At 49.9% G+C, this 137297-nt stretch overlaps 10 protein-coding genes and 1 pseudogene across 25 annotated transcripts in view; 2 read left to right on the top strand and 9 right to left on the bottom strand.

Moving 5' to 3' along the window:
* Ip6k1 (inositol hexakisphosphate kinase 1) overlaps window positions 1–3796 on the bottom strand; it is a 42791-nt gene extending 38995 nt beyond the window's left edge. For both annotated transcript variants that reach the window (XM_055629662.1, XM_055629663.1), the window contains exon 1: window positions 3616–3796. The gene's annotated coding sequence lies outside the window, so the exon portion shown is untranslated. The remainder of the gene's footprint in view (window positions 1–3615) is intronic.
* A 2878-nt stretch (window positions 3797–6674) lies between these two features.
* On the bottom strand, window positions 6675–14141 carry Cdhr4 (cadherin related family member 4). Of its 2 annotated transcripts, none has more exons than XM_055629738.1 (19): window positions 14087–14141; window positions 13638–13822; window positions 13397–13559; window positions 13229–13320; window positions 12359–12469; window positions 11686–11789; window positions 11366–11502; window positions 10954–11137; window positions 10700–10853; window positions 10442–10535; window positions 9887–10090; window positions 9669–9808; window positions 9282–9432; window positions 8976–9196; window positions 8609–8751; window positions 8106–8162; window positions 7952–8015; window positions 7687–7717; window positions 6675–7208 (listed from the first exon to the last, which is right to left on the bottom strand). In XM_055629738.1, the coding sequence occupies exons 1-19, from the start codon at window positions 14133–14135 to the stop codon at window positions 7153–7155; spliced, it is 2340 nt and encodes a 779-aa protein (XP_055485713.1). In that variant the 5' UTR covers window positions 14136–14141; the 3' UTR covers window positions 6675–7152. The 2 variants fall into 2 exon arrangements, with proteins under 2 accessions (XP_055485713.1, XP_055485714.1); XM_055629739.1 differs by having other exon boundaries at window positions 9887–10039.
* A 4497-nt stretch (window positions 14142–18638) lies between these two features.
* Window positions 18639–20303, top strand: Inka1 (inka box actin regulator 1). The gene is made up of 2 exons (XM_055629835.1): window positions 18639–18866; window positions 19478–20303. The coding sequence occupies exons 1-2, from the start codon at window positions 18816–18818 to the stop codon at window positions 20276–20278; spliced, it is 852 nt and encodes a 283-aa protein (XP_055485810.1). The 5' UTR covers window positions 18639–18815; the 3' UTR covers window positions 20279–20303.
* A 178-nt stretch (window positions 20304–20481) lies between these two features.
* Window positions 20482–29058, bottom strand: Uba7 (ubiquitin like modifier activating enzyme 7). Of its 6 annotated transcripts, XM_055629764.1 has the most exons (24): window positions 28844–29058; window positions 28590–28758; window positions 28368–28502; window positions 28154–28260; window positions 27816–27906; window positions 27582–27717; window positions 27394–27491; window positions 27170–27316; window positions 26554–26724; window positions 26259–26366; window positions 26044–26124; window positions 25806–25964; window positions 25566–25731; window positions 25284–25483; window positions 25132–25196; window positions 24881–25052; window positions 24729–24803; window positions 24346–24517; window positions 23567–23649; window positions 23232–23324; window positions 22947–23138; window positions 21350–21442; window positions 21178–21278; window positions 20482–20723 (listed from the first exon to the last, which is right to left on the bottom strand). In XM_055629764.1, exons 1-24 carry the CDS (start codon window positions 28870–28872, stop codon window positions 20594–20596), a joined length of 2973 nt encoding a protein of 990 aa, XP_055485739.1. In that variant the 5' UTR covers window positions 28873–29058; the 3' UTR covers window positions 20482–20593. The 6 variants fall into 6 exon arrangements, with proteins under 6 accessions (XP_055485739.1, XP_055485737.1, XP_055485738.1 ...); XM_055629762.1 differs by having other exon boundaries at window positions 25132–25483; XM_055629763.1 differs by having other exon boundaries at window positions 25132–25483; window positions 27394–27488.
* Window positions 29059–32796: 3738 nt separating this feature from the next.
* On the bottom strand, window positions 32797–55732 carry Traip (TRAF interacting protein). Of its 2 annotated transcripts, none has more exons than XM_055629781.1 (15): window positions 55559–55732; window positions 49500–49557; window positions 48950–49033; window positions 46272–46311; window positions 45643–45770; window positions 44138–44232; window positions 43541–43654; window positions 42809–42896; window positions 42202–42291; window positions 41700–41788; window positions 36332–36481; window positions 34375–34423; window positions 33653–33802; window positions 33522–33572; window positions 32797–33342 (listed from the first exon to the last, which is right to left on the bottom strand). In XM_055629781.1, exons 1-15 carry the CDS (start codon window positions 55654–55656, stop codon window positions 33220–33222), a joined length of 1407 nt encoding a protein of 468 aa, XP_055485756.1. In that variant the 5' UTR covers window positions 55657–55732; the 3' UTR covers window positions 32797–33219. The 2 variants fall into 2 exon arrangements, with proteins under 2 accessions (XP_055485756.1, XP_055485759.1); XM_055629784.1 differs by lacking the exon at window positions 55559–55732 and adding an exon at window positions 55241–55251.
* A 679-nt stretch (window positions 55733–56411) lies between these two features.
* Window positions 56412–70103, bottom strand: Camkv (CaM kinase like vesicle associated). The gene is made up of 11 exons (XM_055629936.1): window positions 69775–70103; window positions 61370–61473; window positions 61117–61248; window positions 60883–60957; window positions 60504–60642; window positions 60245–60365; window positions 60006–60081; window positions 59780–59916; window positions 59540–59618; window positions 59311–59398; window positions 56412–59033 (listed from the first exon to the last, which is right to left on the bottom strand). Exons 2-11 carry the CDS (start codon window positions 61462–61464, stop codon window positions 58452–58454), a joined length of 1524 nt encoding a protein of 507 aa, XP_055485911.1. The 5' UTR covers window positions 61465–61473; window positions 69775–70103; the 3' UTR covers window positions 56412–58451.
* Window positions 70104–73659: 3556 nt separating this feature from the next.
* Window positions 73660–77334, bottom strand: LOC129692979 (uncharacterized). Its single transcript, XM_055629497.1, has one exon. It carries the CDS (start codon window positions 77332–77334, stop codon window positions 73660–73662), a length of 3675 nt encoding a protein of 1224 aa, XP_055485472.1.
* Window positions 77335–84989: 7655 nt separating this feature from the next.
* On the bottom strand, window positions 84990–98726 carry Mst1r (macrophage stimulating 1 receptor). Of its 3 annotated transcripts, XM_055629857.1 has the most exons (21): window positions 98672–98726; window positions 97225–98490; window positions 93893–94081; window positions 93681–93809; window positions 93351–93521; window positions 92854–93014; window positions 91939–92104; window positions 91696–91832; window positions 90985–91146; window positions 90807–90900; window positions 90453–90668; window positions 90229–90375; window positions 89983–90148; window positions 89743–89844; window positions 89467–89646; window positions 89043–89123; window positions 88684–88865; window positions 88495–88604; window positions 88068–88233; window positions 87567–87703; window positions 84990–85547 (listed from the first exon to the last, which is right to left on the bottom strand). In XM_055629857.1, the coding sequence occupies exons 2-21, from the start codon at window positions 98467–98469 to the stop codon at window positions 85289–85291; spliced, it is 4200 nt and encodes a 1399-aa protein (XP_055485832.1). In that variant the 5' UTR covers window positions 98470–98490; window positions 98672–98726; the 3' UTR covers window positions 84990–85288. The 3 variants fall into 3 exon arrangements, with proteins under 3 accessions (XP_055485832.1, XP_055485831.1, XP_055485833.1); XM_055629856.1 differs by having other exon boundaries at window positions 97225–98709; XM_055629858.1 differs by having other exon boundaries at window positions 90453–90665; window positions 97225–98709.
* A 1310-nt stretch (window positions 98727–100036) lies between these two features.
* On the bottom strand, window positions 100037–100135 carry LOC129693212 (U6 spliceosomal RNA; annotated as a pseudogene).
* Window positions 100136–102883: 2748 nt separating this feature from the next.
* Window positions 102884–115459, bottom strand: Mon1a (MON1 homolog A, secretory trafficking associated). 4 transcript variants are annotated; one of them, XM_055629860.1, is made up of 6 exons: window positions 115197–115459; window positions 107593–107732; window positions 105573–106055; window positions 104060–104825; window positions 103277–103424; window positions 102884–103170 (listed from the first exon to the last, which is right to left on the bottom strand). In XM_055629860.1, exons 2-6 carry the CDS (start codon window positions 107717–107719, stop codon window positions 103030–103032), a joined length of 1665 nt encoding a protein of 554 aa, XP_055485835.1. In that variant the 5' UTR covers window positions 107720–107732; window positions 115197–115459; the 3' UTR covers window positions 102884–103029. The 4 variants fall into 4 exon arrangements, with proteins under 4 accessions (XP_055485835.1, XP_055485837.1, XP_055485836.1 ...); XM_055629862.1 differs by lacking the exon at window positions 115197–115459 and adding an exon at window positions 114535–114713; XM_055629861.1 differs by lacking the exon at window positions 115197–115459 and adding an exon at window positions 114549–114713.
* A 16552-nt stretch (window positions 115460–132011) lies between these two features.
* The window catches only part of Rbm6 (RNA binding motif protein 6), a 91418-nt gene continuing 86132 nt past the window's right edge, over window positions 132012–137297 (top strand). For 2 of the 3 annotated variants that reach the window (XM_055629610.1, XM_055629609.1), the window contains exon 1: window positions 132012–132103. The gene's annotated coding sequence lies outside the window, so the exon portion shown is untranslated. Of the gene's footprint in view, window positions 132104–135319; window positions 135382–137297 lie in introns of those variants that run through there. The other variant, XM_055629611.1, reaches the window with a different exon arrangement.

Below are 137297 nucleotides of genomic sequence, written 5' to 3'. Positions count from 1 at the left end.
TCAAGTCCAGAACAGCCAGGGCTATGTGGAGAAACAGTGTCTCTAAAAACATCTCTAAAACCAAACAAATAAAGAAGCAAATATTGGTCTGGAGAGAGCTCAGTGGTTATTGCGATTCCAGAGGACCCAGGTTCAATTCTCAGCACTTACTGGCTTTTAACTGGAACAACAGTTCCAGAGAAGCTAACACCCTCTTCCATCCTCTGTGTTTGCCAGACTTGCCGGTGGTGGACAGACATACATTCAAGCAAAATATCCATACACATTAAAGTGAATGAATGAATGAATGAATGAATGAATGAATGAATGAGGCAACTACCAAACTGACCATGGTTGTGAACATTTGTAATTGAAGCACTTAAGTGACTGAAGAAAAAAGATCAAGAGTTAGCTGTCAACCTGGATTACAAAACAAGCTGGTGACTTTCCTAGGCTACATAGTAATAGTGTCAAAAACAAAACAGAGCAGGCAAAATGGCTAAGGGGATAAGGGTGCTTGCCACGGTAACATGACAACATAGGTGGATCCCCAAAACCTATGGGTAGAAGGGCTGCAAAGATGGCTTCAGAGGTTAAGAGCTGGCTGCTCTTCCAAAAGTCCTAAACTCAATTCCCAACAACGAATGGTGGCTCACGACCATCTATAATGAGCTCTTCTGGTGTGCAGGTATACACACAGACAGAACACTGTATACACAATAAATAAATAAATCTTTAAAAAGAAAAAACATCATGGTAGGAGAGAAAGTTGTCCTCTGACTCCAGCACACTCTGTGACATATGTATATACGTGCATGTACACAAGTACATGTACACACACAAAGAGAAAAAAAAAAAAAAACAGAGCAAATCCTATTCTGTTGCTTAAAGGCTATAATACTTTTGCAGTTCAAGAAGACTGGAATATTCTCCAGGAATCTAAATGTTTGAAAGGTGTCTTATAAAGCTGGGAAGAACTTGGATTGGACTCTGGAGATAAGCAATGAAGGTAAAGTAACAAATTTTAAACAGGGACAAAGGTCATGGGATTCAGCTAGCAAGAGGAACTGGGGAGCAAAATGCATATGGAATTCTGAGCAAGCTATTCAGTTAGTGAGTTCTAAGGATAAAACCTGAAGAGGTGGGCTAAGGCTAGCAGCAACATTTTGGATACCACATTAGGACATCAATCAGATCTCATTCTATAATCCTGAGGGCTATTTTCTTTTTCCTTGAGACAGGGTTTCTTTGTGAATGTACTGTAGCCCTCGCTGTCCTGGAATTTGCTTTACAGACCTCAAACTTAAGAGATCTACCTGCCTCTGCCTGTGTAAATTTCTGACCAGTGTAGAATAACCACCATCTGCGATCTCCAGTTGTTCCTAATAGTTTTAAAGTGCTAAGGCAGCCTACGACTTTAATGCCAGCACTTGGGAGGCAAAGACAGGCAGATCTCTGATTTTGAAGCCAGCCTGAATGAGTTCCAGGACAGCCAGCGGGGCTATGAAGACTCAGAGAGAGAGACAGAGAGAGAAAGGGTGAGCTAAGCAAGGTGAACCTGTAAAGTCCGAGCACTCTGAGGAGACAGGCAACTCTTGAGCCTGGGATACACAAGGAATGACATCTCAAAAAACCTAGAGTGCTCAATAAGTGCTTAAGTTTACAAATGAATTATGCAAAGACAAAGACAGAAGACCTACTATTATAATAATGGTCTTTATGATGTAGCACTTCAAATATCCAGCACAGAAATGATGGGATTGTCTCTGGGTAACTGTTGAATCAAGCATCATACCCTACTCATAAATATTCATGAGCTAGTAAAAGCAGTAAACATAGATAATGAAATTCTCCTGTATTCCGATTTTCCTGGGACAGCAGTCCTAACACAGGGTTAGATCAAGGAGCGACTCCCTAAGGTTGTATGCATTAGTCAATGCTGACAACTTGATAATGGTCTCCTTCTATAGCACTACGAGATTTAATACCCAAAATGAGGTAAGAGGCTAACTTACTTCAGCAGAAACAGCAAAAATTTAACCCTGTGGATGATTTAATTTCCAAAAAAGAAAAAAGAAAAGCAATGGGAACTTGATATGGAAAAATTCCGAGACACTAATATTTTAGTATCTCCCTCCATTAAAAGTTACTAAAAACGACCCAAAAAACTTTATTTCATCAAAGCTAAAATTTTGTTCATCATTTCAAAAAATGTCCCCGTGGAAGGGCAATGAAATAAATAACATTACTACTCAATTTCCCTCTCCTCACAAGTGTGGCACTGGCAAAAAACAACAACCTGCTGCCTGCTCTGACTGCATTCAGCCCCAGCTTCTCAAAGGTATCTATCTCCAGACCAGGGCGCAGGTTTCCCTCAAAATTAAAGATTCAGACGTGACATGATCCTAACAGAAATGAAGGGTACTGCCTTGCTTGACTTCCTTAATCATCTCTTGTAGGTTTCATATGACAACAAAATACAAGACACCTGTGCGGAGAAGCTAAGGGTCCATGGGGGAAAATATGGTGGTTTAGAGCAGCCAGGACCCTTTCTGTAGTTGCATACTCTTTTGGGGCTTGCCAGCCCCACCTCCGACGTGAAAAAACAGAGCTGACAGGATGTTTTCACCAAGCATCAACAGCTTTTAGCACTGCTTTTGTTTTGAGACAGGGTCTTGCTACACAGCTCTGGCTAGCCTGGCAACCAGTGGCAATTCTCCTGCCTCAGTAGAGTACATGAGCTCCCATACCCGGTTTCAGTTCTGTTTAAAGTTAATGGGATAGTTCAATACTATTCACAGTAAAAAAAAATAAAACAAACAAACAAAAAAAAAAACCACACACACAAAAAAAAACGTTTTTTAATAGTCCTAACATACTCCCACATCTATCTCTTAACGGACTGCCTCTTTAGGGGACAAAATTAATCATCACCACCCTTATCCTCCTAAAGCACACGGTCCAGAAGAAGTGGTGGTCGAACATCACAGAACTTACACCTCCAAAAACAAAACAATAACAATAACAACAACAAAAAAAACCCTCAGCCACTCTGGACATTTAACCAGGCTTTTCAAGAAGCACGGAAGAGCACGGAAGGCTCCGAGGGGTCTCCGTGGAAAGAGACAGGCGGAGGATCATCGCCTTACCAAAAACCCAGGGCCCTGATACCACCCTGCTTGGCTCCTAAGGCATTTTAGGCCTGTTTCGTCTAATCTTAGTCTCAAGCGGCCTGAAAAAATTACTCGCAAGAGTGTGGTATCTAGGAGCGACGTTACGTTTATCACTGATTTGGAGGAACGTTATGGCTGGGAGAAGCAGCGGGCAGTGACCACAGCTCAGCACTCCGGGTCTGAGGCACCCAGGGGACCCGGTCTCAAAGGCAGGTTCACCGCTACCCCGCCGGCCGGTCCGAGGACACAGGCTCTCCGACCTCCACCCGGGCCGCCCTCCCAGCCTCCGTGCCAGCATCTGGAAGACTCGGCGCAAGGCCAACCGGGACGCTGGAATGATGTTCCGGCGATGCTCGGCCTAAGTCCCGACCCTGCCCTACGCGCGCCTGCTACAACCCCGCGCCCGACGCCACCCTCGCCGTGGGTGTCGGGCGGGTCTTTCAGCCCGACTCCTGTCACTCACCGGCCCGACCCGGGCAGCGGGCGCCCAAGGCTCCCCACGGGAGCTGGGGCCCCCGGGCCTCCAGGTTTCGGCCCGCCCCCTGGCAGGCAGCGCAGGTGGCTGAGCCCCGCAGCAGCGGCCCCGCACCGGCCGCTCGGTCCAGCTCCTGGCGCTGCCCACTGGGTACGGATCAACAACAAGATGGCGGCCAGCCGAGGGGGCGGGGGCCGGGCGTCATAGTAACCAAGGACAGCAAAGAACCCGCCCCCGACTGAGGTTATCTCCAATCAACAGCCTCTCCTCCCGACGCCTGAAGGAACTCTTCCCGCGGATTTGTCAACTGTCCCGTCAGTCACAGCGTGTCTCTCGTGCAGAATGCCTGGGGCACGTGACTGTGACGGCACGAATTGACGCATGCGCCTCATTCTCAGGTTGGCTAGCGCCGGGGCTTTTGCTTGCGATCCCGGGCGCCTAGAGCTCCCGCCCTTGATTTTCTCACCTGCGCAACCCCTTTGTTTTGCGCTGGCAGCGCTTAAGCTCTCGCACACACTTAGGGAAGGTCAACGGTATGCTGTTTGTTTTCTCGCCTGCCTCTGTGCTTGGGGTCGGCTATAGTTCACTGGTGAGGAAACTGAGGCGCAGAAGAGAGGCTGAACCAAGGTCACCCAGATGAAGTGGTGCTGGTATGTCCCTCACCTCTTCTAGCTCCAGATTTAAAGAGTGTTTTCTAAGCGTCTCCCAGCATTGCCTCTCACCACTCCAGAGGCACAGCCTTCTGGGCTACCTCTTAATTTTTGGCTTTCCCTTTCCCCGGTTTATTTTGCAAGGAGTTAAATCTGCATCTGGCCCAAGTCTCAGCATATAGTGGCCCCAGAGCCCCAGAGCATCCGTTAAATTCCTAAGACAGTTATCTTTTGCCCTAGGCTATCATGACTGGTCTCCAAGACAAAAAAAAGTCCCATGAAGATGGCCATCCCTTGTTCTCCATAGAAGGCCCCTAACCCTGGGCTGGCTTCAAGATTAGGATACCAAGGGCATCCCAGCATCTGGTCCAACACCAAAATATCCTGACTCACTCTGAGAATTTTGAGCTTTGGCTTCTCAGAGGCTTGACTGCTTTGTCTATAAGATGGGGATGAACAGGAGGCAGATTTAAGAAGCTGTTGCAGTATGCCAAGTACTCAGGAAAAAAACATCAATAAGCCACTCTCAGGCTTATTCAATTCCCAGCACCCATATGGCAGCTCATAACTGTCTGTAACCCCAATTCCAAGGGATCTGACACCTTCACACTAATGCACATAAAATGAAATAAAAATAAAGTATTTTAAAAAAGAGAGATGGTTCAGTGATTAAGAGCTCTTGCTGTTCTTCTAGAGAACTTGAGGTCTGTTCCCAGCACCCACATCAGGTAGCTCACAGCAGCCTGAGACTCCAGTTTCATGGGATCCAGTACCCTCTTCTGGCGACCATGGGCACCGACACACATGTGGCGTATATGCACACAGACACATATAAACATTCATACATATAAACATAATTTTTTCAAGTGTTCTTCCTGGGCATGGTAGTATACACCTCCAATCTCTTGAGGGGCACAGGAAAGCCAGCCTCTAAGTCTGAGGTCTACACAGTGAATTCCAAGCCAGCTAGGACTACATAATGAGACCATGTCTCTAAAATAATAAAGACCAGAGGTCTCTCTCTCTCTCTCTTTTTTTTTCCATAGAGGGCATTCATACTCTTTCTAGGCCTAGGGTCCTATTACCGGCTCCAAATGGAGATTGTCCAATTCTCTGCTAGGGTTCAGGCCCACCAATTTGACAAAAGGGGGAAGATTAAAATAACGTGAAGATGCCAGGTGTGGTGTCACATGTCTGTAATCCCAGCACTCTGGGAGGCAGAGGCAGGTGGGATCTCTGTGAGTTGAGGCCAGCCTGGTCTACAAAGCCAGTCCAAGACAGGCAGGGCTACACAGAGAAACCCTGTCTCAAAAACAAAACAAAAATAACTTGAGGATAGCTGGGCTATGGTAGCACACCCCTTTAATTCCAGCACTCAAGAGGGAGGCAGAGGCAAAAGGATCTCTGTGAGTTTGAGACCAGCCTGGTATACACAGCAAGTTCTAGAACAGCAAGGGCTACACAGAGAAACCCTGTCTTGAACACCCAAAAGAGAGAGAGAGAACTTGAAGACAATACAGTTAAGCATAGCCTCTACTCAGACGGCAGGTGCTCTTGGAGACAAGCCTGACGTCAGATTGGACATGGGTCAGCACTGCACACAGTAAAATCTGTTCTGCAGGCTGTTACAAAGCCCCTGGCTATGTGTAATGATCTAGATTAACACAGGAAGAGCTAGGCAATAAGGAAACAGTGGAAACAGATACAAAGTCATGGAGCCACCATCAGAAAGAGGCTTTCACCAATCCCTCCATGACCAGCTACGCACAGATTCTCGGCTCTCACACACCCTGCAAGTTTATGCCGAAATTCCAGATCCCTCCCAATAAAACCTCTACACAAGGTTGGCAAGCTGCCCATGAGAGCTGATGGGACCCTCAAAGACCAACAATGATGAGAGAGCCCCTGAATCTACAGTATATTTTTAAAAATAAAAGCTCGGCATGACAATTCTCACTTGTAATCCAGTGCTAGGAAGGAGATGGGCAGATCCTGGGCCTCACTGGCCAGCCTAACCTACTTAGTGAGTTTCAGGTCAGTGAGAGGCCCTGTCTCAAACAGGGTGAGGGTGACATCTGAGTTTGTCCCTGGCTTGTACACATATGTACTCGTGTCAAGCCAGCCATGACAGCATGTGCCCATAAATAATTCCAGGCCAGCTTACACTACAAAAGGAAATGATGTTTTTAAAATGAAGTTTTTGCCCGGAATGGTGGTGCATGCCTTTAATCCCAGAACTTGGAAGGCAGAGGCAGGCAGATCTCTGTGAGTTCAAGGCCAACCTGATCTACATAGTGATTCCACAGCAGCCCAAGGTTATGTAGAAAAACCCTGTCTCTCAATAAACAAAGAAATGAACAAATATTTAACAAATTTTAAAGTAAGTCTTGCTGGCATGGTGGCACATGCCTTTAATTCCAGCACTGAGGAGCAGAGGCAGTGGATCTTATACATTTGAAGCCAGCCAACCAGGACAACACAGTGAAACCCTGCCTCAAAAAAAAATTTTTTTTTCTCTGAATAGACAAGACAGCTGGGGGTCTATCCATCACTAATAAAGATAATAAGATAAGAGCTTCTTCTATAAAGTGTCAGTCTCTATCAGGGCATCAGACAATGCTTCTTCAGAGGAAAATCTTACTGTTCCATAGTGTGCCCACAAGGAGTGACACTTTCTCCAAAGAAGAACAAAGAAACGCAAATCTCGGAGCTTCTCCTGCACAAAGACTTCAAGGTGGGCAGCATTCTCTTTGTAGTCTTTATTACTAAATCTGCTTGGAAAGTCAGGCTATGATCATGTAAAAAGGGAATTCCACACACAGAGAAGCAGCTGCTCAGCCTCACAGCCAGCACCGGGCTCCCGTGCTGCTCAGCCTCACAGCCAATGCCGGGCTCCCGTGCGCGTGCTGAACAGGTAATCTCTCCCTGTACCTGAGCCCAGATGAGCAGGAGAGAGGAGGGGAGAAGGGACTGCTGGCTTGAGCAGTGTAATCACCCTTTGCACAGGGACCCAAACTTATCTCCTCCTTCCCTGCTCAGCAAAGAACCCCGCGGTTTGACTCAAGTGAACACAAAGCCAGTGGGTACCAGTTCCCCTACAGCAGCCGATGTCACATTAGTCTGCTCTCATTTCCTGGTAAAACCGGAATATGTTCTCCCCTTGCCACCATCACCCTCTCTCTGTGAGCTGGGACAAAATGAGGTTTGGACCCATTTCATGCTTAACAAAAGTAGGCTAAAGGATGGAGGGGTAACAGAGGGTGAGTGGAGGTGAGATCGGTCAATGAAATTGTAAATGATAGATGCTTGGTGGTGGTGGTGGCGGTAAGAAAGGGGATGGGTAAAGGAGAGAGAAAACTCTGGGAAAGCGAAAGGCCCCAAGAATCGTTTATGAAAAGTGGACACTCACGGACATCTTGGGCTCTGCCATCAAAATGCCCCTGAAAAGAGTAAAAGGGCACAATGAGTTGACCCTTGCCCACAGGGAGCAGATGGACAGGCCAGGTGCTCACCTGCCTCCTCTGTCTTGGTGATGGTGTGGTCATTCCCACAGGGGTAGCCACTCACAGTCAGGAAGGCAGGCTTTGCAGGGACAGGGAGTGCCCTAGAGCAGCCTCAGCACCCTTAGCTTGGGATATGAGTTGGCATAGCAGACTCATGGCAGTTATGGGTACCTGGGACATCTCCATTCTTGGTGCCTCCATGTGCCTCTCAATGGAGCCTTCATTTCCCTGGATTCTATAGGAGAAGCACAAGATAAGAGTCTGGACCCCAGCCTGAGTTTAGGAAATGGGTTCCCAGGCATAGGGGTAAACAGAAGAGACTGACCTGTTTAGCAACAGAGCGCTGGCTGGTTTGCTCGGTGCCTGTAGCGACTGGGCCAATCTAAAAGGCCAGGAAGAAGAAACAAGCAGTGAAAGTAACAGGCCTGCTAACACCAAAGAGTAATATCATCATCTGTCCCTTTAGCTTAGAAATAGCCAGAGCCTGTATGAGATGCCAACAACTGCTATCTGTCCTACCCCTGGGCTCAGAGAGTTCAGTCTACAGAAGCCATGCAGAAATCAGGTAGAAGACAGGTGTTGAGAACAGGGGTACATTTCAAACTTTGAGCCATCTATGTCCATCTGATTCCAAGACTGCACTCCACCAATGATGGAGACCACTTCCAGTGTCTCCCAGTCTGAATACTTCCGGAGAGACAGAGCAGCCCTCCTTCATCTGTTAGCCCGCCACTGTTGGCAGAGTCATCAACTATTCAGTAAAATGACCTATTCCAGCCTGTGTCTAGACGTAGGCTGGGGAAGCAGGAAGCAGAGATAAGAACCTACCCCTGAAGGATCCTGCTGACGAGCCAACCCAGAGCCAGGAGGAGAACTGCACCAGTCGCTGTCAACACTATCACAAACCAGGGATCTGGCTTCCAGAAAGCCTCTACGTCTGTCACAATCAGGGGTGTCATTGTTGAGGACACCTGAAAGGAGGGCCACAGACTCACCACCACCACTGGCAGTCCAGCTTTCAAATTCTCTATGAAGTGGGGTTCCTCACACCCCGGATTTATTTATTTATTTTTTTGCATCCAGCAGTTTTCTCCAAAATGTCTTCTCTCATAATTCCATCTTTTAAAAAAACAACAAGCGCCTTCACCCTTCAGGATCCTCTCTCCCAACCCCAAGGGCCTGAGAACCCCCTCACTGTGCTTCTGTGGGTGCTGGTAGCCACTGTGCTGGCCTTCCAAGGAACTACATGCACAATGATGGTGGCTGTGGTGCTAAGGTGGGGCACGGAAGGGCCCGCATCAGCAGCATGGATCAATAGCTCATAGGTGCAGGGCTGCTCTGGCCACGGGGGCCCCAGCACAGTGTCATTGTGCACCAGGATGCTTCCTTGCAGTCTAAACCGGCTCTGGCTATTCCCTGAAAGCAGAGTAGCGGGAGAAGAAGATATTATTAACGTAGCCTGACCCTCGCCAACAGCCTGGTGGCCCCCACACATTCACACCTCCCATGATGCTGTAGGAGAAAGCCAAGCGCTGTGGCTCCTGAGGGATCCAGCACGACACCTCGGTCACCTCCGTGCTACGACCCAGGGGAGGGGAGACGGTGAGTTCCTGAAACGGAGGCTCACACTCGGGGGCGTGGTCGTTCACGTCCTGGAGAAAGGCCACCACATTGGGAATGACTACAGCCCGCTCTTTAAATGCCTAGGCTAGCCCTTCAGCTTCCTCTCAAAACTCTGAACCTGGGTGGCAAGCAACAGGCTGGAATGTTTTCCACAGTGAGTTCCCTGCCCCCCACAACCAACCCTTACTAGAAACTGTGGCATCTGCATGGAAAAGCAAAGAGCCAGAGGGAAATTTGTCTTTCCCAGGCCTTGGGGGTCAATTACCTCAACTTCAATGGTTATGGTACATGAACCTGAGCGGCGGTGGTTGAGGTCCCAGTCTTGGCTGTGATCAATCAGCAGAATAACGATTCTGTACAACCTCTGCTGCTCATAGTCCAAAGGCCCCAGGAGGTGAAGCTCTCCTAGAAGGGGTGATCATACCTTAGCCTGCAGAGCCAACTCTGCTCCACCCCTCCCTCCCAGCCCTAGGGTTTAAGTACCACTGAGACGATCCACAGCAAAGGTGGAGGGTCTGCCAGAGATGTAGTACTCAAGGCTGTGAGGAGGGTAATCCGCATCTGTGCCCGCTATGGAGCCCAGCAGACTGGGGGGCCCAGCATCCTCCCGAACCCGGAACGTGCGTGCGACACAGGCTGGAGAGAACTCATTGACAAGTGTCACCGTCACCAGGACTGGAACCTCAGCTGGGGACCATTCAGCAGGTAAGGAGCTGGCCTGAGGTAGCCACACCTGCCCTAAGGGTCCTAGTAAGTAAACATGGCCCCTGTACTGGAGGGAGGGTTTCTGTAGAATGGTGGCGGTCTTAAGAGAGACATTCTAGGGTTCTTAAATTGAGACAGTCCTGGCCTACTACTAGGCTTTTACTTTTTTTTTTTTCTTCACAATATATTCATTATATATCCCGATTGAAGGCCCCTCCCTCATGACCTACTAGGTTTTGAGGGAAGAAAGCTGTCTATGTCTTGGGGACGGAATAGAGTAGACAAGATAGCCTTGTCCTGAATGTTCAGGCCTAAGTAACCAGGGCCACTCACTGGTTATCTGGGGCTGACCACCATCAAACACCAAGATGGAAGCTGAATGCTGGAAGCAAGCCCCAGGAGCGTCACAGTCCAAAGTCGCGTTTACCTGGCCAAGGGGACCACGGAGTAAGATGAAGCCAGGTGTCCATGGATAGCCTACCTTGACCCAGTTTTCCAAACCGCAGATCGTCTTCACAACCCTATCCCCGCCCCACCTCCACGGTCTCACCCAGCTTGTCTGCATGGAAATCTAGGAGGGGTGTTAGGCACCTCAAGGACTCCGTTATTGAGACGGAGGCTGGCAGAGTCGGGAGGGCTGTGAAAACGCAGCTGGTAGTCGAGGGGGGCGCCAGCAGAGTCTGGGTCAACGCAAGTGAGAGCGTTCAGCACCGTGCCCACAGGCGCAGTCTCTGGGATCTGAGTCCTGGGAGGGGAGGGCAGGACGCCAAGACAGGAAGGAGTCTGGACCACTGGGCCAGGGCGTCTCACCCCCACCAGCCCGCGCACGGCTTCCGGGTACTCACACCAGTAGCGCTGGATGGCAGCGTGGGGGCCACTGGTTGACCGCGTGCACTTTAACCGTGAGCTCAGACTCTGCGCTGGCCCAAGGCCGGAGCCTCTCAAAGGCCCTCACCTGCAGTTTCGTGACCACCGCGCCCTGAGCACGAGCCAAATCCAGGGGTGCGGTCGTCCGCACTACCCCGTCAGCTGGGAGCGTTGTCAGGGTGTAAGAAACAGAGCTCCGCCCCACCCCAGCTCAGCTCAGTCCCGCTCTTCTCCAACGGCCCCAAGTGGGGCCGATGGCTGATCCTGGCCACTCCTGCCTCTTTCTCTAAGGTCAGGGCTCTCAAACCAACCTTTCTGGTAGGCATCACCTCTGTGTCCCAACCCTATCTCAGCTACAGACATCCCAATGCCTGCCCCTCCTCCTCTCACCTTGTCCAATGGAGTAGAGTGAACTAGGCAGCGGGGAGATGATTTCATAGAGTAAGTTGAATCCTCTAGCTTGAACCTGAGTCACCTCGCTCCCGGGGACCAGATCCTCTGGAATGGTGATACTCTGGGCCTTCTGTCTGAACCAAAAGTGCAAACCTAGCTCCTGCCTGCTCCTGCTTTAACCCAGCAGGGTCCCCAGATCCCTTCCTAGGTCTCTCCTCCTATGGAAGCTAGCATGCTCCAGCAGCCCCGCAGCCTACCACAACTACTTCCCTAGGTACAGGCAGAACCCCCACTCTTCCTAGAGCAGGGAGACTTACAAGAAAGAGACTCGGCTGGAGGGCTGGGGCAAAACCTTCACTGTCAGCATCCCTTTGCAGCTTCCGCTTTTTCCTGCAGATGCTAAAATCTGCAGCTGGAAGGCCTGTCAGGACATGAAGGAAACCATGGTCTGTGTCCACTAGTATATCCACTCCTAGTCCTCCCTTCAAACAGGCAGTCCTCCTCAGGACCTCCACAAGGAACTCGAGACTTACCACTCTGTCGTCAAGCATCAGTTCTGGGTCACCAATTCTGAGTCATTCAAAGTGTGAATTATTAGGACAGAGCTGCTAAGAGCCAGTTACTAAGAGGTGGAAGGGGTGTGTTTGTGGCGCTGTGGATGGAACCCAGGGAAGTGCAGAAACGGCCATTTTAAAGAGGGAACTTCCTCCTCACTGGGCACCTGACCGAAGCTTTCTCTCCAAGTTTGATTGCCATGAACATTGCACTCTATGGTAGAGGACCTGTGAGGTCCTAGGGCCACAGGCCTGTTCTCTTCTGGACCTACAAATCTCAGCATAGAATAGAGCCAAGCCAAGAGGACAGGCAGCACAGAGTGAAAAGAGGTCTGAGGCAAGCATATCAATCGAGGGAGCCAATAACAGATAATTTCCCAGAAGATGGCAATTCTACCTAATCCATAGCTATCCCCAGATCAAAAGCCATGCTTACCTTTTGGGCCTGGCCTCTGAGGCCCTGGGCTGGTGCCCGCAGCAGTCCCTGGTCATCAATGGAGAAAGGCCCAGGGAAGAATGGAGGGTCTTGAGCACTGGTAATGTTCATCTGACAGGACAGAGATGTTAGTGGTCCCTCCGGTTCCCAGCACCCCAAGTACACCTATCAACATCCTCCAATAACCCAGCGGACTGCTGCTTATATTTGAGCGCCCTGTATCCTGCCCACTGGCTGTTACCCAAGCCTAGGCCTTCTGCCTTCCACTGTGATCCCTGGCTCTGGTCCTCAGCACTTTCTGCTAAAACAAACAAACAAACAAAGGTTTGGTGGGTTTTTTTTGTTGTTGTTTTGTGGTTTTGTTTTTCACTCTGTCGTTTGTTTGTTTTTGTCTTGTTTTACTTTTTTTTAAGACAGATTTCTCTCTATGTAACCTTGGCTGTCTCAAAAATAAACGAGGAAACAACAATAACAAAAACCCGTGAGTTGGCTCGAGCCTTTGCTGCCAAGCCTGAACAGCCTGAGTTTGACCCTGGGAACCTGCACGGCGGAAGGAGAGAATGAACACCCAAAAGTTTTCCTTGGAACTCCATACGAATGTCACAGCATGCGCGATGCTCATGCATATCCACGTACACACAATGGATAAAAGGGGGAAGGAACACATAGAACTCAGAGGATCTTAGTCCCAGCAAAAACTGCCCTTATTGCTGGGAGGACAGGAACCCCACAGTGGCTCTCTCCAAGAACATGCATCATGGAGAAGGTCAGCCATCTACTCCAGGGACTTTCAAAGGCTGGGCCTGGCCTGGCAGGAGCCGAGCTATCTCTTCCTGTGCCCTCCTCCCACACCCTGTGTTCAAAGCTTACCTGGGCTTTCTGATGTCCTAGGCCTGGCAGCAACAGAGTGTACAGCAGGGCCCCAGGTGAGACTGTCTCTGGTATGTAAACGAATTCCCCAGCTGTCCAGAGGAGAGGTCATGGAAACTCTGCTCAGGCCGTGCCTTCCCTCTCCCGACCAGCTGCCCTTAACCTCACCTGGGCTGGCAAATGGACCAGCACACTGGATTTGACTGGGCTTCGGCTGCACATGAACGAAGAGGTGAACCTCTCGCACGAAGTTGCCGCATTTGTACTGCACCTGCAGCTCGTAGCGGTTGACTACCAGTGCGTCCAGCCGAGCGGAGCTACTCAAGGTCACCTGTGGTGGGTTGGCGACCACATGGAGTGCCTAGGCTTTCTGTCTCTCCACAATCTCTCGTTGTACCCGTGACCTTACCTTTCCCACATACATTCCGTTATGCAGGTGCAGGCTGGGTTCGTTGAAAAACCCGGTGGGTGGTTTCACACTGAATAACGCCAGGGTGGGTGTGTAGGAGGAGCAGTTGAAGGTGAAAGACTGAAGGATGCTGCCAGGCCCTTGGCTCTCGAGGATATCTATGGACCAGGGTAGGCTGTGGAGGCCTAGGAGAAAGCCACATTTAGAAACGTAGCAATTAACAATTAAGCCTTTTTCTTCACAGCCTGACCACATCTGGAGACCAAGAAACCAAAGTCCTTGTCTCACACATCTGACAGGTGGAGAGAGAGAACGTGATTTAAAGAAACAGCTAAAGAACAAGGGTCAAGGGCTCCTCTGCCCTCCACTTATTAGCTTATCTAAAGGTCAGAACTCCACTGGCAAACTGGGTCCCCACCTGGGTCCCCACCCACCCATCTGCTCCTCACCAGAGAAAAGTACTGCAAGAAGAATCAACAGGAGCCTGAGCAGCAGCATGGTAGCCTGAAGAAATGGCAGAGGAAGCTGTTTCTCAGGCTAACCCCGTTGCCAGGTTAGTTGCTCAAACAGAGCCACCAGGAGGTTCCCCAGACGCCGGCTCCGCCTACCCCTGGATCAGAGCCCCAGACCCCTGGCAGGCTCCAGGAGGGGCTGGAAAGTCCCGGTCTTCCGCTGTTTCCTGTGAATTCTTCCATTCATTACCCCAACCCTAAGGGGATCCGAGGGGAGGAGGCTCAAGCTACAGATGTTGAAACTGGTCACATTGTCCTCAAAGACAGAGCAAGCACAGTGCCCAGGAAAATTAGCCCCAAGACCAGCTACCCCCCGGAGTCTGCACTCTGGCTACCTCCTCCTACCATCAGAGCATTGTCTGCCTCTAAAATCCAAGCTCAGCCACCAAGAAAAGCTCTTAAAAGTTGTCTACACTCAACAAACAAAAGAAACCTTGGTAGATGAAATAAAACTAATGATTCCTTGTGGGTATCCCAGCTGGAGCAGACAGAGGGCAGCTTCTGAGAGGGACTGAAGAATGTGTTGTGTGCAGATCTGGGAGGCAGCTGCTCCAGCCTCTGCAGGCTAAGGTTTACTGAGCCAGTAGCTTTGAGATCTGTCAATTTATTACATGTACATTTAAAAAAATCTTTTTGAGACAAGGTCTCTCTATGTAGCTCTGAGTGGCCTCTCCTACTGGAATTACAGGCCTGGGCCATCATACATTTGACATTTTTTTTCAGCTTTTCTTTACTTGCTCTCTCTAGCATTTACCTATCGCTAATTTTTCTATCCACATGAGACATCACCTGTCTCTCCACAAAACTGCCCTGGAGGGACTGCAATGATTAGTGGTTGCCTTTAATCAATTTAATTTTTTTAATATGTTTCATTTTACATGTATAAATGTTTTGTCTGCATGTATGTTTGTGTACACCATGCCACAGAAGTCAAAAGAACTGGAGTTACAGATGGTTGTGAGCCACCATGTGGGTGCTGGGACTTGAACTCAGGTCCTCTGCAAGAGCAGTCAGTGCTCTTCACCACTGAGCCATCTCCCCAACTCCCAATTTAATTTTTAAAAGACTCAATTACTCTTTTTTTTTTTCTTCTTTAGTTTTTCGAGACAGAGTTTCCTGGTGTATCCCTGGCTATCCTGGAACTCGATTTGTAGAGCAGGCTGGCCTGGAACTCACAGAGATCTACAGGCCTCTGCCTCCTGAATGCTGGATGGTGCATTGCCAACACCGACCAGCTGCTTTTATTTGCTATGTGTTTTGCCTGTATGTATTATGTGTACCATACGCATGCCTTGTGCCCACAGGGGCCAGAAGAGGGTATCGGAGACCCTCAGATTGGGGTTACACCTGGTTTGGATGTTCCATATGGGTGCTGAGAAGCAAACCCAGGTCCTCTGAAAGAGCAGCAAATGTTCTTATCTTTCCAGCCCCACTGATTCTTTAAAAGAAATTTAATTTGCGTGTGTGGGGGTGGTGCATGCGTGTGGCGTGTATGTGAACGTGGGCATATGCCATAGCGCTTGTGTGGAGGTAAGAGGAGTCTTACCTCCACAGACTTCCAGGAGTCCGTGTGTAAGTGGAGGTGCGTGTTTGGATCGGTACACGCATGGAGGCCAGAGGTCAACCTCAGGTGGATTCCCAGCAGCTGTTCACCTTGGTTTGTTTGTTGTTGTTCAAGACCGAGTCTCTCGTTGGCCTGGAGATCACCTAGCTAGGCTAGGTTGTCTGCCAAAACCCTCGGAGTTCAGGCTGTCTCTACTGCTCAGCACCGCTGGGGATTACAAATACCCCCCGAGACAGGGCTTCTCTGCATAGCCTTGGCTGTCCTGGACTCACTTTGTAGACCAGACTGGCCTCAATCACATGGATGCCCCTGCCTCTGCCTGGGAGTGCTGGGGTCACAGGCATGCGCCACCGCCCTCAGCTACACGCTCAGTTTCTTTACATGGGTTCTGCCTGTCCTCAGGTCTTCCTTCTTGTAGGGTAAGCATTTCACGGACTGAGCTGTTTTCTCAGCCCCAGACATGCAGCCTTTGCTCTCACTCCTCTGAAGTGCTCAACGCTTGCTCGCTCTCGCTCTAACCCACCCACGCTGCTTCAGAGTTCTCTGTTTCATCTTTCCCACCTCCATCCAAAGAAATGTTGTAGGGCATGGAAACTGCTCACGTCTTCCCTCCTCTATCTACACTCATCACCTCCATGTTCTCCAAAGTCATGGCCTAAAGTGCCACCCACTGGCTTTACCTTCCATTCCAGTCCTTCTGTGCTTATCTCTCCTGAACTCCACACTCATACCCTGACTGGCTGACCCTGAATCTCAAGGCTCACGCGTCCACAGTGATCATCTCCTTTCCCCTTAATCTTGCAGACTTTTTTTTTTTTTTTTTTTTTTAAAGACAAGTTCTTTTCTATACAGCACTGGCTGTCCTGAAACTCACCATGTAGACCAGGCTGGCCTTGACCTCATAGGGATCTGCCTACCTCTGCCTCCCAACTGCTGGGATCACAGGCCTGTGCCGCCATGCCTGGCTCAGATTTATTTTTATTTTTGTGTTTTAAGTATCTGAGTGTCTTGCCATGTGCACCACGTGTGTGTAGCGCCTACAGGGTCCAGAAGAGGTTGGAGGACCCCCTGGAACCAAACTCACAGAAAGTTATGAGCTGCCATATGGGCACCGGGACTCAGACCAGGGTCCTCAACAAGAATAGCCAGTGCTCTTAACTGCCTAGCCGCGCCTCCAGCCTTTCTTTCCAGTTTCCATTAGACTGAAATAGTCTTTATCGATTTAGTTACAGGTGTGTGGATCATACAGCATTTAGCCACACGCTCTGCTTTCAGAGTTGTTCTTTTTACCTGCTTCTTCCTTCCAGTGATGTTTAAGACCACATTGTAGATGAGGGGCCCCTCACTGGTTATATAGCCCTCAAACAAACAACAAACAAACAAACAAAACCAAACAGCACAACTCAAAGGCTACAGAGACTGTAGACAGCAGTTTCTACAACTGCCTAGAGCTTCACATTCATCTCTTTCATTCTCAGATTACCCAGTTTTTACAAAGAGAGTGAGGGCCTGTCTGAAGATGGCCCGTATGCTCTGTCCCAGGCTGCAGCTGGCGGTGAGGCCAGCCAGCTTCGGTGTAACTCTTTCGTCTTTGTGACCACCAGACCAGCAGCAAGATCTGATGGGAAAGAGAGCCAGAGGGAACTGGATGTTTTAAACGGAAGCTCCAGCCAGCCAGCCAGCTGCTCAGACTGGAAATCTGGAAGCTTTGCTTTCCTGACCTGCATCTGTGCATCAGTCAGGCTAGAGTTTAGCTCTAAAACATACTCTAGATTCTGGAGTCAAGGATGGTGCTTCCGCTTACCCTCTAGGCTCAGAACCAGGCTTTCATACACACACCCTCGCCTGGGATAAAGGCTAGAGCCTCCTCTATGATTACAGAGTTATTCTCCCAAAACAACTGTATCTCACAGAAACCAGCCTTGGTCGGTCCCTGAAAAAAAAAAAAGTTCCACGCTCCTTATAGCGTTAAAAATAAAGTCCAGAGTCCCTCATAAGCCTGCTGAAAGCCTTAATGAAAGTTTTGATGACTTTTTCCCTCAATCCCTAGACTCCTGCCCCACCCATCACGCATATCTGTGTCTTCCTTGTGTTTGGTCTGCCTAGCCCCTGTCCCTCGATGTTCTTTACATTGGCAGACGCTATCACCTAAACATGCCCCTTCTCACTGGACTCAAACGGACTGAATCCGGTTACATACTGATATCACCCGCATCTTTTAGGAGTCCTGTCCCTCAGCTGAACTCACTGCCCTCATCCTTATATATTTCCTGTCTGCTGATAGGTCCAGTCCTGTTAGACTGTTCCTCTGATTATAGAGTGGCCTCAGGGGAAAGGCTCTGAACACTCTGGCCAAAGAGCAGTTTTTCTTTTCCATTCCTTCAGGCAATCAATCGGCTGGCCGTGAGATGCCCACTAGAGGGCGGTCCAGCCCACTTCGGCTCAGACCAGGCCTGAGGGACGCCGGAGGGAATTCAGCCGCGGCTCTTCCCTTACTCTGCCTTAAGGCTCTTCGCTGAGTATTGGGCAGAATCTCAGTTCTAGCTCTTGCAGGGAAAACAGCCTTGACAGACAACAGCGCACCATCGTCAAACCAGACGACTGGGCCTAGTGCCCACAAATGGGCATCACATCGGGCCCCGGTACCAGAAACCGCTATTTCACCAAGGGACGAACTGAGGAGCTGAGGCCACAGGACGAACGTGCGAGGAGCTGGAGGGGGTCGTGTCTGTCCGGCGTCACGCAGGGTCACCTAAACTTTTTTGAGGCAGGACGGGGGTCCCTGAGCTGCCCTCCGATCTCAAGTGTTGCTTCAGCCGGCCTCCTCCAGCAGTGCGGGGCTGGAGGGCGGGGCTGAAGGGGGCAGAACATCTTCAGCCCGCCCCGCCTCCATTGGCTAGGGCGCCGGGGGGCGGGGCGGGGCGCGGCTGCCAGATGTTGGGGCGGCAGCGGCTGGAGCTACCGAGAGAGCAAGGAGCCCGGGAGTAAGGCAAGGGTGAGGACGCCGCTGGCGGGCCGACCCGGCCCACTCTGCGCCGCTCCCGCGGGAGGTCGAGAAGGAGCCGGCCGACCCGGAGAGGGCTACAGGCACCGGCAGCCAACATGCACAGCGCTCGGCTTGACAGCTTCCTGAGCCAGCTCCGCTGGGAACTGGTGAGGCTTTAGTGGGTGTGGTTGTGAGGACGTGTGTGGGGTGTGTGGCTGCCGCCTGGCAGGAGCAACAAACGGGTACGGGGTAGGCTCCGGGTGCCCATCCGAGTCAGGATGGGGGCAGGGCAAACGCGGTGCAGATGGCCCAGATGGCCCGCTTCGGGTTTCTGACGGTTGAGAGCTGTTCTGGGCATCAGGTAACAGGCGCCCAGCTGGCCATGCCGGCGGCGGGGGAGGATAGAAGGGAGACAAGTTTCTTTGGGGGACCGACAGAGAACACCAAGGGCCTAAAGACGCGCTGCGGTGCTGTGGACAACCCCTACCCCGGCCTGGCCTGTAGCTCCTTCCTCTACTCTGCCTGCCCGCCCTGGTGGCGCGTGCTGACTTGCCCGGCGCTGCGTGCTGCAGCCTGCCGGATTGCCACCAGCCCTGCGGATGGGAGCCCATGAGTGCCAGTGTGCCCCCATGTGGGCCCTATGCTTACAGTTCCGCCTTGCTGCACAGAGGCTTTTCAAGTCCTTCTGAACCCTTCGTTCTCAGGGCTGGCCTGGTCAGACACTAAGGGCCGATTAAAAAAAAGTGCTCTCCAACCTCTGCCCTCTCTTTCCCTTCAGCTGTGTGGTCGGGACACAGGCTCACCTCCAGTGCCTGGCCCACTGCAACCAAAACCCAAAACCGACCCAAGTGTACAACCCAAGCGCCCGTTCAGGGCCTCGGATGCGTTGGAAGAGGACTCTGTGTGCTGTGTGGACGAGGAGGAGGAAGAGGAGGCCTTGGTGGCAGAAGACAGGGGTGTACCCGCGGGATGTCCCAGGGAACATGCCCTAGACTGGGACTCCGGCTTCTCCGAGGTGTCTGGCAGTACTTGGCGAGAGGAAGAGCTGTCTGTACCCCAGCGCCAAGCACCCCCAGAACGGCGACCCTGTAGCCAGCGTTTCTCAGTCAGTGACCTCCCCCTGCGCAGCAGGGCAGCTGTAACCAACATCCCAGCCGCCCACCGCCCACGGCCCAAGTCTACCCCAGACGCTTGCCTGGAACACTGGCAGGGACTGGAAGCGGAAGACTGGACCGCAGCCCTGCTAAACCGGGGCCGCAGTCGGCAGCCCCTGGTGCTGGGGGATAACTGTTTTGCCGACTTAGTTCACAACTGGATGGAGCTGCCTGAGGCAGCCAGCGAGGGGAGTGATGGAGGCGTACCCCGGCCACGTGCTCGACCCCCTCAGTTCCTGCTTGGCCTCTCTGAGCAGCTACGGCGTAGGCTGGCCAGGGCCCGGCGGGCAGCTATGGCAGGAAAGCGGCTGTCATGCCCACCTCGCCCAGAACCTGACCTGCCTGCGGACATCTCACGATTTGCAGCCCTCATGAACTGTCGAAGCCGTCAACCCATCATCTACAACGATATCAGCTACCTCTGACCTTGCCCTCCAGCTAGGGACAATAAAGGCCTTTTTTCTAAACTGCTGGTTCCATACTCCTGAGGCCTCAGGAAGCGTCCCCAGCCCTGTGGAGCACAACTAAGACAGGCCAATCTAGAATCTTCCCTCTCTTTTCCGGGGTCCCTGTCTTGCCTGCATCACACTTGCGCCAGCCACCATGGTCTACCGTCCATCCTCTCTACTTGTGTGTCCCTTTCACAAGTTTTTATTGATGAAGTGTCTGCTGTGGGCTCAAGACGCAGGGGTTTTATGCAGAATTCGTTATGGCCGGGTGGTGGTGTGGGGGCTGCCTCTTCACAGCTCATAATGCAGAGGTGGGAAGGCAGTTTCGTCGTCCTCACCCTCACAGCTCAGCTCCAGCACCAGGACCCGTTGCCTAGGCCCAGGCTTCCTGCCGGTCACCTGCTCCACCAGTTCCGTCACCCTGGTATGGGAGAGGGTTCAGGGGAGATTTGGTAGGTGAGCCAAGACAGACAGAGGGCAACCTAGAGTGGATTAGGGGGTGCCGGTGAGCCCTCAAGAGTCCGAACCAGGAGCAGGAGTGGCTCAAAGCAGGAAACATCTGAAACTATTTTAGGAGCAGCTGGTGAGGCAGGCAAGAGGCAGGAAGCTGTGGCTCCCTTGAGAGTAGGCTGTGATGTGGGGGCAGGGCAGGGTATGGGAAGCCAAGGGGGCTGGCCAGCAGGCAGCTACTGAAGTCCACTTCCTTGGTTTTTTGCCCCACCCCATCCCCAGGCCCATTTGTTGGCTCCATTTGGTGGAAGAACACTTCAAGAAGGTGTGAGGGGCCTAGAATGGGGTTGAGAGAAAGAGGCTGTCACCTATCCTCAACATCCAGGGACATGGTAGGGCCCGGCTATGGTCAGGTACTGGCTCACCTGAGGCTCAGGCGCTCAGTCCGCTTTTCCAATGACCATCCTGACGAATAGAGCAGAGCCGGGCCATGTAGCAGCATCGTCACCTTCAGTCCATGCTCTTCCTAGAGACATATAGACGTGAGATACCCGTTGGGCTGGGCTGCACCTGGGGCAGTGTGGAAACAGGGCACACCTGGATGTGGGCCAGCAGCGAGTCCAGTGTCCTCTCAGGCTGCACAGCAGGTACCTTCAGGCAGTCCCAACAGGTCCATTTCAGGTGATGGAACTGTGGGTGGAGGTGAGGGGGGACTTAGAGATTTCTCACACAAACCTGAAGCCCCTGGCCCAGTTACTAGCAGCTTTTCCTAGAGGAGGAGCCACTCCAGAGGCAGGAAGCTGGTGATGGGGGGGTGGGGGTGGAAGGTGGGATCTGAGCCCAGAGTCTCAGCCCCCTCCCCGCCCAGGCTGGGGCCAGCACAGGAAATGGAGCTATGGGGCCCTGTACAGGGAAACAGACATCCATCACACAGGCCAGTTGGAGGCGGGGGTAGGGGGTGGGGGGCTCCTTCCTGAGGAAGCTGGAGCTGGGTTGCTGGAGTCTCCGATAAAGCTGCTTGTTCCTCAGAGGGAGGCTGGGAGCTTAGGGATGCAGATCATGCTACTTCCCAGTTCTTAGATACAGGGCCTTGGATGGCTCATGGGCATGCATGAACCGAGGACATGGTAACAGTGGAACCCTACTGACCCAGAGGGTCCCTCCCAACAGATACAGTCTACAGCAGCGTCTGTTCTTTTCCCATCTTCTTCCCAGTTGAAGAAGTTGGGTACCTAGAGCTGAGGACAGATGCAGCAGACATCCAGAGTCCAGGACAAAGGGGTCCTGCCAACCCGCAAGAAGCACACTGGGGTGGAGACTAGGCTGGAGGCAAGATGTAGACCCTTACCCACCCCCACCCCGTGGACAAAGGCAGCCTCTGTGCTGGTTAACAGAGGGGCACCTCACAGAAGCACTCTGTGTGCCTGTCCAGAGGGAGCCTAGGCTAGCTGGTGACCTCTGTCCTCTCCTCTGTGAGGGCATTCCTTATGTGCTTTTTCCTGTGCCTCAGGGAAATGCCAACTGGGGCAGAGCCTGGGCACACAGTTGGAGGCATTGCCATTCTGCCTTCTTAGGAGTGCCAACACACATAACACCAACAACCCCCACATTTGTGCCCACATGCGCATATTCACATTGAGGAAGATCCTTGCTCTCCCATCTGGCACACAGATGTGCAAGCTCCATACCTCCATGTTCACACACCAGGGATGCCCAGACCTTGGTGCACTCATATCTGTGGCACAAATATACTCTCCTATAGGTCTGAGACCCACAGTCCTGGTAGCAAGCCTGGTGCCCTTTAACTTGGCTTGAGTTGTACAGAACAGGGCGCTACAGAGGGAAGCTTGATTCTTCCTGGGGCTGAGTCTCTGGTTGCCTCTCCCTAATCCCTCCCACCAGGATATTATTGAGAAGGAGGGGGACGTGGGGAATGTCTGGCTCCACTAATGAGTTAAAGCTGCAGCTCCCCCAGACCCTGGACTGCAGGGGGGTTGCGGGGTATGGCTGATGGCTGTTTCCTGTGTCTGACAGGTCCCAGCCTGGCTTCATAGCAGGAAGGGGGCCGGATAGAGTCTGGACTCCCCCATAGTCTGGGGCCTAGGGAGAGCCCACAGCTAGAGAGAGGACAGTTTGCTTGGGAGGATAAAGGGGAAACTCAGGCCTAATAGGAGCAGGGGTATCAGAGGCTCACCCACTGGATGGCTGGGGCAGAAGGCACTGAACGTACGAAGTGGTTTTCAGCCAGGTGCAGATAAGTGTGACGGAAGGTGCCACGGGACCGTGGCCCACTAGCCACCTTATACAGCTCCAGGCCGAGTAAGCCCGCCACAACTGCTGTGCTGGTGACAATGGCTGGGATAATCCGGCCCACAATTTGCCTGATCTGTCAAGACAGAGCATCTGGTCTGGGCTCAGGGTTTAGGGCCAAAATTTGACTTCTCACTTCTAGGCCTGAGCCCCAAAGGGGTGGAGTTACCCGAGCATGGTTGACTGGTAAGATCCCATAGTTCTGACATCGAAGGTCAGTCGCTGCTACCACAAAGTCCACGTGGAAATTGCTGTCATCATCCTGCCAGGCCCAGATTACAGTAGCATTAACACTGCTGAGGTATCCCTCACCATGGCCAACTGTATGTCACGGACAGGCCTGTGTACAGTTTTATGGTCCACCATCTCCCTCCTTTGTCACACGGGACAACTGAGAGTCAACTACTTCCATGGCCTTGATGGAAGGAACCCCGGGTTCTCAAGCTACCCTACCTCCTTACCCCCCCCCCACACCCAGTTCTTCATTCCCGCCGGGGATCCCACCTTCCCGAACAGCACAGGCTTCAGCGGAGGACCCTTGCTCCAGTCTTCCAGGATTCCCTGCAGTTCCTTCAGCTGCTCCTGGCCTGTCAAGGAGCAGGGTATGCAGTCCTTAGCTCATTTCCTGTACTCAGAGCCTCCTGGCCATTCTTGGTCTCTGCCAAACCTGCCATTCTTGGCCACTTGATCTAATCAAGGACTCTCTCAATTGATTCTACAATCTACTTCCTTGCAGCCTCACTCTTTACTGCAATTACCCATGTGGCTATGTCCTCACCTGGGACCATCGCTAGGCACCCTTCAGAACTTTTTTCTTAATTTTGAAAGTCTCTCAAGAGAACTAGGATACGTTTTAGGCAGCAGAAGGACCTCCTGAAGGGCCAGGGCATGGAATTAAACTAAGCAGCAGAGTAAGAAGCCCAGAGGGAGCTGGAGAGATGCTCTGCAGTGAAGAGCCCTTGTTGGTCCAGTAAAGGACTTTAGTTCATTTCCCAGTGCTTGCATGCCAGTTCACAACTGTCTGTAATTCCAGTTCTAGGGGATCAATGCCCTCTTCTGGCTTCTTTGGGCACCAGGAACACACATGGTATATACATATACGTGTAAGTAAAATATTCATACATAAAAAAATTAATAAAAATTAATTGAACAAAAACCCCAGAGGACCAGAGAGAAGAAGCAAGTTGGCTCTAAGGGCTTTTAGGCTCCATTTTCCTTCTGAGCACAGGCTGAAGGGGGTCGGGGAACGAGCCTCAAATGGCTGTACAAGACTGGTACCTTACCAAACTCAGAAGGAGTGAAAGCACCAGCAGAGAAGAGGTTCTGGCCCACGGAACCGGGCTCTGGAAGCAGCTTCAGCAGTTCCCTGAGTGCATCCTGATTTCGTGAGCCACGAAGCCCATGCATCCATGCATACAGATTAGCAGCTGCCAGCACGTAGAGGAAATGCATGTCCTGCAGCCAAGCAGAGAGCAGAGCAGATTCATGGGTACATGGGATGGGATCCACTGCCCTTTTATGGACCTGTGTGAACGCCTTCCTGCCTCAAGGACAGACACTCACAGTTGCACAAGCATGGCTCTCTTTTAGCATCCGTACATCTTAGCGGAATGCAGAGACGGCTACCTCTGCCCCAAGGGGACTCAGATCTGAGGACTCCACTCACTTGGTTAGGGTCAAATCGCAAGGGACGTGGACACTTTTTGGATCCTGACCAGAACAGAGTTCCATCATCAAGCACCTAAGGAAACAGAGGCTGCTGGGCTCCGTCTGGTCCCCTTGTCAGAGCCGTCAGCTGCCCAGCCACCGACTGCGTACTTTATCGGATGGGAAGCGCCTCAGCTGCTCTAGGATGCTATCGTGGAAGCACAGCTGCCAGTGGCCAAGAGCCCACACTACGCAGTCTCGCCAGGCCCGCGGGCGCGTTCTTCGGACGCCCAGCACTTGCTGCAGTAAGGTCCTATCTCTGTCTGACAGGGAAGAGCGTGTCCTGCAGAGAGCAGAGGGAATTTGAAGTTGAACTCTGCCTGGAGTCCTGGACTCCTGCCTACCTCTGTTGCTGGCCTTACTGTTGGTAGCAGTTGACGGTCTCTGCGGATAGTCTGAAGAGTCCCTCAAATTCATTCCGGGCCCACTGTGGGGAAGGGGAGGGTGATAACGCACTGGAGGAGGGACAGATCTGCAGTTGAGGCTTGAGACGGGGCGGGTAGGCTAGCCTTACCTGCAGGCCGTGCTCCACCGTGCTGGGGACGTGCCGCAGGGTACACACAGGGGCGGAAGCATCCTCAGAAGCTGAAGCGGGGCCGCGGTAGGCGTCGGTGACATGGGGCACAAACACTGAAGCACTCCCGCGGGTCCCCTGTGTGCCCGCCTCCAGCAGCGGTTTCAGATAGTGGCAGCATCGAGCAGCAACATAGTGCCCTGGCAAAAGGGCATAGGGTACAGAGCGGTGCCGCCGGCCGGAGGCTTGGGCGAGGGGCTCAGCTCTAAGTGAGGCACTCACGGGCCTGGAAGCTGTCCAAAGCAGCAACCACACCGTCCACCCTGGAGAAGAAGCCGTCGCCGTAGGTGTCCTCCGTGGTGGGATCCAGCGGGGAGTTACACGAGGTCACTTGTAGATCTGGGTTTAAACGCCGGGCTGCTGCGGCGGCCACCTCCGCCTTGGGCCTCTGGGAAGAGAGGGGCACATTAGGTGAGAGCAAGCAGCCTGTGACACACGGCTGGAGGAGGGGCCAACACTCACCCCAATGTCCTGGGGCCTGAAGAGGAACTGCCGGCTGAGGTTGGAGCGTTCTATGTGGTCCATGTCGGCCACAGTCAAGCTGCCACCATTAGCCCTGACTCCCAGGCCCACCAGGGCAAAGACTTTGAGCATCTCACAGCCGATGGCACCAGCCCCCACCTATTGGCAGGAACAGTGTGATTCAGAGCCCTTGGCCTGGATTTCCCAAAGACACCCTCACCATCATCCCTCGGCTCACCAAGAGATAGTTTTGGTAGCTCAGTTTCTCCTGAAAACCAGTCCCAAACACAGCAATTTGCCCATCGTATCGGCAGTTTCTCTAGGGAATACAAATGATGGCCAGTGACGGCTGATGGCCTGTGCTGTGGGTCATTGCATTGTTTAATCAGCGGCGTTTCTTGGGTTTCTCCTCTAACCCTGATTTTAACCAAGGCTTTCACCCCCAGTTCTCACCGGATGACAGTCCTCAGGATTGGGAAGGAGCTTCTCATCTTCCGGAAGACATTCAAGGGCATCAAAGTACAGCCACTGGTCCAGGGGCATGAACTTCCTGGAGATTGCCTAGGGGTGGGCACTTCACTCTGAGGGCTCCCCCCAACTCCCAGTGTCTATTCCCATTTGGATCCCATCTGAAGACTGCATCCGGGTTGGTAAAATGATCCAGGCTGCTGCTGGGTATGGGTGCCCCCTGGCACATACACCAACCTGCCCAGTTTCCCAATCCCTTCCTTTCCTCCCTTGTGTCTACCTTCAGGACCTCCTGGGCAGCCACTCCTCCCACAATGGCTGCCATGGGGCTTAAGCTACCAGCACTACTCAGGGCAATTGTCCGTAGAAGAGCCTTATCCAGCGACTCTTCTTTCGGCCCTTTCAGTGGCTCCAGGTCCTGGGCCAGGACCACCACAATCTCTGCATCAACCTGTGGAAGGGCAGTCAGGCATAGCACATGTGGGCCTAGTAGCGCCAGCCTGAATTCTGACCTCCTACTCTAAGCCTTCAGGTACCCATCTACCCTGTTTCACGGGAGCAGCAGAATCCTAAGTGGGAAAGCCTGGCATTGTTGCTAGGCTGGGAAGTGCTTCCAAAGGATGTCCAGCACCAGCCAGAGGCACTGAAGGCATCAATGAGCACAGCTTCCAACCTGCCTTGATGGCTTAAGCTCAGAGAAAGCAGACATCTCCAGGCTGTAGGCCTTGCATGTCTACGGACACAACCTCCAGTGTGAAGTAGTATCTCCTGTTTTTGAGTACAGAATCGGCATCTAGGGTTCAAACTTGGATCTGTAAATGGTCATTGAAGTGAGGCCTGAAAGGTGAGATCCAGCGAGACAGAGGCTGTGTATAGTGCAATGTGGGGCTACTCACAGGATCCCAGGGCTTAGGTAGCCGGCCATGAAGTTGCTGGAACTTGTGCAGGGCACGGAAGGCCTGATGCAAGCAGTGGGCACGTTGTACTTCCTGAGTATTCTGGGCCACCACACGGGGCTGAAGCAGAGCTGTGTGCAGGGGCTCCTGTAGTGGGGGCCAGGTCTGGAATGTGCACCCCTTCATGTGCTAGGAGCTCCCACCTCAGATGCACTTATACTCACATGCCTCACAGACTTGGGTCTTTTGACCTCAGTGACAACCCCACCTCTCAGGTAACGGGAGAAAGTTGTTGTGTCTCCAATCACCAAGGACCCATCTTCTAGGAGAGAGCCATCCTAGTAAGTTATGATCCCTAAATAGAAGTAGTTTCCTGGGGCCAGGGGTTGGAGTAGGGTTGGCTTTGGCTTACTCTGCACCCTGACAGGCTGTGGAGAATGACAGTTGAGTTCAACCATGCCTTCAACGCCTGAGAAAACCACCAAGTCCCCATCATAGAAAGGCTGACTTTTGGCATCTCCTCTCAGAGTGACAATGCCGGGGGATCCCTGGGTAAGAGATGATTTGACCTCAGAATGCCCGTGCCTGCATTCCACAGGCCCTGGCACCTTCCTCTGAATGTCAGGTAAATCTCTACACCACCCACCTGGGAGATGTCCTGGATGGCAGCTGTCACGGGTTCTGCCTCTGTGGGATCCTCAACAGTGAAGCCCTCACCAAAGTCACAGAACAAGCGCCTGGTATGGTGGGTGGAAGTTACTGAGGGACCTCATTATTTGTGAGTAATGATAGGGGGCCCTGGGACAGGCCCAGAGGGTTAGGAGTTCTAGGGAAGATGTGGGGATTACGATTGGATGCATAGGGTGTACAAGAGCAAGCCTGGACGCTGAGGTGGAGGAGGATAGGGGCAAGCTTAGAGCTGGGCAAAGCGCTGGGACCCAGTGTTGGCAGTGATGTGGTGGGGTATACAGATAGTCTCCTCACCCCAAAAGGCCCCGGGTTTCAGCCATCAGGAAGTAGACACCACACTTGTGGCACAAGGTTCCCACCTTCAGCTGCTCCTCTAGCTTGGAGTCAGTGAGCACCACTACCTAGATGGACATGGTGATCAACAGGGCCAGAGTCACTCACCACCTTCTCTCCTAAGGGCAGGAGGGAGGTACTGGGCTGGCATGCAAGTTGGTGCTAAGGCAAACACCTGGAAACCCCGCAGTAGGTCCTCGGTGATGTCACCCGTGTGGATGGAGATCTGGACAGCTTCATTGAGCCGAGCCAATAGTGCTTGAGAAGCCTCAGCCCTGCTCCTTCCCAAGCTCTCTTCTGAGAGGAAAAACTAAGGACAGAACGGCAGAGCTTGATCAAAGAGATTCCCCTTTGGCCCTGCTCTGGGAGGGAGCACAGAGACCCCAAGAACTCTTACCTGAGCAGCCAGGTCAGCCCAGCAGGTGGGATGGGGGTCATGCAGGGTGAGGCTGCCCACACCCATAAGGACCAGGTTCTTGGCCACCTCAGCTCCCAGGCCCCGCAGGCCACATAGCAAGACTTTGGCTGCCTTGATCCTCTGCATAGCAGGCAGGCCCAGGACATACCTGTGGTTAAGAAGTAAGGAAGGCAGGCAGCTAGAGACCCAAGGTCTGGAAGCCACCCGCCTTTGTATCCCACCTCAAGACTCACAGCTGCCTTGAGTATAGCTCCTCATCCATCCTCGGTGCTGGGGCCGGACAGGAGGCTGCAACGCCCACAGCTACTGTAGGAGGTGTGGAGAGGTGCGACCGGCTTGTAGCTGATGCAGACAGGCACCAAAGCTCTGGTTGCCGCTGGCTACAGTTCTCTTTCTGGCTCCTCTGTAATTTCAGGAAACCAAAAGTGAAACTAGATTCCGAGTTGGTTCCTCGTCCTCCTGACAAATGAGGACAGATGCCAGCCCTCTACAGGCCAGTTGAGGTTTATTGCCTGGATAAGTCCCAGTATTAAAAGAGGGCGGTGAATCTCTGAGTCAGACTGGAGCCTGAGAGGCACAAGGCAGCTACAAAATGAAGACATCTATATTTTTACATTTTTAAAACCTTTGGTTTAGAAACAATGGTAGACGTACAATAAATTGTGAAAATAACACAGGGAGTTGCTGTGTTCTGTTCATGAGTATTTGTGTGTGTGTTTCCATCAGCATACGCTAATTACATGTGTGCCTCATTATGTCATTTTCATACGTGTGTATTTTGACCATACTCATCCCATCAGCCCCTCTCATCCGCCTTCCTCTCTTGCTGTTACTTTTCCTCTTCCCAACTAGTTCTCCTCTGACTTTCAAGGCTCTTGTTTGTTTTTGTGACTCTGGTGAGTTTCACAGAATTGATTACAGGAGGGTGGATGAGAGGTCACTTTCAGAAGCCATGGGGACCTTACCAGTGGCTACAGAACTAAAGAAAACGCCCCAGGCTCCTGGAGGGGTGGGGCCTCGTGAGTCCCTGCCCCCTCCGTGATAGAATGCTCACAGGCCCAAATCTTGTACAGACCTTGTGAAGGTCAGAACTACTATGAGTTCAAGAGAGCAACAGCCATGTCATGGCCGGAAGACAGTGTTCCACAAAGACTAGCTGTAACGTTATCACATCCTGTTTCCCATGCTGTTCCCTGAGCCTTGGATAGGGCTGACATACATGTTTCTTTTAGGACTGAGCATTCTCTACACTTTGACCAGTTATGAGTGTCTGCAGTCACCACCACCCACAAAGAGCTTTGTCTGACAAAAGCTGACCACAGCCCTGTTCCATGGTCATTAATAGAATGATTGGAAGGCAATGATATGGGTACATCATGTTTATTTTTGCAAAACAATCACTGCTTTTGGGCCAGGTTTGTAATACTAGACATGAATTTCCTCCTGCGGAATGAGCCTCAATTCCAATAAGGAAGTGGCTACTACCACAACAGACTTGCCACCATTGAACCAGCACCTCTGGGTCAATCTTGCTATTGTTTATTTTATTGTGTTTTGAGGAGTTGACTTTTTTTCAAGACAGGGTTATTTTGTGAAACCCTGTAGACCAGCCTAGCCCCAGCTTTTTTTTTTTTTTTTTTTATGATTACAGTAAGTATGTGGAGGTCAGATGATAATTTGTGATGTTAGTTTTTTTCCTTTTACCACTTGGGTACTTGGGACTGAACTCACCAAGTTTAGCAATGAGTAATTCTCTGAGCCACCTCACTGGCCCTATAATTGTTTAATTTTTTTAAAAATTGTATGTGTATGATTGCTTTGCCTGCATGTATGTGTACCATATGTACCCGATACCTGTGGAAGGCAGAAAAGGGTGTAGAATCCCCTGAGGCTGGACTTCCGGGAAGCTGTGAGCTGCCATATGGGTTCTGGAAGTGCAGCCCAGGTCCTCTGGAAGAGCAGACAGTGCTCTTAACCACTGAGCCATCTCTCCAGCCCCTATTTTTGTTTTTTGGGATCCCATATAATCCAGTTTGGCTTGTTACAGTCAAGGATGACCTTGAATTTCTGATCCTTCTGCCTTTACTTCCCAAGGGCTGGTATTACAGGCATGACCCACCACACTCAGATTACATAATGCTGGGCAAGGTAAGCATTCTATAGACTGAGCTATATACCCAGCCATATTTTTTTGTTTTGTTTTTCGAGACAGGGTTTCTCTGTGTGACCTTGGCTGTCCTGGACTCACTTTGTAGACCAGGCTAGCCTCAAAGATCTGCCTTCCTCTGCCTCCCAGAGTGCTGGGATTATAGGGGTGTACCAGCTCGCAGCCTTACTTCTAAAATTTTGTTGTTGTTTTAGGGACAGAGTCTCATGTAATCCAGGCTGACCTGGAACTCATGTAATTGACAATAACTTTCTCGAAACTAATGTGAATATACACATAATTCAAAACCAAACACAAATACTAAGCTTTCTGATCTACAAACACGTTATCTTTCCATGTACTTTTGTAGGTCATAGTTGGCTTTTTTTTCCCCAGGGGGGATGGGACAACCATATTTCTATTTCTAAATCTCCCCACTGCTTTGTCTTTAATCACCCCAGACAGAAGCTGTCAGCAGTAAGCAGTAACTCTCCAGGTCCCACTCCTAACCACTATTATATTTGTCTCTACAAGTTTACTTATTCTAGACAAGGTGTAAGCAGAACTGGAGTAGCTGTCTACCTCACTTCTCTTTTATGTACCTTGAGTTCTTAACTTATAGCCTGACTTCCTAGATTCCCACCACTGGTGGGTGGTGCTATTGCCCCCGCTGCACAGATAGCACTGAGAGGACGATTCACCTAAGACCACTCAGCAACCAGCCTCTATGTTTCCAACCAGACGGTGCAATTCCCCTCACTAAGCTCTGGCTCACGCCATCCCTAAGTGGTTCAGTATCCATAACTAAGTAACTTTCCTGTTGCTGTGACAAAATACCCTGACAACGCAACTCAGGGGAGAACATTTTTTTGTTTTTGTTTTAAAGTTTCAGGGTACAGTCAGTCATTGCAGGAAGTCAAGGCAGAAGGTGGAGCAGCTGGTCAACTCAGTTAAGAGCAGAGAGTGCTTGTATCCTTGCGCACAGTACTTTCTGTAGGGAACAGTGCCGACTTAGAGTAGGCTGATCTTTAACACAGTCAAGGCAAACCCCCACAGCTGCCCACAGACCAGCCTAACCTAGACCTCACTGAGAGGCCCTTCCCGAGCGATTCTAGATTGCGTCAAAATCAGAGCTAAGCATCCCATAACCAAGGCTATCTCCAACCCCAGCTTTGGGCTCTAGATTTCCTAGCAAGTGGTTGGATGTTGTCAGCATGAAGCAGGTGACGTGATAGGGAAACAGGTGAACTGTCCGATAACCACAGAAAGCAGCTTAGGAAGCCTTGTCCAGGTGAGTGGCCAATAAGGGAAATTCTCTGAGAAAGTGCCTTGAAGCCAAGCTAACAGCTTGGATCCTGGTTATCTGTTGTACTTGCTAGAACTCACTGGGTTCAATCACTAACTTTGCTCATAGCTTATAGACTTCAGGGATGCCATTCTTGCTAGTCTTCCTGTGCCCTGTGAGAGAGCCATGCCTTGTTGGGGTAATCTTGTACACTGTTGAAGGATGTCTCTGTATATACAATTGTTGATTGCTAAACCAGCAGAGGGCCAAGTACTGTCCAGACTTTGGTATTGTTATTTTTATGGCTCATCACCTGCCTCATATTTTGTAAATTCTCTTCCTCCCTCAACTTTTGATTGGCCTAATAAAGAGCCTACGGGCAATATCTAGGCAGAAAAAGGGAAGGCAGGACTTCTGGGCTGAGTCTCTGTGAGAAGAGTCAGATGCAGGACATTTGCCAGCGTGACACAGGAAGAAACAGGAGCTAGGACTGAGTAAGAGAGAGGTAACAGGCCATGTAGTGGGACACAGGCCATAATTTTCTGGTTAGAATAGCTAAGAACATGCCCAACTATAGTGCCTTGGCTTTTATAAATAAGTCTCCATGTCTTCTTCATCTGCAGGGAGGTCTAAAATGTCCCGCTATAACTCCTGGAGATAGAGATACTAGGTATAAACATTGGTAATGCTCCTGCTTTAGAAAGTCATACCAATTTTCTAAAGTCCTGGTACAAATTTATACATCCAGAGCCTGGAAAAAAAAGATGCCTTTTATTTTACATGGAAATCTTCCCCATCCTTCCCTTATTGTTCCCCATTTCAAGCAATGAGCTGGAGGCAGGCAGAAGTTCAGGCTAGCCCGCTTAGGAGTCCTCCAGCACTTCCATCCATATATAGTCAAAAGTGAGTGTTCTATAAAAACAGGCACCCAGCCACATCTGGTTGGAGCTGTAAGCAAAACCTGGCAAAAAGAAGCCGGCCCTGCTGAGTAGAACTGTAAACTGGTCATGTCAGCTCCCAGAGGTCAATCCAGTGTGCTTCAGGGCAAAGAGGACACAGGAGTGCATTTTCTGGGTGTCTCTTCCTGCACTGGTCCAAGAAGATGAGCCATCTTCTAAAACACTCTCTGGGTAGCCAAGTCTTGGCCTACTAATTGGAGACATGACTCTGTTCACTGTTCATTGACGCATGAAGGTATCCAGCTTGGGCTGGGAAGGAGAATTCATAGTCTTTATTCTCACTTTCTGTTTATTCCTGGCTTTGGGCTTAACAGGCATTGGTCGGATAATGGCTGTGTCAGTCTGGAAGCGATGTCAAGGAAGAAGCATGGAGTGGGGACTGGAATGACACCTGAGCAACAAGGTGCAGCTCTGCCAATCTAAGGTTGCAGACACTGGCAGCAAGGAGCCTGGAGACTCGGGTCAGGGCATGGTGTATGCTCCTAAGCTCAGCTCAGGCCATGCCCATAGAAAAAGGATACAGGCTGGATAAATTTTGTTCGTCCTCCAAGTCCATCAAAGCCTATTCTTACCTAGGGCAGAAGGAAGAGATGAGTGGGTCAGTAATGGAAAGGGAGCTGCTGACCCGAGGCTGGATGCTCGCCACACTCACCACATCTGTGCTGCAGCGGGACTCCGCTGTGCTCCTGTTGTGTTGTTTCTGGGCCCGGACAGCATTCCGGATGAAGACAGGGAAGCCACCAGTCAGTTCCTCATCTGGCTCTCCTACACAGCGCTGACCACCCAGTGAGAGCTGGAACTCCTGTTGGGGTAGTGCCAGAGTCAGACAGCAGCCCAGGACACAGGGTAGTGAGGGTGGAAGTTCAGGAAAATCTGATGTCTCAGACAGGGGGCAGAGGGCAATGAGTGAAGATCCCAAGTATGGCTCTGAAGAGTCTTAGTCCTGGGCCAGGGGAGGGAACCTGAACCTAGTTTGCACTCTCAGAAATAGTTTTTCTTTTTCTTTGTTTTGTTTTGAGATGGCCTCACTATAGCTCAGGCTGCCCTGACTCACCGTGCGGGTCCTCCTGCCTTTGCCTCCTGAACGCTGGGTTACAGGCATGAAGTACCATGCCCAGTTTTCTCTTTGCTTGTTTGTTTTTTCAAGACAGGGTTTAAATCTGTGTAGCCTTGGCTGTCCTGCACTCTCTTTGTAGACCAGGCTGGCCCCCAACTCAGAGATCTGCCTGCCTCTGCCTCCCCGGGTGCTGGGATTACAGGTGTGCAGCACTGTGCCCGGCTCCATGCCCAGTTTAGAAGTATAGGTTTTTCATGACAGTTCTGGCAAGGACTATGTGACTGCTTGTGTGTATTCGAGGAACCCCTGGCCCTTACCTGCTTGGAGACTTTGGGTATCTTCTTGAGGACGTCCTCCACAGGAGAGCTGTAAGAGTGTGAGACATGAAGGCAAGAGGCAAGTAATCAAGAAGAGGGCCAGACTTGGCACATGTCCTTTAAAGGACCCACTGTGTGGCATGGCTGCCATCATGGCTATGCTTTGGGCAAAGTACCTCTACCCCAAGTACAAGTCTGTGAATAACTGAGAAGAATTGTGTCAGAGTCAGGGTGGATGGGACCATGGCCCAGTTTGTGGTTTCATTTTAATGTTCCCCACGTTCTTGGGGTCTTCACATGTTCTAGTCTCTACCTAGCCTAGGGAGCCCAGCCAACTTACTATGCGCAGGAGGACATGCATTCACAGCCTCTTAAAGGCAGAAGCTATCAAATGAGCTCAGGCCCCATCCTGTCTGTTTGGGGGTTAGAGACACCACCTCCACAAAAGCCTCAGTAAGACCTGGCAATGCGGCCTGCAGAGCACTCCCAGACTTCCACAGGACCCTTGCAAGAAGGGCCTGCAGCAGAAGTGAACAAGAGCTGGGTTGTGGATTCTATTCTGGACACTATTTCCACCCAACTCGTGGGACCCTCACAGCTAGAAACTCTCTCCTGGCATTTTTCTAGTTAAGAGAGGAGGCTGGAGCATCTCAAGCCATGAGGATGGGGTAGGAGCAGGGCCTGCTGACTCTGAACACCTCTGATCTAGTTTCCCTAATCCGTAGTGAACCCACATGATGACCATAAGGAGACTCTCTACCTATTACAAGTCTGGCTCTGATCAGGCAAAGCCAGGTTAGGGGTGTTCTGTGCTCCCTCACAATCGCTGAAGATGGTGGAAGTGTCTATTAGCTTGACGACCCCATGTGCCTATAATCATCATTTTTCTCTTTGTCCTCTCCCTTCTTCCTTGTTTGTAGAACTGGGGGTTGAATTCAGGGCCCTTTCCATGGGAGGCACTCTATCACTGAACTATATTCCGAACCTGAACCTCAATTGACAGTTGAAGAGGAAGCAACTGAAGGAAGCCAGAGGGCAGAGCTAACATCATAAGCGCTCTGCTGCAGCCAGCATGACTCAAGACTTCTCACTGCTACTAGGCCCAGCCTCCAGCAGCACAGGTGTTATGCCCAGCTGGTCCGCCCTTCCATTCTCTTTCACGCCATTGCCTAACATAACAATTTCTTTGTCTTATATTCGAAGTCTCTCATTATGCTTTCCTTAGGACCAGAGAGATGGTTCAGCCTGTGGACATGACTTTGATCTTTAGTCCTTACATGGAACAAAACAAGAACCAACCCTACAAATTGTCCTCTGATCACGGTATGTGTCCCCCTCACATACACAAAAATAAATGTAATTTTTTAAAATGTGAAAAGAATTCCCTTACTGGAGTGCCACAGATGTAAGCAGATGAAGGGGCAGTCATTTCCACCGTGACTACACTGGTGTGCCTGGTCAAGGAGATGGGCTCCCCTCCTAGTTCCACTGCACATCTAGAGCAGGCCCCATGTGTCCCCTTACAGCTCCACACAGGTCTTCGTGTCTGCTTAAATGGGATATTTCCCTGGGCGGGAGGGTCATGGTTTGAGATGGTCCTGCATTAAGCATGACCTTGGAGGTACTTGGGAAAATTCGGAGTCCCACACTCAGGACTCTGGCAGGCTTTCAAAGTATTGGAACACCTGCCTCACCACCCATCCAGATTTCCCCTGCCGGGACTCACGAGTTCTCTCTCGAATCCCAACACATCATCTTGAGGGTGATGAGGGTTAAGGAGACAAGCAGGAGGACTGTACGCAGAATGAGCGCTCAGGCCAAGGAAGAGGCAGCTGGGCCAAAGCTGTGTCCTACCCTAAGCAGCTGCATCCGGCACTTAGCGCTATCAGGGCAGGACCCACTGGTGACTTAGCCACTCCCGGCCAGGTTCTGGGCACCGCCAGGGACCAATACTCACTGTGTCCTCTCCAGCTTCTTGGGGTGGCTGTGCTGGGAGCTGGGCGTTTGGGCTGGAGGGGTTTTTACATCAAAAGTAGCATTGAGGTCAATCTCATCACTGAAGGACGGCCGGTGGAGCTTCGGATTCAGCATCTCCACAGGGGCTGGGCTGAGGGTAGAGACAATCTCACTACTTGGGACTGCAGTGACAACCCAGAAAGATCACAGCTCAAGGATCAGAGGCAACTCAGCTTGGCCCAGCGATTTGTCTCAGCTGGGAAAGACAACTGTTTCCAAGCCTGAAGCCCCAAGTTCAGTTCTTGGCATCAACAAGGTGGATGGAGAAAAATGAATCCCTCCAGTTGTCCTCTGATACCACATGCATGTTGTAGCACACATTCATCAAAACACATCTATGCACAAACGCGCACGCGTACATACTCTCACACACACACATAAAAGTGTTAAAAAAAAAAAAAAAGAAACAAAAGAGGAGGAAAAGGAAGAAAGAGACAGTCAACTCCAGGGGATCCTAATGCCAACCCGACTCAGGGTCATCCTAGAGAGAGGCCTAACCAAAAAACTTCAGCCTTTGCATAGCTATGTAACCACTGAAAATCTGGAAAAAGAAGGAAGTAAGGAAAACTAGAACAAAACTCAAAAAAGAGGCTGGTGAGGTGGCTCAGTGGGTAAAGGCCAACAACCTGAGCTGATCCCCAAGACCCATATGCTAGAAGAAAACTGACCCCAGGTTATCTTCTGACCTGTACATGTGGTACATGCACTAAGGCTTATAATAAATGCAGGGGGAAATGCTAAACCAAATGAATGGGCTATTTCCCTTTGACCACACATACGCCTTTCTCAGAATTCAGTACAAGAAGCCATTCTCACATGCTACCACAGAGTGATACAGATGGGAAGATGTGGCTGTTTATCACAGCAAATGCTGTGATAGTGGTTTGGCACTTCAGGAGATGACAAGGATGAAGACACTATGTGGTACTCAAGAGTAACTTTAGTAACATAGAAAAATACTCATATAGTCAATTAAAAGCAATACAGAGGCTGGGTGGAATGTCACACACCTAGGATCTCAGGAAAGAAGATCATGAGTTCAAAGCCAGAATGGGCTACATGAGTTTGAGGCCAACCTAAGCTATATATCACTATATATCAAAACTGCCTGAAAGAGAAAAAGAGAATATAAAAAATACATGCATGTATAAGCCAGGCACTATGGCACACACCTCTAATCCCAGCAGCGGCAAGGTGGACTGTGAACTTGAGGACAGCCTGATCTACAGTAAGTTCCAGGACAGCCAGAGAGATTTCTCTCAAACAAACAAACAAACAAACAAACAAGACCTATATATGCATGTACAATCACGTGAGTTGGGATACCCTCTCCTCCAGAAACGTAGGATTCTGTGGTTTTTCCTTCACTGCAGTACAGGCTTGGCTTGAGGCACTCTGAGTGATTCTGTCACCTCTGAGATACTCACCTATGGCCAACTTACACAGCTTCATGTCAGGGGCCTCAGGAAATGAGGCAAGACACTCAAATCCCTCCTCTCTTTGGCTCTAAGCTAGGGCCAAAGCCCTAGGCAGATGTGTTACCTGTGTGGCACAGAGTTGTCAACACCTCCTACACGAACTCAGCTCCTATCAGTCCTACCTCAAATGAAGGTCTCCCTGGATCTCACCAGCCCTTAGGAACCCTTAGGTCTCACTAGAGATGTCTTCCTAGCACCTCACCTATAGCACCCTTTCCTCTGATTTGCATCCCAGTGGGCAAAGGGCTGTGGTGCAGCTTTGCAAAACTCCTGAAAGAAGAGCAAGAGTCCCTTGCAGCCGGCCCCACCCCTTCTAGGTTTTCCTCGGACCTCACAAGCTGAAAAGCAAGGCCAGGTCTGGCAAGGTTAGAGGCAGGGCCACTTCCCAAGGCTACCCTAAAATAACAGAGGCATGGCTGGGGATGTGGCTCAGATGGTACAGTGCTAGCCTAGCATACATGAGGCCCTGGATTCAATCCCAGCTCTGCATATATCAGATGTGGTAGTACATGATTGTAATCCTAGCACTCAGGATATAGATAAGGAGTTCAAGGTCATATTCAGCTACATAGTGAGTTTGAAACAGCCCGCGTTATATGAGACCCTGCCTCACAAAAGAAGATAATATAATAAAATAAAATGACGGCTGGAGAGATGGCTCAGAGGTTCAGAGCACTGGGCTGCTCTTCCAGAGGTTCTGAGTTTAATTCCCAGCAACTACATGGCAGCTGATCTGATTGAGGCCCTGTTTTGGTATGCAGACATACATGCAAAACACCTGTATAAAAAAGTAAATCTTAAAAAGATTTAAAAAGAAGCAAAGGGTAATCCCATGACAACAAATGGGACAGGATCAACAGTGACACTCGGAGCCTTCCACATAATACCAACAGCATGGCCAGCATGGAGCCTGAGGCCTTAAGCAAGTCTGACAACAGTTCAAGGCATCATTAGTAGATAGATGACAATGAGAGACATGAGCTGGCCCTCAGAGCTACCTTCCAGAAACATTTCCAACAGTTTCTACTGTTCTTAGGATAAAATCTCCACCTACAAGGCTGACAGAGATCTGGCCCACCTTAGCAGTGCCCCTGGGACTTTGAAATTGCCATCCTCTCTGCCTGGATTTCTCTTTCTTCAGATTTAAATGGTGGTTTCATGAATGTGTCCATACATTTCAAATACATTAGGAAAGTTTAAGATTCTTTCCAAACCACACAGCAACAAGTTAGTTCTAAAGGGAGAAAGGTGGAGGCACTTGCAGTTCAGAGAAAACTGGAAAGGCTGCCCCCGAGGAGCAAGAGTGGTTTTGAGATCTTGGGGCCCTAAGAGAGAATGTGGAATTCAGGATACACTATGCCAAGTAAAAAGGGCTAATGCTAAATGCAATGGTCCTATACCCAAGTTTTCATGCCTAAAAAAACGCTGCTGGAGGAAGGGAATTCAGTCATCCTGCATCTAACTTGATGGGCAGCCCAGGTTTGACTAATGTAGTGTCCTCCTGACTTGAGAGATCAGAATTGTCCACTCAGCGCCAAGGTAGGATGCAGGCCTGGCACAAAGCTTTCTGAGGACAAAGGAGAGTTCCAGAGTCTATAATCCAGTGCATATGTGGTGGGCTCTGGCCTTAATCATCCTCCCCCTCCCCTGCTAACCTAGCCTACTAAAACAAGGCTCAAGAGGATGGGGAAGGGTCTGGCTGCAGCTGGCACTCAATACCTATTATAGGAGCATGAGGCCCAGAGAAGCTTGGATAGTAAAGAAAATTAGCAAAAGCAGGTATGAAAAGTCCCTGGGAACTGAGCGGTGGCCCATGTGCTTGTGTTTTCCTCACTACAAACGCCAGGCACGGAGGACAGCTGTGTGGAAAGACACTGAGCTTCACGAGATAGAAGCTAGAGGGGCCATCAGGGGCTGTGGGTGCTCTAGAGAATGATTTTGTACTCCCAGCCTTGAGGAGGCAGCCTGGGCTCTAAGGTTTGTTTTTTTTTTTGTTTTTTGTTTTTTTTTTTTTTTATACAGGGTATGGCTTCTGAGACTGTCATTTCCCCTATTATACCTTTTTAAGCTCTTGACAAGGCCCTCATGTTACACAGGACTTCAGAGAAGGCATGGCCGATGGCTGGGTGTGGTGGGAGAAAGGATAAGGAACAGAGCCTACTTCGTTGTCAAAATCAACCCACTGTTGGACCTCATGGCAGATCATGTGTCCACTATAGTCCCACAGGCCTCAGCTCAACCTAAACTAGAACAGGCAGGTAATTTTGGCTCTACAGAGAGATGCTGAGGAAAAAGAATAAGAGCTGGTGAGATGGCTCAGTGAGGAAGGATGCCTGCTCCACACGTCTGGCAACTTTAGGGAGATCCCCTTGACACAGGTAAAAGGAGAAAAATGACTCCACAATATTGTGCTCTGACTTCCATATGCACACACACTCATACATATATATGTATGCATGTACACACACACACATAAACAGAGATTCTTCAAGTGCTATGAGTTATGTCGGATCTGAGTGGACCCTTCTCCCTAAGATTAAACGGAGTCTGAAAATGAAATGGCAATACTTAGAATAAGGTTTTTTGTTTTGTTCTTTTGCTTGTTCTCAACACTATCTGGCTGAGAAGACTGGCCAGAACAACAGAATCTTTAGTGAAGAAAACAACAGAAGCAAAGGTGAAAGTAGGAAGAAAAGAAATGTTCTTTTATGGTTGGCTGTGACACTGCAGGACCCTAAGAACTTAAATCTAAGCTAGGCTAGCTCTGCGAATATCCCAACATACAGTATTAAAAATCTGAGAGGTGAGCCAGGTGTGGCACAAGTCTGTAATCCCAGCACTCAGGGAGGCAGAGGCAGGTAGTTCTTTGTGAGTTCGAGACCAGCCTGGTCTACAAAACAAGTCCAGGACAGCCAAGGCTACAAAGAGAAACACTGTCTCAGACAAAAAAAAAAAAAAAAAAAAAAAAAAAGAGAGAGAATCTGAGCTGTGGAAAGTCAGAGGGCACAGTGCCCAGGAACAAGGTACAGTCCTAGAAAATACTGAGTGAGTGAATTTCACAGGCAGAAAGAAGGGACATATGGATTTTGCCAAAATATGTTGAAAAGTGGCTTAAGTAGCTGGGTGTGGTGATGCACACATGTAGTCCCAGCATTCTGGGAGGCAGAGGCAGGCAGATTGAAATGAGTCCAGGATAGCCAAGGCTACATAGAGAAAGCCTGCTTGGTGTGTGTGTGTGGGGGGGAACAAATGGCTTAAGTAAAACTCTGAGTGAAGGACAGGAGGTTTTAATTTGGCTCCTGCTGAGGTCCTCTAGCAGGCAGAAGACAGCCTTGAGGGTATTCTTAGCCAGCCTGTTTCCCTGGAAATCACTCAGGAAGAGTAACACTTGCTCATGGCAGGGACACCAATCACTGAGTCTTTTGGCTCCCTCTGCTGGCAACCTTAAAGCACATACTCCTGAACCAGAGGGGGCAATTTTATTCATTTATTTTGGACTCTTGCAGTCCAGGAACTCTGTAGACCAGGCTGGCTTCAAACTCACAGAAATCTGCCTGCCTCTGCCACCTAAATGCTGAGATTAAAGGCATGAACCACCAGCACCAGGCTGAGAGGGAGTAATTTTAGAGTGAGAGCACTTGCCAAGTTTGTTTCAGAAATGGGGGCGGGCAGATGCATGCGGTGAGAAGCTCCAGGAAACCCCAAGACAGCTACCACTCCTGCCCCATCCTCACACTACTCAAAGGCTTTTTCTGCCTTTCCTTGTCAGATCTCAAATTCTCTCAAAGCTGCTTTCCAGTTAGACAGAGCCTGGCCGGAAGGGGAACAAACCTCTCAAAAACCAGGCGGCTGACAGTCTCACTGGACACTGGAGGCAGGTTCAAGGTTCCCTGCAACATCGTTAGCTTCTTTCTTAGGCTCTGGAGAGAGAACGTTTGAGAACACTACTGAGGCACTGAGGACAAATGCCTGTGTGAAGGGTACTGGGAACAGAGTGAGGACTGAACGCCCAACACCCGGCCTCAGAACCCCTCCTTTGTACAGTCCTCGCTCTGGTGATTAGAAACCTTGGAAGTAAGAACTGTGCAGATCATAAAGGAAGATCCATGGTGCTCTTGGCCTTCTGCTGAGGAGGCACAGGCTGGAGGCCAGACCAGGCTCAGGGTGCACAGCCCTGACCCACCTCCCAGACCCAGGAGGCTAGGGAGAGCCTAGGACCACCACCACTGACTGGGACCCAGGTTCCCAGGCAGAAACAGCTCAGCCCTACTCTTGAAGGCACATAAGCAACCCCTCATGTCCCCTTACTTCTCATCAGGCCAGGATGTCTCACCGTGATTTCCTTGTCAGCACTCTGTAAGTCCTTCTGGGCTGACTTCAGTTCTAACTTGGCCTGATCCAGCTCAGTGCAGACAGTCTTCAACTACAAGAAAGGATAAGCCAGTGGTGCCGCATGTCCTGCCCCTACTGCAGCTACCCAGCGTATGGCTGAGTTAGAGGCTAGAAGAAAGTGGAGGCACGGGAGAGACCACAGACCTCTGGGGCTAGCTGGCCTCAACTAGGCATATATACGGAGGGCAAGCACTTCTTGCTATACATTGCAGCCCACAGAAGGCAAAAGCAGCCGGCCCAAGAACCCTTGATTTTGGGATGGGGTACAAAACAGGCTTCTGGAGTTGCCACACAAATAAACCAGCTAACATGTATCTAGGAACCAAGAAGAGCAAAAGGTAGCGTAAGTGTGGTGGGGGCAGATCTCCATGAATTAACCTCCCAAGTGGACAAGCCAGTCAGAGACAATGCACAGTAAAGATCAGGAATTTGTGTCTGTAGGCCACCTTTTCTAGCCCAGTGGGGTCAGGTTGGATGGCCTAACTTAGGTGAGCGCAACCAAAGAGAAACCAAGTCTCCTTCTTTGCCCTTTGGTCCCATTCAGTTACCTTGCTCCTAGAGGAAATCAAGTCCTTCTTCAGCTTGTCAGCCAGCTCCCCTGCGGCCTTCCGAGCTTCTTTCAGATTCTCATATTCTCTGCCAAGCGGCCATGAGAAGAGGTGACAGAACAGAATAGCCTGAATCCCTAGCACCAACCTAACGAAGCCCTTATCCAACCCTTAGATCCTCCTTACTCTCTCATGACAGGCCCTGCATATCTAATGAGGTAGAGAAATAAAAACAGGTCTCTCTGTCACCTGCAGGAACTGTGACTTGAGAGAGTATGCAAGAAGATCCAGCCTCACTAGGGGGCTCCCTACACCCCCAAATGAAGGCATTTTAGATTTTCTTGCCTTTCAGTCAAGTGGCGCCTTTCTCCCAACTTCATATCACCCTAATGAAGAATATGGGCAGTTTCCGATAGAAGTCAGACAGGGTCAGATATGGTGGTGATGGGAAATAGACTCCAGACATCATGAGGGAGCTCACCGCTCAGGGCCGCATGAGCTCCTCAGAAATGACACTTAGAATTCATACTCTGTTCTCTCTACAATTCTAAGCCAAGTCTGTCTCCATGCAGGGAAGTGGGGGTCAGAGAGGCTTTCGAGGTGACCTAAGAGTTGGAGTTCACCCCATGACAGTATGGGTCTAGAATATGCTCCTTTACATCGTCTGCTTTACAAAAGACAACAGCATAGATGTGACTGGGGGCTCGCTGTCCAGTTCCTCAGCTCACGTACTTCTTGAGGGAGATGCAGTACACTGCCAACTGCTCCAGCGCTGACTGTCCCACGCCCATGTCTCGGATCATCTCCTCCACCTCAGACCGCTGGCTCTGGAGCAGGAGCTCAATTCTGAAAAACATTTCCCGGCCCACGGCATTTGAAATCTGGAGGCTGATGGTTAGTCTGCCTCCCTTTGCTGCTGTTACTATGGCAACAGCCTGGGCTGCTAGGATGCTTTAGCAGGTGGGTGTGCCCAAGGAAAGGTTCCACAGCAGAGCTGAGCTGAGCTGAGCTCAGCTCCAGGGATGCTTCTGAGGAAAAAGAGGTGCTAACAGAGGACTTCAAGGTCAGGGACTTCATGGGGAGAGGCTCCTGGGGAGAAAGGCATGACAGGCCATCTATCCATAGGTAAGCAGACAGGGAGTATAGCAAGAGTACCCATAAGGGAAGGGCCACAGAGGATGAGAAAGAAAATCTGTGCCCATATGCACCTGGAAATCTGAGTCAAAAGGTTAACAAAACCCATTTTCAGCTGCAGTCCCAAGGATTACAGCCCCTCCTCCAGGGACCCAGGGTGTGAACGCACAGTACAGAAATCTGCTACAAACTCACCGCTCCATGGTTTTCATCTTGCTCTTGAGTCGGCGGGCCTCCTCCTGGGCTTGTTTGGTCTCATCCTGCTGCTGCTCCAGGAATTTCATCTGCTTCTGAACAGCAAGCACACCCATACATCTTCTTGGTGCTTCTCAGCCATGGCCACTGAGAGCTATCTGTACCTGTAGCTTTTATCTGGTTGGTTTTGGTTTTGGACAGGGTTTCACCAGATACCCTAGGTTGGGCTTAAACTCACTATGTAGTCAAGGATGATCACGAACCCCTGATATTTCTGCCTCTACTTCCCAAATGCTGGCATGATAGAAGTGTACCTCTCCATACTTGTCTATCTTTTAAAGATGTTGATAAACACATATTTTTAAACAGCAGGAGGAGGGCCCCTCATGCTGACCTATTCTCTGTGCTGTGTGTGTGAAGTGCTGGGAATTCAACGCAGGCTTTGAACTACAGCTCTCGCTTGGCCTATGCTTCTTTTGCTAAGAGACTTTACAGCAGCTGCTTCCTCGCCTCTGGAGATATGCCTTACTATAGGCACAGCTCAGCGGCTCAGGCCCACTGTGGGCGGCGAAGGTTCTGTGGTCTTGGTCTCATGGTACATGCTTACAGTGCCGGGATAGAAGAACCAAGCCAGGAGCTGTCCTCAGCATGAGACCATGCCATCTCTGACCTGAGGATGCCATCAGCGATTGTTCTGCAATCTGGCACTAGTTTGCTCCCTCCCACTGGCTAGGCCATGTGATTCAGCTCAGCCTCAAAGCAGGAAGAGAAAACGAATATCCTAGGGCCTTGTCTGTTCATGAGACTGGCGCCCAGCAAAGGCTGCTCCTGCCTACCAGGCTAGAATATCAATCGTGAGTTCAGATCAATCATCTCATGGCCCTCGGAGAGCAAGAGGCTCACGAACTCAGGCTGATACAAAATTCATCTGGGTCTAGGGCTGCTTGCTCTACAGGCTTTGATCTGCTCGGTCAGCTCAGCACAGCGGACTTCAAAGGCCTTTGCTCCTCCCTAGGATGCTGTTTGATCTGGCTCCAGAGAGCAGCCCCGCCAAGGACTGGAGTCCTAATGGAAGATTCTTCAGACGGGCCTCCTCAGCGGACGATGAGCCACTTTTGGAAACATGGCCCAGCCTACTCAGGTCTCCGTTGAGCAGGCCCTCTGTGAAGTGTTGTGAAGGCCTTGTTACCTGGTACAAAATCCACAAGCACAGCCATTATAGCCCCTTTTCTTACGGGCTAGGTGGGTACGGTACACAAGGACCTCGGGAAGAAGAGATTTGCCTTCATTTTACCACTGTATAAATATAAAGTGGTTGAGGTAGAAATGTGAGCCTAGGCTGGGCATGGTGGTGCATGCCTTTTAATCCCTGCCCTTGGGGATGCAGGGGCAGGTGGATCACTGTGTTCTAAGTCAGCCAGGGTTATAGTGAGACATTCTATTAAAAAAAAAAAAAAAGTGAGCCAGGACTGTGGCTGTACCTCCCGCTGACCCTCAGGACTTACTTTAAGACTGGAACACAGCATCTCTGCCTTGCCTAAAGCATTCTGCAGGGACTCCACTGTGGCATTGCGTTCTTCCAATGTGTCCCGTAGTGTGTCAATAATAGCCTGGCTGTCCCTCTTCTCCCTCTCTGGAGCAGGGGCAGAGGGGAGCAAGACAAAGGTCCAACCACACATGAGCACCTAGGCCCCCAAATTCAAGCAGCTCACCCCAAGAGCTTCCCCTGAGGAGACAAGCTCTCCATTCTTCTGCTTCAACTATTTGGGTAGCTGTCACTGTTGGCCCCTCTCCTGTGGGTCTAGTTAATTCATCATTCCAGAACCCAAGCAAATCCCTGCCTAACTCAGCAGCTGAGGCCTGAAGATACAAACTCATTGGGTAGGACCCTCCCCAAACTGCTCCTGGGCAAGAAGTTCCAAACAGCGGGAAAGAGGCAATGCCGGCCTACACAGACAGCTTCAGTCACCTCTACTCTCCTTTTTGGCTAGCTATAAGAGCTAGCAAGACTCTTGGACATACAAAGCAGGAAGAGCCCCTGGCTTTGCCAGAGGTCAGAGGCCCTCCCCTTAGGCTCCCTCCCTCTAACACCCAAGTCAGGGGCACCAGGGCCTCTTGTCTCTTGATAACTTACCTTTCTGGGAAAGCTGGGCTCTGATATTATCCAGTTCATTCTGCAAAATACACAAAATAAGTCACAGGAGCACGTTACAGCCAGCCTCCATTAGGCCTCCCATAAGGCTATGTAGACCCAATATACTTCAAGGCCAAGCCAACAGAGACATGCACATTATTTTATGTCTGTGGGTCTTTTTGTTTGTTTGTTTTGAAACAGACTGTCACTAGGTAGCTCAGGCTGGCTTTAAACTCACAGAAATCCACCTGTCTCTACCTCCATAGCACAAGGATTAAAAGCATGTGTCACCATGCCTGGTATGGGACATTTTCTTTCTTCTTTTAAAAGGTTTATTTATTTATTATTTATACAGTTTTCTGCCTCCATGTGTGCCTGAGTCCTGGAGGAAGGCACCAGATCTCATTATAGATGGTTGGGAGCCACCATGTGGTTACTGGGAATTGAACTCAGGACCTTTGGAAGAACAGCCAGTGCTCTTAACTTCTGAGCCATCTCTCCAGCCCTCTTTTTTATTTTTTTAAGATTTCTTTATTTTGGGCCCAAAGAGATAGTTCAGCAATTAAAAGTGCTGGCTTCTCTTCCAGAGGTCGCAAGGTCAATTCCCTGAAAGCACATGGTGGCTCATAACCATCTATAATGAGATCCAGTGCCCTCTTCTGGCCTGCAGGCATACATACATAAAGAGCCTCATACGCATAGAATGCATAAATCTTATATATATATATATATATATTATGTGTGTCAGTATTTTGTCTGCATTTATGTCAGTGCACAGTGTATTCACATTGTCTGCTGAGGCCATAAGGTGTGAGACTCCCTGAAAGTCACTGTGTAGGTACTAGGAATCAAATCCTGTTATTTGAAGAACAGCCAGCACTCATAAATGCTGAGCCATCTCTCTAGTCCCTTTCTGAGCCATTTAACAGGCTAGGTAAGATGCAGGAAATGAATCCCACAGGAAGTGATGCTTGATGGTTGGTCAACAGCACAGGCTTCCAGGGCTCCTGGGACTGCAGGAGCCTTATGCTCTCAGAGCTTCAGCTGTGCTCACCCGGGACACAGAACTGGGATGGCCAAGCACTCTGAACCACCACCAGTTCTCTCCGTCTTGGGCCTTGCCTATCTCAGTCTACCTCCCTCCAAGCTCCAGACTGGCTCTAAGAGGCTGGGGTAGAAGTGAATCCAGCTCCCACTTAGGAGTCTAGAGAACTCAGTGTTCTTGTGAGCAAAGGGGATGTGTATAGCCACAGTCAGAAAAACAAAGTTTTTACACACACTTCCAGGCTTAGGCAAGGGTCCTTTGTGTAAGAATCCGGTAGACTTTCTTCCATATCACCCCTTGAAGGTTAACAGAAGATTCAAAGGTCCATGTGTTACCATTAGTAAGCAACCCCCGCCCCCAACCTCCAACCCCTCTGCCCAGAACTCTGGGAGCAAGAGCTCCTGGTGGCTGGGCTGGACAGTGTCAATCAAATAACTGGGAATGGAAATGGTAGATAGGTAAGGCAGGGTCCACCTGAGACCAGACACCCCATAGTCTCCTGGCCCCTTCCAGGCCTCAGCAGGATGCCTTCAAAGTCCTTGCTCCAAACTATTCAAGATGCTGCCTCCCTCCCTGTCTCATAGGCTTGGCTTTAAAAGCTGAAGAAAAGACTGGAAGCTGCCTTTGTTGTCTTCATCACAGGGAGGACACCTCTTAAAACTGGGAGCAGTTACCATGACGATGAACAGGCTGGCTCCAAACACAAGAGCTCAACCATCTTGAAACAAGGAGGCTCCAAGGACATCACAACACCCAGGGGGCTGAGGTCAAATGAGCTGTAATCTATCAGATTCTCAGCAGATTAACTCTTAGAGTCCAGCAATCACGGGCAAACCCCAAACCAACCTCACTAAGACATGCTGCCAGTCTAGCTCCCACACACAAAAAGGAAGGGAATTTTAGATATGGAGGAGAAACGGGAGAAGCACAGACATGAACCTGGTTACCCTCCCCTGTAGCCTTGCTTTCCACATGGGCTAGAAATCCTGATTCCAGGGGCTATGCCACCTATGGCTGGGCTTGGAAAAGCCCAAGCATGTACCTTTTATACTATGTTCTCCAGGCAATTTTGAGGCCCAGCCAGGTTAGGGAATGGTGGGTTCACACATCCTCCCTGACTGATGAGAAGAATTTTCTAACCTGTCACTAACTGTCCAACAAGAAAGTGTGCTGGGCAGGAAGGGCATAAATCCTTCATAAGGTGACAGTCTCAAAAGAAGAGTTCTGTCCTTCGGTCCAAATAGCCCTGAAAGCCCAAGGGGACGTCCCCTAGTCACTTGGTCCCTCTCTTACAGTATATGCCCCTGATGATTTTCTCAAAGTCACCTGCCCCCTCACCTTGATAGCTCTACCAAGTCTTTGCTGCACAGCCCTAACTCCATCCACACTCTAGGTACCCTTTCTTTGTGTTTCTTTTCTTTGGGTTTCTCTGTGTAACAGCCCTGGATGCCCTACACTTGCTTTGTAGACCAGGCTGGCCTTGAACCCACAGAGATCTGCCTGCCTCTGCCTCCCGAGTGCTAGGACTAAAGGCATGCGCCACCACACCCAGTGGCACTTTTTCTGAGCAAAAATGAAAAGTGAACTCTCAAGAGGGTTCAAAATTTAGTAGAATGAGATAAATTCTGGGTACCTTCAAGAATTCTGCATCCAAGACACTCTCCTCTTCCTGGGCAAGGTCAAAGAAAAGCTTATTGATAATGGTCTTTTTGCCAACCTAGATGGGAGAACAAGACAGAGAACTTTGATGGGGCGTGGTCCAAGTCAAGGAGGAAGGACTGAAGTGGGTTTGACTGCCTGCCACATGTCCTAGGTCTGCTCTCAGGCCTAACTGTTCAGCACACGTCCTTCTGAATCAGAGGACTTCCTCGTTCCTACACATAAACACAATCAGGCCTGCTGGTCTGCTGGGGGCTGAAGTCATGTCTATGCATGGGGACAGTTGCTAAACATTAAAGGAGGCTAAATGTATACAAATGAAGACTGGATGGGAAAGTCAATCTCCCAGCCACCCACAGGGTGTAAGCAGGCCTCCTGAGTGACAGACATTTGTGAGATCAACTGACCTCAAGACAAGAGGGCTAAAAGGTCATAGTACTTCTATTTCACAGTTGTCTTCCCCATCCCTGCTTTCTGGAAGGTGGAAGTCTTCAGCTGCAGTACTTCCACTCCATCATCCTTACCTGGATCCTACACTGTGGGCAGGTCCGACTTGGTGCTGTCTCAAACCACTGGATTAGGCTACAATGAAAAGAGAATAAAAGACAAGTAATCCGGCATAGCGGGGTGTGTGTGTGTGTGTGTGTGTGTGTGTGTGTGTGTGTGTGTGTGCAGGTCACATGACCCCTGCTTTGCCTGCCTGCCTGCCTGCCTACCTGCCTGCCTGCCTGCCTGCAATGAGAGGTGACCACTTCACGCAGGACCTTCCTGAAGGCCTTGAGCAGTGCTGTTGTTTGGGTTTGGAAGGCCTGGCCCAAGGCTGTTCTTTGCAACATGGGCTGTAGCATGTAGGTGGCAGGCAAAGCTCAGAAACTCAGAGAGTGGTAGCAGTGGTGGCGCACACCTGTAATCCCAGCGCTCGGGGAAGGCAGAGGCAGGCAGATCTTTGTAGTCTGGTCTACAAAGCAAGTCCAGGACAGCCAACACGGAAGGAAGGAAGGAAGGAAGGAAGGAAGGAAGGAAGGAAGGAAGGAAGGAAGGAAGGAAGGAAGGAAGGAAGGAAGGAAGGAAGGAAGGAAGGAAAGAGTCTCCTGTAGGTACCTACCTATAGTCTTAGGCAGGAGTACTGCAAGTTCCAAACCAGCCTGGACTTCAGAGACACTGAGGGTGGGGCAGACTTCTTCACCCCAGGAATGAGAGACAAACTCCTCTTTGAAAAATGATGCCACCTCTCACACCTAACTCTTTCCAATAAATACATTGAAAAACTATAGATACATTCAAAGACCACATACAACAAAATTAAGACCAAGCAGGCACAACGGATGAGTTAACCAAGAAGCATCTTATCAATGAGTCATTTAAACACAATTTAAGAGAAACTGGGCACATGCACAAAGCATGTTCTGTACGATCTCATTTGTATAAAAGAAAAACACAGGCAGAATGGTGCCTTTATGTGGTGTGTGGGTGCTCGTGGGGAAATCAGAGGAGCACTGAGGTTCCTAACGCAGATATTATCCTCTGTCTTCTGCAGAGCTGGAGAGCAAACCCAGGTCCTTATCCATGCAGGACAAATGCTGTTATCAGTGAGCTCCCCTCCCAGTTCTATAGCATGCTTCCAGTTGTGAATGCTGGCTACCTGGATGTGCTGGGTTTGGGGCAACCCTACAAGCTATGTACTTTTAACATATGTACTTTTCTGTAGATACTTCTGCAGCACTTCAACAGAATAAAGAAAGCTTGACAGTGGCTCAGATTTATAATCTCAGCATTTGGGAGACTTAGACAAGAGGACTGTCATGATTTTAAGACCAGTCTGGTTACATGGTGAGTTTCAGGCCATCTCAAAAACTAAGTAGCCAATCTCAAAAAAAATAAGTAGCCAGGTGTGGGGGTGAATGCCTTCAGTCCTAGTACCTAGGAAGCAGAGGCAGGCATATTTCTGTGAATTTGAAGCCATTCTGGTCTATATATTGAACTCTGGACCAACTAAAGCTACGTGGTGAGACCCTGTCTCAAAACAAAAACAAGCTGAGCATGGTGGCACATGCCTCTAATCCCAGCACTCTGGGAGGCAGAGGCAGGTGGATTGCTGAGTTTGAGGCCAGCCTGGTCTACAAAGCAAGTTCAGGTTAGCCAAGGCTAATCCTGAAAGAAAGAAACCCTATCTCTAAAAAAAACCAAAAAGAAAAAAAAGAGTTGGGCATGGTGGCACACACTGTGTCTCAGATGTCTGCGAGGGTAAGGAAGTACAATGGGGAGTTTGAGGCCAGCCTAGACTATATAGCGAGATCTTGTCTCAAAGCAAAATCACACAAACAAGCCAGCCTTGATGGCACACAAACGTAATCCCACGTGGAAAGTAAAGACAAGAAGATCAAAAGTTCAAAGTCATTCTCAACTATACAGTGAGCGCAAGGCCACCCTGGGGTTCAAGAGACCTACCAACAAAACCAACCAACCAAAGTTTAAAGATGGAGAGTTAAGGGCAGGGATATAGTCCAGTGATAGCGCATTTGCCTACCATGTGTGTGACCTGGGTTCTAGAGGACAAACAAGACAACAGAATTTAAAAGATGAAAAATATATAGATGATAAGACACAGAAGGAACTCTGCGAAAGTCTGGCACACATATGTCTACAAGCTCCAAAAAGACAATGGTAGGCAGACCAATGCCGGCCACTCCAAAAAGTCTATCCTGATCCCTAACCTGGGGGCATGTAATCTCAGATAGCAACAAAAATTTTGCAGATGTGGCTAAGCTACAAGTCTTGAAATGAGGAGGGTTCCCAGTTGTTAAAGGTTGAACCCAGGGGCTCCCACATTCCGGCTTGAGTTCTATGACTGCGCTACACTTCCCAGCACTAAGATAAACAGCCTCAAAGGGTTGCACAGTGAAAGCCTGGTATAAAGTAAGAAAGAATCTTGAAACATGCTACGATCAGTATAAATGAATCTTTACAACACTATGCTAACTGAGATAGACAGTCATAAAGGACAAACTGTACTCAGGGAAATCGAGTTCACTGAGACAGTTACCTGGGCCTTGGGGCAAGAGACAGCTGGGAGTTATAATTGAAGAATAGCATTTCGATTTGGGAAAATAAAAACATTTTTAAAACAGTGGTGGCAGCTGCACAAATTGCGAATTCTTAATGTCACTGAATTGTATAATCTTCTTTTGCTGTAACCCAAGCTGGTTTTCCTCTCTCCGCCTCCGGAGTGCAGGGATGAGGGGTATTCACTACTCCACCTTGAGGTTTTGTTCTTGGTGTTACTCGAAATGGAAACTCCAGCCCTATACAAGCTAGGCAAGCAGTTTACCACTGAACCACACCACCAGCCCTGAAATCATTAAGATGGTTTTTATGATGGACATACTTTGTCAAAACAAAAACAGAAACAAAAATCAAACAAATAATCCAAAAATCAGTATGATGCATTCAACACTCATCAGGACAGCTATCATCAAAAAGGAAGGATTAGGAGTATGGCTGTCTGGGATAGTATTTGACCTAGGATGTGCAAGACCTTGGGTTTGAATCTTAGTAACACACAGAAACATACACATGACAGTGTTACCACAGATGTGAGAAAACTGGAATCCTTATCTTTTTTTGTTGCAGGCAAGTTGGGAGCATTGTGGTATATACTGGGGCATTATGGTGCATTCCTGAAATTCCAGCAAGTGGGAGGCTAAGGCAAGAGGATTATCAGTTCAAGGACAATCTGGGCTACATAATGAGAACTTGTCTAAAACTGTATGTGTGTGCGTGTGTATATGATTTAGCTCAGAGGTAGAGCATGGGATTAGTACCAGTCTGGGTTCAATGTCTAGCACTGAAAATAATAAAATGGTGTTTAAAATCAGCTTGTGCAACACAGAGAAATGTGAGAGAGAAATAGAGACACACACACAGAGAGAGACAGAGATGCAGAGACAGAGACAGAGAGAAGAGAAGCAGGCAGCTGTTGTGGAAAATAGTATGCCAATTCCTAAAAAAGACTAAATATAGACTCTCCATATGTGCCAGCCTTTCAGCTCCCAGGTATACATTCTAAAGAACTGAAAGCAGAGCCTCAGACAGGAATTTGTACGGCAGTTCAAAGCAGCATTATTCATAATCTGAAAATACCTGTCTATCAACGAACGGATGGATAAACAAAATATGGTATTTTCATAAATACAAGTAAATACTGGCCACAACAAAAATGAAATTCTGATACATGTTATGAGATGGATAAATGTTAAAATTATTATGCTGAGTGAAATACATGAGACTCGAAAGGGCAAAGAATACAAGACTCCATCTACACGAGAGCCCTAGAATAGAAAACTCAGGCATAGAGGGTGCAGAAGAGTGTCTCAGGGACTGGGAGGAGAGGACACAGAGAGCCAGTGTTTGATGGGAAATGTGCTTCTGTCCGCACTGTCCAGGTAACAGTGCTGAAGGGTATTCAACACTGTAAGTGTTCTTAATGCCACTGAATCAGCACCTAAAAAGGGTTAAAAGGGTGCAGGTGTAGCGAGCGGCACACAACTTTAATTTCCAAGCTCAAGTGTATCTCCATGTTCAAGGTCAGCCCAGTCTACACAGTGAGACCTTGCCTCAAAAAAAAAAAAAAAAAAAAAAAAAGTTAAAATAGTTACTTTTATGTAATGTATAATACAATAATAATAATAAGTGAGCCAGGCCTGTGACCTATCCCCTGAGAATCTAAGAAAGAAGGAGTCTAAGCTTGAAGACAGACTGGCCACATAATGCAATAGTAATCTTAAAAAAAAAAAAAAAAAAAAAAGCAAGGGCTTGTAGCCAGAAAGATGAAGCACTGGCTGCTCTCCCAGAGGACCCGGGTTCAATTCCCAGCACCCACATGGCAGCCCACAACTGTCTGTAACTCTGCTTTCAGGATATCTGACACCCTCTCTGACCTACACAGGCACCAGACACGCTCATGGTGCACAGACATACCTGCACACAAAACACCCTCTTGCTTAAAATAAAACAGAATAAAAAACTGAAAAAACAAAAACAAACAAGGGCTAAAGATGAAGCTCAGTGGCAGAATACCTATCAGTGCACAAGTGATCCCTGGCATCACACCACACACACACACACACACACACACACACACACACACACACACACACAGAAAGTAAGTGGAGGCTGGTGATGTAGCTCAGTGGTAGGGTACCTACTTAGCATGAGCAAAGCCCTGAGTTCAAATTATAGCTACAGAAGGAGATTAAGTTAGAAGGTGGAGGCAGGGAGCTGGAAAATTGGTTCAGAGGTTAAGAGCACTGGCTGTGCTTCCAGAAGACCCGGGTTCAAATCCCAGCACCCACACGGCAGCTCCCAATTTTGTCTGTAACGGGAGTTACAGACAAATCTGACATCCTCATGTAAACATACATGCATTCAAACATCAATGTACATAAAAATGTTTTTAAAAATAAATTATTTAAAAAAAAAAAAGAAGGTGGAGGCAGGAGACAGAAGCTATTCTGAGCAGTAAGATAAATAATGGTATAAACTTCATAACTGAAAAGCTAAGCTAAATAAATACCCACGGATCCACACTATAAGCAACCGACTAAATAGAAAACACAAAGAAACACATTTCATTCCTGGTTGGTTGATCACAGCTGTCTGCAGCGCCAGCTCCACTGGGGTCAAATGCAGCTGGCCAGTGAGAGCACCTGCACCCACAGGTACAGTCACACAAATACACTCACACATGAGTTAAAGAGTGGACATAAAAAAACCAACAAAAATCAGCTGGGCATGGTGGTGCACACCTTTAATCCCAGCATTTGGGAGGCAAGAAACAGGCAGATCTCTGAGTTTGAGGCCAGCTAGGTCTATGGAGAGAGGCCCTGTCTTGAAAAACCGAAAACAACAAAACACAACAGGTGGAACAAAATAGAAAATACCGAATATGAGAGATTTAATCTAAATATCATCAGTAATTGTGGCTTTTTAGGTAGACTAAAAGGTACAATTAAATACAAACAAAAATTAATGCAAATTTTTAAAGCCAAACATGCTTTCAAGAGACAGAGCTAAAATATAAATACACAAGAAAGTTCAAAGTTAAAGGACAGGGGAGGACCTTTAGGGGTAGGGTTGCCTTCTAACCTAACTAACTACACAATGGCTCCCGAGCATGGGGCTTGTGCCGTGCAACACTGGATTATGTGGTTTCGTTTTTGTATTTTGACACAAGATCTCAGAAAGTGCAGGCTGGCCTTTAACTCACTGTGTAGCTGAGACTGACCATGAACTCCTGATCTTTCTGCCTCCACATCCTCCCTCCTCTCCGGCCTGTAATATGATATGCAGTTTTAAAGTCATATTTCTTAGCACAAGTTAAAGAGGCGCCTACCTAACTCTTCTCAACGCACCCCTGGGAAGCTATCACTTCCACCTGGCCCACTTCGGCCCAGGTTGGAAAGCTTCCGTGTGGTTCCTCCAACCATCACCTGAGTTCCGACGATGACCGCCTTTAGGCCTGACACCCCACAGCCTCAAAGTGGTTCCAGGACACGCGCGGGAGCCCTGCACCGCTGTCACTCACCATTGCAAGTGAAAAGTGTGGCCACAGTGGATGGCAGCCACGTCGCGAGAGTGATCGAAGAAGTCAGAGCAGATAGTGCACAGGGCGCGGATAGGCATGATGGCTCTACTCCAGCAGCCCAGATAGCCTGGGAAACTGCAACAGGTCCAGCTTGTTGGCAGCACACCCGGAGCTCCACTTCCTTCAAAATTCGCTCCACGACACGACTTCCGGAAAAGTCCGGAAGTTAACCCGAACTCACAAACAAACTACGTGTGAGTGCTTCGCTCTGATTGGACAAACCTCGGGACGGGGCGCGGATTAGCGGATATCGGCCCGCCCTCCCGCCTGCCGCGCGGAATCCTGGGACATAGCTCAGTAGCTCTTAGGAGTCTTGTAAGAGTGAGTCCCGTTTTTTACCAGCGAACGACTGGGGCGGAAACCGTGACGCTGCAGACCAACCCCTATCCCTGCTAAACCGGGCTTTGTCTCAAGCCAGAGCTGGTGCGAAATGAACCAGACCTCTTTTTGTTGCACTTGGGGACAGTCAGGCTGACAACCCAAGGAAAAGGGATGATAGTCCCGTGGCTATGGAAAGTGATAGACCTTGCCCTGGCAGCCCACAGTCCCCAGACCCAAAAAAGGCCCCCACTTCCTCAGCCTTCTCCTATGGATGATCTTGGGAAGATGAACACATTACGTCCCAACCCTTCAAACCACTACACTAGCTTTGGCTTTATTCAAATATGCCCTAATAATCCTTGAGATTAGGTAGACACTAGGGCCAGTAATTTAGCTCTTACCTCCCAGGATTACTCATGCCTGGGACTGTAGGATGGTGATTTTGAAGGTACAGATGCTTCAAAGACCAGGAAATAGCAAACCCTCTTTATTATTCCCACATCAGATAATTTAAGGTACTCCCTGAGAAAGCAACCCAGGTGAGTTCACCAAAGCCCATCTGAGCTGAAGCGAGTCTCCTTAGGGATTGCTATGATGTCGTTAGCAGTATTATTCCCCCAGAAGAAACATACATGACTCATTATTATCAAGCGGGTCTGCTCCAGCTGGGGAAGACAAGAGTTAAATCTTTTTGGTCTAACGGGGAAGCACAGGTATTAACAGGAAGCAGGCATCAACATACAGCACAGAACTGTTGTGCAACCCCACCCTCTCCCCAGTCCAAGGAAGCCCACTTTGCCCATGAGCAAGGTCTCTGCCTACAGTGGTTGACCCTGAGTGGATTTCACCTCTCTGTCCAAGTTAAGACAAAGGCTCCCTGGCAACAAGAGTTGGAAAAGCATCAGCCCTTCTGTGCTCAGCCCAGGGCCTAGTTCCTGGCTGAACCAAACCACTCACATGGTTTTCTAAAGCTCAGAGGGTTCCCATCAACATCATCCAGGTACACAATGGAGGTGTCCCTCACTCTCACCCCAAGCAATGCACTGAGCATCAGTCACTACCCAAACACCTGCTCCCTGCCTCTCCCCTCCCCCACTGCCTTCCATGGGCTCCTCCCGAATAGGACAGAGGAAGCAAAGGCAAGAGGGTGGCCAGAGGCTTTGCAGGGTGACGTTTATTTGCCAGGTTCAGCAGGCACACAGTTAGCCCACCAACCTTCACATACCAGAGCAGACCCACAGGCATGCAGGGAGAGGGGCAGGACCAGCATGGAGTGCCGAGCAAGGGCAGGGACCAGCGTGGCTGCCTGTTCAGGCTGTGATAGGGTCTGACCAAGGGCACCTGCCAAGAGCATCCCTCGGGGAACTGGGGAATCTTATTCTACTTCCTCATCCCAGCAAGAGCAACTTAACGTGGCTGAGTGACACCTCAGCCTCTGAGAGTAGAAACAGAGGAAAATCCCCTCCATGTTGCTGAACTGAGAGCAGAAAATCTGCCACTGGAAAAAGCAAGCTCCCAAAGCAGCCTATGAGGTACTGCCATGCCTCCCTGGGAGGAAGAGGATTTATGGCCTGAGCCTGCGTGAGGTGGCCATGGGTAAGGTCTCTTCCTGTGGCAGTGACATCCAGGAAGACCATGGGGGACACCAGGCCTCCCTATCGAGCTCACAGTAAGGACTCAGACGGCTGAGACACTGGTGCTGGCCTGTGCTCTGCTCTCCTCGGTCTCACTGCTTGCATCCTACTTGTTTGTCCTGTCCTGTAGGGTTTCATAAGAATCGGGGTACAGAGCAACCCGATACAGGACTCAGAAGGGGGAAAAGTAACACAAAGATCTTCAGAGGGAAGATCCCCATTCAGGGAAAAAGATGGAAGCTTCTCCCCTTCTCCCCATTCTCTCTCCCACTTCTGAGGATCCCCACAGCTAACATGCAGTGCCCGCAACCATGTGACCAGACTTGACTTCAAGCACACTGCCCTAGATTTCTGCGTCCTCTCTAGCAGCCAGCGTCTGCTCCGAGAGCAGCCCACATGCTACAGGTACGCACCTTCATGTGCAAGAACCTAACACTGCTGACAGGGCCTCGCTGGAGGACCAGCTCTCAGGGCAAGGCCACCCAATTTAGGGCCTGGGAAAGTATGAAACTTGTAGGGGCCTGCCTGGGGAAATGATGAGGCAGGAAGGGGAGGAGGAGAGCAAGGACCCCCTGAGTATCCCTAGAGCAGCATCCCACAAGGAACAGAAACTGGTGAAGCTAGCAAAAAGACAGGAAAGCCACAAGGAATCCATGCAGGGGCTGGGGCTGGCCCTGTCTCTGGCCTGCCCACCACTCACACACATCCACACAGGAGACGAGACTGCTCTCCCATGGCCCCCAGGCATGCCCCACTGGGATGAGGGAGCTTGGGGGGAGCTAGGGCATCATGCCAGTGACTCTATATACAGTGAGAAGCCCCTCATCCATACTCCCACCCGCCTTCCCGTCCCTCAAAACCCCCAACAGGCTGCCCATTCAGCTTGTCTCCTCCCTCTGAGACTCCCGGGCACAGCCAATAGCCTCTTCTCCTTTACTAGAGGATGGAGCCTGGCCCGTGGCGCCCTCTAGGGCTGTGCTGTCCGGCTGGGCCACAGCCGGCTCAGGGGTGGCAGCTGCTTTTGCAGCTGGCATGGCACTGCTTTGAGTAGTGGGCGCTGTGCTCTCCTCTGTGGCTGGTGTGGCTCTCCCATCAGTAGCTGGTGTAGCACTCCTGTCAGTAGCTGGGGTGATGCTCCCATCAGTGGCTGGGGTGGCACTGCCATCAGTGGCTGGGGTGGCACTGCCATCTGTGGCTGGGGTGACACTCCCATCAGTGGCTGGGGTGGCACTGCGATCTGCAGAGCCTACATTATCACTCTTGGTAGCACAGCCAGCACCACCCTCTGTGGCTGCAGTAGCACTGGCCCCAGAGGCTGGGACAGCTCCACTTGCAGCCGCAGCAATGGCCCCACCAGCAGCCCCGGGAGCAGCAGCGTCTGAAGCAGACTGGGCTGCGGCTGTGCCGGCCTGCTCTGGTGCCCGGAGCCGTTTCATGAGAGTGGTCACTCGAACAGCCTTCTGAAAGGAGGACAGTGAAAAAAGGCTCGTGGTGAGGTCCTCTGGATCCACTCCTGCCAAATGGCTAAACCTAACCCCCTCCACAGTACCCCGGCTGTCTTTGGCCTCCCAGCTACTCAGTACTGCAGCCCAAGATAACAGCAGCAGTTACAGCCACGTATGATGGCCCGGGAAAACTTTGTGTTCAGCGGAAGAGGTGCAGTGGCAGCAAGAAGAACTGTGGGTGCACGACGAAGCACTTGGAATTGGGCCAAGGAGAAAGCGAGCCAGAGCCTACCTTCCACTTGGCTCTGGCGAAGTTCTTTTCAATCTGGGCACAGACACCATCCTTGATGTTCTTATCAGAAGCAGCATTGCCAGAAATCCTCGAAAGGAGACAAACGCATATGATTGGAATGGTCTGTGCCTTCCGGGAGGCTGCCCAGACCTTCCCCGTGCGATCTAGGGCCGCCAGGCAGACGCTTGACCTCCTGTCCTCCTACTCTCCACTCATGGGCCCTGCTCACCACTCATGGGAGATGGCCTCCTCTGCGGTGATCCGCTGGTCCTGCTCCACCTCCATCAGCCTTGTGACCAGGTCTTTGGCTGGGGACAAAGCCAGGGATGGGCTAGGCATGGGCGCCCCATCTCATTGTCTAGATGTGATGAATGGGCTGGGGAGCAGGAGCAGAATCCAGCAGAAGCTGAGAGCAGCGCCTCCCTCCCTACTGCCCTATACTCTGCCCACATGCTGGGTATCTCCTCACCTGCCTGAGAAATATCGTCCCAGTATGGAGAGTCAAACTCATAGTCACCAGCCAGGATCTTGCGGAAGAGATTCTTGTCATGATTCTCATAGTCATCTTCTTCTACCTCCTCATAGAAGGGTGGGTTTCCTGAAAGCCTACATGGAGCAGGGTCACCTAGGGTGGCCACAGGCACAATTGTCCAGCCCACCTGGCTGCAAGCCCAATTACGTGCCCTTCCACTCACAGGATATACATGATGACGCCAATGGCCCAACAGTCCACAGGGCGCCCATACCGTTGCCGTCCCACCACTTCTGGTGCTGAAAAACAAAAGAGGTTCATTTGCCATCTGCTGGTCAGCATCAAGCTTGGCCAGAAAAAGTGCCATCCACACCCACTTCTCAGGATGGAGACTTCTCCCCTACCCCAAACTCTCTCCCTGAAGGCTGTCCCTCCACCATCCCCTGTCCCATCCCTCCTTGCCCAGATACTCCGGGGTTCCACAGGGCTCCTTGATGAGGCCATTCTCTAGCTTAGCCAGATGGAAGTCACTGATGACAATCTTTGAGTTCTTCAGCCTATTGTAGTACACTAGGTTTTCCAGCTGTTCAGGAGAGAATGGTAGAAAGGCAGGCAGAAGTTACCACGAGAGCCTCAGAAGCTGGACCAGAGCCCAGCGCGGCACTCACGCCACCCCCAGCCCAGGTGCCAAGTGATCCAGTCCCTCTGGCTCTGGCCTTACCTTGAGGTTTCTGTGCACAATCTTGAGTGAGTGCAGGTAGGCCACGGCCTCCAAGACCTGCCGCACCACGTTGCTCGTGTCTCGCTCCGAGTAGTAGCCCTGGTCCAGGATCCAGTCAAACACCTCCCTCCCCGTGGCCCTGAGGGACACCAGCCCCTGAGCCCGGTGTGGGCGGGGTCGGGGGTAGGACAGGAGCATTTGGGAGGCCTGACTAGTACCAGGTGCTTGGCTGGGCAAAGCCCAGGGCCTTGGGACCCCAATTGTTCCCAAAGTAGGTTTTTTTGTTTGTTTGTTTGTTTGTTTGTTTTTAGCTATAAACAGAGGAAAAAGAAAAGGCCCTAGGGACTGGGGAATCCTGGAACCCCAGAATGGTACTCACAGCTCCAAGAAGATGAAGTATTCCTTGCGAGTCACAAACACATCTACCAGCTGCAGGATGTTGGGGTGCTTCACCCTAGTGGCAGTGGAAGGGGTCAGTGGTCAGGGCCGAGAGAAGCTCTGGTTCCTAAGGCACGTGGTTATAAGAGAGAAGCTGGCGCTTCCTGAGGCCCCTGCCTTCTGAGCCCTTCCCTGCGATCTCCTACCCCCCTCTGCCCTCAGACCTCACACTCACATCTTGAGGATGCCAATCTCATTCTTAGCTGCCTTCCGCACCTTGCGGCCGTCGCGCTTCTGGAACTTCTTGCAGGTGTGCAGCTTGCCCGTTGTCTTGTCCTTGGCCCGGAAGATCTCACAGAACTCCTCACTGAAGCCAGGAGGCACAGCATGCCTTAGGACGGGGTAGCCTCCAGTCTCCTCACCACCACCACCCCCGGTCCCAACCCCGCTCTATCCACGCATCACTCCCCAGTAGGCCCAACACTCACGTCTTGATGACTTGTCCCAAGTCATATCTGTCAGTCACCTCCGACGGCTGGTTATAGTTCTTCTTGTCGCCCAGAGTCACACACCCAAACGGCATTGCTAGGCTCTAAGGTGCAAGCAGGATGGGGTCTGGCTCAGCTGCACCATTTTCTATGTTCCGTTTTCATTTTTGAGACAGAGCCTCACTATTTAGCCCTAGATACCCCATATGTAGATCAAGCTGGCCTGTAACTTGCTGAAATCCTCCTGCCTCCATCTCTCCAGTAATGAGATTAAACTAAGTTTCTTTAGGGTCGGCGGATGGCTCACCAGGTAAGGACACTGACCTCCAAACCCGAGTCTGATCCCTAGGGACCTACATGATGGAAAGAGAGAACCAACTCCCACAAGTTGGCCTCAGACCTCCATGCAAATACTACACTGTCCCCCAAAGTAAATAAATAGATGTAATTTTTAAATTGAAAAAAAAAAAAAGACACACACTTTCTTTAAAGTCAGGTATGACAACTCACATTTGTCATTCTAACACTCAGGAAAGTGATGCAAGAGGATCGGCCTGAGTCTGAGGCCAGCCTGGGCTAGAGTGTGAAACCCTATTTCAAAAGAAATAAATAAATAAATAAAATCTTTACATTTCAGCTATTTCATGAGCATAAATTTAAGTTTATTCCATTAATTTTTTTGAGATCATAATTATATCATTTCCCTTCCACCCTCCCCCTTGCTCTGATCAAATTCATGATCACTTTCTTTTTAGTTATTGGTGTGTGTGTGTGTGTGTGTGTGTGCGTGCGTGCGTGCGTGCTCCTGATTATATAATTATAACCTGCTAGGTCCATACAGTGTAACCTGTATGTATGTTTTCAGGGCTGACCACTTGGTATTGGATAACCAACTGGTGCAGCCTTCCCTGGAGAAAACCGTTCTCCCGCTCTCAGTGTTCCTTTCTTACCTGCAGTTCTGTCTAGAGCTATGATCTCTTGAGCTCTCCTGATACTCGTTATTTACCTCTGATGGTCTAGAGATGCCAAATGTTGGTGAGGCTATGGAAAAGGGCAATCACCCCTCCCCCTCTTTGAAAAAACCGGAGCCAGGCATGATACACACCTGAAATCCTAGAACTTAGCAGGTGGAGGCAGGAGGATCAAGGAGTTCAAGACTGGCATGGGTTACGGAAACTTTGTGTTAAAGGAAAGGACAGGAAAGGGCCAGTTTTGCCAAACAAATATATTTCATGCACTTCTTTCATTTTTAAAGATTTTTTTTCCCCTGTTTATTTTGGAGACAAGGTTTCACTGTGTAACAGTCGCGCCTGTCCTGGAACTTGCTCTGTAGACCAGGCTGGCCTTGAACTCACAGAGATCAGCCTACGTCTGCCTTCTGAGGGCTGGGATTAAAGGTGTGCACCACCACCTGGCTAATACTTATTTTTATGTGTATGGTTGTTCGGCCCGCACACATGCCTATGAGCCACATGTGTTCCTAGTATCTATGGAGGCCAGGAGAGGAGGTTGGGTCCCGTGGAACCGGAGTCACAGACAGTTATGGGCTGTTGTGTGGATGCTGGCAACTGAACCCAGGCCCTCTGGAGGGGCAACCAGTGCTTTTAACCACTGCACAATTTCCCAAGCCCACCCTATATACTATAAATATTTGTTCTATAGAAATGCATGTATTTGAGCCAAGTGTGCCCCAGGAGTTCCAGGCCAACCTGGGCTACATAGGGAGAGCCTGTCAAAGAGAGGGCGGGAGAGAGAGAGGCAGGCATACATTTATGCCTCAGGGCACTTGTGTGAGAGTGCTCATAATTGCCATATCCATAATTGCTAAAAGCTGGAAAGAGCCCAAATATCTACCACCAGCAGGATGTATTGTGGCATAGTCATATAATAGAATGTTATGCTGCAAAGGAAATAAAAAAGCTACGGTTCTTCTCAGCCAAACAGTGTATCTTGCAAAAGGAGTGTTGATAGAAACAGGAAAGAATGCATGTAGTGTGAGTCTTTTGATACAGAGCTCAAAACAGGCAGAACTCACCATACTTCTGGGGACTCAAACACAGAAGTAACACTATAGAAAAGCAGAAAATAAGTTCTAAGAGTCACATAATGGTTCCCTCCTAAGGGACAGGACAGGGTGACAGAGTTAGGACACATGAGGGCTTTTGGAAAGACCTGTTTCTAAACCTGAGTGGTACTTATAAAGGAATGAACTTCATATCTTTTTAAAATTTGTATTGAATTTTCTTTTATATGCATTGATGCTTTGCCTGCAAGTATGTCTGTGTGAGGGTGTCAGATCTTGGAGTAACAGACAGTTGTGAGCTGCCATGTGGGTGCTAGGAATTGAATGTGGGCCCTCTGGAAGAACAGTCAGAGCTCTTAACCACTGAACCATCTCTCCAGCCTTACTTTATATCTTGCAGACTGGGTTATGATGGCCCACACCTTTTAGCCCCAGCACTCATGCCTGAAAGCCCACTCCAAGGGTGGGCAGAGAGATAACTGCTGGGGCTTATCACTTCTAGTTTAGCCACAAAAATGCAAGCCCCAGATTCAGGGAGAAACCTTGTCTCAAAGGAATTGGCGGAGAGTGACAGAGAACCCTTGATGCTTTTCTTCTGCTTTGTGATATCCACAGCCATGAATGCTCACACACATGCACACAAGAAAATGAATAAATATTTTTCAAATTTTGAACATTATTTATTTGTGGGGTTGGGTATGGGGGACGTCCTTTTCTAGGACATGAAAGGAAATAACAGCTCTCTCTAGAGCAAAGAAGTGAATGTTGAAGGTGTAAGTTTCTATCTTTTGTTTATTTTTGTTTATTTGTTTTTGAGACAGGGTCTCATGTAGCTTCAGCTGGCCTCAAACTTGCTACGTAGCTGAGGCTAGCCTTGGACTCCTAGTCTTCCTGTCCCTATTCCTAAGTGCTGGGATTACAGGCATGTGCCACCATGCTCTGATGTTGCTTTACAATTTTTATTACAACTCCTTTGATGGACTTAGTAAATATTGGATTCAGATATGTTGTTTGGGGTATATCTAGGTTCCTTGTAGGGGGAGGAGCAGCAGTGTTGGGCCCTGGTGCAGAAGGCTTTGCTGGAAAGCATGCAGGGATGACGGTCCAGCAAAGTAAGATACACCTACCCAGCGCCAAAGTGCTGCAGGAGCACACAGGGGACCAGGTGTGACGCTCCATCCAGTTATTGCTGGCTCAGTAGGCGCCAGGAACTCCGCACCTGGAGCCCAGTGCCCTGCCTCCACTCTGTCAGTTACAGTCCAGTCCTCCATTGCAGTGCTGGATGGCTGACCCCAGCATCCACAAAAAAAAGGCCTCTGCTGCCCTTGTTCCGAAGTGGACGGCTGCATCTACCTCTACAGACCTGACCCCGGAGTCTGCCTTCATAAAGCCTGCTTTGTGCCAGCCTGTGGCTATACCAAGCTCTACGCTGAGGCCACGCTGAAACTGCTCTGCCTCTGCCGCTTCTGCTGCCTCTGCCTCTGCCTCTGCCACTGCTTGATGTGGAAGGGCCCAGGCCAGGGCCTTGAGCACCTAAATATGCCCGTTTTTGAAGGCACTTATAGTGTCAGCCTCCTTTGCATGGAGTACTCTTGAGCTGGGAGAAGCCCTCTGGGTAGTCCTGGCTGCCAAGTACTTCCTTCCAGGCACAGGCCAGCTACGCAACTCCCGGGGACCACAACCCTCGAGGGTTGTGTCCTCAGCATTAGGGATCAAATTCCATAACTTCTTCACCTGGATTTGCTTGAGCTTGGGGAATACAAATGCATTTCATCAGTGTGATTCAAGCCAGAGCTTAAGCCATCTAGGCGAAATACCGCAGAGGCAAGTAAGAGAGGCTTTGAAGATGTCAACTGTGTGTGTTTTTGCCACTATGTCCAAAACCCTGTCCCTGCATCTGCTAGGGAGATCCGTGTGGCTGAAATCTCACTCTTCCAGTTGGGAGCAGAGACACAGCCACGCACCCTCTCCACACTGTAACATCTGGAGGAAGAGGCCTGGGTCAGTACTCTAAGGACATTTTTCCCCCTTAGGGTGGCGACGATTATCCTCCCGGACTAGAAACTGAGAGCTATTCACTGGGCCAGAGAACGGTATCTTGGCTTGCAGGTTTCCCAGGAGGACCAGGCAGGGACCATTCCTCGTTCTGTTGTGTTGTTATACTGTTCCCTCTGATACAAACACCCTTCCCCCAAAGCCTCCCATGGGAATCCTATTCGTCACCACAGGCTTATTTATAACATTAAAAAGGATTCCGCGTCTACCTAAATGTCCAACAACAGGTGATTCGCCAGCTCAAGTGTGTCTACTCAAAGGCAGGAAGTGTGGGCATCAGTAAGAGCGCTACCCACCTTGGCTGCCCTGTGAAACAGCCTCCACACGGGCAAGGAATCAAGACCAGGGCTGCGTGTTCTTTCAGTACGAATTCTGACATTATAAGGCTGTCTGTGTAACAAGTCGTCTACAACAATCCGGATGCTCCAAGGCCAGATGCAAAATGGTCCTTTTGTGAGAAACCTTCTCCAAGCTCCACCTCCCTTCCCAGTCCAACAGCTCTGGCCTCTGCCAATGTGGTGTAGGTGGGAGGTTTTGTGAATGCCTGTGCCTGATTCTGGTGCCAGCTTTTGGCTATACATATGCATTCATGCCATAGGGCCTGGGCTGGTCTTAGGGTCTGTCTCTACCATGGAAAGCTCACACTGCTGTCCGCCTACAGCCAATGTCCTAAGGGTCTCAGTGATGGGACAGGGACAGATCTACTTCAGTACCACCACCCCCCACCTTGGCTGCCCAGATGTCACCAATTACTACCCCTCCCCAACATTCTAACTGAATTCGCTTGTACGCCTAGATCTCTCAGGATCCAGAGAGAAGATCTGGATTTTTCATCCCCTCTACCCCATTTATTTCACCATCTACTACCTACTGCTACCTGGGGGAGGCTGCAGGTTGTATACACAAAGCCCCTTGGTACCTCTCAGCAATAAAAGGGACTGGTCCCAAAGCTGAAAGAGTAGGTTAGAGATAGCATGAAGAAGGGTGGAAGGCCAAGTAGAAAGAGATTGGCATTTCTCATCCGAAATCAACGTCCAGCTAAGGAAGGCTTTCTTTCCAACAACACAGAACCTGGGTCAGGTCCACTATGGCCCAGGATGGCCCTGGAGCCCCACTGCAGCCACTTTCCTGGAGACAGAATTCCCTCCCTTCTCTGCAAAGGAAATAAACTATAGACCTGGGGCACGGGAGGGTGAGGCAGTGTAGAACATGATGCTACCACTGTCCTCCACTCTAGCAGGCTCTGGAAGCTTGGGGCTCAGTACTCTTGTTATTATTGTCTGCTTCTGGAGCTTGTTTACTTGGCTCAGTGATTCACGTCTCAGGCAAGCCTGAGGAAGTTTTGTCTGTTTGGTGTCCTAGTAATAAGGGGTCCCTAGGAGGTCTACTGGGTCCTTGGGGAAGTCTGAGCCAAGGGAAACTCAATCAAAACAGAAGCCAAAAGGCCCCATCTCAGGGTTTCCTCCACATCAGCCTGCTTCAGGAGTTACCTTTCATGTCCATAAATAAAGTTTCCTGCTGCCCTGGCCTCTGCCATGTGGGGCTCTAGAGCTTGCAGTAAATCTAGAGAGGCCAGGAAGGGCCCAGGAGGCCTCCCGCTGACTCCTGACTGTAGGCAACACCTCCCAATTTAGTGGCAGCTGTGAACACCAGCCTGTAGGCACCCCTCTCCCCTTCCCTCCCCTCTTCTTCTCTCTCAGCGATTAGAACTGAGTTTCCTACTGCAAATGGACATGGCCCAGCCCAAATCCTGTCTAGTTCTCAGCTGACACCACAGCCACAAACCTAGGGGAGGTAGCGACCTCCTTCCAGTGTGTATGGTATCAAGAGACAGAGAAGAGCTTCAAGCCCACTGTCCAAGTGCCTAAAGAGACTGGATAGGGTACGGTCCTGGTGGGGAACAAGTAGAGCTACCATCAATAGTTCCTGGTGCTGACTCGCTAGGAGCATAGACGAGCCCCCGCCCAGCGCCAACATCACAGTCTAAGGAATGGGCATGAAGTCCACTGCTATTTCCAGAACAGTCAGCTCTCCATATGCAGGCAAAACCAAAAACCAATTGCCACTGGCCTTAGAACCCGGGGTCCCAATCTTTGAAGCCAGTGGAGGCCCTGCATCCTTTGGCTTGGAGGAAGGGATCGATCTGCAGATGAACACACTAGAGTAAAAGGTTGCTATGGTGATGGAAGTTTTAAAACAAGAGGAGGAGGAAGAGGTAGGTGTTAGTGAGGGTCCCTCTTCCCAAACTGATATTTGGCCTGGCCCCTTCCCCATGGGTTCTGTGACCCTGGTCCCAATAAAGGAAGGAGAGGTGGGGGAACTGAAAGACGTTAGTGAAGAAAGGGCCAGAGACAGACAGACACAGGCTGAATCTACTGGAGGAGGAAAAGGAGGTGGCAGAGTAAAAGGGTCACAGACACAAGAGAGAAGCAGGGAGAAGGTTCTGAAGAGGACTCAGAATGCCTAGCAGCACCCTAAAACCTCCATAGCTCTGGTCCCCTGAGCTACCCTTGGTATGTGGCTTTCAAGAATCTTCAGTATCCCCCAGACATACACTGAACTTGGCGTAGGAGGCACAGTAAGAAGAGGTCAGCTTCTAGGAGCCTCTTTGTGGGGAAGAGGCCAGCTGTGTGGTCCCCCAGCAGGACAGTCCCCAGCCTCTCTTGCTGCCATGATAGCCGCTCAGGCGAGGGAGGTTCAAAAGTTGAAGACACAAACATAGGAAGATAGAAATGAAGCCCAGAAACCCGGCTACTTCCTTTCACAAGCCTTCCTCTCAGCTGGCCCAGCCTTACCTGGGGTCCCCAGCAACCTCCACCCCAATCAGCTGAACTGGCCTTGGGTGCTCAGGGCCCTTCTTGCAGCTCAGCTTCATCCTGCCATCAATCTTGAGCAGATCCCAGGATGGCCAAAAGCAGCAGCAAAAACAGCACCACAAGAAGCCAAAAACAGGATGACACATGCACACGAACACTCCCCCTGCCTCAGTTTCCCTGAACACAGATCATAGATTCTGTGGTCTTCCCTCAGAGCAGAAGACTGCCACCAGCCTGTTACCTGGTGGCCACCAGAGAATAAAGACACAGAGGAAGGCCTGCAGCAGAGACGTATAAAGCCAGGGTAGGGCACCTGGGGACCCACACGAAATGAGGAAAGAAAGGGAGACCCCTGTCCCATTCTGGTTCTGAAGGGAATGGAGATAATCAATTCCAAGTGGAGGAAACTGAGGCCCAGAAGTCACTGGATCTGCCAAGAATCAAGTCGGAGGGGGAGGGGAAGCCAACCTAGGTCTGCAAAGGTGGTTCTGGGGCCCCCCCAAAGCCTGAGCCTGTGTTTTGGGGGCTGGTGCGCAGAAGGTCTAGAGTAGTACAGACCAAGTAGGAGCTTTTGGTGAGGGAGAAGGGTTGCCCTGTTCTCTAAGAAGGAACCTGCTAGAGCAGGTTTGGGGTCGGGGAACAGCTGGCAGCCCTTCCTGGGGCTGGGACTCAAGAGCCTAGGGTCTCCAGCCAGGCAAGGCAAGCTGAAAAAGACAGAAGCTAACGTTTTAATTGTCCCCGGCTACCCCAGCCGGGGTCCCTGTTCTCCACCAAGGCACCACCCTGACCCCCTTCCCCAGTACTGCTGGCTCGCCCCCGCTGGCAGAGCAATACACATGCGGGAGGCACACGTGTGAGCACCAAGCCCCGCACCTCCCAGCAGGAACATGTGCGCCCCGCACCCCCACCTCGCACGTGTGTCCGTACACCGGGTCCCCCCCGCCCCCATTAATGACCCTCAGGAGAAGGCTCGGAAGCCTGAACTTGGCTAGGGGCCGACGGTCCACTCGGGCTTAGAACCTCCTCCCCCAGCCCCGCAGCAGCCCCGCCCAGCCCCCTCCGGATTGTCGCCCATAAAGAACTCTCCGTTGTCATGGAAATTAGTGACTGCCAAACCGGAGGGAGGGGGCCCCCAGGGGCAGTTGGGAGGGGCTGGAGACCGCTCAGGGAGCAAGGATGGACTGCTCGGTCCTTGGCCCTTACCCCTATGAGGGTTATCACGAATCTTGTGGAGGGTTTGTTTTTGACAATTCGGAGCTGCAGAGCCTTTCTCTGGGACCCTCCCAAGCCGTCCGAGGTAATGGGGAACTTTAGCCCAGCCCCGCATGCCACCCCACCTCGCATCTGCGGAAACCGCGCGCCGTGCCCCTGCTGGGACCCCAGAGTCCTCGCGGCGACCGCACGAATCCCCTGTGCGGGGATTCTCTAACCAAGCAAACGGTCTCCCAAGGACCCCCAACGTGCATCCAGGAGGCGCCCTCCCCACCGGCCCTGCCCTCCCTGCTCCGCACCTGCAACGCTGGTCGGTCACAGGGAGGAAGCGATAACCGGCTCAGCAGGGCTCCGGGGGCGGCCGGCAGAATCCGCTCCGGGCACGCGGGGCAGACGCCGCGCCAGCTGCAGCCGCTTCGACTCCAGAACCTCCAGCATCGCCAGTCGCTCTCTGGCAGCGGATTCGCACCCCGGGCCGGGGGCGGGCTGGGGGCGGGGCCTCTTCGCCCGGCCCGCCCCCACCCTGGCAGACCCGGAGACTGGAATCCCACTTGAGGGTGGGTTCATGCAGGTTGGCGACAACGCTGCCTGCTAGCCTGGCCCCCTTAGGCCATCGGACTCTAAACCCAGCAACAGGAGGCGAAGAGGCCCTTCCTAATCCCAAAGTAAGGAGTGGGGAATTGGAAAAAAAGCTTGAGTTCTGGAGCTGCACGGGAGTCACCTGGCTAGAAGTAGTCTGTCTCCAAGAGACTAGGGTCGTGCCCAGTTTCCCCGAACCTGATCCAAAGGGCCGGACCTGCTTAGAAGCACACAGGCGGTCCCTAGAGCACCCCTTGGCTAGGAATAAACACACAGGGGCATGGGTGCAATTGTGGTCAATTTGGGAATGGACAAGATACCACAGTAAAGGCCCTCAGACCTCTACCACCAACTCCTGCCAGGCCAAAATCTTCCTCGACTAAATTCCCAGCCAGGTACACTGGCTGGCTCAGTCAGCCCCCTCTGTGTAGCTTTGAATTTCCCAAACTAGAAAAGTCACCTGTGATGAAGTGTAGATCTGCTTTCTGCTCTTTGTAATAATCGTTAAACACATCCTAAGCAGCGTGACTCAGGTGACCAGGGCTAGGTTTTGGGGTCATGAAACTACTAGGAAGGAGTTTCGAATGAAGCCGTTGGCCATGTTTCTGTCCTTTGTCAAGGGGGCAAGTGAGCCCAAGGCCCACCCCAGTGCCCTCAAGTCCTGAGGACTACCCTGAGACAATAAAGGACAGATTTCGGTTTTCACTGTCTGGACCTGGACTCCATCCTATCTTGCCCTTCTGCTGATCTGCCTGGCCCAGCCATCCTGGGAACAGGGTCACAGGTTGAGCAAGGCTACTTGCTTCTCTGCCCACAGCTGATGGGAGAAAGGACCCCCCAAGTGATGAAGTTGAGGTTGGAGCCAGAAGATTGCCTGAGAAATTATTCTCTCAAGGTTTCTGGATAACTTCCTCCGGAGAGGTTGTTGGGACCTTCATGTCTTTCCCTGCTTCTGGTCACTTCCTCCAAGCCATGTCTCTGGGCTCCTTGTATTCTAAAGAGTCTTGGCCACGACACCCACCCTAGAACCAGGTAGAAACTTTTTGGCAAGCTAGGCAGAGCCTATTTCTAAATCCCACGATGCCCAATTAATGTTTTCAGAATGAACGAAAGGCCTGGCACTCAATCCTTTCTGTAATTCCCAAAACGATGGGCCCGAGTTTATCGTGTAGCCAGGACATGGTTGCGGGACCTCCCTGTAGCATGCTTGTTCTCTAGCTTTCGTGAGGGTCATGATCTAGCCAAGACTTGGGGGGCGAAGAAGCTGGATCGGGGCTTTAGAGTCGGTGGAAGGGGCGGTTCCCTAGAGCTTTGCCTGCTGCTGGCAGCACTCCACCTCTTCCTGGTCCTGTGCACACTGTGTGCACGTGGGTGACAGCACATGGCAGGGTCCGTGTGTACACGTGACCCTGTGTGCTCTCTTATACCAAGGGAGATGGAAGCAGCACAGCGTATGCGGTGCTGCCTGGGGGCACGTGTGTCTGTGTTCTGTGTGCACCCAGGCGTGCGCGCTGGCACATGTGCACGGAGGCAGCAACTAGTCCCAGAGCTGCGGTTCCCCCTTCCCGTCTGACACAAAAGCTTGGGATTGTGGAGGCTGAATCAAGCTGTAAGAGCAAGACAGAGGAAGGGGCTGGATCGCAGGCCAGATTTAGGATGACTTTACATCACTGACTGTTTCTAAGATCCACTCCTGAGCAGCCCCTTGCTTTCAGGTGTGGGTAAGGATAAACAAGTTTTGTTGTTGCTGTTGTTGTCATTTGTGGAGGGCAACCTAAAGGCATGGCTTTCAGCTTCCCAGGGAGACACAGACAAAATAGGACCGGGCTTCAAGGTTTTGTCTTCAGGCAGCGTCCAGCTGCCCTGTGGACAAAGAGCAATTAGACCAGTCAATAAAGAGCTTGCTGTGTAAGCATAGGGACCTGAACTCCATCCACAGAACTGTGTTTAAAACAAAACAAAAAAGGGTAGTGGTCATGCACACTGTTAATCCCAGCACTTGGGAAGCAGATGCAAGTGAATCTCTGTGAGTTCAAGACCAGCCTGGTCTACAGAGTGAGTTCCAGGACAGCCAAGGCTACATAGAGAAACCCTGTCTTCAAAAAACAGGCATAGTGATGAGTGTTTGTAATACTCAGGTAGATATCTGGGGTTTACTGGCCACTCTGTTAGCCTGATGAGTTCCAGGCCACTGACTAAACGTTGCCCGAGGAACAAAAAACGTGAGGATGGCCTCTGGCTTTCACGCGCGCAAGCAAGCACACATACACATACACACAGACAGGATGGGAGCTGATATAGTAACTAATATTTTAAAAGACCGTCTTAATTTTGGGGGGAGGGGTGTTTCGAGACAGGGTTTCTCTGTGTATTCCTGGCTATCCTGGAACTCCCTCTGTAGTCCAGGCTGGCCTTGAACTCACAGAGATCTGCCTGCCTCTGCCTCCTGAGTGCTGGGATTAAAGGTGTGCCACCACCACTGGGCAAGACCAGCTTAATTTTATCCTTTCAGTTTTTCTAGGTCATATACTGTCTCAACCCCAAGCTTCATTCTCATAGTCTCTGTTCAAAGCCAGCCTTGGTGAAGAGACATGGTTTCGAGCTACTCATTAGCCACAGGGATAAAAGTCTTTTGGCATCACCAGTGGTCTCTGCAAAGAGGCCTCCTAAGAACTCTGGCCACCGAGCATTCAGGAGCTGCCTGGCTGAAGGGAGGGGTAGTCTAGGAAGGAGAAGGGAGCCCAGAGTTTATAGTTCTGGCTCACACCAAAGCTAGAGGGACAAAGAACCGAAAGAAGAGGCAGGATAAGATGTGAACCTCAATATCCACAGAGCAGGCTGGAGCCTCAATAGCCTAGCAACAGCTCTCCATCGAGGATGCAGCCCATAACTGGCCTCTCTGCTTCCTACCCTGGGTACCAATGGCGGTATTCCCATGCCCCCTTATTTTGAAGGCTCCGGCTAACCCAGCTAGAGCACCCTCCAAGGTTTAGCGTCTAAGACGTGCATGTATCATTTGTTGTGTGTTCTCCCAAGAAGCATAAACCTGGACAGGGACCCTCAGTGGGGGGGCAATTGGTCCATACCCCCAGCCATCTTTTGGGATGGCTCAGCTACTGTCCATATTGTTGGCCTCAACCCTCAGAAGAAGGTCCAAGAAGGGAGCTGGAAGCAATCCTTTCTTCTGGAGCTAGGGGAAGGGGCTGCCCCCCATCCCCCACCTTATGACTCACTCTAGGCTGTGTGGGTTATTACATTATGTTTGAAATTACCATGGCAACAAGCTGGCAATCAAGGGTAATTGCACTTGTCGTCAGGGCAACAGGGCAAAACCCCACAGCAGCCATTTTCTGTGGTTACCCTTGGGGTGCAGTAAAGGTCAAGCCAAGTAGGAGACAACGACAACCAAGGGGCTTTGGGGAGGTCTCTGGAAAGGGCGGGTTGTCAGGGCCCATGAGGTTCTTGAGTGTCAAGGTTAAGTATACCTTGGGAGAACCAAGATCCCCCTCATTGACCCTGTGTCTGGAGTCTTGCCTTCCCCGCCTCACCCTCCACCTAAAACATGCAAAAGTACTTAAAGCAAGCAGAACCAGAAGTTTATGTGCTCACAGCTGATACTTGTAGATTGCCCATGGGCCCTCTTCTTCGTATTCCCTGCGGCTGAGCCACAGGCTTTGGAAGGAGTCTCGGCATGCCATAATGGAACCCCCAAGCCAGGCAGCAACTGCACGGTGGGGAGAACCCAGCACAGTGGCGCCAGGGCCCAGTTCCTGTCTCAGGCGCTCGGGGAAACCACTCATCAGGGTGCTGCCACCTTCCAGCACCACATTGGCCAGCAGCTGCTCCCGCTGCTTGGCCTCTAGCCGGCTGATGCTCAGCAGAGCCAGCTGTGGGAGACCTGGCTGGTTGACCCCTAGCAGATTGGGTTGAAAGAGAGCCTCAGAGCAGCAGAAGCGCTCAGAGTTCAGTGTGATAACCTGCTTATCTGGGAGCACAAATTCCACGTGGGCCTGTGCCTGGTTTCTGGCCATCTCAGCTGCCATATCCATAGCCACATAACAGCAAGCCTCTTTAATCTGTCTGACAAGCCCTTCCTTGGGTGGTGAGTGGCCACTGGCCACAAGTAGCTGAGCCAGGTAATGTGTGAGGTCAGTGCCAGCCACATCCAGCCGGTAAGTGTCAAGTGGAGCCAGGTCCCCAGTGAGGATGGGTGCCACATAGGAGGTCCCATGGCCGCTTCCCACCACCAGCCCAGTGGTACGCCCATAGGCATAGAGCGTCAGCAGAGCCTGATGAACTGTCTGCATAGCTGGCACATGGAAACGCTCAAAGAGTATCTCAGCCACCTTTTCTCTGTTGGTACGTGGTGAGATGGGGGAGTCGGCCACAAGCACAGCCATCTCCTCAGGCTTCACTCTCAGTTTGCAGTAGAACAGGTGTTGCCACAGCACCTCCAGCGCATCCCAGTCAGAGACTACTCCTCGGTTCAATACTGAGTAGGAGCCATCTTGGTGTTCGGGTACCACATATTGGGGCTGGCCCTGGGCTGGGTGTTGTAGCATCTGGACTTGCGAAGGTACCACACTCAGGACATGGTTCTCTCCAGCCAGTCCACATTTGGTAAACCCTGTGCCTGTATCGATCACTATGGCTGACATCTTCTGGTAGGGACTGGATGAGTGGTGGCAGAGTATCGCTGACTGCACTGGCAGAGCATCCATAGTGGATACTAACTCATAGCAATTCCCACGGAGAAGACCCAGGTGTGCAACCACTGACGAGCACGTGATGTCCTCAGCTGTCAGCTTGAGCTGATGTCCACTCAAGGGCTCATTGCCCACCATCGATACGGGCAAGTCCTTACAGCCAGTAAATGTGATCAGGGAAAGTTGTTCCTGGTTGGCCCTGTGGACATCACTAGGTTGCCAGGATGGGGCCCCATGTATGCTGGGTCTTAGAGCACAATTGTTTCCAACTTTATCCCTGTTCACATAAATGCAGGCCTCCTCAGGAGCCAGAGGTACTCGGACTATCCCCACATGGGTAGGACTGCCCAATGGCTCACTCTCCTGGGTGGAGGGCTGAACAGGCTCTCCAGAAATAAAAGAAGGCTCTTTGGTAATGGGGAACCTCCCTGTGAGGGGTACCTGTCTAGTGGGGGAAAGTTGTCTGGGAAGAGGAGTCTGCTCACTGAGATGAGGTGGATTAGTAAGGGCAGAGGGGAGCTGAACAGATAGGGAGCCCTGCTCAGCTACAGGTAACTGTCTAACAAGGAGGTTCTTCCCATTGAGGAAATTCTGACCAGTGAAGAAGACCTGCCCAGTCTCCTCAGCCTGAGGGCTACTAGGGTGAGCAGGAATGAGCCCTTTCTGGTTATTGCTGCCTGCTTCCTCCTGGAGTAGGGATCTGGAGGCTGTCTGGATATCGGCTGCTGAAGCCGGATCTGACCTTGTCCACTGCAATTGTCTAGGCTGGACTGTGGAACTGTCTTGCAACCCGAAAGAGTCTAGCATCCAGATGGTGGGGTCAGCATCAATCTTTCCAGCATCAGATTTGGACCAGCTAGGATCAGGAACTTGGGCTGGTATCCTTTCACCATATTGGAGGGGTGTCCCTGATACAACAGGTCTGGCCAGCGTCCCAATCGTCCCAATCCTGATAGGGATTTCAGTGCCAGGGGATTTCTGTGGCTCTAGGTTGTGTCTGGCCTCTTTGCAAGCCAGGGTTACCTCTTGAAAGCTCCCAGATGAGAGGCTGGAGGGCACAGGGCTAGACATCATGGCTGTGGTGGACCAGAGACTGGAGTTATCACTCTTAGGGGAAAGGATCGGCCTGGGCAGTGACCGAGCAGACAGTATATTTTCAGAGATTTGAGCCGATGGATGGTTGGGTGTGAGACCTACGAGCACCGCCCGTGAGCCGGTGGGGTCGTGGCACAGCAGCCCCATCCTTGTGTTGCCCGTGGCCATATCAAATACCAGCACGTGGTCTTCTACAGCCTCCTGGAGCTGGCAGGTCGGGGCGCTAGAAATGGGAGTCTGCCTGGCCGCTCTGGGGGTCAGCGGTGGGGACTGCTTGTTGTAGGCTCCCTGACAGGCAAGCAGTGGCACATTGGAGCAGTTGTTGTTGTAGGAGCAGGGGAGCTGCTTGTCTGGCTGGGAGCTGTAAATCCTGTGGCTGCTTCGCTGTGTCTTGAGAGCATCTAGAGGCTCTGGGGCTGGTGTTGCGGCATCTAGCCTGGAGGCATGGACCAGACATTTCTGCGCAGGGTCCTCAGACTGACTGGGTGGCACCTTCATCTTGGCAACCTCTTGGTCCTTGGTGTGGGCTGAAAACTCTTCTGGAGTAGGTGCCAGAGTGGGAGGAGTCTCCTTAAAGGGGAAATACACTTTGACCTTTTTGGAGGGCTCTACGAGAAGGGGCAACTGGTTGCCACCGTTCTTGAGATCAAGCGGCAGGTCTTTTGTGGCTGCAGTGGGATTAGTGGGATGGTCGAGACTATAGGCGTAAGGTTCGGCTGCAGCAGGTGGAGGTGGAGGTGTGGCAGGTGGAGCAGAAGCCTGAATTGAGGTTGAAAGCAGCAGTGTCGGTGAAGAGGTCGTCTTAGTTAGGGTAGGAGACTGAGCCAGCCCCGGCCCCTTGTCCTGCCCCTGATTTTGGATTGGAGCCTGAGGCACAGTCAAAAGAGGATCTTGACCTTCAGCTGTACTGCTCTCCCCAGAGACGAAGTAGGGTAGCCATCGACTCTTCCTGGGGCCCACAGAAGCCATCTGGCCAATGTTACAGGTTCCTTTGCCCCAGCCTACCAGGACTTTAGCTGGGGCCTTGCTCTCCTTCCCGATCTGTAGCTGAATCTGGGAGAGGTTGAATCCGTACTGAACTTTGTCATTGGTGCCATCATTGTCCATGCACATTGGCAGAGTCTGAGTCCCGTCGTCCATGAGGAGATACTCTTGGGCTCCCACGGTGGGGTTAGAAGAGGAGACTCTTGGGGTCTCTGGGGAGGTCTGTGCATAGTTACACTGGGAACTGACCTGAACAGAATCCTGGAGTAGTTTGAGAGTGGGCTGAAAGGGCAGAGCCTGGGAGGTTGAACTGCAGGCCATATCAGCTATAGCTCCGGTAGACAGTGACAACCCCTGCTTCGAATATAGGGGCCTTGAGCTCATCCATGGTCCCTGGCACCCTCTGAAGCTACCCCTTAGCTGCTGGCTGCTAAGCAAGGGATGGCCCTGGGGGCCCGATGGATCAGGGACCCCCACCTTCGTGGTGGCTTCCATAGTCCTGCTCCATGCCCTAGGTGCCCTGCCCCCACTTCATTGCCATGGTGACCCCACACAATCACTGTCCCCAGTAACCTGGAAAGTGACAGAGTATGGGATAACAGGGCCCCACCCCCTGAAGAGAGGGGCTTCCCTGGGGACTTTAGAAGGCAGAGAAACGGAGAGGTCTCGATGAGGTTAGGCCGCTGTGGGCCTGCTTCGTCCCTCCTTTACGAACCAGTGACCACTCCACCCTCAGGCCAGCCCCTGAGTGAGGGCAGGGCCCCAGAGAGGGCCAAGGTAAGGTCAAGGGAGGAGAGTAGTCAGGGCAGAGTGAGGGCTTCCCTAACACTGGGCCCTTTGCAAGAGCAAAGCCTAGTCTAAGAGGCAGGGGAGGGTGAGGAACCCAGGCTCAGCCCCAGGCTCCCCTCCCCTGTGTTCCCTGCTCCCGCTCCCGCTCCAGGGACAGCAGCTCCTTGGCAGTCTCTGCTCCTCCATATGGTTTTCCTCTGCTTGTGCCTCATAGAGCCCCCTCCCCAGAGCCACATGTCCCTGAAGCCCAGGACCAGTATCTTGCAGGAGTAGGTATGGGGGTGGCGGAGGTGGGGCCTCTACTCAGATTCTTCAAGTCAGAATGTTCTAGCTCTTGTCACATTGTGTCCGTTTCATCCTGGCCATAATGAGAGCATAGCACTAGGCACAGGACTAGGCTGCAGTAGCCACAGTGTTCACTGAGGGGCAATTACAAGACGGGAAATGGTAAGGACATAGTAGGAATAGGGCCAGATTAACAATGGGGCTATGGTAGGTACAAGGCCAGGCACACAGTGGGTGTGCTCAGAACAGTACTGTATATACAGCAAGGACAAGCTAGACAAAGTCCTGGATATGGGTAGACACGTAAAAAAAAAAAAAAGCAAAACCATAAGCTTTTAGGCTTGATCTGTAATCCTCCCCCTCCCCCCCCCACTCTTTCTTTCCTGGGGAAACAGAGGTTGGAAGGAATCAGCCCCTTAGATGCAGGGCTACTCTGAGGCTCAGTGATGCTCGTAGCCAGAGGTCGGGTCTTGGCATGGGCCTACTTCTGGAAGTTCTGCCTCAGGCAGTCGAGCCCCCCTTCCTCCTCTAGCTCTGAGCCTTAGGTAGACTCCCTGTGTCTTCCAGGGCTATGTGCTATGTTCCCTCCAGGGCTCAGTCTTTCCACCCGGGATACAGGTTTGTGGAGAATGCAGATGTAGGCTTGTCCTCCTCCAAAGCAACATGTTTTCACAGAGGTTAAAAATAGTGTTTACAGTTGGCCGTGGGGTGCGAGGCTGTGTGACCAGGGACTGAGGCTGGCACCGCACTGCATCTGCAGCTTTCTGATTGGCTGCCGGGCAAAGCCTGACTCAGCCACATTTCAGGCCCCTTGTGCCATCCTCCCTCTTCAGTTAAGATGGGGAACAGGCAGCTTGGAGCCAAATTATTTATCACTGCGCCATGGGCCCGGGAAGGTGGAAAGCCCACGGGTCTGCAGGCTGTCTCAAACACACACATCCTTGCAGAACACTATTCATTCATTTCTGGTCCGAGCGAGCTACTTGTTTTTCCATGACAAAGAAGCTGGTGGCAGCCTCTAACATCTATGTAATAGCAAAGTTGAGCTGCACCTGGGAAGAACGTGGAAGTGAGAGAGATGTCCTGGGTGACACCCCCGCTGCCCACCAGCCTGGCTCCTGAGCTCATGCTCTACCTCATTCAGAAGTGAGGCAGAACCCCCCTTTCCAGGACTGAGCTCCTTTGTGAGCAGTTTGTGCTGAGGTCGCCTAGAGGAAGAGAAAGAGCCAAGCCAGCTGAAGGGTCTGACCCAGGAAAGAAAGCCCTCCCAACCTGTGAAGCAAACATACCTGAGAGCTATTGTAACAGTGAGTAGTATTGCTCCCATTCTTTCTCTGTGCCCACACAATGTAGAACACATGGGCCACAGCCTGACAGCGGCTCAGTGGGCTGGACACTACAGTGTCTTTATTACGGGTGAGGAAGTTGTGGCCCATGAAGCAATTGTATAGTTGAGTCAGAATTGGAAAATGGGTTTCCTGACTCCGGACCCATTCTGTAGGAACACGCGGTGATACGCTGGGTGCCGTACCAAGGCCATGCAGCAGTGAGCCCTGCCAGGAGCGAGCCAACAGGCCTTCCTTTGGGGGAGCTGCAGCCCCAAACCCCACACTTAAGCTGTGCCTCTCTTGTACTAGCGCCCCTCCTGGTAGCTTAGCAAGTAGCTCAGGCCTGGGAAAGGTTGTGTTCTCTATGGGGGGGGGGGGTGTCCTAAGGCAGTACCCTCCTAGGGACTCCATGGGACTGAATGTGGGACAGCTGTGCATGCTGTGGCCAGGCTATACCCTCATTCTCCGTCCTTAGAATCCGTGACTGGCTGGAGCCGGTCTCGTCCAGCTGAGGGGGCGGGGTGAGGAAGCTTCCAGTCTAGGCCCCTTTTGCTCAGTTCTTGGGGATAGTGCCCCTGTGCGTCCCCCCCCCACACTTGTTTTTAAATAGTCTCTCTCCAGGAAGAAGGGCGTCCAATTCTATTTCTGATTCTGGGAAGTGAGGAGGGCCAATGTGTTGCCATGGTAACCTGAAATCCCCTCCCCCAGGCTAAGCCCATTCCCCAGGCTGAAGGCCTTGGGGTGGGGTAGGGGGGGATGTCACGGAAGGGGTGGCAAGGAGGAGCTGAGGAGTTCAGTTTGAGGGTGAGGCCACAGGGTGACCCCTCTGTGAAGGCAAATGCCCTGCTTGGCCTTCCCGCGCACTCTCTAACTCACCTTCCAAACAGACACAGTGGAAGACCCCAGCTCTTGTGGAGAAGATCCACACCTACCCCGGGGAGATCAAGCTGAAGCCTGTCACCTAATAGGCCCTAGGGAATGTGGACAAGTGACAGAAAGGGCGCCAAGGGAAGAGGGGAGGTTATGCTCTACCAGGAGTTCTATGGCCCCTAGGTCAGCCTGGTCCACTTGTCCAACACAGACCCTATTTTGGGCTCCCTTGTACTCTTAGGAGGCAGCTAGCTCTGTGAAACCCCCGTTTCTGCACTCTTTCCAGTATACCTGCCTTCAGCACGCTGTGCCCTGGGAATGCTCTAGACATCTCGAAAACCTTCAGATCAGAAGGCGTCTTCAGCCGCCTCCCCGTGTGGTCATACACTTAACAGGGGATCAGAAAGTGAGGCTTATCTCCCGGGAGCTTTGTCTCTGGGCCTTGTACATCAGCTTATGCGCTCCCGAGGCTGCAGATTCGTAGTATTAGAGCTGCAGCGGGAGGGAGGGCGTTCCATCTAGCAGAGGGGAGCCTAGGCAAAGGAAGGCTTCTGAAGAGACCCTAAAGGTTCTCGTGACCCAACCCTGTCTCGATGCTGATGGGACACTGAGAGGTGCCTCAGTTTCCTACTTCTGTGTCCCCTTCGCACCTCTCCAGAACAATGCAAGGGACCCAAAGCCCTAGACCATTGGCTGCCCGGCAGTTTGCCCTGACCAAGGCTCACCCCTTCCATGGAGACAAGGCCACGCTGTAAAGGATTTGGCAACCTCCTGCTCCCTGTCCCACCTGCACAACCCCGCAGGAAGACAGTCAGAGACAAGAACCCCAGCCCCAGGGAATTCAGAAAGGGTGAGGTGAGATAATCCACTCCTAATCTGGATGTGGAAGGCAGAAGCCACTAGTGCTGGGAGGATATGGCTTCTGAGCTCTAAGCACAGAGAAATTTAAATAACAGATGTTTAAACAACCTTCCCTGCAAGCCGCTGGTGCAGTGACCCCTCTGCTGTGATGTGTTGCAGCTTAAAAATAGCCCACGATGAACCGCTCTGAGCCCCAATTGACTCAAGCTTACGTAACTCTGTGTGAAAGATAGCCAGCCTCACCAGCCCAGAGGGAGGGAAATGGCACAGCCACCCTAACTGCTGCTCACAGCTGGCTGCCCCTTGCCTCTCACCGGGGGCAGACCCCCCCTCCAAAAGCCAGAGTAGCACATGGCTTCATGCTTACGTTGCATATATCTTCAACCATGTCTGCCCAGGGGATGTGAAGAGAGCCTCTCCTTCAGGGATCCCATAAGAAACAAAGCCTATGGAGAGCAAATGGTGAGATAAAGAGCCCAGAGTACCCATTCACTTGGCAGGGAGACTGGAACTGCCCAGGGTATTCATTTCCCCCTTTGGGAAAGGAGCTTCTTGACTTGACAGAACAAGCAAGCGAAGCCTATTAGTGCGTGCCATAGAGCCGCAGGGATGGAGCCAACTCCTTTGGGGCCTCTAATTCTCCAAGGCACAGCAACATCCCTGGAGAAACTCATAGCACCACAACTGGCCACCAGCATGTACAAGGGCGAGGCCAACTGAAAGGAAGCACAGGGGAGAGGTGAGGGAGAACGCTGGTACTCACTGGTCCCTCTGACAGTGCCCATGCTGAACCCCTTTAATGAGTTAGTAACTTCCATCAGTTCCTACCAAAGGAACTCAAAATAGGAATCGCCACAGGCCAGGTCCCCTGAGGTCCAATGGAGTAAGGGGGAGACAAAGCATATTGGGGATCTCGGGCCAGACTTATGGTTCCCCGTCAAAACAGGTCAGTGTGCTCATTGCATGCCTTCCAGGTGCGAGACAGTGACACCAGTGGGCAGTCAGGAGGCTGTGAGTCATCGGCTGCTCCCTCAACGCCAGCTCCCACCATGGCCTCCTGTAATCTATTGGCATTTGCTTTGCCCCTTAGCCCCACTGTGTTGTCCTAGAAGGAGATAAGACAGAGAGCTGATGTTTTTGTTTGTTTGTAACAGGGTCACATGTAGTCCAAGCTGGTCTTGGGCTTGTTATGTAGCTAAGGTTACCCTTGAGCTCTTGATCCTCTTGCCTCCACCTCCCAAGGCCTAGGCCTAGCAAGGCCTTAAGGACTTCTCCTTTCCGTTAGCCAGTCACTGCACATGAGCAATATCCCTGCCACCACTTCCCTCACCCAACTCCCTGCTCCCCACACACACACTAGGAGAGAGGTAGTCCATCGTCTGGCAGCCCAAAAGGCCATTAAGAAGGTCTAGAGAATTGTCTCAGAGGTTAAGAGCATTGACTGTTCGTCCAGAGGACCCAGGTTCAATTCCCAGCACCCACATGGCAGCTCACAACTGTCTGTAATTCCAAGATCTGACCCCCTCACATACATGCAGGCAAAACACCCTAAAGTAAAAATAGTTTTCTTAAAAGGCCATTAAGAAATCTCCAAGTTTTGAGGCAAGCCTAGTCTAAAAGTGGTTCCAGGACAGCCAAGGCTACATAGAGAGCCCTGTCTCAAAAAAAAAAAAAAAAAAAAAAAAAAAAAAAAAAAAAAAAAGAAAGAAAGAAAGAAACAAAGAAAAAAGAAAGAAACTTCCAAATGCCAGGTGTGGTGGCCCAAGCCTTCCATCCCAACAGTCCATTCAGTAGGTAGTAGAGCCAAGCAGATCTCTGTGAGTTTGAGACCAGCCTGGTCTCAGAATGAGTTCCAGGATAGCCAAGGCTACACAGAGAAACTCCATCTGGAAAAACCAGAGAGAGAGAGAGAGAAACTATGTCTAACCTCCCTAGGAACTTAGAACTGATCCTCTCTGTGTAGGTGATTGGTAGCCCAGTCACCAATTTAAAATCCCGACAGTTCCAACTCCCAACACACTAGATCAGGGCTTCTCAACCTGTGGGTCACCACCCCTGTGGGGGTCACATATCAGGGATCCTGCATATCCGATATTTACGATATTTCATAACAGTAGCAAAATGAGAGTTACGAAGCAACAACAAAATAACTGTATGGTTGGGGGTCACCGCAACATGAGGAAGTGTTTTAAAGGGTTGTGGCCTTAGGAAGGTTGACAACCACTGCCCTAGATGGACTTGGAACTCTTGGATGCCTAAAAATGGAGCTGAGAGCTTAGGAGCTGCTGAATGTGGTGGGGACACAACCCAGTTCCTCAAGTACTTCTTAACTGGAGCTCCTTCCTGGATGATTCTGAGTCTGGAGGCCTTTGGCCCAGAAAGCTCATGTTTGTGGGGTAACTGCTCAAAGATTTTATTTTACCCTTCAAAGAAGGGGGTTTCTGGCTTAACAGGGAATGTCAGCAGGACCTATGCTCGCTTAAAACTTTACCAAGTGACAGTCAGACCCCCAAGTCCCACATTCTAGCTCCGTAGGAAAGCTGATGCCCTCTTTGCTCTGCCTCTCGCTCCCTTCTTTGGGACCCTTTTCTATGCTCTGTCCTCCTTTTCTTTGGTCACCCTGCCTGAGCCTTTCTCGTGAACACATAAGCCAGTGGGGAATAAGCCCTTCACGTCACCCAAATTCACATGGCTTAGAACTCTGAACAGTCCCTTTGGGATAAACTTAAGAGACAAAGGTCTACAAGTTGGGGACATGAAAACCCCTCCCCAACTGGTACAGGGGATGCAGCTCTGGAGGTGCCTCAGGAAACTTCATTACCTCTCTCCAAGCTTAGGGAGATGCCAATGAAGACAGGACACAAGCGGCCAGTGGCCAGGTCTTCAGGGCTGCGGCCTCGTCTGTACCTGTGCTGAGAAGCACCGAGGTGGTGCCAGAAGCAGTCGGACAGCTCAAGCTGCCTTCCACTCCCAGGACTCTCTCATTCACACCCACTTCCCGGCAGAAGATGTCTCTTTTTACATTTTGAACACATGTCCTAATATCCTTTAGGTCCCTAGAATCTCTTTCCGGCCCAAGATACCAAGACAGGTAGCAATATGAGTAAAAAAACAGCTGGATGGCTGCAGTCCCGAGGTGACCCCATTCTGCTTTAGGAAGAAGGTCTGGCTCAAAATCCAGGGTCCTGTTGTGACAGAGCATTTCTAAGGTTCTCCCAGGAAGGGAGCCTTCCCCTCTTAGAGACCTAGAAGCCATCCATCTAGAAGAATGGAGGAGGCCATGGGAGGCTTAAGCAAGAAACAGTTGATATTGAAGTTTATGCCCTGGGTTCAGGCTCTGTAAAGCTTCATCCCCTTCAGTAGTCAGAGAAAAGGATAGAGGTAGGGGGTGGGAGTTTCCTTTCCTCCAGGGAAACAGACCCCTCTAGCAGCTTTGGTGTAGTGTCCTTGAGGATATAAATAACTAAGGAAGCTAGGAAGCTGGCCCTTCAAAATTGGCTCCTTGCAGATGTATCTAGCTGAAGCCTCTCTGCGAGATCCTCTCCCAGGGTTGCAAACACATACTGGCAGGGAAGGGAGGTCAGGCAAGTCCACATACCATGACGATATGTGCACATGTATGAGGACTATATAGAGAACCTAGAAGCCCTGCTGAGGAGTGCAGTAGAGTAGCTAGTTTGAGCCTTGGAAGAAACCACCTTGGATGTTTCATGCTCAGAAGCTCAACCTAACCCCCTGATTCATCCAGCAGTCCATAAAGCCCTAAAGCTGCATCTGGGTATGTTCACCTTTCCTATGCTCTGCAGTCCCTGGGGATCTGACACCCTCACATAGACATACATGCAGGCAAAACAACCAATGCACATAAAATAAAAATGAATTTTTAAAAATAAAAGCTGCAGCAAAATATCACCTCCTGGGAACCTTCCCTCACCTCTCTAGCCAACTCTCTAAAGCAATCCTCCATTCCCTCAGTGTCCATCCTTTCTTTTACAACATGTACCATAATGTGTGCTTGAATATTCATTTATTGTTTTTTAATGGCTTACACTGTGGTATCTCTGTGATCATTGCTGAGTCCTCTGCTCAGCAGACAGGTACAAAACAAACATTCCATAAATACATGCTACAAAAAATACACTGGCTCATGCTGGAGTGAGGGACTTAACTGGACCCTGTTTCCCACCTCCAGTAGCCCTAGAAAGTTAAAAGGTGGAGGTCCAGTGCCCTTCAGCTTGTTATAGCCCAGAGGCAGCTTGGGGCCTGCTTGAGGCCACTTAGTAGGTCTAGTCCCTGTGGCCTACTTAGGGCTTTGGTCAAGTGGGCAGAGGTGGCTCTGAGAGAGGCCGGGGTCTTGACATGGCCCTGTGATGCTGAGGTGAAGCCTGTGGCTGCTCCGGAAGCATATTCACATCATCCGTGGCGCTGGGGCCTAGGTTCACATACGCTGCGGACAGCTGCACGTAGTGGTCTCCGAGCAGTGAGGCCACGACCCGCTCTATTTCCATCACTAGGGCTCTGAAGGTGGGTCTTGACGCTGGGTCAGCCTCCCAGCATTGCAGCATCACCCGGTACCTGTAAATTGAGAGATGTCAGGTGTAGGGTGTACTCCTGCCCCAGGGGTTCTGGGCAGCCTGATCCCTGATCCTTGTTGGAAAAAACGGAGATGAAGACACATGGCAGGGCCTAGAGCCCCATCAGGACAGCACCTGTCCTTCTCATCACTGAGCTGTCTGGCAGAGGTCCAGTTGCCTCCGAAGTAAAGCCTTTTCAGTGACTCTGCCCTGGGGCCTTATCCGTGTGATCTTGGGTATGTTCCTTAACTATTCTGCCCACAGATGGCCTCTTCTAATCACAGCCTTAAGTTCACAGGGTAAAAAAACACTTGTGAAACCCTCAGCACATGGCTAATAGGCTCACAGGCTAATAGGCTCATCACACACCTTTCCCAGACAGGCTACAAAATGAAGGTTAAACCCTGCAAAGAGAGTTGGGCATGGTGACACACACCTTCAATTTTAGCACTTAGGAGGTAGAAGAAGATTTCAACTTTAGCTCCATAAGGGATTTAAGGATAGCTTGGTCTACATAGCGAGTTCTAGGATAGTCAGAGCTACATAGTGATATCCTGTCTCAAAATCAAACCAACAAACACATACCAGGTGCAGTAAAACATGCCTTCAATCCCAGCGTTTAGAAGGCTGAAGCAGGAGAATTAGCCTGCATTCAAGGCTAGCCAGGCCTACAGAGACCCTGTCTTAAAAACAACAACAAAAATACCTCAGCAGCACAAAGGTCGAAGTTAAACGGGGCCTGAATGGGGCCACCCCAGTGGCACAGTGGTTCTGAAGCTGAGGTTCTGTAGGTTTTCCTGCCGGATCCAAGAGTGTGCTTTGCCATGTCACCCTGCCTTCAATTTCCATCTAAGTGTTCTGTGCACAGTGTCTTCATACGTGTCTCAGACCCTCTGAGGGGAGTGTTTCTGTAATACCCACTTTACAGATGAGCAAATGGAGCCCATCAAGGAAAGGCACTCCGCCTGATGAGTACTCTCTGCAGAGCCCCTTTATTTCCTCAGTGGCCGACAGTGTTTCCTGTTGAAGGTTCTTAGCTTAAGCCTTCTCTAGGCAGAAGGGAACATATCTCGTCCAATCTCACATCTGCTCACTGGGGACAGCCTGTGGCCACTGACTGATAAATGCCTGCCTGGTACAGAGACCTGACCCCTTGGTCTCAATTTCAGAAAACTCTGAAGGGCCAGCCCCGCCCCCACCAGTCCTGTAGGATAAGGTCTACCCCTCTCCCTCCAACAGGCCCTGTTTCTTTCTCCCCCCTAAACTTATCACTGAAGCCCCCCACGTAGAAATCCCTGCCCTAATCTGTTCAGAGAGCCTGTCTTAGATGCAGGCGGGCAGTGAAGTTAATTCCCACTTCAGACTGTACTCGTTAGTAAAGCCTAATAGAAAGGTCAAGGCCAAGGATTGGGGGAGCTGTAAGAAAGAGTTACTCATATACCCTTTCTGGAGCACAGCCTGGGATAGAAGTCATCAGCGGCTCCACCTGTGACCTGGTTCTCCCTGTTCTAAGCACGCAGACCTGAGTGTAGCTGAGGTATGCCTGCTGATTAGGGAGCCAAACCTACCCCACGGGCACTGATGACACAGCTGCCACCATCCCTTGGGAATGAGGAATCTGAATGGCAGTGAAAAAGCCCCGATGGAACGATGCAGCAGGGCTGGTGTGGGAGCTAACTGAACCCTTCTTTGAGGTTAGGTGAGTGGCAGAGATGGAAAACAGCCCCTCTCCCTTTGCAGGAGTGCGGTGGGGAAAGAGATCTGGGAAACCAAACCACTGGCCTCAACCCAGACTCTGAGTTGGAATGCTGTTACCATGGCAACTGTGAGGGCCTCTTAGAGTTGATCTTTGCATGAGGGTGGGACCAGTCCACGGGTAAGGAAACTGAGTCCCAGAGAGGCTCCCCTTCCTGGCCGAGCAAAGGGTCAAACAAAAAAACAGGCAGGGGCTTCCATCTGCGGCCCCCTCTTCACCTCTAGAGCCCAGCCCTGCCCCCCATGCTCCCCTTTCCACACTTACAATGAATTGGGACAGTACTCAGGCTGAGGCAGGCGACGGCCCTGAGCCAGGAAGTGAGTGAGGTCGAAAGGGTTGACATGGGGGTATGGTGGGGCACCCCGTGTTAGCAGTTCCCACAGCAGCACACCAAACGACCACTGTTGGAGAAAAATGAGGAGACTGATTCAACTATCACCCCAAGTTTGGGGCAGGTGGGTCCCCCAGGTCCTCTGTCTCTCAGAGTCCTTTACTGGAAATGTGGGACCCTTCACCTCTGCTTTTAGAGCTCATTCCTCTGTCTCCCACAGCTTCAGAGTTGCAAGCCCTGAAATGTTCATACAGAACCAATGAATTCCCCAGTTTCTTTTGCCCTGCCAGGCACCAGATTCCACTTCACATTTGCCCAAGAAAAACTGAGGTGTGGGAGTTGCCTAACCTGGGAGGTCTCTGCGCTCAGCTCACGAAGAAGCAAGGCAGAGGAGGCGTGCAGGTCAATCGGACCTTGAGCAAAGGGTTCCTTACCACATCAGACTTGGTGGTGAATCTGTAGGTCTGAAGGCTCTCCAGTGCCATCCACTTGACAGGCAGGCGAGCATGGCGTTGCTGACGAACACTGTAGTATTCCTTGTCGAGGATGTCACGGGCCAGACCAAAGTCAGCCACCTTGACTGTGAATGACTCGTCCAGCCTGAGGAGAGGCAGCCACGGGTGGAACTGAGGCCCAGCTGGGGCTATAGCTCAGTGGTAGAGCAGTCACCTAAGAACTGACTCCCACCTGAGCTTGTGCCCACCTGCTCCAAGCCCTTCAAAGGCCTTAAGAACCCCTGGGCGGGCAGACAGTGCCGCAGAGGGCAGCAGAGCAAAGGCTGGACTGCGTCCTCTCCTGAGGTGGCCTTTAGCAGCTCCATATCCTCATAACCTGACCCTTTGTTTCACCCCAGCCACTCACATGCAGTTCCTAGCAGCCAGGTCTCTGTGCACAAACTTCTGCTCAGCCAGGTACTCCATGCCACAGGCTACCTGCAGGCCAAAGCTGATGAGGTCCTTCACAGTGGGGTTCTGGGGGCACAAGGAGACTAGTGAGTACAGGCAGGAGTGGGTGCCGGCTGACGACCCCCCCAGGACGCTGACCACTGACCCTCTCAGGAGAGCGGATGAAGCGAAGCAGGTCTCCGTGGCGCATGTAGGGCAGCAGCACTCTGGGAAGCCCCTCTGGGGGTACCACGATACCGATGAGAGCCAGAACGTTTGGGTGATGTAGGCCACGCATGAGCAGCCCCTCCCGCAGGAAAGCCTCCACCTCCTGCACCTCTGTGATGCCTAGAGATTAGCATAGGTCAGGCCAGGAGCAAGAAGGTCCTTTACAAGGGTCAGATGGAGACAATGGGGGGAAAGCCTTCTCTCTAGGTTCGCTTAATAAAGTGGCGGCATAGCAGGGACAAAGGGCTTCTCAGCCTGAGGTCGCCCTTCTACCCACACTGCCTATTCCTCACTTACGACTCAGTGACTTGATGGCACAGTGGATTTGGTTCTGGGCCTCGTCTGTATATTCTCCATGGTAGACGACACCAAAGTGACCTAGAAAGAGTGAGGTGGTAAAGAGGGACCGCGGTGCCCAGATTCACAGCATGCCTTCTATAACTAGCAACCTCAGAGCCCCAGACTGGCCAGCGTGACATTAAAAGCAAGCAGCAGCCACACAATGGTGGAGCCATTTACAGTTCTCCTGTGACCTCTTATCTACACCAGAAGCCACCGAGGAGCAAATTCTCCAAAACCTTATTGCAAAGATGACCATGGAGGCCTCAAGGTCACACAGCGAGTAGGCCAGTGCAGTGTGTATTCCAGTTGTCTCTTGAAAGCACATGTCAATGTCAAGACTCCTCTGCCCCCACCCCACCTCCTGATCTAGCCCCCATACCTTTGCCGATGACTTGGTCACTGTGGATGACTACTCGCTCGTGGGGAATCAGCACATCCTTAACCTCGGCCAGGAGCATCCTGTTCAGATCCTTGAGCCGGATAGACTCTGTGCGCAGCAGCGGGACACAGGTCCCATCCCTACCATCTGAAGGTTCTCCATGGCTCGGAGTGCTGGAAGCTGGACCATCAACATCAGAGAGTGTTATTGGGGAGAGGGAGTGAAAGCTTGTGGGGAGGGGCAAGCCCTGGCTTCTAGTGCCTCCCCTAGTCTCACCAAGACCACTTCTGTAGTCAGAGCCGGAACGGAATATGGACAGGGACATGGCTCTGGGAGACTGATCCAGGGATGCCAGGTCATCCGGGTTGGGAGCAAGGACTGTGGAGAGAGCACATGGTGGTGAGCCTCTCCAAGCTCTTGGTCACCAAGTCCCAGTGAGGACTTCTGGGGATTGATGACGCTCCTGTTTGGGGGAGTCTATGGAAGGCTGGGTCTAGACGAATGGAGAGAGCTCACCTAGCTGCTTTTTCCGTCTCCTGGAGTTGAAGATCAGCGCAATGGCCAGTGCAGCCACGAGCAGGATCAGTGCCAAAAGAGCAACAAGGAGTGTGTACTGTGAGGTCCTGCCTGGGCCCGACTGAACCACTTGGCCCAGGATGTGACACCCACCACCTACGCAGACCTGAAAGCAGAAGGCAGTGTAGGCCGGGGATGGCAGACCCTCAGCTCATGCTTTCCCGAGAGGGCCAGCGTGTCACCTACCTGCAGCGGGACACCATCCTTGCCAAGTTGCAGGGAGGGAGGCAGGGGGCAGACCACCACATCCCCTCGGAGCTCGTGTTGGCAGCTCTCACCACCCACGGTCACGTTCACAGTCACGCAGTCTGCTACGGCGCCCAGCCCAATATACTGCGGAGACAGTCCTACTGATCAGCCAGGGGCCGGACTCCGCCTCTCCCCCGGCCTCCCCCTTCCTTCATACCTACCTCAACCTTAACTGAATGCTCTTCAGGCTTCAGCGGGGGCAGGCCAGCTCTGGGTGGACTGGGTGGGGGCAGGAAGCGAAAACCAGGCAGCGTGAAGCCAGCTGCTCCATCCCCCCAGACGCTTAGATTCCCTGGTGCCCACCCCTGAGGGTTTCGGACCACATATTCAGGCAGGCGGCACTGACGCTGCTGTTCCAGAAACTGCCCTGCACACTGCTGAGACCCATGTGAAAGTAGTTAGGCAAATGGCCAACCCTTGACTGCTCCCGTCTCCTCAGCCCGATGGGAGGTGAAGCTGGACGTCAAGGGCTGGTCCAGCCTTCCTCCCTCCTGGCCACCACCCTCTCTGCTTACCCTGTTCTCCACTGTATTATGTCCATCATGGAATAACAGTGTTAGGTGCCATGCTGAAGTCAGATGTTGGCCGTGGATCGTGACATGGGAGCCACTGTGGAGAAGGGTAGGGTGGTGGGTTAGGGAGCCGCCTCTCTCCCTTCTTGGAGGCCAAAGCAGTCAAGGAGATGGCACTTACCTGTAGCCACAGTTGGGACTGATGTCCAGCACAACAGGGTCTTCCTTGTAATGGAAGGCCCAGGAGCCTGGCACCTCAGCACCCCCTATCTGCAGATGAAGGGGGACCCTGGCTGGGCCGGCTCCAGGAGGTGTGACACATACAATCTGCTCCTCACTGACCCTGCAGGAAGGAGGGATTTGGCACACCTTATGATGAGCATGTTGACTTCCTCCAGGGCTCACTAATCCCATCTAGTTCCTCTGCTGTCTTTCCCACCCATCTATGCTCCTTGGGTCTGGAGATAGAATGGCCCCAGTCAGACTTTCCAGAAGGCATGGAAGGAACAAGTTCCTGTACCCTTGGCTGGAGACAGTGGCCTCTGTGGTGGGCTCTCTCGTCTCTGGGAGGAGACAGCAGATCCTCCTTGGAACTGGTCTCTACGCTGCCTCTTCTCTCCACCCTGGCAGTAACTAGGTACCCAGCGGGTGAGACTCCTTGGGTGGGAACAGGGAAGGGTCTCAAAAGGAAGGGCTGCTTGGTTGTCCCCGTCGGGGATAGGAAAGGCGGGGACTATGCTGAACCTCAGACTCGAGGTGACCTTAGGCAGCAGCTGGGAAGAACCTGATGGGTTCCCTCAAATACCAGGCCAACTCAGGATGCAGAGAGCACTTGGAGCCTCACAAGGGTAGGATCCTGTGGCCTCCCACGATTTTACCTGATGACACTTACTGTTCCAGCTGGCACTGAGTTCCATTGACCAGCACGACTCTGTTGGTGCCTACAGACAGGCTCTGACCTTCAAGGGTGAGGTAAGTGCCACCAGCCCGTGGGCCAAAGTCGGGTTTTACTGATGTCAGCACTGGCTCCTAAAAGATTTGAAAATGGCTCTGCTGAAACAAACCTTTCATTCCAAGTCCATTGCTCTTGTGCCACCCACTGACCAAGGGCGGAGACTAGGCAATGTGGCCTCACCATGAAAGAGAAGCCTTCCCGCACCGAGATGCCCTCCACTCGGAAGTGCTTGCCTGCCGCCATGTTAGTGATGAGGAGGCTGACGTTCGTAGTCCCCGCTGCCTGGCTGATCAGAGGCTCCAGCTCACATTCGAGTTCCTCTACAAATTCCTTGTGGAACACTGTCCTGGGACACCAGGAAGGGCACCGTGAGGTCAGTCAGGCATCACATAGGGCTGACTGCATGCCTGGCTTAAGTCACGGGGCTTCTCTGAACCTCAGAGTAGCACCTCTACCCATGCCTTTTTTTTTTTTTTTTTTTGAAGGCATACAGGATTGAGTGGAGGGACTAACCTTGTGCAGTCCAAAGCTAGACAAGGAGGGCACATGCAGGCTCAAAAAGGGACAGAGAGGGCTGGAGAGATGGCTCAGTGCTTAAGAGCACTGGCTGCTCTTCCAAAGGACCTAAGTTCAATCCTCAGCACCCACACGGCAGCTCACAACTTTCTCTAGCTCCATTTCCAGAGGATCTGGCACAGACATGCAGGCAGAACATCAACACAAATAAAAATGAATAAATCTAAAAGGAAAAAAAAGGGACAGAGATATCTCAGACACAAGAAGCCAGGGCAGGGCTGGAGAGATGGCTCAGAGGTTAAGAGCACTGTCTGCTCTTCCAGAGGTCCTAAGTTCAATGCCCAGCAACTGCATGGTGGCTCACAACCATCTATAATGAGATCTTGTGTTCTCCTATGCAGTACAGAAAACTGTATAAATAATAAATAAATCTATAAGAAAAAAAAAACAAAAGGAAAAAATGTTATTAAGACGCCAGGGCCAATATAGTTTGTCCTGTACCCTTCACAGAACAGAATCTCACACATGAGGGGCTGCTTGGTCACGCTCATCATAAGGAAGGCAGGGACCAAGTTATACCTATGGCTTGCAGAGTCCTTAGGCAGCAGTCGGCAGGGACTTTGGCCCACGGTGATCTGGTGTGTTCTCTCAGATACCACAACCTCAGGCCTCAGGTAGAAGTTGGAGCCGCACAGGGTAAGTCTTGTTCTGCCCCTTAGTGGCCCACTGTTAGGATAGAACTGAAGTGGAGAGATCAGCCCAAGTTTTTGTGTGGGATTAGACTCGCTCAGCCCTACCTGCTTCCCCAAGATTCCCTTGCCTATCTCACATTCCAGCCATTCCGGGCCACTTGCTAGTCCTCTTCAGACTTTTTCCTACATCCATGTTTTCCATGTGCCACCCTCTCATCCCCCTATTCCCCACCTTCCCACCTCCCCACTCCCCCCACCCCATCTAACAAGAATACCTTCAATTGTGGGCATTTTGGGCCTGAGGAAAATGATCAGGACTTTTGAACCCTCCACCCTGGCCCTGCTTGTCCCACTGTTAGCTGTGCCCAGCTGGGGAAGCTGTACCTCAGTGATCTCAGGTGGACAGTGGTCCTGTTGCCAGGAGTCAGGACACTCCTTCTGCCGGCCACACCTGTCCCCACACCAGCCACATCCCATGAAGCGCTGTGCTCTCAGGCAACGCCAACAGGTTAGGAAATGACAGCAGCCAGGGCCCTGGATAGGTACCTTGAAGACCTTGGAGTGACAAATAGGCGGCTCGGGGATGGCTAAAGGTGGGACCTGGGCCCCGCTGGCCCTTCTGATCCCTTTGTATATTAGGTAAGGTCTTCGTAACAACGCCTCTCAGGGCTCCCACTAACCCTGAACCCTAAGTGCTGCCCCTGCACACCTTACCTGGTCCCCAGAGGCAAAAAGTAGGTCATTCCCAAGGCGGCTGATGCCCCGCTGGACAGGCTGCCCACTGCTGCCCAGGGAGAAGTTGGATACATACAGCAAGTAGTTGAGTGACCTGGCTATCTCCACCTGTGACAGGTCAGCTGTGAGAAAAATAGCAGGGGCAGGGGGCAGGAGTGCAGAACCAGGTGATTATGGGGTAAAGGACCTACCTGGAGAATACGCCCATCTGCAGTGCCCATGTGGGCCACCGTAACATTGCCAAGGCGTGTCACATGCAGTGCAGTGACCTTCACTGATCCTAACAGTCCATTGAATAGGTCCACACGCGGGAACGTACCGGTGACACGCAAAGGATAGTAGTGGCACTGGAAGCTGGGGCCGGAGGCCTCTATGCCAGGCTGGGGAGAGGCGAGGAAGAGAAAGGGTCGGGGTTCAGGCCTGCGCACTGATTCTTTGAAGGTTTTGTCAGTAATTACAGCAACCCCAAACTGCCATCCTTCCCCTTGCTCGACTAGAGGAGCCCAGAGCCTGCCCCTTTTCTACAAACACCATGCTCATAGCAAGGGCAGGAAAGAAAGGGGACCCAGTCTATAAAGCCAGATCCCATACTCCCTGCCTTACCCTGCTTTGTCCATTCTGGAGACCAGCCCATCCTCATAGCCATTCATTTATCCAAGGCCCCGAAGCCTCTCAAGATGCAGAGAACTCTCACGCCCCCTGCTGGCTCCACCCTGCCCCTGTGCGTGCATCTTGGCAAAAAAGTCCCTTCTGGGCTTCAGCTTCCTGACTTGTATAGGGGACTGTATTCTGAGGCAGAGCGGCTTCCCAAGGTTGGCACCTCCATAGGTTCTCCAGTTACCTAAACCTCCCTCAGGTACAGAAAAAAAAAAAAAAAAAGAATCAAAAACCTCTCCCCTGCTCCTAGCCGGGAGGTGTTGGGGACTGTAAATTCTTAGGACAGGATTGTGAATGGTCCTTGGAAAGTAGGAAGCCAATGTCTGTATTTAAGACACTGGGGCTGGGTTAGAGGAGCAGGAAGGGCCACGAGAGAGCCCTATGTGTTCACAGAGTCCCTTTAGTTCACACAGATTTAACCCATTCCTGGACCTCAGTGATAAGCAGGACCAGGGAGGGGGAGGAGGAAGGGCAAGTCTAGACACCCCGCCTGAATTGGGTCTATATCCTGCTTGGGTGGGGACTGGTACTTTGTCATCACTTGAGAAGGAAGGGGCCTGGCCCTAGCCGGAAGCTTGCCAGGTGTTTTCCCCATGACTCAGGCACAGGTGGGGCTCTGGTGCTAAAAAGAGGCACTAACTCAGGTAAGGACACACTCGGGTTTGCTTGCCTCCAAGTCCTAGGGTCTTAGATTTGAATCCTAGGATTGACCAAGATCCTCAGCCCAGAAAATGCTTGCCTTAAGTGTGCCATTCCCCAGAGATATTCCACTCCCGACCTGATCTGGTGTAGGCGGGCGCTAGTCTTTAGATCAACCATTCTGAGTACACAGTGGCCGGTACTGGAGCAGTGGCATACTTAATCTCATTGGACAAACACAGATTTGCATATCTTCAGAGCCTGGCATACTGCCATACTTAGAGCCGATAAGCAGGGCCCAAGATTAGTTCTCCTGGTGCCTGGCACTAGGCAGCCGTGGCCCACTAACCACTAGTTAAGTTGGGAGAGGTTCTGATTTCCCACCTAGGTTCAGACAGAAAGTTCTTACTGCCAGGGTTTCCCAACCTAGATGTACTTGGCCAAGGGAGAGAGGCTAAAGACCCCCCATTCCCAGGCTAAGGATGTTGCTCAGCAGCAGAACACTTGCCTAATGTGTTCAAGGCCCTGAGTTCAATCTCTCACAATAAAAAGAAAGAAGGAAAGAAAGAAATTTGCACCAGGCCTGGTGGTGAATGCTTGCAATACAAGCATTTGAGAGAGGAAAACAGGAAAATCTTGAATTCAAGGCCAGCCTGAGCTACACAATGTATTCAAGGCCAGCTTTGGCTACATGGCAAATCATGTTGAAAAGAAAGAAATAAAGAAAACAACCAAATAAACAAAGACTGATGATGTAACCCATGGTAGAGGCTTAGCACACATGAGGCCCTGGATTTGGTTCAAGTCCTAAAGAAAAGTGACCTCTTCCTCTGGCACTGGGGTGTGAATTCTACACCTCTGGGGCATTCAAAGAACCTGAAGATGAATCAGTCAAGAGTATCACAGCCACTGCCAGGCGCTGAAGCAGGAGGATTACAAGTTCAAGAACTGATTGGGCTTAGAGAATGAGCTCAAAGCCAGCCCGGGCAACTTCAGTGAGATTCTTTTCCAAAATTAAAAAGGGAGATTTTATAATTATAAAAATTATAAAGGGAGAGGAGGGGCCTGGGGATATAGCTCAGTGGTAGAGCATTTAGCTAGCACGTGAGGAGCCCCGGGGTTCAACCCCCAATTCCTAGTATGGCCAAAAGGAGTAGGGGGAGGGGCAAACAGAGCCAAGGGCACTGGGTGGCCAGAGCTTCCAGGGATGTGACTGTGGGCTAGATTGATAGAAGGCCATTAATTCAATGCTCCAGTCAACCTTCTCCCCCTAATCTCTCAGTAGTCTTCAAGGAGTAAGTTTTCATTTTGTCCTCAAGGTAGCATTTCTGGTTTTTTGTTTGTTTTGTTTGGCCCTCAAACCCAAGCCTCAAGTCCCCTAAGCGCTAAGTTAAACCCCTAGCCCCTCAAGGTAGCATTTTAAAGACATCCTGTGGAAACAAAATGGAATGTTTGTTTCTTCTGTTCTGTTTTTCCTCCCTGACATGATACAACCAGATCTGAGGCCTCCTGTCTGGGGCAGGGCTTGGCTACAGTGACAGAAAGCTCAGGGTGGGCCAATTTCAACCAGGCCCTCCTCCGCCTTTACTCATCCTCAGAGACTTATCATTGCTTACACAAGGCTGGGGTGAGGCTTCCCACTGTGTCCCAGATTTTCCTGTAAGGACCCTTTGGAGAACGGTTTAGTGAATCACGCATGCTCCCTAACAAGCCCCCCAACTTCCAGAACTCGCTGGAACCTGATGGGGCGGGGATGGGGGTTCTCTGGCAACCCTGCCCTGTCTTTGGAAAGCAGAGCAAAACAGTACCTTCACAGGGAAGTGAAACTATGTTGGCAAGCAGTTGTGAATCTGTGCTTGTGAGCCATCCACCCATGTGTTTTTGCTTTTGTATATATTTTGCTCTGTGTCCCTGAGGGTAGAGGTGGGGGGGGGGGGGGGTTGGTCGGAGGAGATGCCTATCGTTTGACCTGGAGTTTGCAAGTTGTTGCTGGTAGAGGTAGCTATGATGTAAGCCCCTCTTTCACACAACCAGAGAAACTACCTTTAAAAAAAAAAATCGGATGGCAGGAAGGGTGACAGCAAAATGAGGCAGCAATAGACGTCAGCCTCATGCTGGATGTCTTTTTCTGCCTGCCTTCTCCCACCCACTCAGAGACAGCAAGGAAACGGCCTGTATTTAGCTCCTCAAGGTACTCACAGGTCAGGGGCCCGATCTTTCTGCTCACCGGATTAGGACAAAAACTGGGTGTCTGGAAGAAGTCAAGGCCTCTCGAGACAGGAGGAGAACTTGAAGAGTCACAACAGAATTCCACACCCTTTTCAATCAGGGTGTTCAGCTGGTAAATGGGGAAGGCACAGACAACAGAGTTGGGACCCGTGCCAGAGCTACCATCCTTGACAGCCACAAAGACCCCAAACAGCACTTCCTGGCCCTCTGAGATGCTCAGCTCCACAGCCAGTTTGGCATCCACTGGAGCAGAGTGGGCTGCCTGAAGCACCGGGTAGGAGTGTGTGCTCTCCTGGACAGTTCCACGCCGCCGCCGGCGGCGTTTAGGTGCAAAATGACAGTCCAAGACCAGCTCCCGGTAGCCGCCGATCTCTGGTTCTATAGCACTGAGCCGGGCCAGACGCGTTTGCAAGGCACCGGGAGGGCTTGTCACACTGACAGGTTGCACGGTCAGAAAGTAGACAAAGTCTCCTGAACGGAAGCTGTGCACGTATTTGATAAGGTAGGAGGCCAGATATTTGGGCAGCACAGACAGTGAAGGAAAACCTGGTTGGAATCCGGAAGCATCGGCCTTTAGGCGACGGACGGACACTGAGCGTGGGCTAAACCTAGCGGCCAACTCCGGGTCCAGGGAAGATGCCACATAGAAGTAGGAGGCATGGCCCTGTTCAACCACGGTCACACGAGTGCCCAGGGGGCTAGCCACACAGTCCGGGCAGGCCTCAGGTCGGTTGTTGCTTGCTGAGAAGAGGCAGGCTGGTGCTGCTAAGTGCAGGGCTTTCCCCCGAGGCTCCAGTTCATGCAGGAAGCATCGGCCCTGCAGGGTTGAGCCACAGCTGACCAGGGCTGGCAAACCCGGCTCCATCACCAGCACTACAGTGTCTGTGTCGTTTGGTGGTCCGTGAGGGCCTGGACCACAGCTCGCACAAGTCTGGCAGCCAGGGTCCCCGACAGGCCCAGTGGTCAGGCTCTCTATGTACTGCAGGTCAGGCCCAAGCACGTGCAGGCGATTGCGTGTGGCCACAAACACCGCACCCCCCTCTTCACTGTCCTCGTACGCTGCCGTGGCCTGTATCCGGCCCCCTGCGGAGAAGCTGGGGACCTCATACTTCACAGTGAAGTCTCTGGATGCTGCGAAGGGTGTTCGTGGGCACTGCCAGGCCAGGTTGGTGGATGTCGGCGGCAGCCACAAAAGAATCATTAGCAGTAGAATGGACTGTAGCAGCGGCAGGAGCAGCCCCATTGAGACTGAGCTGGGCAACCTCTGGAATTCCAAAAGATTCAGGACTTCACCCAACCAGACTCTGGTAGGTGCTGAAACGGGGCGTTAAGCAGCGGTACTGAAAGCCCCTGGGCGGCTGGCAAACCCAATCTTTCCTCCCAGCCCTGTGGTGGAGCACCTGGCTGTGTAACCCGCAGGCAGGGCAAGGGCAGGACCACCTCACCTGGGGCCCGGGCTGCTGCTTCTAGCTGCCTCCGCCACAGCTGCTGGGCTCAAAGTCGAAGGACTCTGGGCCCCCTGGGTGCGGCCGGGCTAAGGGCGGGGTTAGGGGCGGAGCCCTGTTGAAGGCCCTTGCTCTCTTTCCAGCTCTGTCTGACTCTTTCTAGCCCTGAGAAAAAGTTTGTCTCCCATATCCTCTCTTGGATGTGTGTTTCTCAGAGGTCTGTGGGTGGGTGTGAGTGGAGTGGCCTGGGACGGAGCATTTATTCCTGAATCATCCTATTCCCCTACAACTCACCTGGTTGAGGTGAGAATGGTGCAGAACAATCTGGCTCCCCTCTCCCCACGGCCCTCAGACACCAGTTCTCACCATGTGGGGAACAGAGACAAGAATGCACAAGACAGAGTGACTCGTGGGCCTCCAGAAAGGATTACCATGGGACATACCTTCCTTGGTCAGGGACCATCATCCCGTGTGCCTATTTTGAGCAGTGTCAGAGGAAGGTATCTTGTGTCCTGCCCCATCTGCCCAGAGCCATAAAGGGTTAATGGAGTCTGGCTCCTGCCGGCTGGATATAAAAACCTGGCCTTCTCGCTTTGATCCTGTCACTGTGGCCTCAGTGTGATGGTGGTAAATGGGTCTCCCCTAGTGCCCTGATATGGGGGAGGTATGGCTTCCAGGGCACCTCTGGTCTGCTCTGAGCCGTGTTTTGTGGACTCAGTCTCTGATGGAGAATGTGATTCTGGTTGGTTGAGATAAGGAGTCCTCTTTCCACAAGGTGCAGCCCATTTTGCTTTGCCTTCTCTCTCACCTGGGCCTCAGTAGCTGTCCCTTGGCAAGTGCTCTTTCTCGATGGGGCAGGTTCCTTAGGTCAGTGAACCTGATCTAAGTCTAGAGGGCTCTTCACAAGGCAGCTATGGGCTGGGTGAGTCCCAGGGTGGCTGAGGATAAGGGAGCTGGGGAGGGAGGAGCTTAATGAGATTCAGTTTGGCCTGGGAAACTCTACCTCTTCTACTCCCCACCCTGGACAGCCCTCCCACCTGCCTTTCCCTTTCTAAGCCTCCTCGGATGCTTCCTCTCCCTTTCACCCTTTTGTAATTGGGATGGTATTACCCTAGGACACCTTTTTTGTTCATGTTGTTTTGTTTTGTTTTCTGAGACAGGGTTTTTTCTGTGCAGCCCTGGCTGACCTTTGTAGACCTGAACTCTTTGTAGACCAGGCTGGCCTCGAACTCAGAGATCCACCTGCCTCTGCCTCCCAAGTGCTGGGATTAAAGGCTTTTACTACCACGCCCAACTTTAAAACAAAAACAGCAACAACAGAAAAAAAAAAAAAAAAACTTTCTAAAGCATCATTTAAAATCATCAAAAAATATGGACCACCACAAATTTGCATGTCTTCCTTGCGCAGGGGCCATGCTAATCTTTCCTATGAGATGCAACTGCCACAGGCTAGTGTTAGAAAGCCTTTTCTATCCAGCCGGTGGCTGGATATCATGAACCACTAAGAACCTGGGGTATACACACCCCAACACAGTGAATTCATGCCTTTCCTCCATCCCCAGGGTAGGACTGTCCCTCCTTCTCGGTTGAAGTTCTTGAGTACCTGGTAACTGACGGGAAATGGCCCATGGAGTCGCCACACCCAGCGGATAGAGAATATGCCCAAGACAACATAAAAGGTGCTCCTTTTCCTAAGTAGAACTGGCCCAGAAATGAATAAATATATAACGCAAACCATGGCACCCTTCCAGTGTTCCATGGTCAACATGTCTAAAGATGGTCATGCAGAGAAAAACCGAAATCCTCTCCACACAGTGTCCATACAGGGGCTCTTGTGACTGCTGTTCTGCCGGGAGACATTTCTGGGTACTGAAGGTAGACTTCAGAAGCCCCTTTGGATGGCCTTACCCAAACCATTTGGAGGTGGGAGCAGCCAGTAGTTGGTTCTCTGCTGCCACCACGTGGCCATGATGGTGACTGCCCCCCCCCCCCCGACAAAGCTCCATTTGGGGTACATTTGTTTCTCAACTGTGGGGTCCACGGGAGAACCCCTGTGTTGCTTTTCATCTGTGGGTTCTGCAGGAGCTTCAAGCTGGGCATGCGCCCTACACTTCTCTAAGGTAAACTCACTGGGTTTGGCCTATTGCTGGTTTATGACTTAGTTAATGACTCTGGCATCTTACAACTCAGGAATGCTAGCCACTTTGCCCTCCAGGGGCTCAGGCCCCTCTGAACACTTCAGAAGGTTAGAGCTAGTCTCCTTCTCCAACACAGAAACCACGTTAGTGAAACCAGGGGTCTCTAACTACATCGGCCTGCAGCTCTAAGTGACTAGCCCGCTGTATTTTTATCTGGAGGCTGAAAATCCCTCAGCTCCGCAGGCTTCACTGCACAGCAGTTAGATCAGGTTCTTTGCAAATGTTGGTGCCTCTAGTAGGAACACCTCCTTTCTTTGCCTGTCATCTCAGGCTTGACCTCCAAATCGGTCACACTCCACACTTAAGAGGCCTACTGTCCTAGCCACACAGGCTTACCTGTGACCTTCTCTCCCTGTCCCTGGGCAGAACGGAAGCTGACCTACAGAGGTCTAGAGTGGCTACCAGAAGCAGTTAAGAGTCACCTAACTGTTGAGCTTTGCATCACCCTGATCCCAAAGGGTTGAACTGACTTTCCCAGTCAGGAGCAAGTGGGGGGGAAAAAGCACAAAATAGGTAGGAAAGGGACCTGGGGCCTGTGTGCAGGGTGCTTCCAAGGGTCTTAGGGATCTGGGAAGGTGCCCTGCTGCCATCTTAATCCTAAGGAGATCTAGGTTGAAAGCAGTAACAGCGGTTACACTGCCAAGGAAGTCACGGCGCATCTTAACACGGCCCCTGTTAATGTATACATGTCCTCTGGTGTGGTTTCAGTGGCAAAAATAATTATGGCCTCTCTGCTCTCAGAGGCTGCATGGAGGTGATTCTGACAGCCAGAAGGCCGCGTTCATTGTACAATTTTCTCTTTAGTTAGGCCTTTTGCTCCTCAGATCAATGAGATGTTTAAGTTGTAGCAGGACCAGGAGAGGAGCCCCACTCCCCAGCAAGCTGGAGGCCTTCTGTATTATGCCCTAGGTTGCCCAGAGAGGTATTATGGCAGAGGGAATGGAACTAGTCCTTTACTCTTGAGCCTCTTAGGAGTGTCCACAGTAGGACAGGCTGAGGAACAGAGTGACTAACGACAGCAGCATTCCTAGTGAACTTATTAAAGCAGATTTACCCCTAGAGGCTCTAGAGATCAAATGGGCTTCCTTTGGCTCACTTTTTTTTTGGGGGGGGGGCGCTGCTCTGATGAACTGGCTGACGGAGATACAGGAACCAAGGCAGGCAGCACTTTATGGGAGGGCCTAAGCATTGTCCCCAGGGGCCTGTGGCTGTAGGGATACTGACTTTGATCATGCCCAACACTGCCAAGGATCCCTACCCAGAAGCCAAGCCAGATCATCCCCATCTGTCTTACTCAGCTCAGCCTGAACTTTCCTACAGCAGCCCTCTAACCAGGGTCTCGAAACCAGAGTGCTGGTGATGGAACTGTCCTTCGAAGCAGCTTCTGGGGCCCCCACCAAGGAGTAAAAGGAGAGGCTGGCTCTAGCACTAGCATAAATAAGGATGGGCATGCAGGGTCAGATAGAAGGGGAGGAGGTCCTCCCCAATCAGTGGACTTGGAAAGGGGCAGGGAGGAGATGAGGGAGGCAGGGTGGGATTGAGAGTGAATGAGGGAGCAGGATACAGAGTTAATAAAATGTAACTAATAATAAAAGTTAAAAAAAAAAAAAAAAAGATGGGCATGAACAAAGATGCTCATGAACCCTTCATATGTGGCAGGACTTCAATGGAACCGAAACAGGCCCTGACTGGAATCTGACTCCACATGTGAGCGGCCTGATGCTGGCAGAGAGCGGGAGGAGAGGGGCTCAGACGAGCATGTGCCCCATGTATAGGGATATGTAAGGCCAGGAAGAGGGGTCTTCTGTCTATACGTAAGAGTGAATGGGTAGCAGACCCAGTAATGGAGCTGGGTGCCGTGGCACCCCAGTACTCAGGAGGCAGAGACAGGTGGATCTCTGTGAATTCCAGGACAGCCTGGTTCACACGGTGAGTTCCTGACAGCCGCTGCTACACAGAGAGAGCCTGCCTCAAAACGCAACAAAACAAAGAACCAACGACAAAGTGCAAAGAGTGTCTTTCCCAAAGCACTTTAATGCACGCACCAACCCACAGTTCCTGCCTGCTGGCTGGGAAGGAGAAGCCAGCCTCACCTGGAGGCTCCCATGGCTTCCCAGGCCCAGTGTGGTTTCCCAGGCCCAGCGTGCCTTCCCGCTTCCATCAATAGGTGAGGGGTGTGAGGATGAAGAGACGGTCTTCCTCTTTGCGGATCCAGCGCATGAGCTTATGGATGGCACTGACGGCTGATGCCTTGGTCCCCAGTGGGCTGTAGCACATGTAGAGCTCAAAGGCACCTGTCACCTGGAGGAGGGGGCAAAGGGTCATCATCTAGAACAGGCAGGCCTCTTGTGGCGTCTACCCAGAATCCGGACGGAGGCCAGTTGGTCTAGGGTAAGAACCACCTTACCCAGGCTAGGAGGTTCTCATTGGGGCCTGTATAGTAGATGGTCTTGAGGGGGCGAGAGGCATTGTGGGCACGGCTGTGCAGGTACTGGTAGAGGCCCAGCAGCCGCTCCTGCTCCTCTTCACTGGTGTATGGGGCCTCGATCTCAGGACTGCAGATGGAGAAATGGGTTCACAGCGGAAGGCCTTTCACTGTCTTCCCTGGAGATCTGGAAACATCTGTTTCTGGATAGGGAGACTTAACTGCCTGTTCTCCCCAGGTGCTCTCCGGCAGGCAGGGCATTGTCTTCTGACTACAGAAGACTATCCAGACTGGAATCCAGCCCCGCTTGCCAGGTTTATGGTGACCCTTCCTTGGAGAGGCTGTTTCTGAGTTTAGGTATCAGAGTAAAAGGTCTACAGTGGAGGAAGTCAAGCTGGGAAAAAGCGGGTGGGATGGAAAGGGGGGATGGGCGCTGCCATATCTGCCCAGCTCCTTTATTGGAGTGGTAGGTGAGGGGCTCTGCATCCTGGTCTGGACCAAAAGGACCCCAAAGGCAGAGCTGCTACAGCGTAAAGGGCCTGGGGAACCTATGTTCCCGCCTCTTTCCCAAGTTGTTCCAGGCCTCGTGAGTACTGAAGCAGAGAGGTGTTTGCCCACCAAGCCATAGCGGAGGGAAACAGCCCCAGCACACTGGAACACCCTCAAAAGAGTGGTCAGGTTCAGGGCTGTGTCTGAGATCTCAGGACCAACCAGCCTCCCCCCATTTCTGCCTCCTTGCCGCCTTGAAGCAGTGCCTCCTCTCACCTGGTGAAGAGTCCTGAGCTCTTTGACTTATAGAGGAAGTGGCGAAGGTCAGGGATGCCCACCTGGGCAACGCTGTAGTAAGGCGTGCGCAGCGCCTCCCGCAGGGCCAGATGGGCCCCGCGCTTTCGGAGGCGTTCCAGGAAGCGGCGGCGACAGTCCGAGACGGCGAAGAAGTCCTCGCGGTCGGTGGAGATGAGCAGCAGGCAGAGGTCGGTGTCAGGTTCTAGGTAAGAGATGTGTGCGTGGAAGAAGCCAGCCGCATTGAACTTTGGCAGGCACACGGGGGTCCAGGCCTCGCCCTCACGGAAGGATGAGGAGGAGCTGATGAGGTTGAAAAGCAGGTGCAGGTCGATGGGGTGCAGGAATTGGTCCTTGCGGCGCACGAGCGCCACCAGCTGGTTGCGGGCCAGCAGGATGGAAAAGACCAGGCTGCGAGCGCGCGCCTGCTGCAGGCTGGCACTCACCGTGTCCCGCACCGCCGCGGCCAAGGGCAGGCACCGCGCCGCACCCATCAGGAAACTGGGGTCTCGAGCCATCAGCTGCAGCAGGTTATCGGTGATTCGCTCCGAGCCCGAGAGCAGGCGCCGCAGGTCGTAGTTCTGCTTCTGCTGGAAGATGTGGCTCAGCTGCGCGCCGGTGAGGAGGCTCAGGATCTGATAGTAGATGTACAGGAGCTCCTGCGCCAGCTCCTGGGCCGACTGTCGCGTGCGGGCCACCGCCACCAGCACCAGAGGGCTCCGGCGCACGAATACTACCTTGTATCCATCTGAGGGTGTGGGGAGGGGGTCAGCTTCAGCCCTCCTCCCAGAAGCCCTCCCGGATAGCCTTTCCCAGTGGGCACAAAGCTTCACTCTCCAAGCTTTTCTTGCTGGGAGCTCTGAACTCTGCAGGGGCTCATTGGTGTGGTCAGCCGGTCACCTCACTTCCTGCCATTTGTTTCACACACTGACTCACGAGAAAAGAAGCTCTTCCGGAAAATACATTCTTTGTTTGCTTTTTGAGAGCGTCTCAAGTAGCCCAGGTTGGCCCGGGACCGGCTAATCCAGCTGAGGCTGAGTCCCCTGCCCCACCTCCCAAGTGCTGGAATTTACAGGTAGATACACATTACCAGATCCAGCTCAAGAAAGCACATATTACGGTAAATGCTAACTCAATTAACAAGGGATCTGGGGTTGACTGCTTTTATATATATATATATATATATATATATATATATATATATATATATATATATATATATATATTTTTTATTCATATTTTTGTTACTGCTCCCGGAGGCTTTTATCCTTTCTAATGGCAAGACTCCTGTCAGAACGGCCTTTAGCTCTCACCACAGCCCCACCACCTCAGGAGGCCTGTCTGGTTATCCTATGTCAGTAAAAGCGTGAGTAACAACACAACCCAGCTTTCTAAGAGTGCTCGTGTGTGCATGTGTGTGCGTCCGTGTCTAAAAGCTGGTTTGATTAAACCCTGCCACTGCAGCCTTGCCCACAGCCCTCTTCAGGTGGCTCACCTGCATGGATGGAGCGGATGGCATTCTTGTCTGCCTCCAGGAAGGACACCAGGGCAACCATGACACCCATAGTGCTGGAAAGCGCTTCCTCAGACCCATAGCGGGAATACACGGGCTTCCCTGCCTCACTCAGTACAAACACGTGCTTCTGGTGGAGGCGCCATGCCTCGGTGGCATCCTCCTCATCTTCAGCTGTGCCCTCCTGGGAGGGCTCTGAGGCTGGTTGGCCAGCTGCCTCCTGGGGCTCGGGCCAGTCTTCAGAGCTTCCCGGCAGCATCTCCTCCTGCAGGTCCCGGGCCACACCTGTCAGCTGGGTGCTTAGCTCGCTGAAGTCCTGGCTGATCTGGCGCATGTCTGTAGGCAGTGGCGGGGGACTCCCAGCATACTCTTTGGGGCTGTCCCCAGAAGTGTCCCCGTCTTCTAATTCTGTCAGGTCTTCATAGGAACGTGCGTGGACAAACATGGCACCCTCCTGCCCAGCACCTGCAGACCGAAAGCACTGGCCCTTAGAGAGGCAGCTGCTGGAAGACACTCACCAAGGACGTGCCTAGCAGGTCACCGCGGCTCTTTATGGGGCCAAGCTACTCCTCCTACCACTGTCTGCCAGGGACCATGCTAATCTACAACTTAGGGGCCCTTGGTCTCGTGGCAGCAATGGAAATCAGTATCTGCCTACCTCTGAAAACTGGACAGCTTAGCCCTTGTCCATTCCCAACACACTGGCCTTTCTCCACCTGTGCGTTGGACCCCTCAGCCCTTACTCACACTCACCTCAGGAACTCTGCACCTGCTGTCTACCTGGAAGGCAGCACCATCCCCTCGTGTGGGCAAGTACTTGCCACACCTCAGCTTGAAGGACAGATGTAGTTAGTTACGAACCTGACCTTCAACCCCAGACACGATCATTTGTCTCGAGTGGATTTCCTTTGGAACACTGAGCAGTTCACGGTCACCACAGTGGCATCCCCCGAGAGCATGAACTTAGTTATTCACCTTCTCTATTCGTGGGGGAGGGGTGGCCAGAGCCCCTGACCACTACTGGCTTGTGGCTCCTCCGGGACAGGGACCATGTCGGTTTTCTGTTACTCTTACCTATCTACCTATCTTTTCATGGGGCATGCTAGGTAAGTATTTGACTAGTGGGTGAAAGCCCTGCCCCCACTTTGTTTCCTTGTTTTGGAGCTATGGTCTTGATATGGAAGCGGCTACCCTCATATTCATTGCTCAGCCCCCGGCCAGCCAGGAACTCACCCCAATCCTGCCTCAGCCCACAGGTGCTGGGACTACAGCTTACACCATCATGCCCAGCTCTTCTTTTGCTTTGGAAACACAGTTTGAGTTTTTAGTAGAAGATATCTTAGGAGCTGAAGAGATGGCTCAGGGGTTAAGAGAGATGGCTGCTCTTCTAAGGTCCTGAGTTCAATTCCCAGCAACCATATGATGGCTTACAACCATCTATAATGAGATCTGGCACACAGGCATAAATACAGGCAGAACACTGCATACATAATAAATAATCTTTAAAAAAAAAAAAGAAGCTATTTTAGCCTGGTGGTTGTGGTGTACATCTTTAATTAGTGCACTTAGAAGCCATAGGCATCTCTGTGAATTCAAGGCCAGCCTGGTTTACACAGAAAGTTCTAGAACAGCAAGGGCTACACAGAGAAACCCTGTCTCGAATCACCACTCCCCTCCTAAAAAGAGAAAGATTTCTTATTTACCTTTATTTTATGTGCATTGGTGTTTTGCCTGCATGTATGTCTATGTGCCAGAAGAGGGACATGTTTTTCTTATGACAGGTTCTCACAGCTGTCTCGGCTGGTACAATGGGAAATGGTAGGAAAGGTAAAATGTAAACAAACTGAGCCCCACTCTCTGCAGTATCCCCAGCATGTGACAAATACTTAACGAGTGACTGAGCAAATGTACGAGTGTGTAGGAAGGAGACAGTGATCACAGATCCTCTGTGCATAGGCTTGGCTGTTCTAGACTCCGGCTGGAGAATGCACTCTACCCATACCTGGCTCTGTTCCCTGAGTCAGTCCTGGCGTGGGGCTCTCAGCTCTCTCCACACTTTGGCCATTGGAAGGGGCCAACGTGCCATCAGGGCATTCTTGGCTTCTCTTCCTATGCATGTCAGCAGCCATCTTAAGGACTGTCCTAGGAGGTTAAAAAAAAAAAGGCATCAAGAAGGGCAAAGGAGTAAGATGCACTACCCGATACATCAGCATGATCAATTCCTGTGTATGTGATGTGTGCATCGTCTATATGTGTGTGTAGCTGTGTGTGCCTTTGTGCAGGTTGGGAGGCAGAAGAGATCATCAGGTGTCTCACATTTTCTCAGCTAATCTGGAAAGCAGCAAGCTTAAGCAATCCTCCTCTCTGTGTCTCTTGGAGTTGCAGGATGTTATGAGGTGCCTGGCTTGTTATGTGTATGCTGGATCTCAACTCCAGTCCTCGAGGTTTTGAGAAAACACTCAGTGACCGAGCGATCTCTCCCGTCTCTGGTAATAGCTCGTGCCAGGCAGCAGTCCATTCTACTAGCATCTTATAGCTCTGCTATTTCAGAACGCTGCCTTCCACATGCGGGAAAGTAGATTAAGTAGAAGCTTTGAAATACTGCAGAGGCAGAGCTGCCTAGAGTTAGTGCCATAGCTAAAGGGGTTGGCAAACGTGGAGAGTCTGCATACAACTACTAAGCTGTGAGGCTGCCACAGCATCTCCATTTCTGTTCCCTAGAATCCCTCACGTTATTCTACCAGATCAACTCACCTCATCCCTGAATGGAAAGATGCCCTGAGATGCTCTCCTCTCTCCCCCTCCTCTGTTTCCCTCCCCCCTCTTTTCCAGCCCTTGTCCTATCTTCTTTGGTTTTTTTTTTTTTTTAAGACAGTGTCTCACTTTGTGGCTAAGGCTGCTCTACTGTTCTGAGGTTCACTATGTAGTACAGTCTGGATTTGAACTTGAGGACCAGTCTGTCCTCCCAAGTACTAGGATTTCAGGTTTATGCCACTGGTAACATTGGCTTATTTTTTTCTCCCCTGAAGCACTTTCAACTCTTGGCTTCTAGTATGACACTCTCCTTTCTTGGTTCTCCTCCTGACCTCATGAACTTCCCATCTGAGCGCTTTCTTTCTTTCTTTTTTTTAATAGTGTTCTGCCTGCATGTAAGCCCTCACACCAGCAGAGGGCACCAGATCTCATTACAGAGGGTTGTGAACCACATGTGGTCTCTGGGTATTGAACCCAACGCTCTTAACCTCTGAGCCATCTCTGCAGCCTCTTCTACTATTCTTATTGGAGGGGCCCAAATCTCAGTACTTGGTTTTCTCTGCCTTAGGGATCTTATTTCAGTCTCATAAATTACCTCTACACATTAATGGATCCAACTTTATTTCTAGCCCTCATCTTTCTCCTGATTTACAGGTGTACACATGTAACTGTCTAGTTTGTTATCATAAGGCTTTATGTCCCAGAACAGCTCTCAATCTATCATCTCTTTAAAGAATGTTTCTTGCCAGGTGTGGTGGCACATACCCAAAATTCTAGCTCTGGAGAGGCAGAGCCAGAGGCTCTGGAGTTCAAGGTCATTCTAAGCTACAAAGCAAGTATCAAGTCCTGTAGTGCCTAAATGAGACCTTCTCTCAAAAACAACAAACAAAACAACAACAACAACAAAACTAAACTAGCAGGAAGGGTGGTTAGAAAGATGGCTCAGCAGTTAAAAATATTTATTGTTCTAGAAAATCCAAGTTTGGTCCTCAGTCCCATGTTAGGCCTACAACTGCATATAACTCCCTCTCCAGAAAATGGATGTCTTCTGGCCTCCACAGGCACACACACGAATGACATACATTTATGCAGACATATACACAAAAATAATAAAAATAAATCTTACAATAACCAAACCAGCTGGGCAGTAGTAGCACACCCCTTTAATCCCATCACTTGGGAGGCAAAGGCAGGTGATCGCTGTGAGTTTGAGGCCAGCCTGGTTTACAGAGTACCAGAACAGCTAGGGCTACACAGAGAAACCCTATCACACACACACAAAAAAAACCCCCAAAATAATAAAATTAATTAATTATTTAAAAAACCCCAAACCGACAGGGATGTCAGGGGTGGCTCAGTGAGTGAAGGGTTTGCCTTGAAAACAAGAAAACATGAATTCCAACCCCAGAACCAATGTGAAGATGCTGGGTTTGGTGCCAGCATCTTATAATCTTATAATCCCAGTGCTGTGGAGGCAGGGACGAGAGCATGCCTCTTGCTTGCTAGCCAGCTAATAGCCTATTGGTGAGTTCTAGGCTGATGAGAGGTCCTATTTCATAGGAGGTTAACAGTTTTCCTGAGAATGACTCTGAAGGTTGGCCTCTGGTCTCCATGTGGACTTGTGCCAGCATGAACACACACACACACACACACACACACACACACACACACACAGAAACAATAACAAAAATATAAAAGGAAAAGCAAGATTGACGAGGAAATGCCTTAAACATCTTATTTCCCAATACTATAATTTATTAGTATTAATTTTCCTATTGAAAATAATATGCCCCCCCCTCCCAAAAAAAAAGCTGGATGGTAGTAGGACAAGCCTTTGATTCCAGCACTTGGGAGGCAAAAGCAGATGGATCTCTGAGTTTGAGACCAGCCTGGTCCACAGAGTGGTCTCCAGGACAGCCAAAGATACCACATAAACTGGCAGTGCATGCCTGAAATCCCAGTACTCTGGAGATGAAGGCAGAGGGGTCAGGAGTTCAAGGGTGTCTTTAGCTAACACAGTGAGTTTGATGTCAGCTTGGTCTACATCAGGTGCTGTCAAAAAAAAAAAAAAAAAAAGTCCATGTGGCTTAGGCCTATAAACCCAGAACTTGGGAGGCCAATGCAGGAAGATTGCTGAAAGAATGAGGCTAATTTGAGCTACAGAGTTAGACCTTATCTCCAAAAGAAAGAAAGAAAGAAACAAATAGTAGGGGAGGGGGGGTGTAAAGGGGATGGAGGGGTAGAGAATGGGGGGAGTAGCTCAATTTGATCTTCAAAATATGACATGGTGACACCTGTAATTCTTAGAGGGACAGGCAGCAGCTTGGGATACCTGAGGACTTACCTCTAAAAATAAAAATAAAAAAAGAAAGAGATAAAGTATAAAGAGGGCAAAGGCTGTTGTGGTGGTGCTTATGGCAATCCAGGCACTTCAAAGGGCTGAGACAAGAATGTCATCACCAGCCATGAGGCTGGCCATTCAGAACTGCACAGTGGATTTCAGGCCAGCCTAGCTACCTAGGCTAGCTGCCATGGGGCTAGCGGTGTAACATCAGTTGGTAGAGTGCTTGCCTGTAATGCATACAGCTCTGCATTCGAATGCTGCACTGTATAGAACCATGTACAGGACTGGGGTGATAGCCCAGTTGCTAAATGCTTGTCTTGTAAGCATGAGGACCAAGTTGAATCCTGAGAACTCCTGTAAAAAAGCTGGGCGTGGTGGAGAAGTGGAGACAGGCAGACCCCTCGGGCTCACTAAGGCCAAACCAGCCTTGCAAGATGAGTTCCGGACCAATGAGAGACTCTGCCTCAAAAAACGAAGGTTGGGCTACGCTGTGGTGGTACACCGATTTAATCCCTGCACTAGGTCTACAGAGCAAATTCCAGGGCAGCCAGAGCTACTCGAAGAAACTCTGTCTCAAACTTTCACATAGCCCCCACCCCAAATAAAAAAAAAAAGTTTAAAAACAAACAATCAAGGTGGACAACACCTAAGGGATAACATTTTTTAAAAATAATTTATTTCATTGTATTTGACATGCATTTTGACATGTGTGAGGGTGTCAGATCCCTTGGAATTGGCAGTACAGACAGTTGTGAGCTGCCATGTGGGTGCTGGGAAATTGAACCCAGGTCCTTTGGAAGAGCAGACAGTGCTTTTAACCACTGAGCCATCTCTCCAGCCCCAAGGAATAAGATTTTAAGTTGACCTGTGGCCTCCCCATGCACACTCACACATGTATGTACATATACACACATGTATACAAAAACACCGCAGGTAGGGCTGGAGCGATGACCTGGTGGCAAAGAATCTTTCTGATGCTTTTGCAGAGGACTGTGGTTCATTTCCCAGGGTCCATGCTGGGCGGTTTGCAACAGCACAGAATTCCAGCTCCCAGGGGACCCAATGCCCTCTTTTGTCCTCCTCAGGCACCCATACACACACACACACACACACACACACACACACACACACACACACTCATATATACAAATAAAAGCTAAGTCTTCAAATAAACAGGTGACACACATGCCTATAATCTCAGCTATACGTGAGGGAGAGGGAGGCGAGAGGATCACAAGTTCAATTTCCTCAACTATATATTACTTTGAAGACAACCTGGGGCACATGAGACTCTGTCACAAACAAACAACAAGCAAACAGGGGCTAGAGAGGTTGCTCAGCAGTTTAGATCAGAGCAAAGACTTAATTGTAGACAAGACATAAGCTTGATTTCCCAGCACTGGGGTTAGGCAGATCCAACTGCCGGTAACTCTGGCTCCAGCGGATCCGATGCCCTCTTCTGGCCTCTGTGGGTACTGCACTCACATGCACATAATTAAAATAAATAAAATTTAAATCTAAAAGTGGCTGGGAGTGGTGGCACACACCTTTAATCCTAGAATTCGGGAGTTCAAGGCCAGCCTGATCTACAGATCAAGTTCAGCACAGCCAGGACAACACAGAGAAATCTTGTCTCAAAAAACAAACAAACAAACAAACAAAAAACAAAAACAAAACTTAAAAAAAGAGTAAATAATAATGGAAATGAGACAGTAAGTGGTGGTTCCTGACAGAATGTCCACCTCTCACAGAATGACTTACCAATGGTAAATGACTACATCCAGTAGTTGAGTCTTTCTTTCATTTTGTTTGTTTGTTTTCAAGACAGGGTTTCTCTGTGTAGCCCTGGCTGCCCTGGAACTCTGTGGTCAAGGTCGGCTTTTGACTCAGAGATCCTCCCGAGTGCTGGGATTAAAGGCGCTACACTCACCCCACCTGGCTCAGCTGTTGACCATTCCTTAATGGTTCCATGATAATCACCTGCAATTGCGCCTGCCGACCAGGAGAGAGCACCAGATCTTATTATAGATGGTTAGGAGCCACCACGTGGTTGCTGGGAATTGGAAGAACAGCCAATGCTCTTAACCCCTGAGCCACCTCTCCAGGCCCCTCCAGTAAATTATTGCCGCAGTTTCCTAACCAATCCGGATTCGTGCCACCACTTCCGTCTTTGCATTCAAGGTGAGCCTCTTGTAAGGTGGGGCAGGTCACCTCATTCCTCTGCTCACAACTAACTCTATGATTCCACCTCCCTCAACTAGAAAGTCAACCTTCTCTTTTTCTCTGAGCTTATCTTCTGCCCTTTCTTCCCACCCCCTTTTCTACATCAGCTCAGCTTATCCTGAACTCCTCTTCCCTTGACCTTTGACCTTACTCTACCCACATCCTAAGTCATTTCTATCCCTTCCTAGGCCGGTAGATGACTCATTCCCTCCCTCCATGCTGCTGCTGGAGCTCCTTATCAGAGAGACCTTCTACCAGTATACCTGCTCACCTTGAAGTTTTCTCTAGGCTGAAGGTCACCCTGCGGCCTGCCACAGCAGAGATGTAGGAATAAGGAATTAAACCAACATTTAAATACGAATATCTTTGGAAGAGAGAGAAAATGAAAGGTCTGTGCAAAAGGCCCAGTTCAAGTGCACCTGGCATCAGGCAAGAAAACTCTTGCCCGTGGAGACAGCTTTCTTTGGAAGTAATCAAGTGTTGGGAAGGAGGAGCTGGGGGGGGGGGGAGCAGCTCTGTAGTTAGAGGAACTGGTTATACTGGTCTGTTTCCTCATTTATAAGATGGTATGGAATGGAGATATCTGACCAACAGCCCTACTGATTTATGGGGTGGCAAGATTAAATGAGACAATAAATGTGATCTGGCTGTATAGAGTAGATAGATCACATACTCAGCTGCTCCTACAAGCACGCTGTGCATTCCAGATTGCATTCACACACAGATCCAGCGTTCTCCGTCCCGCAAATCCATCCTTGGAGAGTTTGCTCAGTGAGCCGGGGAATGATGAACGACCTGATGGAACACATCTGACCTTAGGAGGCCAGGTGAGTTCCAAGAGCCACCCGTGGGCCTCAGCCTGAGTCCCGGGCAAACTGGCCATTCACTGGCTCTGCAGGTGCAGACACGGGTCGCCAGCTCTCTGTTGCTCCTAGATCTCTCTCCCAACTTTGCTGACCTCCTAGGTCCGCACAGTGCCCCCCTCTGTGGCCTTGTACTTCTGGCGTCAAGATTCAAATAAGTTCTCTGCTCCGAGGGCCCACTCCCTCAGGGTGCCTTCTGTGCCTCAGGGTTAAATGATCCCGGTGTTTCAGAGCCTACCCAGCATGGTACCTGCATGGGAGAGGGAGCAGGTCGGCTGTCTAGAGCTAGCAGACGCTTTTTCTTTTCTTTTCACAACAGTTCCTCAGCTTGTGAGATCATATAGCATCTTTATCCTATCCAAGGTCAGTCTGGGGTTCCAGAAGGCCCGGTGAAGCGAACAGCTTTCTGGATACCCACCCGCTCAGGCTGGGAGGTGTGTTAAAGTAGGGTATCAGGTAAAAAGCCCACCTCCATGGGAGCTTTTGCAGCTCATGCTCCAGGGAAACTGGCCTGGAAGCAGTTGGGCAAAGGAGGGATCTCAGACCAGTCCCTGAAGTCTCCACAGGAACTCTGCTGTAAGCAGCCCTTCTGAGTTCCCCCGGGGTATGCAACTTTTCCTGTGAGCAGAGCCTGTGAGGTAAGTCGCCAAACAGACTGGTGTTATCCCTCCTTCTAACCTCCATCCCTCCGCCAGATGGCTCCTGAGAGGGGAGGGTCTCGCAAAAGCCCCTCCTTACTGGCTCTAAAGCCCCTCCTTACTGGCTCTGAACCACCTTGGTCGTTCCTGCTCCGATGGTGCTTCCCCTTTGGTCTTGACTCCTTTGGTCTGTCTGGGAGGACGATGCAGAATGGATGACAGACAGGGCTCAGTCAGTTGAGGCTGTGCTGTGGCTGCTTCAGCAGGATGCCCACTCTACTACACTCAGCCTAGCCTGATCCTGGTCACCTCCGGAGGCCACTCCCCTTCCTGACAAAGGCTGCTCACGTTTCCTAAGCAAACTCCAGACTAGAAAGGGTTGGCTCACCTAGTGTAAGGGCAACCTAGTTATCTGAGCCAGGGCGCCTTTAAGAACAAATCCCAAGCCCGGGACCCTTCCAATGAACTGCCTGGCTCCACCGCCCCTCTGTCGCCTTTTAAGAGAACTCTGGGGGCCGAATATGTCCGAAGTGTAAGTTGGTGTCTTATCCAGCTGCCTGTGAGACACTGCCCTCCCAGCCAGTGGAAGAGGTCTCTTCTCATCTTTAGTATTGCCCATCTGGGACCAGCCAGCTGAAGGACCCCAAAGAGACGCAGTACTCCTATCGGGGCAGTAGATGGCCGGGACCCCCCCCCCCCCAGTTTTCAAGCCCCCCCCTCTAAAGATGACAGCTTGCCCGCCTCTCGCCGCCCCCAGGCCACGTGGGTTGGCAGTCGAACTCACCTGTTTCTTAGGGGAACACAGGACCTACCGAGGGTGCCAGTCACTGCCCTCGGCCAGACCCCCGGGGGGATATGAGTGTCCAGTCGTGCCTGGCCTTAAGGTGCAACTTCGCGGGGCTAGCGCCCCAGGAGGACACAGACATGGCCACAGTGGAGGAACCGATCTCTCCTGCTGACCCTCAACCGGCCACCGGCGCAGGAAGACAGCTTTCACCGGCCTGTAGTGGCGGAGGCCCGGTTCCAGACGCTTGTCCAGCCCCAGCCCGTCCCTGGGTGCATTATGGGAAATGTAGTTCGTAGCTCTCCGCAGCCTAAAGCACTGCGGGAGCGGAGCCCGGCAGAGCCAGAGGCGGGATCTGACTCTGGTCCCCGGCTGCCTCACCTGGCGCCGCCTTCTTCCGAGTCCTCAGCCCTTGCCCGAAAAAGTCCACTAGAGGTTTACTCTCAGGAACGGGAAACATGTCAGTAATTCTCCACTGATCGTGGAAGGACAATATAAGTTTAGGGAGCTATATAAATGCCATTAGTGAGCCCAGCCACACTGACTGTAAAGGACGTGGACCTATTGAAAAGGCTCACAAATTGTTGCTTAAAAAACACCTCTTAAGCCTAGTCCCAGTTTATTAGAATAAGGCTCTCTAGAAGGCATAGCTCTCAACGCTTTGCAAAGACTGACCTGGGGAGCTTTTAAAAAACATTAATGCCTGGACACCACCCCTAGAGATTTTTACTTAATTGGATGAATGTGGAGAACTAGCCATCGGATTTACTTTTAAAAGCTCCCGGGTGATTTCTAAGGGCAAGGAACCACTGCTTGTAATTTCCTAGACACAAAGTAATAAAAACAGGAAAACAAGTTTTGCCAGAAGCCATTATTTTTGGAAAATAGTTTGAAGTAGCAAAATCAGGGAATGACAATAGTGCATTCATAGTTTCTCTGAAGCAATCTGCTCTCTCTCTCACTCTTTTTTTTTTTTTTTTGTAGCTTGATCGTTAATTATCCTAATAGTTCTGGGATGAAGGACACAGTCGGAAACCTCTGATTTCCCCTTGCTGTTCCACAAGCCCCTGTAAATGGTCTGTCTCCTGTGTCTCATTCAGTCCTATCCAGAGGTTGGGGAGATCTGTGTCTCTGGATCTTTCTTCCGTGAGGTTTAGAACCCGTCTCCACAACCCTATGTGTGATTGACATGGTGACAAAGCTGTGACCTTTTACTGGAGATAGTTTGCATAGGGTTATTAGGACTTTGCATGTTCCCATGTCGGAAAGAGCTCCTTCACTTGGAACAAAGGGTAAGAGAAGTGGAGCTTCTCCAAGTCTCCACAAGTTCCTGCCGAGTTCCTGCTCTGACCCCCCTCTTGGATCAACCGTAACCTGTAAGCTGAAATAAACCCTTTCGGCGCTAATTTGCTTTCTGTCAGAATGTCTTATAGCGGAAAGGAAACTAGGACAGCTGTCTTCTTGACCCTTTCCCACCTTACTGCTTGAGACAGGACCTCTCAGCAAGCCTGGGGCTCACGGATTGACTATACCCGCCTGCCCAGTGATCTCCAGGGACCCACCTGTCTGCACCTGCACTGGAGCTGAAGATCCCCAACAATGTGCTTGGCTTTTACACAGGTGTTGCTTGTGCTTGCGTGAAAAGTCCTTTACCCATGAGCACTTACCAACTGAGTCATTTCTTTCCCCCGTCTTCACTCTAAGTACTGTATTCACAGAATACTCTCTACTTGGATAAGTAGGTGGCCATACATCTAAGATTTGTGCTTAGAACACTCTTAGAAGCAAGCCACTATGGCTACTTGCTAAAACATCTTGTTTGTTTGTTTGTTTGTTTGTTTGAAGACAAGTTTCATGTAGCCCAGGCTGGCCTGCATGCCCAATCCTCCTGTTTCTACCTCCTAAATCGTACAAGGACACCACTGCAATGGGTGGAATTTTTTTCTCCTGTGCACAGGCAGGTGCATGTCTGTGAGTCCCAGGCCAGCCTTTCTACAAAGAGAGTTCCAGGCAATCAGGACTACATAATGAAGTCCTTTCTCAAAAAAACAAAAAACCCCAAAAACAAAAACACCCCAGAACTTAGATTGCAACCGTTTATCTTAAAATATATTAATAACATTACTTTGTATAATGAAGGTGAAGTAGAGCCAACTCGTTTTGAGACTCTCACTAAGTTACCCAGTCTGCCTTTGAACTCGGTCTGTAGCCAAGGAAGGCTTGAACTTTCAGGCTTCACTTAAGACATCACAAAGTTGTTTCTCAGACTTGATTGTCTGGCATGAAGCATGAGGCGAGGGACAGACCTATAAGTACAGTATGCAGAAGGCGGGGGCAAGAGAATTGTGGGTTCCAGGCCTGTCAGACTCCCTGGAAAAAAATCAGTGTTTCTGCCAGGCAGTGAGGGTGCACACCTTTTGTCCAGGACTCAGGAGGCAAATAAATCACTGTGAGTTTGAGGCCAGCTTGGTGTATAGATCGAGTTCCAGGACAGCTGGGGCTATACAGAGAAACCCTGTCTCAAAAACAAACAAACAAAAATAAACAAAAAAACTGTTTGAATCTATGTTTTGATTTTTATTTGAATATTGGGATAAACTTTACCTATAGCTCACTTTTTTTGCTAGTGAAATTACAAAGAAATCAGCCCTGGCTCTTTTAGGATACTAATAAAAATTGATCCAGGCATGGTGCTATACACCTGTAATCTCAGCAATTTGGAGAGTGGGGCAAAATTGTCACAAGGTAGAGGGCAGCTAGCGCTACATAGCATGTTCTTTTAAAAAGTCCAGTCATAATGAATGGCTCATGCTTATAATCCCAGCACTTGGGAGGCAAAGAAAGGATTACTGAAAAATTAAGGTCAGTCTGGCTCTACTTACCGAGTTCCAGGCCAGTTAGGACCAAATATCGAGATTCTGACTCACGCCTAACTGGAGAAAGTGGGGCTGGACGTGTAGCTCAGTGGTAGAGTGTTGTGACCACCCTTCCCTCCCCCAGCACCATGAGGCAAGAAGAGAACTCCCGATAGGTGACTTGGCTGCCTCTGAGAAGCCGCTTGTGATGACAGAAACACCACAGCACCTCTTGCTCTCTAGGATATCTGCTCCTTAAAGTCTCAGCTTTATCTTGACAAGGTGGGTCATTAGGGAAAAGCACTTGACTTGCCTTGCCGTGCACTCTCCCAAAACTTATACACACATACAAATAATGAATTAAAAATAAAGCCTCAGCTTTATGTGGGCTGTTTCATGTGGGCTTGTGATTTTCATGGACCCTATGGGTCTCTCCATAATAGTAAGAACCAAAGCAAATACATGATGTATTGTTCTTAACCCCAAACTTCTATTCTTTCATGGTTTTACAGGGGCTTCAGAACTTGAGGTGTACGACTTGAGTAAACAATGGCTCAGCATCTTTAGTACCTTGGACCTCATACAGGTTACACAAGTGCTCTGGCCCTGGGCTGCAACCCCAGCTCCCTTCCTTGGGATTTAAATTTCATTTATTTATTTATTATTGTTGTTGTTGTTTTGAGACAGAGTCTCACTATATAGCTCTGGTTTTCTTAAAATCACAATGTATACCAGGCTAGCTTCAAACTAGAGATCCACCTGCCTTTACTTCCCAGTGCTGGGGTCAAAGGTGTGTGCCACCACACCCAGCCTAAAAGATTTAAAAATGTTTTATGACGATGTGTATGGATATATACCATATCTTTGCAGGTACTACCATATACTAGAAAAGGGCATCTGTAGGTGCCACTGGAGGCCAGAAGAAAACTGTGAGACCTGGACCTGGAGTTCCAGGCTGCTGTGAGTGCTAGAACCGAACAAGAGTTCTCTGGAAGAGCAAGAAGTGCTCTTACCCACCAATCCATCTCTGCGGTCCCCATTTTATTACATTCATTTCTGAGATCAAGAGAGGGAAGGGGAGGGAAAGAGCAGCAAGAGAGGAAGGAAGTTAGCTCAGATGCATGTGCAGAAGTCAGAAGACAACCTGAGGCAGTTAATTTTCTCCTCTGACCACATGGGACCAGAGGGTTGGACTCAGGTAGTCAGGCTTGGCAGCAGGTGTCTGTGAGCCACTGTGCTCACCTCCTCCTTCCCTCAGATTTGGAAGAGAGCTTCTTTCCTTCCTTCCTTCCTTCCTACCCTCCCTCCTTCCTTCCTTCCTTCCTTCCTTCCTTCCTTCCTTCCTTCCTTCCTTGGGGATGGTTTGGTTTTTTGAGACAGGGTTTCTGTGGGTAATAGCCCTGATTGTCTGGCTGTTCTTTGTACACCAGGCTGGCCTTGAACCCAGAGATCCACCTGCCTCTGTACTGGGATCAAAGGCAGACATGCACTAACACACCTGGGCTTTCTTTCCTTTCTTTATCACCTTGTAGCATTGGTAAGACAGCCTGTTTTCTTGTTCTGCTGGAAAAATTATTCCATAGTTTTTCTTAAGATTTATTTATTTTATTATTTATACAATGTTCTGCCTGCATGTTCACCTGAACACCAGAAGAGGGCACCAGATCTCATAGATGGTTGCTGGGAATTGAACTCAGGAAGAGCAAGCAGTGTTCTCAACCTCTGAGCCATTTCTCCAGCCCTATCCCATAGTCTTAATGGATCATTTATCATCTGATTCTCTCCTGATTTATTCTCTGATATTTTATGTTTGATTAAATTCTTACTTTGAGCATTTCTTACTATTTTAGCTATTTCTTTGGATATGGAGCCAGATGCCCCTAAATAAGAGGAAGGCAAGAGGACAGTGCTCTTGTCCGACAGTTCCTCTCCTGTGAGGATTTACCTGCTCAAGTGAATCCCCACCCTGGGGATATACTCTTCATTCCAGGTGAGGGTGCTTTTCTGGGTCAGCTTTAAGAAACAGCTCTTCTTTATTCTGGGCAAAAACAAAAACAACAAAAACAAACAAACAAAACTACTTTAAATATACTCCAGACCTAGGGATGTGGTTCAGTTAGCAGCCTGTTTGCATAGTGTGCACAAAGCCCTGGGTTCAATCCTCTGTGCTGCATAACTGGGTGTGAAGGCACAGGCTTGTAACCCTGGCACTTGACAGATAGAGGCAAGATCAGGAGTCCAAGGTCATTCTTGGCCTCATAGTGAGTTCAAGGCCAACCTTAAAATACTTAGTTTTATGTGACTGCTTTTTTTCATCCCTAGACCCACTTAGCACTAGTGTACATCAGGGCTTGAACATTGTTCTTCAAATCATAGTCTGCCTTTACTTCCTTGGTCATCTTGTCCAAGCCCATGAGTTTAAATGTTAGTGTCAGACTGACAATCTGCGATTTGCATTTCTTTTTTTTTTTAAAGTATTTTTCCTTTTAAAAAATAATTATTTTTATTTTATATATGTTTTGACTGCATGTATGTCTGTGTGAGGGCATCAGATCTCCTGGAACTGGAATTACAGACAGTTGTGAGCTGCCGGGTGAGTGGTGGGAATTAAACCCAGGTCCTCTGAAAGGGCAGCCAATGTTCTTAACCACCGAGCCATCTCTCCAGCCCCCCACTACCACAATTTGTAAGCCAAAGTTGAAGCAAGCTTTATTTTACTTACTTACTTTATTTATTTATTTTGAGGCAGGATTTTTCTGTGTAGCCTTGGCTGTCAAGCTCACAGAGATCTGCCTGCCTCTGCTGGAATTACAGCCATATGCCACTGGGCCTGGCTGTGAATGTAATTTTTACGAGATAGTATATAGTTTATTTACTTTTTAAGATTTATTTATTATTTATACAACATTCTGCCTGTACACCAGATCTCACTGTAGATGGTTATGAACCACCACATGGTTTCTGGGACTTGAACTCAGAACCTTTGGAAGAACAGCCAGTGCTCTTAACCTCTGAGCCATCTCTCCAGCCCCAAGTATATAGTTTATTGATGTTAGAGGAAAAGTCTTTTATTTAGGTAAAAAGGGGGAACAGCTTTCTGTAAACAGGATTAAATAAAGTTAACCCTAAATCAAGAGGTAGAGAAAAAAAAAAAAAAAAACAAAAAACAAAAAAAAAACCATAGAGAATGAGAGGAAGTCCAGAGGACAGATAGACACACAGGAAGTAGAAAGGATAGACATTGAGTTCAAGGGTATTCAGGACAGCATAAAAGGAGGAGGAAGGTCTTTTTCCTACTTCAACATGAGCTGACTAGGAAAGCTGTTTCCTCTGGGACTTTGGGTGAGTAGGAAAATTTAGGCCTCTTTGAGCTAAGGAGGCCTTCACCCCTACATCTCTTTCCTAAGTTTTTATTGGTAAAATGGAATGACTGAGATTTTGTTTGTAAAATTTTGTTGTTTAAAAAACACCAGCAAGGCAAGACTGAGGTGGCAAGTAAAAGGTCACGTGGTGGCTGGGAGGTAGCCACATTAGCAAAACTGGGCTAGAATAGATGATTATCTGTCCAGTTATAGAGCTTAAAGCTTGTTGAATACATCTAATCTAATAGATCTCCATGTCATTATTTGGGGGCTAGGACAGGGTATTAGAAAAACTTCTACTAATACAATAATTCAACATATCAACTTAATAGCACCCAGATAAAAATTTATACACCTAGTTAAGGCATTAATAATGCAAGGATCAATAGTAATTAACAGAAACAGAAGGGCCAAAGGCTCTGTAATGGCTGATATCAGAGTCACTATGAGAACAGGAAGAAGTCATTTATTTCTTCTTAGTCTCCCTTTTTTTCTGCAATGTTATTTTGCAGAAAATAATATTGTTTGTTATTTCAGCCAAATTATCTCTAATGATTCCCAAGTCGTTTTTTTTTTTTTTATAGAAACAACAATTTTCTTTTAAAGCCACACAATAACCTCCTTATTCTGCATAGCGCAGGTCAAGTGTCCTACCAAACGGTAGGAATATCTCAGCTAATGAATCTACCTGTTGATAGACCTGGGTCTATTTGCTTTGTTTACTTTTTTGTTTGTCTGTTTTCTTCTTAAAAAAAGATTTATTTATTTTATTTATATGAATGTTCTATCCACATGCACATCTGAAAGCCAGAAGAGGGTATCACATCCTAGAATAGATGGTTGTGAGCCAACACGTGGTTGTTGGAAACTGAACATAGGGCTCTAGAAGAGCAGACAGTGTTCTTAGCTACAGCACTGGTCTGTGTGGTTTTAACAGGTATCTTTCCTGGTATGCCAATAGGCACTACAGGTAGCCATTTTGTCCCTATGCCAGAAAGTTTCTTTTTGACCTAACATTCTAGCCTTTTGTAGAGATTGAGGGGTGACATACTCTCTTCTGTAACTACTTCCTGCTAAAATTAGAACATTGTTACTAGGGCCCAGAAAGGCTGGAATGCTAAGTCCAGGAGGGGTTTGGGCAATGGGGCCTTCATCAGAAGCATCTGGTTAGCTGACCCAAGTGAAGAGACACAGAGCACTCACATCAGCTGGACTGGTTCACATCAGCTTTCAGCAAGTTCAGGGCTCACAGCTGTTTGGAGAAGTTTGTAGTGCATAGCTGATTCCTTAATGATGTCTTTCAGTCAAGTGGAAATCTACTGAGACAGATGTAGACTAGGGACAGAAGCTGAAATTTAGAAACTTAAAGGAAAATCTTACATTTGGAACATTCAGGCCCATGGTTATGGTATTTGAGGGAAGTTAGGGAGGGAGAGAGAGAGAGAGAGACCCTCTCTCAGGAAGAGGCAGGTGAGGATACTTAGGCAATACTTATCTGGAGTCCATTTTGCCTGTGAGAGGTGGATCCAAGTCTTATGACTCCCTTGACTCCCTGAAGCTTACATGATCTTTTTTTTCAGTTTACAGTGAGACATCCTCACACTACAACCTGTATCTTCGCTATTATTCCCAGATACTCAACAAGTTCTCTCCTGCCTGCATCAGCTTTCACCGAGGTAGCCAGGCTTTGTCCCACTTTCTTAAGCCCATCTACAGCCTCCCCCTAGAGATTTATCCTTAAAGACCATTACTGCCTCCTGCAAGATTTGTCAGGCTTATAAACCCAACTCTAGCTATCATAGCTCCCATTTTCCCACTCACCAGGCCAGGGGACCTCCCCCAGGGACTGATTTTACCTGCATGCCACTGTTGGATGAATCTAAAACCTCCTGGTTCTGATGGAGTCTTTTCGGGGTAGGTGGGAGAATTCACCACCAACAAAATGGGTCAAACATGCTCAGGTCTTCGCCTCTGAGAGACCATGCCTTGCTTCAGAGACACAATCTTCCTTCAGCTGTGAGTTTACTTCTCACAGCTCTCAAACTTTTTTCCAAATCCCTCAAGATCCCTTGACATTTTCATAGCCCATGTCATACCCAGTCCTTGGGAAGGGTGGAACAAATCAATCATTCCCTCAGAACATTCTTACTAAGCTTTTAAGAACTTCACCTAAATTGGGTACAGCTTTTACCCCTAACTGTTCTAGGCTAAGGGCCCTCCCCAAACTGCCTCTCTCTGTTTCACCACTTGAGCTCATGTATAGGCGACTGATCTTAACTCCTGGTCTCTAACCTTGGCCTCCACCCCTCCCCCCCTCAGCTGTTTAGCCCCTGCTCACACACCTGTGCTATGTGCTTGGGACATTCACTGACCGCTCTCTACCACAGTTGCCTGACCCCTCCAGTCCATCATCTTTTAGTATTGGGGAGCTCGTCCTCTTTCCCCCAGTCCAGTAACCCCTAACCCTCTCCCCCAAATGGAAAGACCCTCCCAAGTCATCCTTGTCACTCCTGTTGTTGCAAAACTTGAGGGCTTCCCCCCTGGAAACACTTCTCACGTCTTAAGCCCTTTGCTCCCGAAATTCTGAAACAGTGGGATGACTCTTCACTTTACACTTCAACTCCTATAGGCCCTTGCTCCCTTAAGCTCCAGAAGACGTGGAGATTGCCTTCCACCTCAGAAGAATGAGGCCTCACACAGTTGACCATGGCTGACTCCACTGGATTGGGCCTTGCTCTCCCTCTTTGTCTGGGGCAGCTCTTACTTATACTGTTTAATCCCCACCTCTAAGCAACATCCCATTCTAATAGGAATTTAGAATTCAGGAAATTGCTCCATACATAGCAGGCTGTCAAAGGCTGACTCAGTTCCCCAGAACTCTCTTGTCCATCTCTCCTTTACTGGGGCTTACACCCTATGGCTGTTTTCTTTATGACCAAAAGGAAAATTACTGTAAGAAGAAGCCAGAAGCTTACAGAGGTTGCCTACGTTGGTCCTGCAGATACCATGAGATGCATCTGGGCCATCCTGATGCCCCCCTCTTATCTTTACATGCAGGAGGGATCCTCTGTCTCTACAATAAGACCCACAGGAGGGGTTGTCACTGGCAAACTGTGTTATGACCTGTTCAGCAGGCGCCCAGCGAACATGATCAGAATACAAAGATACGCCCCACTGTTCCAACACCTAGGTGGAGAAAAAAATAGATGCGTTCAACATTCAAAGGTTCTTGCCCCTCTAATGTCTCCCTTCTTGGATGACACTGATCCCATCTGTCCTCACGGCCACTGCATCTCGTTTCAGACCTTAACCTCCACATGTCAGCGACTACATTGCACTCTGCCTGGCCACTTTGGAGAATGCTAGTTATGCATCCCTCCCAGATCAAGATCTTGACTGACACTTGTGGCTTCACCTGTGACCTTATCAACTCTCTGCTCATTACCCCTCATCACTGCTGGGAGACAAATGTCACTACTGCTCTTTATCTTTTCCATATTTCTCTCTTTGGTATGGCAGACTAGCCTCAGATTTACCATTGTCTACCCCTTCTCACAGTCCTAGGTATAACCTCTGGCATTGCTGCTGGAACAGCAGGACTAACCACTTCCCTAACGATCTACCATCAGTTTTCTTCACAGTTCATCCAAGACCTCCAGGGTCAAATAGACTCACTGGTAGCTGTTGTGCTAATGAGCCAGGATTACATCTACTAATGGTGGAAAAGGGTGGCCTTTGCCTCTTCCTCAGGGAGGAATGTTTCTTCTATGTCAACCGATCAGGTATAGAAAAAGCAGGTTCTGACAACTTCAGATCTATCTAAAAACAGAAGGGATAGCTCAATGCCTCAGGGGAGTGCTGACAGCCCAAGAAGGAAGTGGATATTGCTCTTCTTAACCCCCTTCTCCTCCTTTTCTTAATCCCACTAATTGTAGCAAACTTGTTGTAAACTTGTAAAATTGTAGCAAAATTGTAGTAAACTTGTTGTCTAGTCTTGGCTGTCTTGGACTCACTTTGTAAATCAGGCTGACTTTGAATTTACAGGGATCAGAATCAGGTTAAAGGTGTGTGCTGTGGTTAAAACGTGTGCCACCACACCTGGCCTTGTCCAGATTTCTTTAACAACAAATTCAAAGATTTCTAAACCTTTAATCACTTGTTATTACAGGATTATCAGTCCCTAGCTACAGAACCAGAGGCCTATGATCCATAATACACTGACGGTGAAGATTAAGCTTGCCCCAAGGACTTTGGCACCCTAAACAGGAAGAAGTAGTCTAACAATAATGTTGCCCCACCTCCTGACCCTGGCTTAGTTAGCGATAGTGGATTAAAAAAAAAAGAAAAAAAAAAAAAAAAAAAAAAAAAGCAAGAATGGGGCTGGAGAGATGGCTCAGAGGTTAAGAGCACTAGCTGTTTTTCCAAATGGTCCTGAGTTCAATTCCCAGCAACCACATGGTGGCCCCTAACCATCTGATAATAATAATGGGGGGAGAATGTAGAACAGGGTAACACCTCCAGCAGAACATTGTATACATCATAAATCATAAATAAATAGTTAAAAGGTGGGGGGGGGGGAATGTAGGGCAACAGGTAACACCTGTCCCGAACTGAGGCCTTGGAAATCCCCCACAGTGGCTCAGAACTGACAGCTAAGCAATGCTTCCACCTGCCCTGTACTCTTCCACTACTTCATTACTGCACATGCTCCAAAAAACCCCTACAAAGTCTGCACTCTCTGCCAATCTTGCTGCTGTCTCTGTTTCTGCTCTGAAGCATTCTGTTCTTCTCCCCAGTAAATCTCTTGTGTGAGGTTTATTGTGTGCTGTGACTTTGTTGAATCCCTTGACTCTTGATTGCCAAAATACCCTGGCACTGGAAAACCTTTCAGCCAGCATGAGGTGCATATCCTTGGATATGAACACACAGAGGTGCAGTCTTAGTATCTTATTAAACAAGCTTTGTTCTTAAATCCTATCTTTCATAAACCTTGTTCTTAAGACTTTGTTTTTCAGGACAGGAATTACTATTTTAAAAAAAAAATCCATCCTAACTCAAAACACTTGAGAACTTGGGGACTTGTTGCCTCCCTGGTTTGGTGGCTATCAATCAAGATGATGGTGAGATCATGACATCTACCTTCTCTAACCCTAGGAAAGATGGCTGACAGTTCTGTGGCTACCTCACCCCAATGGGGGACAGCGGCTAAGATGCAGCAAGCCACATGTTGCTTATATCCCACGATGGTGTCAACCACATGATTCCTTAAGATAACCTAGATATACGGTTTTTTGTTCTTCTTTCTCAAGACAGGGTTTTTCTGTGTAGCCTTGGTTACTTACTTTGTAGACCAGGTTGGCTTTGAACTCACAGAGAACCACCTGCCTCTGCCTCCCAAGTACTGGGATTAAAGGCGTGCACCACCACTGCTGGGCAAAACAACTTTAGTATTATCCACATGCAAAAGACATTTGAATCCCTGCTGAACTGAACTCAATGACCTAAAAGCTCAGAGATAAATTCTGATCTCAGGCCATTAAAAGCAGTTGTGGAAAGCAGGGTTAATAGTGATGGCTGGCAGCTGACAGAGGCAGAGAGAGCAAAACCAAAACCAATAAACACAACACAGATACATTCAAAACAGACCAGTCAGAAACAACATGCAGTGGCCACCATCATTCATACATTCAACTGAGCCTGACCCATATTAGTGTCAGCACCCACATTTGCAACAAAACTTACAAACACGCCAGAAAACATGGACCCATATGCACACAGAAACAGACAAAATTTTCTAAACAACCAGAAAGAGATGGGCAGGCAACATATCACTTTTTGCCCTGGAAGGGAGAATATCTGGGTTCTGTCAATACCCTTCACTCTCCAGATCGGGATTCCACAAAAGTACCGGTGTAACTTGCCAGAAGAGGTCTCTGTGGATGCTTGCTGCTTTTCTCAGCATGGCAGTGTACTCTGATAGTCTGTGAAACTGAAAGCACACCTTAGAGCCTTGACATGTCTCATAATGTACAACTCCCAAGGTGGGCCTTCAGCTTCAGTATCCCAGAGTGAAGACTCAGCTTTAGAATTTGGATGGGTGGTCTGATCTCTTTGGGGCCTCCATAAAATGTTAATCCCACCAGATGAGAATAAAACCACTTCCACAATTTTTTTTAGAGCCAATATGAAACACGCTTTATTAAATACTAGCCAGGATGATGGACCCAGGATTCCCAGAGAATGGTCACAAATTACATTAGTCTGGTGCTTATAAAGGCAAAACATACAAGGCTATGTGCTTTCCACCTCCATCCACTTGGAGGCAAGCATACTTCCTGATGTACTTCCTGCCTACATACCTCCTACCTATATGTGATCAAGCTCATCGTGTGCATTTGAGGCAACCAACCTTGTTTACAGAAGTGAAAATACATGGCTTATTATCTTATATGAACAACATTCCAGAAACTTACCTGTCCTTGGGTAAGTGGAACTTACGGTTTTTTAAAAATAATTTATTTAATTCTTTGTGCCTTGGCATGAAGGTGTCAGAATACATGGGACTGGAGTTGCAGACAGTTGTGAGCTGCAATGTGGTTGCTGGGAATTGAATCTGGGTCCTTTGGAACTGCAGTTAGTGCTCTTAACCACTGAGCCATTTCTCCAGCCTCCGTTACAGTTTTATCTTTCTTGGGCAAATGGTTCTTACAGGTTAGAGGCACTTTTGTTTTATAGATCTCTTAAGCATAGTAATTTAAATTTAAACCATAACTTTAGCCGTCAAAACATCTTTGTAGCTCTCTCTTTCTCTCTTTCAGACAGGGTTTCCCTGTGTGTAGCCTTGCTATCCTGGACTCATTTTGTAGACCAGGCTGGCCTTGAACTCACAGAGATCTGCCTACCTCTGCCTCCCTGAGTGCTGGGATTAAAGGTGTGCACAAACGTGCCCGGCTACAACATCTTTAATCCTAGCAGAGGCAGGCAGATATTTGTGAGTTCAAGTCCAGCCTTGTTTACATAGTGTGTTCCAAGACAGCCAGAGCTATATAGTGAGACCCTGTCTCAGAAAACAAAACAAAAGCAAGAACAAAACCACCAGAACAACAATAACAAAAACCCCAAACCTCTCTTTGAGTTAAGTAAGATATGGTGTATACCTGTTATCTATAGCTATACCTGTATATACCTGTAATCCTAGCACTCTAGAGATCGTGGCAGCAGGAAAGTAGACTCCACTTTCAGGCCAGATCAACTACACAGCAAGACCTTTGATTATGTTGCTGTATGTCGGTGTTTCGCCCATGTATGGTGTATGTACTTCTGCACCATGCGCAAGCCTACTACCTACGGAGGTCTGAAGAGGGATTCAGATCTCCTGAAATTGGAAATGTGTGGTTGTGATCCACTTATGTGGGTCCTCTGCAAGAGCAATCGGTGTTTTTAACCTTTGAGCCATTTCTCCATCCTTAAAAACCACCTTGTTTTTTTTTCTGGGGGAGATGGCTACGTTGGTCAAGTACTTGCCAAACAAGTAAGAAGACCTGAGTTTGGCCCCTCAACACTTGGGTAAAGTTTTGGGCATTGCAGCTCCCATGTGTAATCCCCAGTGCTGGAGTAGGGTAGAAACTAGACCTGTCCTTGGAGCTTTCTGGCCAGCAGTCTAACTGAATTGGTGAGCTCTAGGTTCAATGAGAGACCCTTTCTCAAATAAATAATGTGAAGGTTCTAGAGGATGGCTTTGTGGTTAAAAGTACTGGCTGTTGTAGAGGAATTTTAATCCAGCAACATGGCTACTCTCGCTGGACTACAGACAGACCAAGCAGATCTCTGAGTTCAGTGCCAGCCTGGTGTAGAGCAAGTTTCAGATAATGTAAAGCCCAGGTCTTAGGAGACAGACACATGCAGATTTCTGAGTTCTGTTCAGGAAGTTCAGTTTAGTCAATTCATGGAGAGCCAGTGCAAGTGGAGCTGAGTTAGTGGCAGTTCAGTTCATGGAACTCATCGGCAGTTTTTTACAGGGAGAGTTTTACAGAGACAGACTGAAGAGAGAACAAGCTCGACTGACACAGGTGAAGAGAGATGAGCCAGAGAATGCGAATGAGTCAGAAGATTAGAATAGATTACTAGAGTTAGTGTGAGGCCAACTGGAGCATTCAGTCAGAAGCTGAGAGAAGCTAATTTGAGTCAATTAGCTTGGAGGGGAGTTTGAGCCAGAATAGCTGAGTTGAACCAGCCAGCCAGAGTTCAGAAAGAACTAGAAAGGGTGAGCTTATTCAGCATTAAGTCTCAGAGGCTGAAAACATTCTAGGCCTAGATTAGATTGTATGGAGTCTAGAAGCTTCCAGGACTAGAGCTAGGTTAGCAGACAGAGGCAGTAAGCCTCAGAGACAACAATTACATCAGGTGAATAAAGGTTACTTTTACAAGACGTTTTAGAGGTGGATTCTATTCACAGCCCCACATGATGGCTAGCAACTGGATTAATACCCTCTTCTGTCCTCTACAGGGTTCAGGCACAGGCATACACAGGCACAGGCAAATCACCCATTCACATAAAGTAACAATAAAAAATAAGGTGAAGTGCAACTGAGGAAGACACCTGGAAGCTGATGTCTGCCTTCCACATTCACACGCGCACAACCCTGCCAAACAAGCATGGTTGCACGCTGCAGTAATCCCAGTATTTGGCAGGTCAGGACAGAGAATCAAGAGCCCAGGACTAGCTTTCAGTCCATAGTGAATTGGAAATCAGACTGAGTTAGGAGAGACCTTGTCTTCTTGTTCTTGTTTCTTTTTTTTTTTTTTTGAGACAAGGTCTCTCTATGTAATCTTGGTTGTCCTGGAACTTGCTATACATACCAAGCTAGTCTCAAACACCATGTCCAGCCTGAAAGAATATAAATATATAAAAAATATATTTATATAAATATATGAAATATACTTATATAATATAAAAATAAATATATATTTGTATAATAGAAATATATATTAAATATATAAACTATATTTATATAAAGAAATATATCATAATAGAAATGTATATAAATATATTTTTATATATGTATGTAGTTTTATTTGAGACAGGGTTTCTCCGTGTAGCCTTGGCTGTCCTGTGCTCACTTTGTAGATCAGGCTGGCCTCAAACTCACAGAGATCCACCTTCTTCAGCCTCCCAGAGTGCTGGGATTACAGGTGTGTGTCACCTCGCCCAGCTTCATTGTTATATAGATTTTATCTATGTATCTATGTATGTATCTACCTATGCATGTATGTATCTATGCATGCATCTATGTATATATGTATGTATGTATCTACCTATGCATGTATGTATCTATGCATGCAAGCATCTATGTATATATGTATGTATGTATGTATGTATGTATATACCCATCTAGCTATCTGAGACAGGATTTCTCTTTGTAGCAGAGGCTGTACTGGAACTCATTCTGTAGACCAGGCTGTCCTCGAACTCAGAAATGCATCTGACTCTGCTTCCGGAGTGGTGGGATTAACGGCTTGCACCACTTCCAGGCTCCACGACCAGGTTTTGTTTTTTTTTCTCTTTTTAAGCAGCATTTATGGTAGTAGCACTTATTGATCTTTTATGCCCCACCTATGTACAGTCCCCTCAGAGGCCAGAAGAGGGCATGTCATTCCCAGGAACTGAAGGAAGATGGTTGTGAGCCGCTTGTGGGTTCTGGGAATGAACCTCTGGAAGAGCAGACAGTGCTCTAACTGATGACTATCGCTCCAGCCCTCCATCTTTGACCTTATAGTATTGAATTTACAATATCAGGTTTTATCCGCCGAAAACAAGCAGACATGGCACCAGGTGGCTGGGACCAGCAAGCCTCTCACAATGTAGACAATCTACCTCAGAACTTCCAGACAGTATTTTAAGATCATTAGCTGGAAGATTCTGGAAGAGGTGGCGAATCAAGAGTTATTCTGTCTCGTTTTCCGTTAGAGTTCGGATTTGCATTTTCTATGACGAGTCACGCAGGCTGGTAAGGACCTGTGGGAGCCGGTTGTACTTTCTTTCATGGGTTGAGCCACTGAACCTTTTACACGGATAACGTCTGCCTGGAGTTTCTAACCGGATGTCTATCAAAGGACGAGTCTTCGGGTCGCACTACTGTTTCAATTCAAGCGCTACTTTTGCACTTACTCTCTGGTCTCAGGTAGAAGCGTCTTAGGCACCCGAATGGCCAGCAGCCCTTTGCCTTAACGGATTAAGTCCGAGAAGATCCTCTCCCTTTTCTGCAAGGCCAGGACTGTCTCCGAGCACCTTGGGAGTAAACCCAGGGATGTCAAAGCCTCCCGCACACCTTGCACATTTGCGAGATCAGCACCCCAGAACAAGCCGTCACACCGCGGAGGCCAAACCCTAACTCCCAGCAGGCCCTACGGAGAAGCGTGCCCTCTCATTGGGCAGCGGCGGGCAGCGTGCCTTTCCATTGGGCAGCGGTTCCACCAGCCAACAAAGCCCCTGCGCGCAGGGCACGGCGGGAGAGGAGGCCGCGGGATTTGCGGCCGTACTTCATCTCCCGGCGGGCCCAGCGCTGAAGGCGGTGGCGCGACGCCTTTGTGGAAGCCGGACTCCACCGGGAGGAAGTTCCGGTCTCCGCGACGCTGGGTCCGTGGCGGCCGCTGCGGAGGAGGAGCGGGCCCCGGGGTCTGCGCTGCTTTGGTAAGGGCCGAGGCTGGGCGAGAGGGCGTGCCCGAGCTGCTGGGCTAGGGTCAGCGGTCCGGGCGGCTCCGGCAATCGCGGGCCCGCGCGGCCTAGAAGCCGTGACTTCGAAGACACGGGTCGGCCGCGGCCTCGCTCGCCCGCTCGCGGAGACAGGCTAGCGGCGGTGTGCCGAGGGAGGCGCCGCTCGCGGCAGGAACGCCCCGGAACGGTCGCGAACCCGGGGCGGGGCCCGAGGCGGCGGTAGAATTACCGGTCCCACCGCGGAGCGGCCAGCTGTGGGGCGAGGGACCTGCGCGTGGTAGCGGTTCCGGCGCTAGTTCTGTGTCGCTGCAGGCGGGCTGCTTTCTTTTTCTTTTCCTTTTCGTTTGTTATCCAGTTCTGAGACATCACTAGATACGGAGTTCTTGTGCCCAGCAAGTAACCTTGGCCGCCCACCCGGACGCCCAGACAGGAAGGTGCGAGGGCTCGGAACCTGGCCCACGGGCCCGTGGAACCGGGAGGCGGGCGAGGGTGACTGGTGGGTTCTGTACCCGTTGGGCGAATGTAGGAGGAGAGCGCTATTTTCACATATTCGTGCTTTAGATTCCTTTTGGCTTTGTAAATAATGTGTTTTTCTTTTAACTTTACAATTGATGTTGAACTAATGAATTCAAGTGTGGGGCTGCGTTTCTTAATAAAAACAAAAGGTTTGATTTGTAGGGCATAAGCTGGGGTGTTTTGGATTTTTGTCTTTTTCTTTTTTTTGTTTCCCTTTTCACATTCCAGGCTTGCCTATTAAGTTCAGACTAACTGGATATAAATGAAGGAGTTTAGTGGTTTTCTTTCTTTCTTTTTTAATCTGCCTGATCACCCAGGTCATTTTCTGGACTCTGGATTGTGCCTTAGCTTTGTTAGTTTCCAACTTCCTGTTGATTAAATATGCCACAGTTAACAAGCTTTTGAGGATCAAAGGGAAAGGTGTCAAGTCGAATTACAGCTAATGACAATGTGGAAATCCTGGAATTTAGGTGGATGTCAGGTTTGAGGTCCTCCCAAGCTGCATTGAGACACTTAAAAAACTGAATCTGAATTTTAACTCCATAACTAGTACACTCACATAAATACTTACCTATATTAGATCTGTAGGACTATATAGAATATATGTAGTCTATAATAAAATCTGTAAGATAGGTAGGACTTGGTCCTGAGCAGGCTTAACACCCTTGTCATTGACTCCTGGGCATTTTTAAAATACTTTCTTGGCAAGTTCATGAGCTGCAAATAACAGCCTCCTTACAGAATTCTGTTACCAGGCTTGAGTTTATTATTCTTAACTTTAGGATCTTAGGCTTTTGTAGCTCTTCACATAAGGAAGAACCCCCCCCCCCCCCCATCTATTTATTTACTTATTTTTTGAGACAGGGTCTATCATAGCCTCGGCTGGATTCAAACTAAACTTGCCTTAAACGTCTCATCTTTCCACTTATGCTTTCCAAGCACTACAATTGGCTGCTGTTATTCCTAGCCAAGGGAAGGCAATTAAATAAATGTACTCTAGGCTAACGTGCTCTATATACCCAGCTCTTAAATGAACTTTTCAAACAGAAAACTGCCACCATTTTTAGATGTATAAACTGATGTTAATGACTTGATTCAGAATCAGATAATAAAACTATTGAAAATTTTTAATTTATTTATCTATCTACCTACCTATCTATCTATCTATCTATCTATCTATCTATCTATCTATCTATCTATTTCAGACAGGGTCTCACTATGCAGGTCTCACTATCCAGGCTGGCCTGGAACTGGCTGTGTAGACCAGGCTAGACAAAACTTACAGAGATCTGCCTGCCTCTGCCTTTGGAGTATTGGGCTTAAAGGTGCATGCTACAGGCCTGGTCTGAGTGTGTTTAATAACAGTTTTGTCATGGTGTGTCATTTAATATAGTAGAGTTGATGACAACCACAGAGTTTCAGAAACAGACATTGAATCCCTGTATCCTTCACTAACACATTGATGCTTGACAAATTAACTTCTCTAAGCTTCAGTTCTTCATCTGAAATAAGGTTAATTAATGCAGGCATCACATATAGGGTTGTTGTTTTGGTGAGATAAGATTATTGTGGTACTGGATTTTTTTTTCATGTGTCATCATTAACAAGCTTGTGGTACTAGAAAAAGAACCCATAACTGTCCACTTTAGGCAAGTGCTCTCCCACTGAGTTTTGTCTCCAGCCCAAGATTTATTATGTAATATGTGTAATGCTCTTAGGACTGTGTCTGGTATACAGAAAGTGTTCACTAAATATTAGCTGCCACTGTTGCTTTTTTCTTTTCTTTTCAGATAACTGTATTTAGCCTAGGCTAGTTAAACTTACAGTTCTGCCTCAGTCTCTGAGGTCAGGACGACTTGTGGGAGTTGGGTCTCTCATCCTTCCGTGGGTTTTGTGAGGATCAAACTAAGGTTGTTAATAAGCCTGGCGGCAGGTTACCTACTGAGCCATTTTACCAGCCTCCACCTTCTTGTTTGATACAGGGTCTCTTCCTGGGACCTATGGCTTGCTAGTTGAGCTAGGTTGCAGTCATTGAATCCTCAGGATTCTCCTGTCTCCACTTCTCCAGTACTGAAATTACAAGCATGGACCATCACTCCACCTTTTTACTGTTGGTGCTAGGTATTCAACTCAGCTGTCTATGTTGCTCAGAAAGCAGTTTACCAACTGAGCTACTGCCCCAGTGAGACTGGATCTCATTAAGTATTTCTGGCTGGCCTAGAACTCAAAAAAGACCCACCTGCTTCTGCCTTCCAGTGCTAGATATTAAGGTCTGTGCCACCATGCCTGGCAACCTACCTTTTTTTTTTTTTTTTTTTTGATATTCATGTAGTCCATGCTGGCCTGGTGTTCTTACTGCTGCAGCCTGTGCTTTTAGAGTACTAAGGTTATAGGGTGTGTCACCTCGCTCTACATTGTTCATCTGTTAATCTTTAAAATTATACTAAGTGTATAATTTTGTATACATTGTAGCAAAAGTTAACTTTTGCCATTTTAATGTAAACAATTGTGGCATTAGTTTACAGCCATGTTGCAACCAAGAATGGCCGTTGCTAAAACTTTCTTTTGGGGGGGGGGGCGAGATGGCTCAGAGGTTAAGAACAATCTCTGCTTTTCCAGAGATCCTGAGTTCAGTTCCCAGCAACCACGGGGTGGTGGCTCACAACCATCTCTAAAGGGATCTGATGCTCTCTTCTGCCATGTAGGCAACCATGCAAACAAATAGAGTGCTCATATATGTAAGTAAAGAAATCTTTTTTTTAGGGCTTTTTTTTAAATCTTAATTTTTATTAATTATACTTTATTCACTTTGTATCCCCCACGTAACCCCTTCCCCCTCCCCTCATAGTCCCACCCTTCCTCTCCATTCTCTACGAATGCCCCTCCCTAAGTCCACTGATAGGGGAGGTCCTCCTCTTCTTCCTTCTGATCCTAGTCTATCAGGTCTCATCAGGAGTGGCTGCATTGTCTTCCTCTGTGGCCTCATAAGGCTGCTCCCCCCTCAGGGGGAGGTCTGTTCATGTCAGAGACAGTCCCTGTTCCCATTACTATGAAACACTTGGACAGTGAACGGTCTTTAAAAAAACTTTCATCTATCAGAAACTTCATAACCATTAAGCAAATAATTCCCAACTTTTCCTTGTAGCTCCTGATAACTTTTATTCTACTTTGTTTCTCTATAAATTTTGTGTTTCAAGTATAAATGGAATGATACAATATGGTCTTTTCTGTGATGGCTTGTTTGACTTAGTATAATGGTTTTAAAGTTGATTGATTGGTTAGTATGTATCAAAATTTTATTCCTTTTCTGATTGAATAGTATTCCATCCTTTGTGGAGAGGACTTAAAAAAGATTTTAAAAGACCTTATATGTGTGTGCATATGTGTGTGTATGTGTGTGTGTGTATGTATATATACACATACAGGTCTCTATGTGCGAGTGAGAGTAGATGCTTATGGAGGCCACCAGCATTGAACCCCATGGAGCTGGAGTTATAGGTAGTTGTCACCTGATGTGAATGTTGGTTCTCTACAAGAATAGTATTCACTCTTAACCATTGAGCCATTTCTCTAGCCCTTAGAGTATGTTAAAATAAATAAATAAATACACCATCTATTTTAACACTTGGCTGTAGTAAATAATGCTGTAAACATTGATGTACAAAGACCTTTGATACCTAGTTTGTTTGGTTGTTTTTGAAATATTCTATCAAACCAAACCTCAGGTTTTATACATCCCATGCTAGGCAAGCATCCTACTACTGCGCTACCCCATCCAGCTCTATTTTAACCTTAACCTTTTTTCTTAAAAAAAAAAAAATCTTGGGGGGGGTAAGGTTGTGAGGGACTAGGAAGAGAGGAAGGAGGGGCCAGCGATCAGGCTATAAAGTAATTAAATAAATAAATTAACGAAAAGAAAAAAGCCTTAACCTAAATTTAAATAATTAAATAAATGATGATGATGATAATTGGTGTTTTAAAATGAAAATCGCTCTGTACCTGACGCTGTCCAGCAACTAACTCACTTTCATAGCCCAGACTAGCCCTGAATTTGTGGGCATTCCTCCTGCTTTGGTTTTCCAGCTGCTGGAAGTGCTGGTGTGAGCTACTATACCTAACTTAAAAAATATATATATTGTGTGTTTGAGATAGGGTCTCATTAGCAGCTTGAGCTTTATGTAGCCTTATGTAGCTTTAACTCATGTAGCTCTTATTCTTATCCCCCAAGTGCTGGAATTCCAGGTGTTTATAGTCTCCTGTGGCAACGTGATATACATCTGTAATCCCAGTACTTGGGTGGCAGAGGTAGGAAGGTCACTGTAAGCTTGAGGAGAGCCTGGTTTACATAGAAGATCCAGTCCAGAACAAAAATGTGATATGGTCCAGCAGTTATAAATGTATCCAAAGGGGTTGGAAGCAGAATTTCAAACAAGTATTTGTATCCATGTTCCTACAGCAGTATTCATAATAACTAAAATATGAAAGCAACCTAAGGGCTCATTAATAGGCAAACAGATGAGCAAAATGACATCTGTGTGTATGTTTATACTTTCTTTGGAATACTACTCAGCCTTAAAAAGGAAGTTAAGCATCTGTAATCACCTCCTTTCTAAGCTTATGGACCAAGCTTTCTAAGCTTGTTAGCCTGTTGTAT

This window comes from Psammomys obesus, unplaced genomic scaffold (assembly GCF_907164565.1).
Source record: "Psammomys obesus unplaced genomic scaffold, mPsaObe1.curated_primary_1811, whole genome shotgun sequence".
In the NCBI taxonomy this organism is placed as follows: domain Eukaryota; kingdom Metazoa; phylum Chordata; class Mammalia; order Rodentia; family Muridae; genus Psammomys; species Psammomys obesus.
This window is presented reverse-complemented; position numbering and strand designations above follow the sequence as displayed.

Coding starts and splice junctions, on each gene's coding strand:
- Cdhr4 (XM_055629738.1), bottom strand. CDS start 14,135: ATGCTGCTGCTCAGGCTCCTGTTGATTCTTCTTGCAGTACTTTTCTCT. Junction 11,503..11,685: donor TCCAGCCGAGTCTCTTTCTT/GTAAGTCTCCCT, acceptor CTTTTGGTTCAG/ACAGAAGGCCCAGAGTATCA. Junction 8,752..8,975: donor CCAGCACCCACAGAAGCACA/GTGAGGGGGTTC, acceptor CCCTCCTTTCAG/GTGTCCTCAACAATGACACC.
- Inka1 (XM_055629835.1), top strand. CDS start 18,816: ATGCACAGCGCTCGGCTTGACAGCTTCCTGAGCCAGCTCCGCTGGGAA. Junction 18,867..19,477: donor GCCAGCTCCGCTGGGAACTG/GTGAGGCTTTAG, acceptor CTTTCCCTTCAG/CTGTGTGGTCGGGACACAGG.
- Uba7 (XM_055629762.1), bottom strand. CDS start 28,872: ATGGATGAGGAGCTATACTCAAGGCAGCT. Junction 27,718..27,815: donor CCATCCAGGACATCTCCCAG/GTGGGTGGTGTA, acceptor TCTCTTACCCAG/GGATCCCCCGGCATTGTCAC. Junction 23,650..24,345: donor TTTCACTCCTTCTGAGTTTG/GTAAGGTACCAG, acceptor GCTCCTTGACAG/GCCAGGAGCAGCTGAAGGAA.
- Traip (XM_055629781.1), bottom strand. CDS start 55,656: ATGCCTATCCGCGCCCTGTGCACTATCTGCTCTGACTTCTTCGATCAC. Junction 49,558..55,558: donor CACACTTTTCACTTGCAATG/GTGAGTGACAGC, acceptor TTTTCATTGTAG/CCTAATCCAGTGGTTTGAGA. Junction 33,343..33,521: donor GAACAAAATTTATCCAGCCT/GTATCCTTTTTC, acceptor CATCGCTTCCAG/ACTGACACAGCCATTATCCG.
- Camkv (XM_055629936.1), bottom strand. CDS start 61,464: ATGCCGTTTGGGTGTGTGACTCTGGGCGACAAGAAGAACTATAACCAG. Junction 60,643..60,882: donor TACTTCATCTTCTTGGAGCT/GTGAGTACCATT, acceptor GGTGTCCCTCAG/GGCCACGGGGAGGGAGGTGT. Junction 59,399..59,539: donor GAGGCCATCTCCCATGAGTG/GTGAGCAGGGCC, acceptor TCTCCTTTCGAG/GATTTCTGGCAATGCTGCTT.
- LOC129692979 (XM_055629497.1), bottom strand. CDS start 77,334: ATGGAAGCCACCACGAAGGTGGGGGTCCCTGATCCATCGGGCCCCCAG.
- Mst1r (XM_055629857.1), bottom strand. CDS start 98,469: ATGGGGCTGCTCCTGCCGCTGCTACAGTCCATTCTACTGCTAATGATT. Junction 91,833..91,938: donor GGGAAGGCTTCTCTTTCATG/GTGAGGCCACAT, acceptor CAAATCTTTTAG/GAGCCAGTGCTGACATCAGT. Junction 89,647..89,742: donor TGACTACAGAAGTGGTCTTG/GTGAGACTAGGG, acceptor TTGATGGTCCAG/CTTCCAGCACTCCGAGCCAT.
- Mon1a (XM_055629859.1), bottom strand. CDS start 113,625: ATGCAATCTGGAATGCACAGCGTGCTTGTAGGAGCAGCTGA. Junction 106,056..107,592: donor GACTCAGGGAACAGAGCCAG/GTATGGGTAGAG, acceptor TTCGGTCTGCAG/GTGCTGGGCAGGAGGGTGCC. Junction 103,425..104,059: donor AGCTCAGGACTCTTCACCAG/GTGAGAGGAGGC, acceptor CTCCATCTGCAG/TCCTGAGATCGAGGCCCCAT.